The sequence below is a fragment of the Oncorhynchus mykiss genome, chromosome 10, assembly GCF_057628025.1.
Source record: "Oncorhynchus mykiss isolate SJ-2025 chromosome 10, ASM5762802v1, whole genome shotgun sequence".
Lineage (NCBI taxonomy): Eukaryota > Metazoa > Chordata > Actinopteri > Salmoniformes > Salmonidae > Oncorhynchus > Oncorhynchus mykiss.
In genome coordinates this window covers 76366711-76507547 of record NC_143031.1, presented here as the reverse complement: position 1 = coordinate 76507547, position 140837 = coordinate 76366711, and the positions used below count along the sequence as shown (strand labels likewise).

Genomic DNA, 140837 nt, shown 5'->3' with positions numbered 1-140837 from the left:
TGTCGTCACCAAGGTAACCTCAGATATGTAGATATATCTACACTGAGTGTAAAAAACATTAAGAACACCTACTATTTCCATGATATCGACTGAGCAGATGAATCAAGGTGAAAGCTATGATCCCTTATTTTATCACTTGTAAAATCGACTTCAATCAGTGTAGATGAAGGGGAGGAGACAGGTTAGAAGGACTCATAAGCCTTGAGACAATTGAGACATGGATTGAGTATGTGTGTCGTTCAGAGGGTGGAGACAAAATATTTAAGTGCCTATGAGTGGGTTATGGTAGTAGGTGCCAGGCGCATTGGTTTGTGTCAAAAACTGCAATGCTGCTGGGTTTTTTACGCTCAACAGTTTCCCATGTGTATCAAGAATGGTCCACCACCCAAAGGACATCCAGCCAACTTGACACAACTGTGGGAAGCATTGGAGTCAACATGGGCCAGCATCCCTGTGGAACGGGGGGGGGGTCGTAATATTACGAAGGTGTTCTTAATGTTTTGTACACTCAGTGTATATACAAATAGATTTATTAGATATGCTAGAATGTGGATATATAAAGATACACTAGAGAGCTGACAGGCCTATAAGGTCCGTCTCCACTATATGGGCCCGTCTCCACTATATGGGCCCGTCTCCACTATATGGGACATCTCCACTCTATGGGCCATCTCCACTCTATGGGCCATCTCCACTATATGGGCCCGTCTCCACTGTATGGGCCCGTCTCCACCCTATGGGCCCGTCTCCACCCTATGGGCCCGTCTCCACCGTATGGGCCCGTCTCCACTGTATGGGCCCGTCTCCACTGTATGGGCCCGTCTCTACCGTATGGGCCCGTCTCCACTATATGGGCCCGTCTCCACTATATGGGCTCGTCTCCACTATATGGGCCCGTCTCCACCGTATGGGCCCGTCTCCACTATATGGGCCCGTCTCCACTATATGGGCTCGTCTCCACTATATGGGCCCGTCTCCACTGTATGGGCCCGTCTCCACTATATGGGCCCGTCTCCACTGTATGGGCCCGTCTCCACTGTATGGACCCGTCTCCACCCTATGGGCCCGTCTCCACCGTATGGGCCCGTCCACTTCTAAATAGCCTCCTTTCCTCATCTCTTCTCCCTCTTCACCATGATTACTCACTCTCTCTCTCTCTCTCTTTTCTGCAGGTGACAGATTTCACCCCTCCCCAGTGTGAGGTAGTCAGCGTCTCATCGGTCGACTGCCCAGCTGACCCAGCAGCCTGCAGCTCCGCCTTCTGGCAGCTCTCTGCCAACATGACCGACGGTGTCAATGGCACAGGGATCGCCAGCCTCACACACCGCCAGGGAGTGGGCAGCCTCACCCACACGGACCTAAAGCAGATGGTTGTTGCAGCAGCGTTCAACGCTTCGTGCTGCTCTCTGACAGTGGAGCTGGTGGCGTTGGACAAAGCCATGAATGTCGGCACCTGTCTATACACCACCAAGGTAACCTGGCATCACAGGAGGCTGGTGAGGGGAGGAGTTGTGCCTGGTCGTCACAAGTTACCACAGCCACAAAGTCATAAATCCCGCCTATTTCTACAATTTATCTTCTTAAAAAAATATATCTTCACCTTTAAGCACACTGCTAACCGTGCTAGTGTGCTAAAGTCCAACCTCGAAACACAAATGGAGGAACCAAAACCTGTAAAAGGCAGGTGCTTGACAGTAAGCCGTTGTATCTTAACCTTAAGCTAAATTATCCTATTTACACTTTGTAGTCAATAGGCAAGTTCTATTGATCCAGGTTAATTCGACCAAAAACATAAATGATGAATAATAATTGTGAAGGTATGCAGGGCATGTGATTATAAATGCCAACAGCTTGCTAAATCTATATTTCAACTATAACAAATAATGTTTCTTTGCAGGATCCTTGTCCTGACTTTCCAGAATGCCTGAATTGCTTCGCCTTGCTTTTCTGATTGGCTGGATACAAGTTTCAACATCCAATTATTTCAGATTTACTAGAGTGCAAGTTTCATCATGGCGCTGACTGTGGCGACACGTTGGCACATTAGAATTATTAGAATATGCCAGATATGAGTACATTCTTGCATTCTGTCCATGCAGGCGTTTGCAGGCTACCTGAGACATGAACCAGATAGGTGGGAGGGCAAACAGGCTGTCTGCAGTTCATTCATCAATTTCCCTAAATGGATAAACTCAACTACTTTATTATTTTAACCAACACTAGGTTTTTAGCTAAAAAGTTGTAGGTGTGACGTCATTCCGTCCAGCTTTTTTTATTTAATTATTTCGCTTTTTAAATCTCTGGGCCAGAATTAGACTTATAGAACCCAAGTCTCTCTTTCTCCTCATCACTTAATCTCTCCCCCCCATTGCAGGTGACAGATGTCACCCCTCCCCAGTGTGAGGTGGTCAGTGTCTCATCGGTCGACTGCCCAGCTGACCCAGCAGCCTGCAACTCTGCCTTCTGGCAGCTCTCTGTCAACCTGACAGACGGTGTCAATGGCACAGGCATCGCCAGCCTCACACACCTCCAGGGCGTAGGCAGCCTCACCCACACGGACCTAAAGCAGATGGTTGTTGCAGCAGCGTTCAACGCTTCGTGCTGCTCTCTGACAGTGGAGCTGGAGGCGGTGGACAAAGCCATGAATGTCGGCACCTGTCTATACACCACCAAGGTAACCTGGCATCACAGGAGGCTGGTGAGGGGAGGACGGCTCATAACAGTGGCTTAAATTGAGTGAATGGAATGTTATCAAACACATGGAAACCATAGAAACCATGTGTTTGATACCGTTCCAGCCATTACTATGAGCCGTCCTCCCCAATTAAGGAGCCACCTGTGGGTGTGGTTCAATGTGGGTGTGTTATGTTCGCTATATCGTATCCTGACAGCAATTGTTGTTTGTCCCTCGAGTCACAGTCCCAATCAGGCCACAGTACATTGGGTGACAAATTGCTTAGCGACCGCGTGACGTGTTTGGTCAAGAATCCCATGCGCTGAGCGTAATCAAAGAGAAAGAGGTGAAGAGAGGGATAACTGGTCCCAAAATCTGTTTACTCTGGCAGGTGGCGGTTTTTGTTTTGTTCACTCACCAAATGAGGAGTTTTTGTATGGAGGTCAATAAGTGTTGAATTTGATTAACAGAAAATGTAATGGCTTATTTGCTACATGTGGCTTATTTGATCTAATCTAAGTTTTACAGTGATTAGTTTATGAGTGTACTGTTACAAGTAGGACATGTGACATCCCTGCAACTTTGAGAAAAAAACACTTTGTATCGGAGTTGTGCCTGGTCGTCACAAGATACCACAGCCACAAAGTCATAAACCCCGCCTATTTCTACAATTTATCTTCTTAAAAAATATATATCTTAACCTGAAGCACACTGCTAACCGTGCTAGTGTGCTAAAGTCCAACCTCGAAACATAAATGGAGGAACCAAAACCTGTAAATGGCAGGTGCTTGACAGCCCGCCGTTCCGTTTCGTGGACAAAGAATCTCATTGTTAGGGCGGAGACATAAGCATCATCATATATCCATATCTCTGATGAAAGTTGTTTGATGCTAACCATAGCTCACGAATGTGAAGATGTTTGAGTTGCAGAAAATTACAAGCCTTTTATTTAAAAAAAATTAAAAATTAAAACAAATTCTTTCAACATTAAAATTTGTGACAATAGATTGTTTTAGAACAATTCCAAAGCTCTGCATGCTAATGGTTCGATCGGCTGTGAAATAATTGTGCGGCAGCACAACTGGCACCTGTACTCTGTATAATTAGTGTCAACTGTGATTAGACTGTGCCTGGCAGTGGTCCCGTGTAGGCTAGAGATTTGAAATCAAAACCCAACCCTCAGGTAAAAAGCCACGACCTCAATTACTCATCTCTGTTTTGATCAAAACTGACTCTATGACCAAAATTATCCTATTTACACTTTGTAGTCAATAGGCAAGATCTATTGATCCAGGTTAATTCGACAAAAACATAAATGATGAATAATAATTGTGAAGGTATGCAGGGCATGTGATTATAAATGCCAACAGCTTGCTAAATCTATATTTCAACTATAACAAATAATGTTTCTTTGCAGGATCCTTGTCCTGACTTTCCAGAATGCCTGAATTGCTTCGCCTTGCTTTTCTGATTGGCTGGATACAAGTTTCAACATCCAATTATTTCAGATCTACTAGAGTGCAAGTTTCATCATGGCTCTGACTGTGGCGACACGTTGGCACATTAGAATTATTAGAATATGCCAGATATGAGTACATTCTTGCATTCTGTCCATGCAGGCGTTTGCAGGCTACCTGAGACATGAACCAGATAGGTGGGAGGGCAAACAGGCTGTCTGCAGTTCATTCATCAATTTCCCTAAATGGATAAACTCAACTACTTTATTATTTTAACCAACACTAGGTTTTTAGCAAAAAAGTTGTTGTAGGTGTGACATCATTCCGTCCAGCTTTTTGTATTGACAAGACCTTCAGTGGAAACTCACTGTAGCAGGCATCTATTTTCTATGCAAATTGTCAACAAAAGATATCTGGACAAGGCGTCATTGTAAATAAGAATTTGTTCTTAACTGACTTACCTAGTTAAATAATATGTAATAATATATATTGTTTAATAAAACATGTATTTGACTAATAGCGATGCCTTGTAGGCCATTTTCAACCAAGTAAGTCGTTTTTTGAGTTCAGCTCCTCTTTAAGAGTGTTGAAGCTCAGCCGCACAAGTACTCTGGTGGTCAGAGAAAGTACTACCAAATCTCTGGGCCAGAATTAGACTTATAGAACCCAAGTCTCTCTTTCTCCTCATCACTTAATCTCCCCCCCCCCCCCCCCCCCCCATTGCAGGTGACAGATTTCACCCCTCCCCAGTGTGAGGTGGTCAGCGTCTCGGCGGTCGACTGCCCAGCTGAACCAGCAGCCTGCAGCTCTGCCTTCTGGCAGCTCTCTGCCAACCTGACAGACGGCGTCAATGGCACAGGCATCGCCAGCCTCACACACCTCCAGGGCGTAGGCAGCCTCACCCACACGGACCTAAAGCAGATGGTTGTTGCAGCAGAGTTCAACGCTTCGTGCTGCTCTCTGACAGTGGAGCTGGAGGCGGTGGACAAAGCCATGAATGTCGGCACCTGCCGGTTTTCCATCGTCCGCAACGCGGGACCGCCCTCCATCGCTCTGTCCCTCCCACTGTTGGTGTGTCTGCTGGTCTCTGCCTTCTTCACTACGTCCCTCAGAGACCTACTTATCTGATCTAATGCTGCGTTCATAACAAAGTGGGAATCTGTCATGTAAACGTTGTGAGGTTCATTCACATGCTTAGAACTTGTTGGGAAACACTGATTTGGCTAATGGCCAACCAGCGGCCACAACCATAAACACAAAGTACAGCCATCATGCTTGCCAACTAATTATAGTTTTCAAAAGCCATATTAGATTGTATAGATAGATAAATAGATTGCTTTTAATAAGGTTTCGTTGCATTTATCTGCTGAAAATGCTGTTATCGAGTTAATTTCCTTAGCAGGTGACATCAGAGGTCTGCATTTGGGAGAAGTTGTAGCTCATGGGTGATAGACTAGTAATTACTAGTTGGAGGGGCGTTCAAGTGGATTTTCCTCTGTCTTATGTGGTAAATGCCACCTTCCCACTTGGTTATGGTAATAGGGTAAGGCTCATGTATTGACTGCCTTCCCAGCACTGCCTCTTAATGCTAACGGTTACGTTCCAGGCCAACCATATTGCAGACATTGCATTGCATCAACAAATGCTTTGCGTGATACATCATTGTCGGTGAAATGATGCATCAGATATGATGTGTGAAGCTGATATGTTGAACACCTATCCACGTGTGAACTCTGGCAGGCGTCTGCAAGGTAGTCAGCCTGAAATATGACCAAAGCCACAATGAAAATGAATGTCCCTTTTGTAAAAAACTGCCAACAGTGCTCTCTCTCTCTAGGCACTTTCTCAACGTGTTATTTGCACTGTAAGATGTTTTCATTTTTGTAATATAATGTAAGTCTTTAGTTTACATCTGTCATGAATAAAACATCTCTGCTTTCCTACTGACTCTGTATTATAACAAAACAAATAACCTGAGGTAGTTTAGTAGCAATGTGAAACCGGTCTGATTTCACATATCAGTGAAACTAAATAGTGGTCAGTCTGCTTGACTAGGCTAGTAGTTTAGTGCTCAGGACACAGTTTAGGACACAGTTTAGGGTAAATGATGCTTTGACTGCACACATCCCACCCCTAGGGAGCCGCAACATAATTGGCAAAATAAAGAAATCCCCATCAAAATCCATCTGTTTAAACTAAAGATATGTGTTTTTTGCATGGTCTGCTTCTCAATCTGCCTACAGGGGTGTTTTTCAGACCAGCAGACATCCAAAAAATATTCTCACGAAAACATTTGTAGCGTCCAAACAGTTTGGGCTACAAACCAGTGGCGGTCAATGCCGTTTAAGACGAGGATGGCCTTATTTCTATTACAACATATTTGATAACTGTCATTCATATTTCATTCACCCAGTTCATGTAACAGCGATAGGTTTAGGCTACTACGGTCGTGGCCAAAAGTTTTGAGAATGACACAAATATTAATTTTCACAAAGTCTGCTGCCTCAGTTTGTATGACGGCAATTTGCAAAAACTCCAGAATGCTATGAAGAGTGATCAGATGAATGGCAATTAATTGCAAAGTCCTTCTTTGCCATGCAAATGAACTGAATCCCCAAATAACATTTCCACTGCATTTCAGCCCTGGCACAAAAGGACCAGCTGACATCATGTCAGTGATTCTCTCGTTAACACAGGTGTGAGTGTTGACGAGGACAAGGCTGGAGATCACTCTGTCATGCTGATTGAGTTTGAATAACAGACTGGAAGCTTCAAAAGGGGGGTGGTGCTTGGAATCATTGTTCTTCCTCTGTCAACCATGGTTACCTGCAAGGAAACAGGTGCCGTCATTATTGCTTTGCACAAAAAGCGCTTCACAGGCAAGGATATTGCTGCCAGTAAGATTGCACCTGAATCAACCATTTATCGGATCACCAATAACTTCAAGAATAGCGGTTCAATTATTGTGAAGAAGGCTTCAGGGCACCCAAGAAAGTGGGACCATCTCCTAAAGTTGATTCAGCTGCGGGATCGGGGCACCAACAGTACAGAACTTGATCAGGAATTGCAGCAGGCAGGTGAGAGTGCATCTCCACGCACAGTGAGCCAAATGACTTTTGGAGGATGGCCTGGTGTCAAGAAGGGCAGAAAAGAAGCCACTTCTCTCCAGGAAAAACATCAGGGACAGACTGATATTCTGCAAAAGGTACAGGGATTGGACTGCTGAGGACTGGGGTAAAGTCATTTTCTCTGATGAATCCCGTTTCCGATTGTTTGGGCCATCCGGAATAAAGCTTGTCCGGAGAAGACAAGGTGAGCCCTACCATCAGTCCTGTGTCATGCCAACAGTAAAGCATCCTGAGACCATTCATGTGTGGGGTTGCTTCTCAGCCAAGGGAGTGGGCTCACTCACAATTTTGCCTAAGAACACAGCTATGAATAAAGAATGGTACCAACACATCGTCCGAGAGCAACTTCTCCCAACCATCCAGGAACAGTTTGGTGACGAACAATGCCTTTTCCAAGATAATGGAGCACCTTGCCATAAGGCAAAAGTGATAACTAAGTGGCTCGGGGAACAAAACATCGATATTTTGAGTCCATGGCCAGGAAACTCCCCAGACCTTAATCCCATTGAGAATTTGTGGTCAATCCTCAAGAGGCAGTGGACAAACAAAAACCCACATATTCTGACAAACTCCAAGCATTGATTATGCAAGAATGGGCTACCATCAGTCAGGATGTGGCCCAGAAGTTAATTGACAGCATGCCAGCGTGGATTGCAGAGGTCTTGAAAAAGAAGGGTCAACACTGCAAATATTGACTCTTTGCATCAACTTCATGTAATTCTCAATAAAAGCCGTTGACACTTATGAAATGCTTGCAATTCTACTTCATTATTCCATAGCAACAACTGACAAAAATATCTAAAGACACTGAAGCAGCAAACTTCGTGAAAATTAATTTTTGTGTCATTCTCAAAACTTTTGGCCACGACTGTACATGATACTAACATTTTCCCTATCATTAGTCCAACATTTGCAAACAATATTTTCTATTGGACAAATTGAGGTATGTTTATCCCCGTTTTGTTCCATTTGCTTCCATTTAAGAAACGTTTTTCAACAGAATCGGCTGAATGAATACACCCCTGAACACATAGTTCACTTTCATAGCAGCCATGTTGTATTCCTTCTCACATCTATGCGCTCTCCTCCTCTCACCTCTTCCCTTCGTTTGTGGACTTCAATGGATAACACATCAGCTGTATGTAACCAAGCGAATAAAAACCTTTTTAAGCCAAAACGCTACACACAGCCTACACCGTTGTCCCCATATTAACTAAAGTCATGTCATAGCATAGCTAATATAACTAACACTTTAGTAAAATCGCTACAATCATGCAGTAATGTTACAATGTACAGTCAGTAAGCAATTATACCGGCGGGCCTCGGTGGAAATACATTAGTAACACCAAAATCTTACCTTGACTTGGAAGAGTTCCAGTGTTGTGTTAAAGTCATAGCCAGCTAGCTAACATAGCATCTGCCATTCAGTAGGCTAATCTAGCTTGCTGCATTTGCAAGCTAAGTGAAACTGAAAAAAAATGTACTCTCTATTTATCTCTTGCTTCTCCTTCATTTTGGAATAAATGAATTTGTTCAAAACTGTTCAACTACTGTCTTTCTCTCTCTTTGAGTCAACTATACACAACATTTTATGCACTGCAGTGCTAGCTAGCTGCAGTGCTAGCTAGAAACCGGTCTGATTTCACATATCAGTGAAACTAAATAGTGGTCAGTCTGCTTGACTAGGCTAGTAGTTTAGTGCTCAGGACACAGTTTAGGACACAGTTTAGGGTAAATGATGCTTTGACTGCACACATCCCACCCCTAGGGAGCCGCAACATAATTGGCAAAATAAAGAAATCCCCATCAAAATCCATCTGTTTAAACTAAAGATATGTGTTTTTTGCATGGTCTGCTTCTCAATCTGCCTACAGGGGTGTTTTTCAGACCAGCAGACATCCAAAAAATATTCTCACGAAAACATTTGTAGCGTCCAAACAGTTTGGGCTACAAACCAGTGGCGGTCAATGCCGTTTAAGACGAGGATGGCCTTATTTCTATTACAACATATTTGATAACTGTCATTCATATTTCATTCACCCAGTTCATGTAACAGCGATAGGTTTAGGCTACTACGGTCGTGGCCAAAAGTTTTGAGAATGACACAAATATTAATTTTCACAAAGTCTGCTGCCTCAGTTTGTATGACGGCAATTTGCAAAAACTCCAGAATGCTATGAAGAGTGATCAGATGAATGGCAATTAATTGCAAAGTCCTTCTTTGCCATGCAAATGAACTGAATCCCCAAATAACATTTCCACTGCATTTCAGCCCTGGCACAAAAGGACCAGCTGACATCATGTCAGTGATTCTCTCGTTAACACAGGTGTGAGTGTTGACGAGGACAAGGCTGGAGATCACTCTGTCATGCTGATTGAGTTTGAATAACAGACTGGAAGCTTCAAAAGGGGGGTGGTGCTTGGAATCATTGTTCTTCCTCTGTCAACCATGGTTACCTGCAAGGAAACAGGTGCCGTCATTATTGCTTTGCACAAAAAGGGCTTCACAGGCAAGGATATTGCTGCCAGTAAGATTGCACCTGAATCAACCATTTATCGGATCACCAATAACTTCAAGAATAGCGGTTCAATTATTGTGAAGAAGGCTTCAGGGCACCCAAGAAAGTGGGACCATCTCCTAAAGTTGATTCAGCTGCGGGATCGGGGCACCAACAGTACAGAACTTGATCAGGAATTGCAGCAGGCAGGTGAGAGTGCATCTCCACGCACAGTGAGCCAAATGACTTTTGGAGGATGGCCTGGTGTCAAGAAGGGCAGAAAAGAAGCCACTTCTCTCCAGGAAAAACATCAGGGACAGACTGATATTCTGCAAAAGGTACAGGGATTGGACTGCTGAGGACTGGGGTAAAGTCATTTTCTCTGATGAATCCCGTTTCCGATTGTTTGGGCCATCCGGAATAAAGCTTGTCCGGAGAAGACAAGGTGAGCCCTACCATCAGTCCTGTGTCATGCCAACAGTAAAGCATCCTGAGACCATTCATGTGTGGGGTTGCTTCTCAGCCAAGGGAGTGGGCTCACTCACAATTTTGCCTAAGAACACAGCTATGAATAAAGAATGGTACCAACACATCGTCCGAGAGCAACTTCTCCCAACCATCCAGGAACAGTTTGGTGACGAACAATGCCTTTTCCAAGATAATGGAGCACCTTGCCATAAGGCAAAAGTGATAACTAAGTGGCTCGGGGAACAAAACATCGATATTTTGAGTCCATGGCCAGGAAACTCCCCAGACCTTAATCCCATTGAGAATTTGTGGTCAATCCTCAAGAGGCAGTGGACAAACAAAAACCCACATATTCTGACAAACTCCAAGCATTGATTATTCAAGAATGGGCTACCATCAGTCAGGATGTGGCCCAGAAGTTAATTGACAGCATGCCAGCGTGGATTGCAGAGGTCTTGAAAAAGAAGGGTCAACACTGCAAATATTGACTCTTTGCATCAACTTCATGTAATTCTCAATAAAAGCCGTTGACACTTATGAAATGCTTGCAATTCTACTTCATTATTCCATAGCAACAACTGACAAAAATATCTAAAGACACTGAAGCAGCAAACTTTGTGAAAATTAATTTTTGTGTCATTCTCAAAACTTTTGGCCACGACTGTACATGATACTAACATTTTCCCTATCATTAGTCCAACATTTGCAAACAATATTTTCTATTGGACAAATTGAGGTATGTTTATCCCCGTTTTGTTCCATTTGCTTCCATTTAAGAAACGTTTTTCAACAGAATCGGCTGAATGAATACACCCCTGAACACATAGTTCACTTTCATAGCAGCCATGTTGTATTCCTTCTCACATCTATGCGCTCTCCTCCTCTCACCTCTTCCCTTCGCTTGTGGACTTCAATGGATAACACATCAGCTGTATGTAACCAAGCGAATAAAAACCTTTTTAAGCCAAAACGCTACACACAGCCTACACCGTTGTCCCCATATTAACTAAAGTCATGTCATAGCATAGCTAATATAACTAACACTTTAGTAAAATCGCTACAATCATGCAGTAATGTTACAATGTACAGTCAGTAAGCAATTATACCGGCGGGCCTCTGTGGAAATACATTAGTAACACCAAAATCTTACCTTGACTTGGAAGAGTTCCAGTGTTGTGTTAAAGTCATAGCCAGCTAGCTAACATAGCATCCGCCATTCAGTAGGCTAATCTAGCTTGCTGCATTTGCAAGCTAAGTGAAACTGAAAAAAAATGTACTCTCTATTTATCTCTTGCTTCTCCTTCATTTTGGAATAAATGAATTTGTTCAAAACTGTTCAACTACTGTCTTTCTCTCTCTTTGAGTCAACTATACACAACATTTTATGCACTGCAGTGCTAGCTAGCTGTAGCTTATGCTTTCAGTACTAGATTTGTTCTCTGATCCTTTAATTGGGTGGACAACATGCTGCAAGAGCAGTGATAGGTCCTCCGGAAGTTGTCATAATTACTGTGTAAGTCTATGGTAGGGGGTGAGAACCATGAGCCTCCTAGGTTTTGTATTGAAGTCAATGTACCCAGAGGACGGAAACAAGCTGTCCTCTGGCTACATCATGTGCGACCCTACAGACTGCTCGAGGCTACTGTAGACCTTATTTGCAAAATAGTGTGTGTTAATCAATTATTTGGTGACGTGATTATATTTAGTATAGTTATATCTAAAAAATACATATTTTTAAATGTTTTACAATTTAAAATGTATTTAATTCACTGAGGAGCCTCCACTGCTACAAACTAACATGATCCACCATCAAACGGTGAGACTCAGACATTTCTGTTGTTTTGCTCTACAAACAAATGCCCATAAGCCTTATCAGAAGGTAACCTGGTACCAGTTTCAAAACTGAATGTGAAATATATATGGAAGTACACTAGTGCCAAAAAAAGGGGTTATGCCACATTCACATGCCAGTCGGAACTAGGAAACTCCGACATTTGAGACTTGCTAAATCGTTGATCACAGCCTGTGATTAACTGCAACCAGTTAGAACATTTCAGAATTTCCTAGTTCCGACTAGCACGTGAACACGACATCAAATTTGGGTTAAAACACAATTTCTTGAGCTTTCTTATAATACAATCCGGGTTTTTCAATGTTTGAATACTTTGTTTGGCATAAAAAAATGTGTATCTTATTTGTCACCATATATGAACAAGAATAACATGCGTGGGCTAGACCCTGGTGACCCTGATAAGATACAGGCATCCTTCCTAACTCAGTTGCTGGAGAGGAAGGAAACAGCTCAGGCCAATGGTGACTTTAAAACAGTTACATAGTTTAATGGCTGTGAAAGGAGAAAACTGATGATGGATCAACATTGTAGTTACTCCACAATACTAACCTAAATGACAGAGTGAAAAGAAAACCTGTAAAGAAAACAATATTACAAAACTGTATTTGTCCTGAATACAAAGCCCTATGTATGGGGCAAATCCCGAAACAACTCATCACTGAGTACCACTCTTCATATTTTCAAGCATGGTGGTAGCTTCATCACGTTATGGGTATGCTCGTCATCGGCAAGGACTTGGGAGTTTTTTAGGATAAAAATAAACGGAATAGAGCTAAACACAGGCAAAATCCTAGAGAAAAACCTAGTTTTCTGCTTTCCAATAGACACTGGGAGACAAATTCTGCTTTCAGCAGGACAATAACCTAAAACACACTGGAGTTGCTTACCAAGACGACAATGAATGTTCTTAAATCTACATGAAAATCTATGGCAAGACTTGAAAACGTCTGTCTAGCAATGATCAACAATCAGCTTGACAGAGCTTGAAGAATTTTGAAAATAATAAATGTGCAAATATTGTACAATCCAGCTGTGCAAAGCTCTTAGAAACTTACCCAGAAAGACTCACAGTTGTAATCACTGCCAAAGGTGATTATAATAATGTATTGACTCAGGAGTGTGAATACTTATGTAAATGAGATATTTAGGCTTTAACACAACAAAATGTGGAATAAGTATGAATACTTTCTGAAAACACTGTAGATGTCCAACTGCCATTAGTTGATATGAGAAATAATACATTTCCAACATAGAAGCACAATAGCCAAACCAAAATATGAACTTGAATTGGTTCTTGCTAACTGACCCAGAGAGATGAGACAGATTTATTTTCAGTGTAAGTAGCAAATCTGATATTGCAATGTCATAGGGTGCCTATCCTAGACGGTTTAAACTTTCAAATGACTGATAGTGTTGGGCCCAACATGTGCCTGGACGCTGAGACAGTGCACCCTCCCAAGCATATCTAATAGCTCTGAAAAATTATTAAAACAAGTCATGTCCTACCTCATCTCCATACTGGTATGTATTTATTTATTTTTCTCCTTTGCACCCCAGTATCTCTACTTGCACATTCATCTTCTGCCGATCTACCATTCCAGTGTTTAATTGCTATATTGTAATTACTTCGCCACCATAGCCTATTTATTTCCTTAACTTACCTCATTTGCACTCACTGTATATAGACTTTTTGTTTTCTTTTGTTCTACTGTATTATTGACTATGTTTTGTTTATTCCATGTGTAACTGTGTTGTTGTATGTGTCGAATTGCTATGCTTTAACTTGGCCAGGTCGTAGTTGTAAATGAGAACTTGTTCTCAACTAGCCTACCTGGTTAAATAAAGGTGAAATAAAAAAAATTAAAAAAATGTCTGGTTTAAACGTTCAACAGCACTGAATAGGTTAAACCCTAGCATAAACTTAAAGCTATCTTTTAGGGCTAGGCCTAAATCTATCAGCCCACACCATTCTATAAATGATCCATTAAACCAACCATGAGGAACATCATTGATCAAAAGTGCGACGAAAGCACAGAACATGAAACAAATTTAAATGAAACTAGTTGAAACCTGTCGATCATAAAACCATAATGTGCATGACCGTGATAAAACTAAATATAACCTTGCTTTTCGGCATAACAACTTCTTAATAAACAAAATGTACAAATAATCAGATTTAGTTTTAAATACAATAAATGTAAATTCAACATTTTTCTCATTTTTTTACACTATGTCATCACCTAGCTACGTCATTCTTTTTTACACTATGTCATCACCTAGCTACGTCATTCTTTTTTTACACTACGTCATCACTTAGCTACGCCATTCTTTTTTTACACTACGTCATCACTTAGGTACGTCATTCTTGTTTTATGCTACGTCATCACTTAGCTACGTCATTCTTTTTTTACACTACGTCATCACTTAGGTACGTCATTCTTGTTTTATGCTACGTCATCACTTAGCTACGTCATTCTTTTTTTACACTACGTCATCACTTAGCTACGTCATTCTTTTTTTACACTACGTCATCACTTAGGTACGTCATTCTTGTTTTATGCTACGTCATCACTTAGCTACGTCATTCTTTTTTTACACTACGTCATCACTTAGGTACGTCATTCTTGTTTTATGCTACGTCATCACTTAGCTACGTCATTCTTTTTTTACACTATGTCATCACTTAGGTACGTCATTCTCTCGCAGCATGAACCTTTCAAACAACAAAAGTAGCCCCAAATGTTTACGCAACCAAAGCGTTGACTCTTGTAATCAATCTGTACAGAAAAACATAAAATAACAAGTCCTTCCCGGTCACTGTGAGAATAGATTGAGATCCCTGCGTCATTAATCACTGTGAGAATAGATTGAGATCCCTGCGTCATTAATCACTGTGAGAATTCAAGATTGAATTAAAAAAGGATTAAATGTATTTTTTTCCTCACCAAACTACACACAATATCCCATTAAAACCTATATGGCTGGGTTTTGAACTGACAAATGGAGAATGTCTAGTATTCCCTTCTATACACCCTATTCGTATATAGTGCACTACTTTTGACCAGAGCCTGCATAGTGCACTATATAGGGAATAGGGTGCCATTAAAGGCTCGTCCCCTGTCCTCTCTATCTGTCTTTGTGTATTGTCTTCAGGTGTTTCTTCAGATGGCCAGTCTGTTTGAAGTGCTTGCAACACTCGGAGCAGGTGTAAGGTTTCTCCCCAGTGTGGACCAGTTTGTGCCTCTTCAGATTATTGTGATCCAGAAAGCCCTTCTCGCAGTACGAGCACCAGTGTCTCTTCTCCCCGTTGTGCCACCTCAGGTGAACATTCAGCTCCACACGCCTCTTGAACCGCTTCATACAGAGGGAGCAGGCAAATGGTTTCTCTCCAGTGTGAACACGGAGATGAGTCTCCATGTCGCGCCGAATGGCGAAGCGTTTGCCACAGATCAGGCAGGCGAACGGCGCACGCCACTGTGGACCATCTGCTCGTGCTTAGTCAGGCCGAAGCGGTAGACGAAGGTATTGCTGCACTGCGGACACTGGTGGCCCCGCTGGTCGCCATGGACGCGGTCATGGCGGTTGAGGCCCTTGAGGTTGGGGAAGTCCTTGCCGCAGGCTGAGCAGACGAACGGGCGCTTCCCTGTGTAGAGGGAGGCGTGACTCTCTAAAGAAGTGGCGTTGCTCAGGACACGACTGCAGTCTGCACACTGGTTTTTGGCGAGACGTTTCGGTGGAGCCTGTTGGAGCTGGTATGGAACCGGTGGCGACCACATCGGTTGTGATTGCAGGTAACGCCGCGCCTGCTGGAACATCAGTGGGCTCTGGGGGGACTTTTTGAAGCCAGAGCGAAGGCTGCCGGTGAACGGAATAGGTTGAGGGGTGGAGGGAGACCGTTTCAAATGTAAAGCCACCGCAGCCACCAAGCGAGGTGTTAAGCGGCGAGGGGTGGTGGAAGTGACCTTGAACGGGTGAGTCTGTGGGTGAGGAGGGGTGGTAGGAGAAGGGTTCACGTTTGCTCCCGTAGCTTGGCGAGGGCTGGTGCGGCGTGGGCTGGACGTGGAGGCAGCGCGGGGGCTGGGGCTGTGTGACAGGCGACGCTGTGGGTTAGAAGGCAGAAACTGTGTCTGTGTGACCAGACCTCTTAGCTCTGACCTCTCTGTGAGGCATTGGTGACCTTTGACCTACTCCTCTTAGCCTGGGCTAGAGCCAAACCTCTCTGAGCCTGCACCCAGGTCATGCTTCTCTTCTTGGATTTGGACACGCCAACACCTCCACCAATAGGTGATTGTCTGGTCAGAGAGGTCACATCAGTGTTAGCTCCTCCCTCTTCCTCACTGATGATGTGGTTACTACTTCCTTGTCCACTAGACTTGTCGTCAGCCGTCTCACCGTTAGCTGTGTCCTCTACTACATCCTGGTCAACGTGTGATTCCCTGGACTTTTCTTCTCCGTCCTCCATCACCTTTGAGTAGTCGTGGTCTAGAGGGGCGGTTCTCTCTCCTCTGGGTTTCTTAGCAACCACTGGAGATGGAGTACTGATCTGGGGGCAGGGCCTTAAGCGGAGGCGGAGACCAGAGAGGAGCGCTTCACGTTGACTTGACTTTCTGCCACCACCTACCTGGACAACAATCTCCTCCTTATTCTCGCTGGCGGGGGTCGTCTCCGTAGTGACAGACCTGGTTGTCACAGCTTCCGTAGACGTGGCAGGGAGGGAAGAAAGCCCTCCCTCATCTTCCTGCCCTTCATCTTCCCCCCCCCCTTTTTCCTCCTCCTCTTCCTCCAACCACGGCAGGGCGCGTACTTGGGGTACTACTGACAACTGAGCTAAAACCTGTGTCTTAGACATTTGAAAGGGTCAAGAGGGTGAGGGTGTAGTTACAGCAGGGTCTGACAGCTGAGGAGGAGCTTCATCAGACATCCTCTCTGGGACAGCAGGTGACTTTGGTCGTGGCACAGTGGGGGAGCGTTGCACATGATCAGTGACCAACGACCCCTGCTTCTCAGGGGGGCCGGCAGGTTCTGTCAACTCAGTTGGAGAAGGAGCGGACTGGACCGGTGGTGTTAGCGATGTTGCCGTGGCAACACCCAACTGCTCCAAAACTGTAGGTGGTTGCGTTGGTGGTGCGGCCGGTGGTCCTGTAGGCCTAGCTGGTTGTGTTGAGGGCACTGCTATTGGACGAGCTACAGGTAGAACGTCTGTGAAGGACTGTGATGGTGATGATTGGGGTGGACGAGGGGGTACGGGGCTGGGCTGTGTATCCTGAAGAGGGGTTCTGGGTAACCCGGAGAGGACAGGTGGCAGGCGCTCTGACGCTGCTGCTGTCGACTTCACCGTTACCGTCGACTGGACAGTTTCTTTTGACAGAGTAGTTAAAGTGGACTGGACCAATACAGCAGACAGGACAGGTGATGTAGACTGGATAGTGGCTGCTGATTGAGAAGATGCTGTCTGGTGTAATGTTGATGGAGACTCTGCTGCTGGTATTACCAGTGACTGCTGTTCTTCTCCAGGGGCCTGGCCTGCACTACCACTGGTAACCTCTCTGGTCCAGGGCTGGGATGGGCTGAGAGCCTGGTGGGCCTCCTGGGAGTCTGGATCTCCCTGGAGGACGGCCGCTGCGGCTCCTGAGGTAGACTGGGTGGTGGGAGGCCTTTCCTGGGTGTAACGGTTGATCAGGACCCTGACGGCTCCAGGAGGGACCAGGGCTACAGAGGGACAGGACGGAGAAAGGTGGCGGGGATAGTGGAAAGCGAGAGACACAGAGAGAGACAGAGAAAGAACAAAAGACAGAGAGAATAACAGTGGAGAGATAATTATGGATATTATTAGAGCCTGGTTCTCATTCCAATACTGTTTAATACATTGTAATAAGATGTGTGATTCAGAAGCAGGTCTCCCTAGTTCCTACCTCTGCCTGGTAACTCTCTGAGAGGTTGTCTGCGGACCAGAGTCGGGGGCCCCCCTCCTTCTTCAGCAGTATGTACCCAGGGGAGTAGTCATCAGAATAGTCTGCCTCCTGATGGTGGTGGGGGGGGGGCAATGGCACAATCAACCACAAAAGCTTAGGGTCATTGAAAACTCTGACAAAGACTGTGACGTCGATGTACATAAGCTTAAATTAACAAGTGATACTAGCAAGCGCAGTGTGAAGGTTTCTCTTTTTTTCTGGGTTCACCAACAACAGGTTGAGTATAGAGAGGTGGATGAATTGACAAGACAGCACAAACAGATCTGGGACTTAGACTAGCTGGGGACTCAGGCTAGAAGCCTGTCTTACCCAGTCCACCTCCTGTTTGATCAGAACAAAGGCCATCTGTGGGTTACCCTCCTCGTCATACGCTCCACAGTGCAGCTCAGTCCCCTGGTCCTCCTCCCGCAGGTGCTAATCCCCAGCCCGAGGTAAAGCCTGCTTTGTCAGAACTGAAAATACCAGACCAGGAGAGAGTTGTACTTAGGATAAAAGGCACAAAAAACACTCTGAGTTAAAGTTTAGAAACCAACTGATGTGACAGAACATTTCAACATCCTGTGTTGCAACCATACAAATAGAATCCCGTCAAATTGCCAGTGTTTGAGGTTCCAAGTACGTTCTATTTCATCTATTTCTATAGTTGCAACATACCTATCATTTTGGGTGACATATAAATCCCTAGGTTATGAAGGATCTCTTATCAGTCATTTATGAATGCATAATAGTATAGACTACAACTCTCAAAACGATATGTTCTGCCTAATATTGTAGTCTATACAAATTAAACGTAGCTACATGAAGTAGTTTTGGAAAAATTAGCTGTGATTCTACATGCTCAGCTAGCTAGTTATCAGGATGTGTGATCATGGGTGGTGAGTAATTAGAACGTAGATAGATAGTTAGCTACAGTGGATAACGTTTTCACCTCACCGCATTGAACGCCGATGTCACATTTTCCGATACGTGTTGCACTTTGACTCGGTCTGGGCTCGGTGGTTTTGGCGTTCACTTTCACCGGTCCATCTCTTCGTTATTTCATGGGATCGACGCCTCGATTTGAGGTCCTTGTTCTCCTTTTTTATTCTGGATATTTCGGCTCTCAGTTCCTCAATAGTTGTTTCGAAAAGTTTAATTGTCTCGGTGACTGCAGTATTCAATACACTCTCCATAACAGAGGCGAACTGAATTTGAAACCCTTCGTTCGACATGTGGGTGGCAGACATCTTCAACCAACACTCATATACATGTACAATCGATTATTATTTCGAATATAACTTACAAGATTGATCAGAACATGGCTTCTTCTTCTATGGACACGGCACACAGTGCTTTGTGTGACGCACTGAGTGGTGTGTAGATTTCCTGTAAATATTTTACACCATTTTATAAAAATAGCCGGATTATATTTTCAACCTTTTTTACAGTCAACGTGAGAACATGCAAAGGTTTTGTTCAAATAAAGACATCTCTCCAGAGAGGAGCGTAGTGTAGATTGTCCCACTGCCAGATCCGTAGGTTTGTTTCCGGAAGTGCTGTTATTTTTTGGGAATGACTTTAGCAAAGATTTGTTATAACTAGACCAAGATAGACACAGCCTGTTGTTTCCAATGGGAACAAATTAGTCATAGTGGGCAGAACAAGGAAAGAGGTGGTTAGAGCCTATCACGAACTAGCAAGATCCTATTGGCGCGTTCTAGCATTTATCTGCATATTTCCGTTACTTCCCCCTCCTCGCCTTGACGTTCCTTGTAAACAACGTGATTTAAAAAAAACTTTCGCACATGGTACACTCTGTTCATAACATGAAATAGTTTGGGGAACAGAAAATTGTTTTGAGATCAAATCTCAAATTTCAGCGACGAGCAAAATGTCGTTCCATATTCTCCCACTAACGGCCAGTAGATTTCCTGTCACTACCATATTTGGTAGTGAACGGAAAGGCTAAGCGGATGCTTTACATTTTATACATCCGGTGAAATGTCTGTCTCATTGTTCTATCTGTGATTTTAGTGTTGGCTCTGTAACTATCAAACGCTAGTTACCTAACTGCCATAAGCTTGCGGTCTTTCAATGCCTATGGTATTTCTTTGTTCGAATATCCTCATACAGTAAATGCTACATCTTATATATATAAAGTATTAAATTGTTATTAGGACCGTCATTGAAAGAGACAACATCCAACAGTAGCTAGCCTGCTAACGGTAGCTAGCTAGCTTCCTAGCCTTTTGCTGAGTTGGATCGTAACACTGACCCACTTGAACAAAAGTACCTAAATGTTACGAACTCTTAACTGTAGCTAGCTACACATAGACAGTTTGCTATGATGTCTGAAGCCATCATAACCTTCCAGTCTCAGCTCTCCGGAGTCATGGAGACTGTATTCAAGGCTGCTATGTACGAGATCACCAGGCTGGTGGACGATAGCTTCCTGAAGGAGATGTCCCGCAGCCGGGAGCAGGTCGAGTCACTGAAGAAGCGGCTGCAGTGGTCAGAGAACAGACGCAGGGATAGGGACAAAGAGCGAGACCGGAGGGGGAAGTGTGCGGACTGTGGGAGAGCTGACGAGGAAGCCGAGGAGAGAAGCTCTGGAACCTCACAGACAGGTGAAAAGAGAGACATCAAAACACATATCTACAATGTACAAAACATTAGGAACACCTGCTCTTTCCATGACCGACTAAAAAAACCGGAAAGCTATTTCCCCTAATTAATGTCACTTATTAAATCCACTTTAAGTGTCGATGAAAGGGGTGAGACAGGTTAAATATTAATTTTTAATCCTTGAGACATGGATTGTGTATGTGTGCCATTCAGAGGGTGAATGGGCAAGACAAAATATTGAAGTGCCTTTGATGGGTATGGTAGTAGGTGCCAGGCGCACTGGTTTGAGTGTGTCCAGAACTGCAATGCTGCTTGGTTTTTCATGCTCAACAGTTTTCCATGTGTATCAAGAATGGTCCACCACCCAAAGGATATCCAGCTAACTTCACACAACTGTGGGATGCATTGGAGTCGACGTGGGCCAGCATCCCTTTGGAACGCTTTCAACACCTTCTAGAGTCCATGCCCCAGACAAATGAATGCTGTTCTGAGGGAAAATTGGGTTGCAAATCTATATATATATATATATATATATATATATATATATATATATATACATATATATATATATATATATGTATATATATATATATGTATATATATATATATATATATGTGTATATATATGTATGTATATGTATATATGTGTATATATATATATATATATATATGTGTATATATATATATATGTATGTATATGTATATATGTGTATATACATATATATATATATATGTGTATATATATATATATGTATGTATATGTATATATGTGTATATACATATATATATATATATGTGTATATATATATATATGTATATATGTGTATATACATATATATATATATATATGTGTGTATATATATATATGTATATATGTGTATATACATATATATATATATATATGTGTATATATATATATGTATATATGTGTATATATATATATATGTATATATATATATATATATATGTGTATGTATATATGTATGTATATATACTATATACAGTACCAGTCAAAAGTTTGGACACTCCTACTCATTTAAGGGTTTTTCTTTATTTCTTTTACTGTTTTCAACATTTTTGAATGATAGTGAAGACACCAAAACTATGAAATAACACATGGAATCATGTAGTAACCAAAAAAGTGTTAAACAAATCACAAAATATTTTATATTTGAGATTCTTCAAAGTAGCCACCCTTTGCCTTGATGACAGCTTTGCACACTCTTGGCATTCTCTCAACCAGCTTCACCTGGAATGCTTTTCCAACAGTCTTGAAGGAGTTCCCACGTGTGGTGAGCACTTGTTGGCTAATTTACCTTCACTCTACGGTTCAACTCATCCCAAACCATTTCTATTGGGTTGAGGTCGGGTGATTGTGTAGGCCAGGTTATCTGATGCAACACTCCATCACTCTCCTTCTTGGTCAAATAGCCCTTTCTAAATTAATCACAGACAGTGTCACCAGCAAAGCACCATCATACCACCTCCTCCATGCTTCATTTACCCGACCTCAAACCAATTGAGATGGTTTTGGATGAGTTGCAGCCAACAAGTCCTCAGCATATGTGTTTCTTCATAGTTTTGATATCTTCACTATTATTCTACAATGTAGAAAATTGTACAAATAAAGAAAAACCCTTGAAGGAGTAGGTGTGTCCAAACTTTTGACTGGTACTGTACATACATACAATCAGTGGAGGCTGCTGAGGGATGGAAGGCTCATAATAATGGCTGGAACGGAGTAAATGGAATGACATCAAACTCATGGAAACCATGTTTGAAGTATTTGATACCATTCCATTGATTCTGCTCCAGCCATTACTATGAGCCCCAATTAGGGTGCCCCCAACCTCCTGTGATAAATATTGAATCACTCTGAAGTGGGGCTGCTGTAATGTGTACATTCCATACTTTAGTGATCAGACAGAATTGGTTTAAGAAAGGAGTCAGTCATGGGTGGTGGCATCTTAATAAGATGTTTCCTTTCCTTCATCTGATGTGAGGTGACTCCATTATCCACAATGTTACTTTCCTTTTACTCCAAATGAAACGTTCTCTTTGTTTACCTGTGGCCAGGTGTGGAGAGGGGGCGTGGCCTGAAGCAGGAGAAGGTACCAGGGGAGGAGTGGAGCAGCTGTGGGGGCGTGGCCAGGGAAACAGCCTTAAATGATCTGGAGGAGGCTGAGGCCACCAGCCCTAGGAGAATCTCTGAGGTAGGCAGGGGACTGACTAAACATCTGTGGGGGGTGTGGTGTTACAGAATGTTCAGGTGGAAATATATTGTACATAACAGATTGTCTGTCACAAAGAATAGGGCAGCCATTTTCAAACCTCTCCTCATATTTGAACTGTTCCAGAACTTAAACACTTCATTCAACTTGTCAACAAATCATCAAGTCCTTCACTACTTGAATCAAGTATGCTAGTTCAGGACTACGACAAAGTTGTGAGATGTCTGGGGGTACCAGAGGAGAGTTCTGAATATAGAACCATCATGTCAGCTCTATTCAATCACTGTCAGTTTATCCATCATTTAGTCAGAATCATTTGCTCTTCCAGTCCACAGAGGTCGGAGGTCAGAAGCTGGACAGTCTGCTGAAAGAGGAGCCTCTCCACAACACTGAGCTACAGGAGAGATGGGGCGTCTGCCTGGATGGTGAGTTGAGGAGTTTACCACAAATATAACACAGACAATAACCTACTTTTTATGATGATGAGAAGGATAACAAGAGTAACTTTTATAGTATGCTGTTTCATTTCAAATGTATTCATTATTATACATGGAAAGTCAACTTGAAACTGTAAGTAGTCATTTAACATTACAGTTACTCTACTACCGTTTCTAGTAATTCTAATGTCTTAAATATTAATGCTTCTAATGCCTCATGTCCCTTGTGTTTTCAGGGGCCGATGGTTCAGACATCTCGGGGCCCAGTAAGAGTTTTATTCAGCAGGATCTACAGCGGTGCCAGGATGACTGGGCTTCTGGTCTAGACCAGGGGCCTGAACCACCGGGCCCCGAGGGAGACCCAGGAGACGCCAGCCAACCTCTCTACCGCCCCCGCTACAGCATGGAGGAACTGGGGGTCGGCTTTGAGAAGTCTGGTTACGGCAGTAGTGGTAGTGGCGACCATCTTCTAGACATGGAAGGGCTGGATAGGCTTCCTGATTCCCAGTCTCGTCTGGGGGGGCTGAGCTACAGAGCTGCAGGTCACTACCAGGTGGACCTGGGGGGGTCTGAGGGGGGAGACCATCACCATCGCTCCCACATGCCTCGCTCCCATCGGAGCCGGAAGGAGCAGGTGGGGTCGCCAATGCCATCCCCCCACCCGGAGGTGGGAGACCTGAACTGCCTGTTGATCAATGAGGAGGGTTACCTGCAGGACTCCAGTGTCTTGTATCCTGAACACGGTGTCCCAGAGTCAGGTAGTAGAGCCGGCCACAGGGGGCTAACCTCCATCCACTCTGGAAGCTCAGCCCACAACAACAACACAGAGAGCCTGTATGGTGCTGCTGACGACTTTGGACTCTCTTTAAACCTCAGAGATCGTTCACAAGAGCAGGTAACAGGAGGAGGGGGGAGGCGTCATGCCTGCAATCAATGTACTATGACCTTCCCAGACTCTGGTTCTCTCAAGGTCCACAAGCAGAAACACAAAACTGGGAGAGGGTCGAGTACAGGGTCAGGGTCTGTGCCTCTGTACTCCTGCACCCAGTGCGGTAAGACCTTCACCCAGGCCTGCAACCTCAAGGTCCACCAGCGAGTCCACCAGGCCAAGGGACTCCACCTCTGCAGCCACTGCGGCAAGGGCTTCACCTCCTTCTCCGACCTGAAGAGGCACAAGTGCAGCCAGACCACAGACAAGCCCTACTGCTGCTCCATCTGTGGGAACAAGTTCAGTCGGCTCTGGAACCTGAAGGTGCATCAGCGCATTCACACGCAGGAGAAACCCCACTGCTGCAATATGTGTGACAAGAGCTTCACGCGGGCAGACATTTTGAAAGTGCACCTGCGCACCCACACTGGGGAGAGACCGTACTGCTGTTCTGTCTGTGGACTCAGCTTCAAACGACTGGCACATCTGAAGTCACACCAGCGCAAACACAGGCCAAATCTCCTGGACTGATTTTGTTATTGATACATTTTTTTGTTATATAGCAGACACTTACAATTGCTTCATTAATCTTCGGACTAGTTTTATTATTTTATTTGACATTGAGAACATTTCTTGTGGTCAGTTCTTTATTAATAAGGACATTGAAAATATGACCATGTTTGCTGTGATCTAGTGTACAATAAATTAGGCGGCTCTGCTATTCTTACAACTTTGCCCAGTCAAAAAGACGGAACTACTTTTCTATGAGTTCTGATCCTTCTAGCCTTGATTTTCATTTTTATAACATATACAGTATTTCACTTTTTAACATGTATAGTTTTTACTAGGTGTTGTCCAATGAATTCTGTAACCCTCTTCAAATCAGGTTTGATTGGAAAATGCTGTTCAAATGAGGGCATGCATTATCAAATCTTTGTACTCCCTGACTAAGGCCATGCAGCCGAAACGCGTCTGAGTTTGTAATCTTTGTTTTCATTTAACATGCCGTACAAATGAAGGCATTTTAATGAATTATTTTCAGAGTGCCTTGGTCCTGCTTTATTTTTGATGAAAATATGAACGGTTGTAAATCTGTGTGTTGGTTAAGAATTCACACCATACATGGACTGTCTATGAATTGTCTGTCAAAATGATCATGCCAACCTAACAAACATCTGAATATGGGGCATTCATGTGCTCGTGGGAAGTCGTAAGTCTGCCATGATTGTGTTCAAGTGCATTTAAAGTCTGACCAATTCTTCAACCAATAAGATTTTAGATATCTGGATTGCTAGCTAACATTGCTAAAAAAATAAAGTTAGCTTGTGACGTGTTGATAGGACGGTTCAGCATGAACAACAAAATAATCAATCAACAATAAGATAGTATAGTCCTGTCAGAGTCAACAGTCTCAGTTCGAAACCTTAGTCCTACCAGAACCTTTGGTTGAGAGTGTGAGTCCTTAAATGGAAGTCCAAGACCAAATAAATGTTTGTAACCCAAAGGAAGCCCCCCCTCAAAAAGGTAATCCAACGAGATCTAAATTTAAAAGCAATAATCCAACAGAAAAGACACAATGGGCCACATTCCCCTGCGCTATGTCTAGATATTTTCACTAGCGCCAGGACAACACCTGTATCGAGATATTTTTTTAGATGACAAAAATGAAAACATGGAGCAGACTTAACCTTTTAGTCCTTTAAAAACCTGCTGTATGTAAAATACTGTGTGCTATAGCTTGGAAAATAAATACATGGGACTCTGGATGACAACATAGTGATGTTTGTTTAGGACTGTTTTGCTAAAGAACTCCACTTTACTGTTTTGTTTCCTTATCACGACACTGGTGTCATCCAGGCCTCTAATTTTCATCAAAACAGTGGACCGTGATAGGAAAGAGGCCTACAAATTCCTCTTAGCACACAGCAAACAATGCTACCTCTCTCTGCAGTCAATTCAAGATGGCACCTGTGGGGTGGACACGCCTCCCCACCACACCCATATCTGCAACCTTAAAGGCCAACTGCATAATAACTGCCAATTATATTCCCAACACAGTACGTTAACATGGACAAGACTAAGTACATACAGCAAAACATTATTTAGATTTATTTTAGGGGCAATGTTTCATTTCACTTTCACATTATGCTTTCTTGGTAAAGCATGTTATAAGCTAGCTTGCTTAACATTGACAATATGGTCAAACTATCTACAGTACACTGAACAAAAAATATGAATGGAACATGTACAGTGTTGGTCTCGTGTTTCATGAGCTGAAATAAAAGATCCCAGAAATGTTCCATATGCACAAAAAGCTTACTTTAACATTTGTTTACATCCTTGTTAGTGAGCGCTTCTCCTTTTGCCAAGATAATCCATCCACCTGACAGGTGTGGCACATGAAGAATCTGATTCAACAGCATGATCATTATGCAGGTGCACCACGTGCTGGGGACAATAAAAGGCCACTCTAAAATGTGCTGTTTTGTCTCACAACACAATGCCACAGATGTTTCAAGTTTTGAGGGAGCGTACAATTGGCATGCTGACTGCAGGAATGTCCACCAGAGCTGTTGCCTGAGAATTTAATGTTCATTCTTCTACCATAAGCCACATCTAACATTGTTTTAGAGAATTTAGCTGTATATCCAACCGACCTCACAACCGAAGACCATGTGTATGGCGTTGTGTGGGCTAGCAGTTTGCTGATGTCAACGTTGTGAACAGAGTGCCCAATAGAGGCGGTGTGGTTATTGTATGGGGAGGCATAAGCTATGGACAACGAACACGGTTATTGCATTTTATCAATGGCAATTTGAATGCAAAAAAATACCGTGACGAGATCCTGAGGCCCATTGTGAGGCACCTTTTTTTTAAAGGTATATGACCAACAGATGCATAGCTGTATTCCAAATAATGTGAAATCCATAGATTAAGGCCAAATTAATGTATTTTAATTGACTGATTTCCTCATGTGAAATGTAACTCTGCAACATATTTGAAATTGTTTATAATTTTGTTCAGTATACATTATACAAATTGATACATTTTGTAGATGTCAAACATTTGTTTGTTCTCATCTTTTGGTTGAAAAGATGAAGGGTCAGTGGTGAAACATGCAACTGGAGTAACAACATCCCCCCCCCCCCCCCCCCCCCCCCCTCTTAATTATGACTTAGAGGGTCATTCAAGTGAAACTTCCCAGTCTTTCAAGTAAGTAGCTTAAACCTGCAGAACATAAAAACCATGACCATGACATAAAAACCATAAACTTGATTTCAGGCATCTAACTTACCTAATGAATAACAAATGACAAGTAACCAGAATTTCTGTTGTTTTTTTAAAACAATTAATCAACTGCTAATTCAAAATCAACTTTTTATTTTCTACACTTTTACTACATCTTTCTGTCATGGCATGATTCTTCCAAACAACAAAAGCGACTGTAAATGTTAATCAGCAAAGGCTTTAATACGTGTAATCAATCAATACATAAAAACATAAAAGTACAAGTCCTTCCCAATCCCTGTGAAACTAAATCAAATCAAATGTATTTATATAGCCCTTCGTACATCAGCTGATATCTCAAAGTGCTGTATAGAAACCCAGCCTAAAACCCCAAACAGCAAGCAATATGCACATTATTGGGATCCCTGTTTAATACGAACTAACACAGCTGGGTTTTGAATTCACAGCTAAGAGAGATGGAGCACTATAGTGGGCACTAATATTTGATATGTTAACACACAGTATATTATATATACATCACATGAGACTAAGCAGTTAGCCTATTAAAATGTTTATCTGACTCCATAAAGATAATGAATATGTACACACGACTATGGTTGAGTTACAGTAATAGACAATGAAGAAAATACTGAGAATGGAATTATAAATATACGTGCATTTAATTCATGGATTCAGCTTAAAGCTTAAATTACAAGTAAATTCTGACATAAAAAAAACGGTTATTTTGAACGCAGTATTTGCTGCATACTGCAGTTATACTGCACTGTGACTGCAATCTTTTTTCGTAAGGGCACTGCTGCAACATGACCATAAACGTTGCATCTGAAACAGCGGAGTGGATTCTGCACAAAATTTCTAACAGGATAACTGATATAACCTAACAGTCCAATTGGATAGAAACCTAGTTTTGGACACCCTATTCCTAGTCCACTCCACTTTGGACCAGGGCCCGCATAGGGCTGAGTGGAGGGCGGGATAAATCGCTTCGGTGTAGATTTCCTGTAAATCATTTACACAATAAATAGCCTACAACGGCACTGATCAGTATTCGAATCGTATAATAATAGCCGAATTAAATTTCGAATCTTATTTACAGTAAACGTACAGATGTTTTGTTCAAAGAAAGGTCGTATTTTCTCTCATCGTTCCAATGTAGATTGTCCTACTACTCGATCCGTAGGTTTGTTTCCGGAAAGTCTATTGTTTTTGTGTATGCTTTTTGCGTTGGCTCTAACTAGCTAACAAGCTAACTGCCATCTCTCATTATCTCTGTTATTTATATTTATTACAATAGCCTCATGTACATTAACTGCTGCATCTTATCTCTCGAAATGATAAAAACGTATTACTAGGACAGTCACTGAGTCAGACAACAACTTCCAATAGTAGCTAGATTTGCTAGCCTGTTAACACAGACAGAAGGGTTTAGTTTCCAGTATATTTGCTGCAAACATTAGCTTCCTATCATTTTTTTTGACTCGATCGCAGGACTGATTCGCCTGTACAAAAGTAACTAAACGTTACGAATTCGTAACTGTATCTAGTTACACATAGACAGTTTGCTATGATGTCCGAAGCCACCTTAACCTTCCAGTCTCAGCTCTCCGGAGTCATGGAGACGGTATTCAAGGCTGCTATGTACGAGATCACAAGGCTGGTGGACGATAGCTTCATGAAGGAAGTGTCCCGGAGCCGGGAGCAGGTCGAGTCCCTGAAGAAGCGGCTGCAGTGGTCGGAGAACAGACGCAGGGATAGGGACAGAGAGGGAGGCCGTATCGGGAAGTGTGCGGACTGTGGAAGAGCTAACGACGAAGCCAAGGAGAGAAGCTCTGGAGCCTCACAGACAGGTATAGAGAGAGACATCTAAAGACAGTATCTCTCTCTCTCTCTCTCTGTCTCTCTCTCTCTCTGTCTCTGTCTCTCTCTGTGTAACTACAAGTCAATCACACTTCTGTGAAATCAAACTGTCCACTTAGGAAGCAACACTGATTGACAATACATTTCACATGCTGTTGTGCAAATGGAATAGAAAACAGGTGGAAATTATAGACATTTAGCAAGACACCCCCAATAAAGGAGTGGTTCTGCAGGTGGGGACCACAGACCACTTCTCAGTTCCTATGCTTCCTGGCTGATGTTTTGGTCACTTTTGAATGCTGGCAGGGCTTTCACTCTAGTGGTAGCATGAGACGGACTCTACAACCCACACAAGTGGCTCAGGTAGTGCAGCTCATCCAGGATGGCACATCAATGGGAGGTGTGGCAAGAAGGTTTGCTGTGTCTGTCAGCGTAGTGTCCAGAGCATGGAGGCGCTACCAAGAGACAGGCCAGTACATCAGGAGACTTGGAGGAGGCCGTAGGAGGGCAACAACCCAGCAGCAGGACCGCTACCTCCGCCTTTGTGCAAGGAGGAGCAGGAGGAGCACTGCCAGAGCCCTGCAAAATGACCTCCAGCAGGCCACAAATGTGCATGTGTCTGCTCAAACGGTCAGAAACAGACTCCATGAGGGTGGTATGAGGGCCCGACGTCCACAGGTGGGGGTTGGGCTTACAGCCCAACACCGTGCAGGACGTTTGGCATTTGCCAGAGAACACCAAGATTGGCAAATTCGCCACTGTCGCCCTGTGCTCTTCACAGATGAAAGCAGGTTCACACTGAGCACGTGACAGATGTGACAGTCTGGAGACGCCGTGGAGAACGTTCTGCTGCCTGCAACATCCTCCAGCATGACCGGTTTGGCGGTGAGTCAGTCATGGTATGGGGTGGCATTTCTTTGGGGGGGGGCCGCACAGCCCTCCATGTGCTCGCCAGAGGTAGCCTGACTGCCATTAGGTACCGAGATGAGATCCTCAGACCCCTTGTGAGACCATATGCTGGTGTGGTTGGCCCTGGGTTCCTCCTAATGCAAGACAATGACAAGACCTCATGTGGCTGGAGTGTCAGCAATTCCTGCAAGAGCAAGGCTCCAATTGAGCACATCATGTCTCGCTCCATCCACCAATGCCACGTTGCACCACAGACTGTCCAGGAGTTGGCGGATGCTTTAGTCCAGGTCTGGGAGATCCCTCAGGAGACCATCCGCCACCTCATCAGGAGCATGCCTAGGCGTTGTAGGGAGGTCATACAGGCACGTGGAGGCCACACACACTACTGAGCCTCATTTTGACTTGTTTTAAGGACATTACATCAAAGTTGGATCAGCCTGTAATGTGGTTTTCCACTTTCATTTTGAGTGTGACTCCAAATCCAGACCTCCATGGGTTGATAAATTTGATTTCCATTGATAATTTGTGTGTGATTTTGTTGTCAGCACATTTAACTATGTAAAGAAAAAAGTATTTAATAAGAATATTTCATTCATTCAGATCTAGGATGTGATATTTTAGCGTTCCCTTTATTTTTTTGAGCAGTGTATATATATTTATATATATATATAATATAAATATATAATATCTATATATATATATATATATATATATATATATATATATATATATATGACACACACAGTACCAGTCAAAATTTTGGACCCACCTACTCATTCAAGGGTTTTTTGTTATTTTTACTATTGTCTATAACACATATGGAATCATGTAGTAAGCAAAAAAGTGTTAAATAAATCTAAATATTTTAGATTCTTCAAAGTAGCCAGCCTTTGCCTTGATGACAGCTTTGCACACTCTTGGCATTATCTCAACCAGCTTCACCTGGAATGCTTTTCAACCAGTCTTGAAGGAGTTCCCACATGCTGAGCACTTGTTGGCTGCTTTTCCTTTACTCTGTGGTCCAACTCATCCAAAACCATTTCAATTCGGTTTAGGTCGGGTGATCAGCCTGACTAACCGGTGTCTGTATGTAGCCTCGCTACTGTATATAGCCTCGCTACTGTATATAGCCTGTCTTTTTACTGTTGTTTTATTTCTTTACTTACCTGTTGTTCACCCAACACCATTTTTGCACTATTGGTTAGAGCCTGTAAGTAAGCATTTCACTGTAAGATCTACTACATCTGTTGTATTCGGCGCACGTGACAAATCAACTTTGATTTGATTGTGGAGGCCAGGTCATCTGATGCAGCACTCAATCACTCTCATTCTAGGTCAAATAGCCCTTATGTAACCGGTGTGAAATGGCTAGCTAGTTAGCGGGGTGTGTGTTAATAGTGTTTCAATCAGTGACATCACTCGCTCGGAGACCTTGAAGTAGTTGTTCCCCCTGCTCTGCAAGGGCCGCAGCTTTTGTGGAGCGATGGGTAACGGTGCTTTGTGGGTGACTTATTGATGTGTGCCTGGTTCGAGAGGGTGTCTGGTTCGAGCCCAGGTAGGGGTGAGGAGAGGGACGGAAGCAAAATTGTTACACTTACACAGCCTGGAGGTGTGTTGGGTGTTTGTCCTGTTGGAAAAACAAATGAGTCCCACTAAGCACAAACCAGATGGGATGGCGTATCGCTGCAGAGTACTGTGGTAGCCATGCTGGTTAAGTGTGCCTTGAATTCTAAATAAATCACAAACAGTGTACCAGTAAAGCACCATCACACCACCTCCTCCATGCTTCATGGTGGGAACCACAAATGCAGAGATCCTCCGTTCACCTACTCTGCGTCTCACAAAGACACGGCAGTTGGAACCAAAACTCTCAAACTTGGACTCATCAGACCAAAGGACATATTTCCACCGGTCTAATGTCCATTGCTCGTGTTTCTTGGCCCAAGCAAGTCTTCTTATTGGTGTCCTTTAGTAGTCGTTTCTTTGCAGCAATTTGACCATGAAGGCCTAATTCACGCAGTCTCCTCTGAACAGTTGATGTTGAGATGTGTCTGTTACTTGAACTCTGTGAAGTATTTATTTAAGCAGCAATTTCTGAGGCTGGTAACACTAATGATCTCATCCTCTGCAGAAGAGGTAACTCTGGGTCTTCCTTTCCTGTGGCGGTCCTCATGAGAGCCAGTTTCATCATAGCACTTGATGGTTTTTGCAAAGGCACTTGAAGAAACTTTCAAAGTTCTTGAAATTCTCCGGATTGACTGATCTTCATGTCTTAAAGTAAATAGGGATATCTTCTGTATACCTTGTCACAACGTAACTGATTGCCTCAAACGCATTAAGAAGGAAAGAAATTCCACAAATTAATTTTTAACAAGGCACACATGTTAATTGAAATGCACTCCAGTTGACTACCTCAGAGGCTGAGAGAATGCCAAGAGTGTGCAAATCTGTCAAAGGGTGGCCACTTTTTTGGTTACTACATGATTCCATATGTGTTATTTCATAGTTTTGATGTATTCACTATTATTCTACAATGTAGAAAATAGTACAAATAAAGAAACTCTTGAATGAGTATGTGTCCAAACTTTTGACTGGTACTCTTACCTAATCTATCCATCTATCCATCCATCCATACATACATACATACATACATACAGTCGTGGCCAAAAGTTTTGAGAATGACACAAATATTAATTTTCACAAAGTCTGCTTCCTCAGTTTGTATGATGGCAATTTGCATATACTCCAGAATGTTATGAAGAGTGATCAGATGAATTGTAAAGTCCCTATTTGCCATGAAAATGAACTGAATCCCCCAATAACATTTCCACTGCATTTCTGCCCTGCCACAAAAGGACCAGCTGACATCATGTCAGTGATTCTCTCGTTAACACAGGTGTGAGTGTTGACGAGGACAAGGCTGGGGATCACTCAGTCATGCTGATTGAGTTCGAATAACAGCCTGGAAGCTTCAAAGGGAGGGTGGTGCTTGGAATCATTGTTCATCCTCTGTCAACCATGGTTACCTGCAAGGAATAAAGCTTGTCCGGAGAAGACAAGGTGAGCGCTACCATCAGACCTGTGTCATGCCAACAGTAAAGCATCCTGAGACCATTCATGTGTGGGGTTGCTTCTCAGCCAAGGGAGTGGGCTCACTCACAATTGTGTCTAAGAACACAGCCATGAATAAAGAATGGTACCAACACGTCCTCCGAGAGCAACTTCTCCCAACCATCCAGGAACAGTTTGGTGACGAACAATGCCTTTCCCAGCATGATGGAGCACCTTGCCATAAGGCCACTAAGTGGCAGTGTTTTTACAACTAATGCCGGTTTGCCTGAGGCTGATGCCGTGCAGGTGTTTTTACACATGCATATACAAACACTCTCATTCAAATAAACACATACAAGATCACACACATTCATGTAATAGTGCCAGACATGCACACAAACATATAAAGTAGTTATTGCTGTTATGATTTTAGGTGTCCTTGATGTCATTTTTAAATGTATTATTTTGTTTTATTTGTTTGCTGTTTTCTTCTGTCTTTTCCTTTTTTTCTCTGTAGTTCATTCTCTTGGTTGTTGGTGTTTTGGGGGGTTCTTGGGGGTGGGGAATGGAATGAATTGTATTTTATTATTTTTGGAAGGAGGAAAAAAATGTGATAACTAAACATAAATATTTTGGTTCCATGGCCAGGAAACTCCCCAGACCTTAATCCCATTGAGAACTTGTGGTCAATCCTCAAGAGGCGGGTGGACAAACAAAAACCCACAAATTCTGACAAACGCCAAGCATTGATTATGCAAGAATGGGCTACCATCAGTCAGGATGTGGCCCAGAAGTGAATTGACAGCATGCCAGGGCGGTTTGCAGAGGTCTTGAAAAAGAAGGGTCAACACTGAAAATATTGACTCTTTGCATCAACTTCATGTAATTGTCAATAAAAGCCTTTGACACTTATGAAATGCTTGTAGTTATACTTCACTATTCCATAGTAACATCTGACAAAAATATCTAAAGACACTGAAGCAGCAAACTTTTTGGAAATTAATATTTGTGTCATTCTCAAAACTTTTGGCCACGACTGTACAGTGCATTCGGAAAGTATTCAGACCCCTTGACTTTTTCCACATTTTGCTATGTTACAGCCTCATTCAAACATTTATTAAATAAATGTTTTTCTCAACAATCTACACACAATATCCCATAATGACAAAAACACATTTCTTGAAATGTTTGCAAATGTATTAAACATAGACAGGAATACCTTATTTACATAAGTATTCTGACCTTTGCTCTGAGGTTCGAAATTGAGCTCAGGTGCATCCTGTTTCCATTGATCATCCTTAAGATTTTTCTACAACTTGATTGGAGTCCACCTGTGGTAAATTCAATTGATTGGACATGATTTGGAAAGACACACACCTGTCTATATAAGGTTTCACAGTTGACAGTGCATGTCATAGCAAAAACTAGCCCTGAGGTTGAAAGAATTGTTCATAGAGCTCAGAGACAGGATTGTGTCGAGGCACAGATCTGGGGGAAGGGTACCAAAACATTTCTGCAGCATTGAAGGTCCCCAAGAACACAATGGCCTCCATCTTAAATGGAAGAAGTTTGGAAGCACCAAGACTCTTCCTAGAGCTGGCCGCCTGGCCAAACTGAGCAATCGTGGGTGAAGTGTCTTGGTCTGGGAAGTGACCAAGAACCTGATGGTCACTCTGACAGTTCCTCTGTGGAGATGGTTGTCCTTCTGGAAGGTTCTCCCGTCTCTTCAGCACTCCACCAATCAGGCCTTTATCGTAGAGTGGCCAGACGGAAGCCACTCCTCAGTAAAAGGCACATGACAGCCCACTTGGCGTTTGCCAAAAAGTACCTAAAAAACAAGATTCTTTGGTCTGATGAAACGAAGAGTGAACTCTTTGGCCCGAATGCCAAGTGTCACATTTGGAGGAAACTTGGCACCATCCCTACGGTGAAGCATGGTAGTGGCAGGATCATGCTGTGGAGATGTTTTTCAGCAGCTGTGTCTGGGAGACGAGCCAGGTTCGAGGGGAAAGATGAATGGAGCAAAGTACAGAGAGATCCTTGATGAAAACCTGCTCCAGAGCGCTCAGGACCTCAGACTGGGGGCGAAGGTTCACCTTCCAACAGGACAACAACCCTAAGCACACATCCAAGACAATGCAGTTGCTTCGGGACAAGTCTCTGAGTGGCCCAGCCAGAGCTCGGACTTGAACCCGATCGAACATCTCTGGAGAGACCTGAAAATAGCTGTGCTGCGACTCTCCCCTTCACACCTGACAGAGCTTGAGAGGATCTGCAGAGAAGAATGGGGGAAACTCCCCAAATCCAGGTGTACCAAGCTTGTAGCATCATACCCAAGAATACTCGAGGCTGTATTCGCTGCTTCAACAAAGTACAGAGTAAAGGGTCTGAATACTTATGTAAATGTGATATCAGTTTATTTTTAATACATTTGCAAACTTTTCAGAAAACCTTGTTTTGTTTTGTCATTGTGAGGTATTGTGTGTAGATTGATGAGGGGTAAAAAACAATTCGATCCATTTTGAAATAAGGCTGTGGTATAACAAATTGTGTGAAAAGTCAAGGGGTCTGAATACTTTCCGAATGCACCGTATATATGGAGGAATCACTCTGAAGTTTGGCTGCTGTAATGTGTACCTTCCATACTTTGGTGATCACTGACCAGACAGTTGAGTTGGTGGTAAGATGCTTTATTTCCTCCTCTGCACTGATGCGAGGAGACTCCATTATTCACAATTCAGCTTTCCTTTTAGTTGAGATAAATGTTACTCTTTGTTTACCTGTGGCCAGGTGTGGAGAGGGGGCGTGGCCTGAAGCAGGAGAAGGTACTAGGGGAGGAGTGGAGCAGCTGTGGGGGCGTGGCCGGGGAAACAGCCTCGCATGACCTGGAGGAGGCCGATGCCATCAGCCCTAGGAGAACCTCTGAGGTAAGTAGGGGACTGAATAAACATCAGTGTTATAGAACCTTCAGATAAAAATGTACTGTGCAGAACAGATTAGAACTTGTCTTTCAGGGGGAATAGGGGACCATCATGCCAGGTTTATTCATTCACTGCCAGTTTATCCATCGTTTAGTTAGAATCAACTTCTTAATTTCCTTTTGCAGCCCGCAGACGTCGGAGGTCAAAAGCTGGACAGCCTGCTGAAAGAGGAAGCTCTCCACAACACTGAACTACAGGAGAGATGGGGCGTCTGCCTGGACGGTGAGTTGTTTACAACAAACACAACAGGCCATCTTTATGATGAGAATGAAAAGGAGTAGCTTCTAATATGTTGTTATTGGTATTATAATAAATCAACTTGAAACTAAGTTCAAATTTAGCATTAGTTATTCTACCACAGTTTCTAATATTGACAATGCCTCTAATGCTAATGCTTCTAATACCTCATGTCTCCTGTGTTCTTCAGGGGCCGACGGTTCAGACGTCTCGGGGCCCAGTAAGAGTTTCAGTGAGCAGGAGCTGCAGCAGTGCCAGGATGACTGGGGGTCTGGTCTAGACCAGGATCCTGAACCATCGGGTCCCGAGGGAGACTCAGTGGACCCCACCGACCCTCTCTACCGCCCCCGCTACAGCATGGAGGACCTGGGGGTCAGCTTTGAAAAGTCTGGTTACGGCAGTAGTGGTAGTGGCGACCATCTTCTAGACATGGAAGGGCTGGATAGGCTTCCTGGTTCTCCGTCTCGTCTGGGGGGGCTGAGCTACGGAGCTGCAGGTCACTACCAGGTGAACCTGGGAGGGTCTGAGGGGGGAGACCATCACCATCGCTCCCACACGCCTGGCCCCCATCGGAGCCAGAGGGAGCAGGTGGGGTCGCCAATGCCATCCCCCCACCCGGAGGTGGGAGACCTGAACTGCCTGTTGATCAACGAGGAGGGGTACCATGAACACGGTGTTCCGGACTTGGGTAGTAGATCCGGCCACAGGGGGCTAACCTCCATCCACTCTGGGAGCTCAGCCCACAACAACAACACAGAGAGCCTGTATGGTGCTGCTGACGACTTTGGACACTCTTTAAACCTCAGAGATCGTTCACAAGAGCAGGTAACAGGAGGAGAGGGGAGGCATCATGCCTGCAATCAATGTTCAATGATCTTCCCAGATTCTGGTTCCCTCAAGGCCCACAAGCAGAAACACAAAACTGGGAGATGGTCGAATTCAGGGCCAGGGACTCCATACTCCCGCACTCAGTGCGGTAAGACCTTCACCCAGGCCTGCAACATCAAGGTCCAAGCCGAGGGCCGCCACCTCTGCAGCCAGTGTGGCAAGGGCTTCACCTCCTTCTCTGACCTGAAGAGGCACACATGCAGCCAGACGGCAGACAAGCCCTACTGCTGCTCTCTCTGCGGGAACAAGTTCAGTCGGCTCTGGAACCTCAAGCTGCACCGACGCATTCACACACAGGAGAAACCCCACCGCTGCACCATGTGTGACAAGAGCTTCACACGGGCGGACATTTTGAAAGTCCACAAGCGCACCCACACCGGGGAGAGACCGTACTGCTGCGCTGTATGTGGACTCCGCTTCAAACAACTGAACCATCTGAAGTCACACCAGCACAAACACAGGCCGGATCTCCTGAGCAGAGTGGTGGTCTAGAAAACTGTTTAATTTGACATTGAGAACAATTTTTGGGGTGATCAATTGCTTTTTAATAAGGACATTGAAAATATGAACTGTTGGAAATCCGTGTTAAATAAGAATGTATGCCTTAAATTATAGACTATGAATTGTCTGTCATAATGACCATGTCAACCTAACAAACATTTGAATATAGGGCATTCATGTGCTTATGGGATGGTGTAAGTCTGCCATGATTGTGTTCAAGTGCTTTTGATGTCAGACCAATAAAAAGCTTTGCTTACCATTGACAATATGGTCAAACTTATCGTAATTTTTTTATGTTTTGGGTGAAAGGTCAGTAGTAAAATGTCAACTCCTGGAACAATATTATGTCAGTTTCCCACTTGCAATTATGACCTGGAGGGTTAAGTCCAGCCCAGATTTTTATATAAAAACACTAAAGTAGTAGTTTTATTGGGCCCTAATCTATGGATTTCACGACTGGGAAGACATATGCATGTCTTGTGTTCGTCACAGAAAAAAAAAAATGGGACTCAGGATCTCGTCATGGTCTTTCTGTGCATTGAAATAACCATTGATAGAATGCAATTAGCTTATGCCTGCCCATAACATAACCCCACCATGGGATACTGTTTGACAAAACTGCACATTTTAAGTGGACATATTATCCCCAGCACAAGGTGCATTTATGTAATAATTATGCCACACCTGTCAGGTGGATGGATTATCTTGGCAAAGGAGAAATGCTCACTAACATGGATGGAAACAAATGTGTGTTTAATATTTGAGAGAAATACGCTTTTTGTGAGTTCTTTTATTTCAGCTCATGAAACGTTTATTTTTGTTCATTGTAGTTCAAAACCACAGAACATAAACACCATGACGTGAACACAGTACACCTACATTTAAACTTGTTAAGGCTTCAAACTTTTCTAATGAATAACGAATTATAGCAAAATAACCAGAATTCATGTTTTAAATACAAATAACCAACTCAGTCAACTAAAATAAAACAAATTTGTAAAAACATTTTTTTACACTTAACTACATCGTTCTCTCGTAGCATGATTCTTCTAAACAACAAAAGCGGCACCAAATGTTTATAAAACAAAAGCTTTGATACTTTTAATGAATCAATACATAATAAGTCCTTCCCAGTCACTGTCAGAATAGATTGGGATCCCTGCCTCATTAACACTAACACGGCTGGGTTTTGAATTCACAGCAAACGGAGATAACTATTCCCCCTCAATAGCTCCTATGACACCCTATCTAAGTGCACTACCTTACAAGGGCCTGCCACTGTTTCTGGTCCAAAGAGGTGCACTATATAGGGAATAGGGTGTCATTGAATATTTTTCCCCCGCCGTCTATCGGTCTTTGTGTACCGTCTTCAGGTGTTTCTTCAGATGGCCAGTCTGTTTGAAGCGCTTGCCACACTCGGAGCAGGTGTAGGGTTTCTCTCCGGTGTGGACCAGTTTGTGGTTCTTCAGATTATTGTAATCCAGAAATCCCTTCCCACAGTACGAGCACCAGTGTCTCTTCTCCCCGTTATGCCACATCAGGTGAACATTCAGCTCCACACGCCTCTTGAACCGCTTCACACAGAGGGAGCAGGCAAATGGTTTCTCTCCAGTGTGAACGCGGATATGAGCCTCCAGGTCACGCTGTGTAATTAAGCGTTTGTCACAGATTGGGCAGACGAACGGACGCACGCCGCTGTGGACCACCTGCTCATGCTTAGTCAGGCCGAAGCGGTAGACAAAGGTCTTGCTGCACTGCGGACACTGGTGGCCCCGCTGATCACCATGGACGCGGGCGTGGCGGTTGAGGCCCTTGAGGTCGGGGAAGTCCTTACCGCAGGCAGAGCAGGCGAACGGGCGCTTCCCTGAGTGGAGGGAGGCGTGGCTCTCTAAAGCAGCGGCGCTGCTCAGGACACGACCGCAGTCTGCACACTGGTTCTTGGCGAGACGTTTCCGTGGAGCCTGGGGAGACTGTTGGAGCTGTAACGGTCCCGGTGGTGACCACATCGGTTGTGATTGGCGGTATCGGCGCGCCTGCTGGAAAGTCCGTGGGGACTTTTTGAAGTTAGAGCGAGGGCTGACGGTGACAATGAAGGGGATAGGTTGAGGGGTGGAGGGAGACCGTTTCAAATTTAAAGTCGCCACGGCCGCAGAACGAGGTCTTCCGCGACGAGGGGTGGTGGAAGTGACCTTGAAGGAGTGAGGCTGTGGGTTAGGAGGGGTGGCAGGAGGAGGGTTTGTGTTGTCCCCTGTAACCTGGCGAGGGCTGGTGCGGCGTGGGCTGGAGGCAGCTTGTGGGCTGGGTCTGTATGACCGGCGGCGCTGTGGGTTGGAAGGCAGAAACTGTGTCTGTGTGACCAAGCCTCTTAGCTCTGACCTCAGACCTCTCTGTGAGGCCTTGGTGACCTTTGACCTACTCCTCTTAGCCTGGGCTAGCGCCAATAGTCTCTGAGCCTGCACCCAGGTCATGCTTCTCTTCTTGGATTTGGACACACCTCCAACAATAGGTGACTGTCTGGTCGGAGAGGTCACATCAGTGTTAGCTCCTCCCTCTTCCTCACTGATGATGTGGTTACTACTTCCTTGTCCACTAGACTTGTCGTCAGCCGTCTCACCATTAGCTGTGTCCTCTACTACATCCTGGTCAACGTGTGATTCCCTGGACTTTTCTTCTCCGTCCTCCATCACCTTTGAGTAGTCGTGGTCTAGAGGGGTGGTTCTCTCTCCTCTGGGTTTCTTAGCAACCACTGGAGAAGGCATGCTGTCCTGGGGGCGGGGCCTTAAGCGGAGGCGGAGACCGGAGAGGAGCGCTTCACGTTGACTTGACTTTTGCTTGCCGCCTACCTGGACAACAATCTCCTCCTTATTCTCGCTGGCGGGGGTCGTCTCCGTAGCAACAGACCTGGTCATCACAGCTTCCGTAGATGTGGCAGGGAGGGGGGAAAGCCTCTCCCCCTCATCTTCCTGCCCCTCTTTTTCCTCCTCCTTGTCTTTCTCCACCCTCGGTGGAGCACATACTCGGGGTACTACTGACAACTGAGCTAAAAACTGTGTCTTAGACATCTGACAGCAGCCAGAGGGTGTAGTTCCAGCAGGGGCTGACAGCTGTAGAGGGGTTTCATAAGATGTCTCTGGGACAGAAGGTGACTTTGGTCCGGGCACGGTGGAGGAGTGTTGCACATGCTCAGTGACCAACAACACCTGCTTCTCAGGAGGGCCGGCAGGTTCTGTCAACTCAGTAGGAGATGGAGCGGACTGGACAGGCGTTGGCGGACTTGCCGTGGCAAGACCCGACTTCTCCAAAACTGTAGGCGGTTGTGTCTGTGTTGGTGGTGTGGCCGTTGGTCCATCAGGTACAGCTGTAGGCCTAGCTGGTTGTGTTGAGGGCACTGCTATTGGATGAGCTACAGGTAGAACGTCTGTGTGGGACTGTGCTGGTGATGGTCGAGGAGATGGGGATGGACGAGGGGGTACGGGGCTGGGCTGTGTATTCTGAAGAGGGGTTCTGGGTAACCCGGAGATGACAGGTGGCGGGCGCTCTGACGATGCTGCTGTCGACTTCACCGCTACAGTCGACTGGACCGCTGTGGTCGTTTGGACAGTTTCTTTTGACAGAGTAGTTACCGTGGACTGGGCCATTACAGTAGACAGGACAGTTGTTGTAGACTGGATAGTGGCTGCTGATTGAGGAGATGCTGTCTGGTGTAATGTTGGAGACTCTGCTGTTGGTATTACAAGTGACTGCTGTTCTGCTCCAGGGGCCTGGCCTGCACTGGTAACTTCTCTGGTCCTGGGCTGGGATGGGCTGAGAGCCTGGGGGGTCTCCTGGGTGTCTGGATCTCTCTGGAGGGGGGCCTCTGCTGAGGTAGGCTGGGTGGTAGGAGGCCTTTCCTGGGTGTAACGGTTGACCAGGGCCCTGACGGCTCCAGGTGGGACCAGGGCTACAGAGGGAGAGAGATTGACAGGATAGAGAAAGGTAGAAGGGAAAGTTGAAAGGGAGAAACAGAAAGAAAAAAAGACAGAATAACAGTGGAGAGATTATTATAGATATTATTAGAGCCTGGTTCTCATCCCAATACTGTTTAATACATTGTAATAAGATGTGTGATTCAGAAGCAGGTCTCCCTAGTTCCTACCTCTGCCTGGTAACTCTCTGAGAGGTTGTCTGCGGACCAGAGTCGGGAGATCTCCCCCCTCCTTCTTCAGCAGTATGTACCCGGGGGAGTAGTCATCAGAATAGTCTGCCTCCTGGGGTGGGGGGACAATGCCAACAACAACAGGTTATATTAGTGTCAACATAAACTCTGACAAAGGCTGTTAGGCTCATGTACGTAAGTTTAAATAAAAATAAGAAGATTCCAGTAAGTGCAGTGTACAGGTGTTTCCTTTTCTCTGGGGTCAACAACAATAGGTTGAGCAGAGGGGTGGATGAAAACCGATCGGTCCGTGCTATCCGGGATCTTTAGGACTTCCCTACCCCATTGAAGTTAAAATGTAAAATGGTTAGGTAGGGGTTTAGGACAGGGACGTCGCAACGATCCTTGATAGCACTGACCCAAACAGATCGGGGACTCGGGCTAGGTGGGGACTGTCTTACCCAGTCCACCTCCTGTTTGATCAGCACTAAGGCAGTCTGTGGGTTGCCCTCCTCGTCGTAGGCCCCCCGGTGCACCTCCGTCCCCTGGTTCTCCTCCCGCCGGTGCTGCACCCCAGCCCGAGGCAAAGCATGCGCTGTCAGGACTGGAAATACCAGATCAGGGGAGAGAGAGTGGTTAGGACATACGCCTGACATAACATCATGTGTTGCAACACACCGTACCGATAGACCACACCTCTCAAACCCCAATTTTCTTCTGTGATATATTGTAGTCTGTAGACCTTTGAAAAAAATCCTACAACTGTTAGCTAAAGATCTAAGCCCATAATCATAAGCCTAATGTGTCTACTGCTACTACAATCAATACTACCGCTGCTACGGCTGCCGCTGCTACGGCTGCCGCTGCTACGGCTGCCCCTGCTACGGCTGCCCCTGCTACGGCTGCCCCTGCTACGGCTGCCGCTGCTACGGCTGCCGCTGCTACGGCTACCGCTGCTACGGCTGCTACTGCTACGGCTGCTACGGCTGCCACTGCTGCTACGGCTGCCACTGCTACGGCTGCTACGGCTGCTGCTGCTACGGCTGCCACTGCTACGGCTATCGCTGCTACGGCTGCTGCTGCTACGGCTGCCGCTGCTACGGCTGCCACTGCTACGGCTATCGCTGCTACGGCTACCGCTGCTACGGCTGCCACTGCTACGGCTGCCACTGCTACGGCTACCGCTGCTACGGCTACCGCTGCTACGGCTGCTGCTGCTACGGCTGCTGCTGCTACGGCTACCGCTGCTACGGCTGCTGCTGCGGCTACCGCTGCTACGGCTGCTGCTGCTACGGCTGCCACTGCTACGGCTGCCGCTGCTACGGCTGCCGCTGCTACGGCTGCTACGGCTATCGCTGCTACGGCTACCGCTGCTACGGCTGCCGCTGCTACGGCTGCCGCTGCTACGTGAAAGTGGCATGCACATCTGTCCAGTAGTTTATGAATATATATTGATGAGAATGAGAAACTTAAAGGATGCTTTGACTTGAGACAAATTCATATTCATCTGTGGGTGTTCAAGGAGCCATTGAAACTAGAAGTCCAAAAAAAGTGACAACGAAATGAAGGTAAAATATATATATTTATTTTTTGTTTGCCCCTACCCTCTGAACAATCCAAAGTTGGTTTGAGGTGACTAGGTCACATGGTCAAGGACTAATTTAATTTAAAGTGATTTTGTATATGAATATCTTTACACACACTGAACAAAAATATAAAACGCCACATGCAACAATTTCAACGATTTAGGTGAGTTACAGTTTATAAGGAAATCAGTCAGTTGAAATAAATTAATCTATGGATTTCACATGACTTGACAGGGTTGCAGCCATGGTGGGCCTGGTAGGGTGGTGGGCCTGGTAGGGTGTAGGCCCACCCACTTGGGAGCCAGGCCCAGCAAATCAGAATGAGTTTTCCCCCACAAAAGGGCTTTATTACAGACATGAAACAGAGGAGTATTTCTCAGCTGTCCGGGTAGCTGGTCTCAGACAATCCCACAGGTGAAGAAGCTGGATGTGGAGGTCCTGGGCTGGCATGGTTACACGTGGTCTTCAGTTAGACATACTGCCACATTTTCTAAAACAATGTTGGAGGTGGCTTATGGTAGAGAAATTAACATTCAATTCTCTGGCAACAGCTCTGGTGGACATTCCTGCAGTCAGCATGCCAATTGCACACTCCTTCAAAACCTGAGACACCTGTGGCATTGTGACAAAACTGCACATTTTAGAGTGGCCTTTGTCCCCAGCACAAGGTGCACCTGTGTAATTATCATGCTGTATAATCATTTTCTTGATATGCCACACCTCTCAGGTGGATGGATTGTCTTGGCAAATGAGAAATGCTCACTAACAGGGATGTAAAACCCAGTTTATGCACAACATTTGAGAATAATACTATTTTTGTGTGTATTGGAACATTTCTGGGATCTTTTATTTCAGCTCAGGTGAATCACATTTCAGAAGTTATAAGCAGATAAATAAATACACAAGATTAATTTTGATTTACCAAAAAGTTGTTCCAATGTCTACCTGGGTTACTGACAGGGGAAGTAGCAACTCGTAAGCAAGGCCCAGGATGTGATATGCGTCGGTCAATAGGTTGTACCGACTAAGAATACGGTAGCAACACACTGGACAGTCCTTGCCAGATGAACAGCTCTTGTTCACCATCTCCACCTTGTCTTCATTTCCTTCAGGCCCATGATAGTCCTGGTTGTGTATTCTTCAAATCCCCATTGTTTTAACCTAGTCCACTGTTCTGCCAGACTCATGAGCTCACTCTGTAAATTGACCACTGTTGCTCTGCTGTCAGATTTGATCAAAAATGTGCTTAGTTCTTGAAGGGCTGTCTGTGGAAGGCCACTGGATGTTAGCTGACTAAAGTTTAGGGTCCAGAAGAGCCATGTCGGGATACAAAGTGCCATTACTCAGAAATAGCTGATGGATGCCATCTATAACTGTATCCAGTATTTGATTATGTACACCAATCCTGTATGCGCTCTTTGCCCCAGTAAATGTCTCATTGTGCCATCTCTCCGAGCATGGTTTTCTTCTTTCGAGCCCTTTTCATTGGCAGAGTGGTCTCTAACTCCAGCTCTGTTTTCCCAACCCATTCCTGCAACTTCCTGTTGGCCCACTGAACAACTGTGTCTGCAGCTGCCTTGACTTTTTCTAAATGTCTAGCCATTCCTTTCAGCTACTCCTCTGTAGACACAACCATACGGTGCGCAGACAGAATGTCCATTCCACTTGTTTGAAGATATTCTGACACTGGTGAGGTGACCTGAAATATTCTGAGGAATATCTGAGCTGTAAGTATTGTTTCATACTTCAGCAACCCCTCAAAGTATCCCCGTGCCTTGACCCTGGAAGTAGTGTTGATGTTTTTCTGATCTTGCATGGTGAGAAGGACATCAGCATACAGACCCTCATCTGGATTTCCAAAAGCTCCAGAGACCTTCTTTCAGGCACTGAAAGCGTGTCTCTCCAATTGGAGCAAGACGTCTGTCTTGGGTCCTTGCTCTGCTTCTCCCAAATGTTCATCCTCTGGTAGGATTCACGGAAGAACACAGCTATATTGTTATTGAGAGAAACCTGACCCACTTGCCAAGACACTTTCTGTTGTGTCTGTCAAAACCAGGTTCAAAATGTGTGCACAGCACCACACATGCACTTGATTGTTGGACTTTGCAGAGAGCCGGGCAGAGAAGCCTTTATACTGACCTTACTGGAGGCTCCATCAGTGGAATTGCCAAGGCACTTGCTGATGTCAAGCGTCATGTTTTCCAGTACTTCACTCAGTACCTGGACAACTGGACAGTATTGTCCAATGGATGCCTCACATTTCACCACAGCCACAAGCCTCTCATGGATGATGTGTGTTACATATCTGACTATGACAGAGCATTGATCTTGTGTTGTAATGTCCTGCGTAGTGTCAACCTGGGCTGAAAACACACCAGCTTCCTGGGTTTCACTTGCTACGGTGGCCTGCGTTGTGTGTTGGATGGTGGTAATGACGTTATCGACGGTAGTCTTTGACAGAGTGATTAGAGAGCCCCTGTCCCCTCTGTCCCCAGACTCATGCTTTTCTTATCCCTGTTGTCTTCGGTCTTACGCTTCAGCTGCAAAACCCTGACTAACAGTTGAACTGGTATCACTGGGCTGCTCTCTCTCTCTCCTCTGTGCTGCCAGTGCCTTCAGGCTAACTAGGCTGAGATGATTGACTGGTAACGGCGCCAAATGAATAATGTGTTATTTTTAAATATTTGGCTTCATCAGCCTAAAGGGACTTCAACCACTTCTCTCTCCGCTTTTCAGCACCTTTACGTTTTTTCTCTGTTTGTCCATCTTGCTCCACTGCACTATGTATTCAAATGTCACCACTTAACAGAGATGGGAAAGGGGCGGGGCCCAGGTAAAGTTAGAATGGACTGGACCAAAAGTAATTGGCTGGGAGAGAGAAGCTGACAGATGTAATACCCAACCACAGTGCCAGTGGGCTGGCAGCTCACTCCCCTGGGCCAATCAGACACACAGCACTTTGTTACTTTTAATTAAGTAGGGGCTGGGGCTATTTATATTCTACGTTGCATCGACCCCAACTGTCAAGCGGACCCACTGGGAAAACTCCTGGTGCTCCAGATGGCCAGTCCATCATTGACACCTCCACTGTGGGACTCTCTAGGATCTCACTAGCTGGTGCAAGGCTCGGCACTCCTCCTTGCTTGTTCTGCCCACTCTGAATAATTTGCTCCCATTTGGAAATGACAGGCTCTGGTCTATTTTTTATTATAATGTTAGCCAAGACCAACAAGACCAAAACGGACTATACAGCTGCAAGCAGTGAGTAGAGTTCCAAACGGACAGAACTAAACAAGTTAAACGTCTGACCTGTGATACAATGTTTTCCACACACACAGCTATGTGTAGCCTACTTGGACACCGCGTCCCCCCACAACGACCAGCCTGAAGCCACAGGGCTCTCTCACAAACTCCATGTCCCTATGTGAGAGCATTGGGAAAATTAAAGGGAAGCAAAAGGGAGTCTGTTGCGCAACTGAAATGTGTCTTCCGCATTTAACCCAACCCCTCTGAATCAGCGATGCAGCCTTAAATCGACATCAACCGCGCCTTGGTAAAGGGGTAGACATTTCGGTTCCTGGTCCAACGCTCTTAGTCGCCCCATGTGAACTGTACAGCGACATTTCGGTTCCTGGCCCAACGCTCAACGCTAGGCTACATGCCGCTCCTTGTGAACTGTAGGTCGGGATTTTTGACCTGGCTACATGTACATCGAACAACGCAGCAGTGATCAGTAGGGACGAATGTCGGGTTCCACCCATTTGTGGTCGAGGGGAATTCCTTATTATTACGTGATTATCGACTTGGTGTCGCCTCCCCCTGTACCGCCGGTTGCTTCTCGCCACTGTCCAGGCCAAGCAGCCCACATCATCTGAAGTGTCTGGCTAGTTTCGCCTCCAACTTCTCCATACACTGACTTGGCTTCATTTCCGCTTGTAACATACACCTGACATGTTGAGTTCTCCAGGGAAGCTATCAGCCTGATGTAGAGTTTACTGGTTACGTTCCAAAAAAGGTGTATACAAATTAAGCGTATACATTAAGCAGTTTGAGGAAATATTCTCAGCGTTGAGCCTTCATGCTCAGTTAAATATCTAGGCTATTAGGATGTTTGTTAATTTGAAGTTAGCTTTGCTTAACTAGTCCAGGAGCGTACTCATTCCGCCGATTCTGTTGCAAAATGTTTCGGAAACAAACGGGGCGGGAACTACCTGAATTTGTCAAATAGAAACTCGTTTGTTGTAAAACCATGATAGATTGTGTGGCGGAATGAATACACCCGTTTTCTACTCACCGCATTGAACGCCAATGTCACGTTTGCCGATACGTGATGTTCTTTGACTCGGTCCAGGCTCTGCGGTTTGGCGTTCACTTTCACCCGTCGATTTCTTCACATTTTCGAGGGATCGAAGCCTCGTTTTGAGGTCCTCGTTCTCTTCTTTTATTCTAGATATTTCGGCTCGCAGTTCCTCAATAGTTTTTTCAAAAAGTTTCGTTGTCTCGGTGACTGCAGTATTCAATACACTCTCCATAACAAAGGCGAACTGGGTTTGAAAACATTCTTTCGACATGTTGGCGGCAACCAGCTTCACCCCACACTTTCGATTATTATTTCCAATGTAATGTACAGGATTGATCAGAATTGGCGGCCTATGTCCGTGACATCATGGTTTCTCTTTCCACTGTGGACCACTGAGGTATGATATTAAATGGAGACTGAGTGCAAGATGGCCGACCGCTGTTTTAGGTAATCTACCCACGTTCGCGTACGCCGACTCATGGAAGGTCCATATCCGGGTTGTCCGTTTGCATCCGGTTTATACAGACCAACATCACATGCGCACTAGCACTCAGGTGGAGCAGCTCAGATAGCCGTGTTCGAGAGCCACAAAGTAACTGCAAGCTGACTGATCCACAAATCACCTTGCATCGTAAATAACGACTAATTATGATTTGTAGATTAGTCAGAAATGTATCCATGATACTCGCAGTTTTGATCCTCTCGAACACGGCCAATATGTTCGTCTGTGAATGATGGGGAACAAATCTGCCTCGACGACAAACATTTTAATAATTCAATGGATGTTATGTACAAGAAGGCAATGGAACTCTGCGCACAATGCATAGTGTGACGTTCTGAGTGGTGGGCGGGATAAACCGCTTCAGTGTAGATTTTTCTGTCAATTTACTGAAGGATCGATCAAGCTTTTCATTGGTGATCATGTAGAAGTTAATGGCGTCGATATATTAGATAAATGTAACAACAATTTAGTCAGAGAAATTATAAACAGGATGTTTACCCCTGCAACAATTTTTAAACGTAATCTTCATTTGGCAGCGTGCGTGGACTATTGTCTCGTTAAAATAGAACTGGGGACTTCAGTGCTTGAGAGACCAGAGTAGTGGGGGCGTTTTTTTGGGAGCGCGCTTGTTTGAAATTGAAAAGTGTCGCGGTAGCTTTTGATAAAGAATAACGTCACGACGAAGCAGCTGCATTTTCAGTGGGATGTACTGTTGAGCGCTACATCCCGAGGGGTTTGTGCTGATTGTACGGATATTGTGACAGCCGGTTAAATGGCGTCCCTTGAGAAATCAAGAACAATATATATGTATGTATACATGTATATGTGTCAGGAAAAGTGTAGTATTGTCATACGGAGTCTTATACTTGGAATACGTAGAGGAGGTCTGAGAGAGAGGGAGGAAGATGGTGAGCTTGGGTCGGTTAAAAATGGGGTGAATGTTTGTTAATAAAGAAGAATGGTAGAAAGTGTAAGCAGAGTGAACTGAAGACAGGAGGAGAAATGGAAGTGAATGAGGGCGAAGTATCGGAGGTGTGGTAAAGTTCTCGGACCCCGAGGCTTTCACAGAGGGTCAGGATAGAGATGAGTCTGTGACAGTAATAGTGACGTTTTGGGGGAAAGTGGACCCTTGCCCCTTTGTCTGATCCATTTCTGGTTTCAGGGTTGGTGAAAACAGAGTTGGGTACTGTGGAATCGGTGAAGGTAACCAGAAATGGTCTTGTGATAATTGTTTGTGTTTATGTTGGTCAGAGGGAGAAGGCGGTCGGCGTTAAACGAATGGTGGCAAGACATTTGAATTGTTTCGCTCTCAAGAGAAAACGGGGCTATTGAAAGGAGAGATTACTGGGGTAGCAGTAAATATAAAAGTTGACCAACTGAAGGGGAAGATGCTCGTTGTTTGGTGCGACACAGACAGGGTGGTGAAATAGAAGCATCATTGTCTGTTCTTTTGAGTTTTGATAAGTCTTTGCCCGACAGAGTGATGTTAGGATATACAAGTTATCCTGTATGAGCTTTTGTACCGAATACATTACATTGTTACAGGTTTCAAGCTTATGGGCATGTGGCAGCAGTATGTAGGAGGGAGGTTCCTAGGTGTGAGAAGTGTGCAGAAGGGCATGTGGCAGCAGTGTGTAGGAGGGAGGTTCCTAGGTGTGAGAAGTGTGCAGAAGGGCATGTGGCAGCAGTGTGTAGGAGGGAGGTTCCTAGGTGTGAGAAGTGTGCAGAAGGGCATGTGGCAGCAGTGTGTAGGAGGGAGGGTCCTAGGTGTGAGAAGTGTGCAGAAGGGCATGTGATAAAGGAATGTGTAGCATTGGGGAAAGTAGTGGTATGTGTTAATTGTAAACGTGTTAACCCTCGCAAGGCTGCAGGCCCAGATGGCATCCCCAGCCGCGCCCTCAGAGCATGCGCAGACCAGCTGGCCGGTGTGTTTACGGACATATTCAATCAATCCCTATACCAGTCTGCTGTTCCCACATGCTTCAAGAGGGCCACCATTGTTCCTGTTCCCAAGAAAGCTAAGGTAACTGAGCTAAATGACTACCGCCCCGTAGCACTCACATCCGTCATCATGAAGTGCTTTGAGAGACTAGTCAAGGACCATATCACCTCCACCCTACCTGACACCCTAGACCCACTCCAATTTGCTTACCGCCCAAATAGGTCCACAGACGATGCAATCTCAACCACACTGCACACTGCCCTAACCCATCTGGACAAGAGGAATACCTATGTGAGAATGCTGTTCATCGACTACAGCTCGGCATTCAACACCATAGTACCCTCCAAGCTCGTCATCAAGCTCGAGACCCTGGGTCTCGACCCCGCCCTGTGCAACTGGGTACTGGACTTCCTGACGGGCCGCCCCCAGGTGGTGAGGGTAGGCAACAACATCTCCTCCCCGCTGATCCTCAACACTGGGGCCCCACAAGGTTGCGTTCTGAGCCCTCTCCTGTACTCCCTGTTCACCCACGACTGCGTGGCCACGCACGCCTCCAACTCAATCATCAAGTTTGCGGACGACACAACAGTGGTAGGCTTGATTACCAACAACGATGAGACGGCCTACAGGGAGGAGGTGAGGGCCCTCGGAGTGTGGTGTCAGGAAAACAACCTCACACTCAACGTCAACAAAACTAAGGAGATGATTGTGGACTTCAGGAAACAGCAGAGGGAACACCCCCCTATCCACATCGATGGAACAGTAGTGGAGAGGGTAGCAAGTTTTAAGTTCCTCGGCATACACATCACAGACAAACTGAATTGGTCCACTCACACAGACAGCATCGTGAAGAAGGCGCAGCAGCGCCTCTTCAACCTCAGGAGGCTGAAGAAATTCGGCTTGTCACCAAAAGCACTCACAAACTTCTACAGATGCACAATCGAGAGCATCCTGGCGGGCTGTATCACCGCCTGGTATGGCAACTGCACCGCCCTCAACCGTAAGGCTCTCCAGAGGGTAGTGAGGTCTGCACAACGCATCACCGGGGGCAAACTACCTGCCCTCCAGGACACCTACACCACCCGATGTCACAGGAAGGCCATAAAGATCATCAAGGACATCAACCACCCGAGCCACTGCCTGTTCACCCCGCTATCATCCAGAAGGCGAGGTCAGTACAGGTGCATCAAAGCTGGGACCGAGAGACTGAAAAACAGCTTCTATCTCAAGGCCATCAGACTGTTAAACAGCCACCACTAACACTGAGTGGCTGCTGCCAACACACTGACACTGACTCAACTCCAGCCACTTTAATAATGGGAATTGATGGGAAATGATGTAAATATATCACTAGCCACTTTAAACAATGCTACCTTATATAAATGTTACTTACCCTACATTATTCATCTCATACGCATACGTATATACTGTACTCTATATCATCGACGGTATCCTTATGTAATACATGTATCACTAGCCACTTTATACTATACTATGCCACTTTGTTTACATACTCATCTCATTGTACATACTGTACCCGATACCATCTACTGTATCTTGCCTATGCTGCTCTGTACCATCACTCATTCATATATCCTTATGTACATATTCTTTATCCCCTTACACTGTGTACAAGACAGTAGTTTTGGAATTGTTAGTTAGATTACTTGTTATTACTGCATTGTCGGAACTAGAAGCACAAGCATTTCGCTACACTCGCATTAACATCTGCTAACCATGTGTATGTGACAAATAAAATTTGATTTGATTTGATTTGATTTGGTGCCCATGGGGCTGGGGATCAGAAATGTCCCGTTCATGAGAGGCAGGTTGAGGTAGTGCAGAAGTTGTCTTATGCTGAGGCAGTGAAGAAAGTAGAGGAAGATGGATCAAGGGGGAGGGAAGTGGTAATGTCTCTTTCAGGTTGTTGGCATGAGGTAGGACTAAATATATTTAAATAGTGGAGTAGGGTTGTTTTTTATTGTTATTTTCAAGCAAAGTATAAAGGAGTTGTACTCCAGTCTAGTAAGTGGTGGTAATGCAGCATATTGGATGCCAACCGGCTGTTAAACCTCATCGAAGAATAAATAAAAAACTAGCTCCGACTTTGAAAAATCGATTTGAACGGTCATTCAACTCGGAATTCCAACTCGGGCCTCTTTATAGAGCTCTGACCTGAAGATCACTGACGGCATGAATTGACGTCGTATTTTTCCGCGTTCCCATTTCACATAATCCACATATTTGATAACTAATAAAGTAAGAGACGTTTCTTACAAGATTCTTTACAGATTTTATCATTGTAATAGTCTTATTTCTAAATATGCAATTAATGTAGAAAATAAGTGTAGCTTTTGTGAATTGGAAAATTAGACTATAGGGCATTTATTTTCTGATTGTTTTCATAGCGAAATATTTTTGCCAGGTATGAAAATATACATTAGCGATAAAATGGGTAAACCTGTACGCATTACCAAATGTTATCTTTTTTATTTTACATACATGCGAAGTGACTGTCAATACATTAATTTTATTGTTTTCATTTTATTGGGAAAATGTTACATCCATTAAAATAAGTTTAATAAAACGTTTCAATATTTTTCTAATCTATTTAGAATATTATTTATCATCCCTGAAAGGTATAAATAGCAATTTGTCAAAGAACTGTCCACAGTATTTGTCAAAATGATTTGTGATATTTGTATATTGTTTGGTTTTGTACAATGTTCGTGTGATGTAATAACTAATATATATATATATATTACAATGTATACAATAAAAACTGTAAGAGTCTGTATCCTAATATATAATCATATCTGATGTTGAACGTCAACAGTAAACGTGTAACATACAAAGCTATTGCTTAAATAAAGGTTGTCTTTTTACTCCAGTAAAGAGAGTTCCGATGTAGATTGTCCCACTATCCAACCCGTTGGTTTGTTTCCGGAAGTTCGACTGTTTTTAATGGATGCTTTTTGTGTTGCCTGTCTAGCTAAGTAGCATGCCAACTACCATAGCCTTACTTTCTCTCATTACATCTGGTATTTATATTTATTAGAATAGCCTCATATACAGTAAGTACTACAGCTTATATCTCAAAATGGTAAAACAATTGCAATAGGACAGTTATTGGGGGAGGCAAAAGCGGTTTAGTTACCAGTATCTTTTCTGCTAAGGTTAGCTAATGAGCTAGCTTCATATCATTTTGATAGACTGGATCGTAACACTGACCAACCTGAACAAAAGTAGGTCAACTTTACGGTCTCATAACTGTATCTAGTTACACATAGACAGTTTGCCATGATGTCTGAAGCCATCGTAACCTTCCAGTCTCAGCTCTCCGGGGTCATGGAGACGGTCCTTAAGTCAGCCATATACGAGATCACCAGGCTGGTGGAGGATAGTTTCCTGGAGGAGGTGTTCCGGAACCGGGAGCAGGTCGAGTCACTGAAGAAGCGGCTGCAGTGGTCGGAGAACAGTCGCAAGGAGAGGGATAGAGAGGGAGGCCAGAGGGGGAAGTGTGCGGACTGTGGGAGAGCTGACGTGGAGACAAGCTCTGGAACCTCACAGACAGGTGAGGAGTGAGAGACTTTTAAAGACAATATATCTACTCAACAAAAATATAAACGCAACCTGCAACAATTTCAAAGTTATTGCTGAGTTACAGTAAACAGAAGGAAATCCGTTAATTGAAATCAATTCATTAGGCACTAATCTATGGATTTCACACGACTGGGAATACAGATATGCATCTGTTGGTAACAGATATCATTATAAAAAGGTAGGGGCATGGATCAGAAAACCAGTCAGTATCTGGTGTGACCACCATTTGCCTCATGCAGTGCGATGCTCCTCCTTCACATAGAGTTAATCAGGCTGTTGATTGTGGCCTGTGGAATGTTGTCCCACTCCTCAGAAAATGGCTGCGCAAATTTTCAGAATATTGGTGGGAAATGGAACACAATGTCGTACACACGCCGATCCAGAGCATCCCAAACATGCTCAATGGGTGGTATATCTGAGTGTGCGGGTCATGAAAGAACTGGGATATTTTCAGCTTCCAGTAATTGTGTACAGATCCTTGCGACATGGGGCCAAGCATTAACATGCTGAAACATGAGGTGACTGCGGCGGATGAATGGCGCAACAGTGGACCTCAGAATCTCATCACGGTATCTCTGCATTCAAATTGCCATCGATAAAATGCAATTGTGTTCGTTGTCCGTAGCTTATGCCTGCCAATACCATAACCCCACCACCACCATGGGGCACTCTGTTCACAACGTTGACATCAGCAAAACGCTCGCCCACACAACGACATGCACGCTGTCTGTCATCTGCCCAGTACAGTTGAAAGAGTATGATTCTCCAGTGTGCCAGTGGCCATCGAATGGGAGCATTTGCCCACTGAAGTTTGTTACGATGCCGAACTGCAGTCAGGTCAAGACCCTGGTGAGGACGACGAGCACGCAGATGAGATTCCCTGAGATGGTTTCTGACAATTTGTTCAGAAATTCTTCGATTGTGCATACCCACAGTTTCATCAGCTGTCAGAGTGCCTGGTCTGTGGTTGTGAGGCTGGTTGGACGTACTGCCAAATTTAAAAAAAATGGCATATGGTAGAGAAATTAACATTACATTTATTTGGCGACAGCTCTGGTGGACATTCGTGGCATGCCAATTTGTGGCATTGTGTGACAAAACTCCAGATTTTAGTGGCCTTTTATTGTCCCCAACACAATGTGCACTTATGTAATGATCATGCTGTTTAATCAGCTTCTTGATATGCCACACCTGTCAGGTGGAAATGCTCACTATCAGCGACCGTTTTGTAAGTATGGAATATCACCTGGTTATAGAAGGATCAGGTGTTCCTAATGTTGTTGTGCTTTCAGTGTATATATGAAGGAGTCACTAGTGGGGCTGCTGTAGTGTTTAGCATCCATCATTTGGTGATCACTGACCAGACAGTTGAATTGGTGGTGGCATCTTAATAAACATGTTTCCTTTCCTTTATCTGATGTGAGGAGACTCCATTAGTCACACTGTTTCTTTCCTTTCCTTTTACTACTTCTTCTTCGTGTGTTTTTCCGGCAGACTAGATTGCTGCCGGTCAGATTGCAGATTTTGATCACAAAAAAAAAGGGAAACGAGGAAGGGGAATATCTTAAATTGCACCACCATCTAACCCTGCACCTATACACTATCTTCAGAAACCCACCACCCCATCCCACTACTTTGGCTCTAAAAGATCCTACACCTGGCGGTCGGCCTGGGAGGATGGGGTGGTATCCTTGGGCTATCCTCTACTCTTTTCACTGCCTCAGCATAGGAAACATTTTGTCCCTTTTGAACTCTGGCAATCTCAACCCGTCTCTCTCACAGGGCAATTGGGATCCCCAGCTGCATGGGTGTCCCCAGAGTTGACACAGTGTTTCTCTATCCCTTTGTTACACTGTCTGACTACACCCTCCAGCACACTTCTGAGATTGTGGACGGTCCCTTCTACACACTGCTGCAATATCCAAATCCTTGACACCTAAAGCACCATAGCATGTTCGGAACATGGGCCCTTACAGAATATCAAATATAACCTAACCTGACCTTTATCAGGTAGAAACTCTGTTTCACCATTGCCATCGGGTCTACAACTCACCAAACGGCGGGCGTCACAAATACTAGGAGTATTCCTTTTCATCTGATCCACCTCTACTGGTCACTCCTTTGAGTGGTGTCCTGCTCCAGAGAGCAAAGCACGACACAAGTTGAAACGTGTGATGTGCAGCGCCCCCTGCCTTTGGGCGGAGGAAGCACAAAAACTCAAAACATTTCAACTTCTCGGATCTGTCACATATGTAACCGCTCCCAGTTTGTCCTTTACCCAACCTGACACAACACACGGGTCGGCCGCTCCTACCGGTCCAAAATCATCTCTGAATGTCTACCACACCTGTAGTCACAGGTACTTCACCCTGGTCTGGCTCAACTTCAGAGCGCCTACTTCACCCTGGTCTGGCTCAACTTCAGAGCGCCTACTTCACCCTGGTCTGGCTCAACTTCAGAGCGCCTACCTCACCCTGGTCTGGCTCAACTTCAGAGCGCCTACGTCACCCTGGTCTGGCTCAACTTCAGAGCACTAATTCACCCTGGTCTGGCTCAACTTCAGAGCACTACTTCACCCTGGTCTGGCTCAACTTCAGAGCACTACTTCACCCTGGTCTGGCTCAACTTCAGAGCACTACTTCACCCTGGTCTGGCTCAACTTCAGAGCACTCACTACTGCTGACTGACTCATGGTTCTCAAAAGAACAAGTACATTTATAGGTACTTTTACTTGGTTTCTATTCTGGAGACATTTTTACACTTACCCGTCATCGCACTCTGATCTGCTCAGTCTGTTGTTTCAATCTAGGCCCGTTCCTTTTACTTGAAATGAAATGTTCTCTTTGTTTACCTGTGGCCAGGTGTGGAGAGGGGGTGTGGCCTGAAGCAGGAGAAGGTATCAGGGGAGGAGTGGAGCAGCTGTGGGGGCGTGGCCGGGGAAACAACCTTCCATGACCTGGAGGAGGCTGAGGCCACCAGCCCTAGGAAAATCTCTGAGGTAAGTAGGGGACTGAATAAACACCAGTGTTATAGAACCTTCAGATAAAAATGTACTGTGCAGAACAGATTAGAACTGATTGTCAGGAAGAATAGGGGACCATCATGTCAGCTCTGTTCAGTCACTGTCAGTTTATCCATCATTTAGTCAGAATCGACTCATTCATTTCCTCTTCCAGTCCACAGAGGTCGGAAGTCAGAAGCTGGACAGTCTGCTGAAAGAGGAGCCTCTCCACAACACTGAGCTACGGGAGAGATGGGAGTTCTGCTTGGATGGTCAGTTGAGGAGTTTACAACAAACATAACAGAAAATAGCCAACCTTTATGATGATGAGAATGATAAGGAGAGTAGCTTCTAATACGTTGTCATTGGTATTATATCAAGGCAACTTGAAACTTTAAGTTCAAATTGAGTGTTAGTTACTCTACTACAGTTTCTACTATTGCCAATGCCTCATGTCTCCTGTGTTCTTCAGGGGCCGACGGTTCGGACGTTTCGGGGCCCAGTAAGAGTTTCAGTGAGCAAGCACTGCAGCAGTGCCAGGCTGACTGGGGATCTGTTCTAGACCAGGGGCCTAAACCTCCGGGCCCCGAGGGAGACGCAGGGGATCCCACCGACCCTCTCTACCGTCCTCGTTACAGCATGAAAGAACTGGTGGGCGGCTTTGAAAAGTCTGGTTGCGACGGAAGTGGTGGTGGCGGCCATCTTGCAGACATAGAAGGACTGGATAGGTTTCCTGGTTCTCCGTCTCGTCTGGGGGCGATGAGCTACGGAGCTCTGGGTCACTACCAGGTGGACCTGGGAGGGTCTGAGGGGGGAGACCATCACCATCGCTCCCACATGCCTGACCCCCATCAGAGCCAGAGGGAGCAGGTGGGGTCGCCAACGCCATCCCCCCACCCAGAGGTGGGAGAACGGAACTGCCTGTTGATAAACGAGGAGGGGTACCTGCAGGACTCCAGCGTCTTGTACCCTGAACACGGTGTCCCAGAGTCAGGTAGTAGAGCCGGCCACAGGGGGCTAACCTCCATCCACTCTGGAAGCTCAGCCCACAACAACAACACAGAGAGCCTGTATGATGCCGCTGACGACTTTGGACACTCTTTAAACCTCAGAGATCGTTCACAAGAGCAGGTAACAGGAAGAGTGAGAGGAGGGGGGAGGTGTCACGCCTGCAATCAATGCACCAAGACCTTCCCAGACTCCGTTTCTCTCAAGGCCCACAAGCAGAAACACGAAATGGGTAGAGGGTTGAGCACAGAGTCAGGGTCTGGACCTCAATACTCGCGCACCCAGTGCGTTAAGACCTTCACCCAGGCCTGCAACCTCAAGGTCCACCAGCGGGTCCACCAGGCAGAGGGACTCCACCTCTGCAGCCAATGTGGCAAGGGCTTCACCTCCTTCTCCGACCTGAAGAGGCACAAGTGCAGCCAGACCACAGACAAGCCCTACTGCTGCTCCATCTGTGGGAACAAGTTCAATCGGCTCTGGAACCTCAAGCTGCATCAGCGCATTCACACGCAGGAGAAACCTCACCGCTGCACTATGTGTGACAAGCGCTTCACACGGGCAGACAATTTGAAGGTGCACCAGCGTATCCACACTGGGGAGAGACCGTACTGCTGCGCTGTATGTGGACTCCGCTTCAAACAACTGGACCATCTGAAGTCACACCAGCGCAAACACAGGCCGGATCTCCTGAAATGAATTTGTTTAAAAAAATATATACAGTACCAATCAAAAGTTTGGACACGCCTACTCATTCAAGGGTTTTATTTATTTGTACTATTTTCTACATTGTAGAATTATAGTGAAGACATCAAAACTATGAAATAACACATATGGAAGCTTCAACTGAAATGCTTTTCCAGCAGTCTTGAATGAGATCCCACATATGCTGAGCACTTGTTGGCTGTTTTTCCTTCACTCTGCGGTCCAACTCATCCCAAACCGTCTCAATTGCGTTGACGTCAGGTGATTGTGGAGGTAAGGTTATCTGATGCAGCATTCCAACACTTTCCTTCTTGGTCAAATAGCCCTTACGCAGCCTGGAGGTGTGTTGGATCATTATCCTTTTGAAAAACAAATGATAGTCCCACTAAGCGCAAACCAGATGTGATGGCTTATCGCTGCAGAATGCTGTGGTAGCCATGCTGGTTAAGTGTGTCTTGAATTCAAAATAAATCACATACAGTGTCACCAGCAAAGCACCATCACACCACTTTCTTCATGCTTTACGTGGGAACCACTCATGCGGAGATCATCCGTTCACCTACTCTGCGTCTCACGAAGACGGACAGATTTACACCGTTCTAATGTCAATTTTTTTGTGTTTCTTGGCCCAAAAGTCTTCTTATTGGTGTCCTTTAGTAGTGGTTTCTTTGCAGCAATTCGACCATGAAGGCCTGATTCACACAGTCTCCTCTGAACAGTTGATGTTGAGATGAGTCTGTTACTTGAACTCTGTGAAGCATTTATTTGGGCTGCGATTTCTGAGGCTGGCAACTCTAATGAACCTATCCTTTGAAGCAGATGTAACTCTACGTCTTTCTTTCCTGTGGCAGTCCTCATGAGAGCCAGTTTCCTCATAGGGCTTGATGTTTTTTGCGACTGCACTTGAAGAAACTTTCAAAGTTCTTGAAATGTGCCGAATTGACTGACCTTCATGTCTTAAAGTAATGATGAACGGTCGTTCCTCTTTGCTTATTTGAGCTGTTCTTGCCATAATTTGGACTTTGGTCTTTTACCAAATAGGGCTATCTTCTCTATACCTTGTCACAACACAGCTGATTGGTTCAAATGCATTAAGAAGGAAAGAAATTCCACAAATTCACTTTTAACAAGGCACACCTGTTAATTGAAATGCATTCCAGGTGACTATCCCATGAAGGTGGTTGAGAGAATGCCAATAGTGTGCAAAGCTGTCATCATTGTAAAGGGTGGCTACGTTGAATCTCAAAGGTAACATACCTTTTTATTTGTTTAACACTTTTTTGGTTGCTACATGATTACATGTGTTTTTTCATAGTTTTGATGTCTTCATCATTATTCTAAAATGTAGACAATAGTAAAAATAAAGAAAAACCCTTGAATGAGTATGTCGTGTCGTTGACTATCATTAAATGTGAAGACTGTATATTATCAAATCAATTCTGTGTCATTTAATTTTGCGATTAAACTAAACATGTAACTTTAATTAACTAGGAAGTCGGGGTACCACGAGAACATGTTTAGAGTTTCAATTTCCGGAATATAACTCTTCAGATATTTTCAGATCTTATCAAAACAGTTGCTTATTAATTAATTTTGACCTCATCAGTCTCATTACTGAACGTCGCAAACCTTTGGATATCTGCACGAACCCTAGCATAGAATCATGAATAAGCGATATATACATTTGGCTTAATTATTTATTTACTAACTTAATCAATCACAGAATTACATAAACACACACAGAGTTCATACATTGGTTACTAGATGATATAAAGAAAAAGTCCCTAGCGGACAAAACTAATATGGCGGCTTGGTAGACTAAGGAAAGGGGTGGGGACTGCTCAAGAGCGGGGAACTCATAGGATAACTGCACTCATAGAAATTGCTAATACTTTGAACATGAACAACCGCTCATTCTAAAATAAATAGCAATTTACATATTTCTGAGTGTATGTTTTCTTTAGTTTGTAGATTTCATTGCCATTTCAATGTGGGAATGATCTCCACGTTCTCTGGTCTTGTCCTTTGGGAGAGCTGTAGTTCTTAACCTCACTAGGGTATGTGGGACGGTAGCATCCCACCTCGTCAACAGCCAGTGAAACTGCAGGGCGCCAAATTCAAAACAACAGAAATCCCATAATTAAAATTCCTCAAACATACAAGTATTTTAAACCATTTTAAAGATACACTTGTTGTAAATCCAGCCACAGTGTCCGATTTCAAAAAGGCTTTACGATGAAAGTACACCAAACGATTGTTAGGTCAGAGCCAAGTCACAGAAAAACACAGCCATTTTTCCAGCCAAAGAGAGGAGACACAAAAAGCTAAAATAGAGAGAAATTCATCACTAGCCTTTGATGATCTTCATCAGATGACACTCAAATAACTTTATGTTACACGATACATGTATGTTTTGTTTTGGTGAAGTTCATATTTATATCCGAAAATCTGAGTTTACATTGGCGCGTTATATTCAGTAGTTCCAAAACATCCGGTGATTTTTGTGGAGAGCCAGATCAATTTACAGAAATACTTATAATAAACATTGCTAAAAGATACAACTGTTATGCATGGAATTTTAGATCGACTTCTCCTTAATGCAACCGCTGTGTCAGATTTTTTTTTAACTTTACGGAAAAAGCACACCATGCAATAATCTGAGTACAGCGCTCAGAGCCCAAACAACCCAAACAGATATCCGCCATGTTGTGTAGTCAACAGAAGTCAGAAATAGCATTATAAATATTCACTTACCTTTGATGATGTTCATCAGAATGCACTCCCAGGAATCCCAGTTCCACAATAAATGTTTGTTTTGTTCGATAATGTCCATCATTTATGTCCAAATACCTCCTTTTTGTTCGCGTGTTTAGCCCAGTAATCAAAATTCATGAGGCATGATCACTAGGTGCAGACAAAGTCAAAAAGTTTGGTTATAGTCCGTAGAAACATGTCAAACGATGTATAGAATCAATCTTTAGGATGTTTTTAAGATAAATCTTCAACAATGTTCTAACTGGAGAATTCCTTTGTCTTCAGAAATGCAATGGAACGCAAGCTAACTATCACGTGAACGCGCGTGGTCAGCTCATGGCTCTCTGGCAGACCTCTGACTCAATCCCCTCTCATTTGCCCCGTTTCACAGTAGAAGCATTAAGCAAGGTTCTAAAGACTGCTGACATCTAGTGGAAGCTTTAGGAAGTGCAACATGACCCCATAAACACTGTATTCGGTTTTTGCCTGCCATATGAGTTCTGTTGTACTCAAAGACATCATTCAATCAGAGTGTTTTCTATCCAAATCTACTAATTATATGCATATTCTAGCTTTTATGGCTGAGTAGCAGGCAGTTTAATTTGGGCATGCTTTTCATCCAAAATTCCCAATGCTGCACCCTACCCTAGAGAAGTTAACCAGTTCAACATGTAGCTACCGCCTCATGTTTTCTGATCTAATGTACATTTTGTCGGAAGTGGTTTTATACTCTGTAGAAAAGGGGAGGTTCCATGACGCTGTTTCATGGCTGTGCTCACCGGGGCTTGGCCACTGACTAGTTCAACTTTATATGAAAACCCATACTCTCATTTAGAAGGCTAACATCACATTTCATCTTTTCACAAATAGATGAATATGTAATCATATACGTTTCACAACATTTAGATGTAAACCCCATAATTGAGAAGTATACGCAACCAAAGACACAGTAATGTGTGTTTCCTGTCCTTCATGAGATCACCAAATGAAACACACTCGACATGACTGTCCCTTAAGTGTCCATGGACCATTCCCACATTCTCAAAAATATAAATATTGTTTAATTCTCCCATTTTGGGGATTAGGATGTTTGGCAAGGATATTGTATTTGTTCTCTGTAGGCTCTCCCTTTATAATCCGAGTTTCTGTCAGGAATTTATGACCGTTGTAAAACCTGATGTGGGAGTGAGAGGGGGAGCCACGATATACACCCAAAAGGGCCATGTCATGACAGTCCTCCTCTGGTGGGTTCAATCTTGTGATTATCCTGCAAGTTGCAAACCAACATAAAAATAATGACCACGTGATGTCCTGGTTGCAGTCCCCTTCTGGTGGTTGAACTTGGTAGGCTCTCTGAGAGCGGAGCAGTCCACCACAAGGATGGGCGGTGGATGTCCAGTTGGTGATCACCGTTGCAGTCCCCCTCTTGTGGTTGACCCGGGTAGGATTTCTGCAAATGGAGCAGGCCACCACAAGGATGGGCGGTGGATGTCCAGTTGGTGATCACCGTTGCAGTCCCCCTCTTGTGGTTGACCCGGGTAGGATTTCTGCAAATGGAGCAGGCCACCACAAGGATGGGCGGTGGATGTCTGGTTGGTGATCGCCGTTGCAGTCCCCCTCTTGTGGTTGACCCGGGTAGGATTTCTGCAAATGGAGCAGGCCACCACAAGGATGGGCAGCGGCTGTCCGGATTGGGATCGTCGTTCCGGACTCGTCGTCCAGGCTGGTGGATCTAGGCAGTAACTTAGGCAGATGTTAACAACGCACACACACTCATGAAATACATCATTACATTTCTTCCCAAATGAACGGTGTTGTGGCACTAAGCGATGGTTGTATGGGGAACTTGTTTATGACTCTATCACTTCCTAAGTGTCAATGGAAATAAAACTAAAAGAGTTTAATTTTACTACACGTCAATCTGTCTTACACCATTGTAGTGGTGATGGATATGAAGGAGTCCCTTTCATAGCTATGTTATCTATGGAGGAGCTAACATCACGACGGAAGTACTCTCTAAGCACTCAATCAGTCATACGCAGTGTGATCATGGTTCATGACTTCTAATAACTTTCCTCCTGAAGGAATGGATGGTTCTATTTGTTAGTGGCATGTGTGTTAACCATCAGAAGACTGTTCTTGTGATTCCTAATATCTTGTCCAATATCCTGTCTACTACTCTCTGTTCTCATTGGAAAGTTTACAACCAAATTTGTTTTCTGCCCTGGCGGCCTCGTACAGTGTTGCACATAGTCTTAAACACCCTGCCCCCCCCCATCGGCCTCGATGAGGCTCGTCATGGGTCTGGGCTAGCATTCCCCCCCTTCATGTCTCGGGACCCCCCCACCAGAGGTTGGTATTGGTGTCCGAGGCACAAAGGACAAGTTTGGATCCTATGTACGAGTTGTCAGCTTCCCCGTTGTTATGAGAATGGCTGTAACCTTTCAACCAAATCTCCTGGTGTTTGTGCTTCAAAACTCCTAGTGGCTGTCAAAGCTTGTCAGTCACCACAGTGTACGCGTGTGGCAACTTCTTCAGTACCTGCGAACTGAGACGAGGATATCTGATATGTATCATCGGAAGCAGAGCACACTCTGCGAGTCAATGTTTTACTTGCTGAGACAGCAGCGGTGCTTCGCAGAAGTGTCGAAGGGCCAGAGAAGTTCAACTCAACTACAGTATTACATCAAGGAGGAGGGAAGTTGCTCATTCACCGAGACTTCTGGCTCAAAATCATGAAAAGAATGGTCAATCAGGTTTGCTGATTGAATGTGTCGAGATATCGTAATATCTCCTTGGGTCGGATTCTACACCAAGAGATTTCTAAACGTCTTTTTACCAAGGGGTGCTTTTGACAGATACCCCCTCGTGGATTACTGCATTGCAACCTGCGTTAAGGGAAGAAAGTGTGGTCATTAGAGAAGGCACTGTGACCTGTGACCATACATGGTTGGTTTTCCAATCCATCAGTGGGAGTAACCGATCCATCAAGTCTGCTCCGAGTAGCAGGGGTTCAGATTCAAGGCTGGTAACATACACAGCGTGAACAAGCGATACGTCCTGGAAGTCTAGTTTCAGCATGATTCTCAATGTGAGAGGTGAGGTAGTCTGAGTGAAACCTCGAAGTGTAGTATCACATCGTTCCACTTTTAACCAATGTTTAGTTGGCTTCAAAGCCATTTTGAGATCATTGAACAATGTTTGATTGGTGAGTGATATTGTCGTGGTCGAATCAATTAGCACATGACAAGTTAAGCAGTCCTCCAGGACTGTTTCCAGGTATGGTCGTTTAGAGTCACGTTTAGTGGACACATTCCCCACAAAGGGGAGTGGTCATTCGCAACGACGTGATGTGCCATTTCTGTTCAAGGTGAAAACAGATTGACTTCTGATTTTGAGTGGGCTTGGCTTTAATGAAGCTTTTTACCTTTTTCTTCGCAAACTTTGTATCAAGCCTGGGGGCTTGTTTCTTGATCGAGCAGGCCCTGGATAGGGTCTCGAGTGAGAGCGGGAGAAATTAGATGTTTAACTTGCTACGGGTGTTAATTCCTGCGGACCTGGTGCCCGGTAATTCCCCGTCTAGTCCTTGTGACTTATCTTTTACCCTTTTCTCAAAATAATTATTGCTTTAGTTCTTCAGAAAGTGGCGCTTCTAAGAACATTGGTCTACTTTTTGATCGTCCTTTAACCCTTTGTTACCCTTGTGCTCTGACACTTTGTTTTGGTTGGGTGCAGGAACGTAGCGAACAGGTCGATTGTAGCGGTAGTCGTTTCGATGGCGACGCACTTTACAGTTATTTTGACCGCGGTGGTTATTGGATTCGTCGTAGAAACCGTTGTTGTGCGTCATCACTCAATGCTCCAATACCTGATAATGCACCCTCTAACTGGAGTGAGTGCTCCTGGTCAAACTTCAAAACCGAGTTGTCAGGGCTCTTGACGTGGCGAGCTTTTGATTCCTCAAAAGCTGTGCTTCAAGCTCTCTGAGTTATAAGATAGGCAAGCCAACGTGGGCTGTAGGGCTCAAGTAGGTAATGAAGGTGGGATACATGTTAAACAGAAACATTTGTTTGAATGGTAACAGCTCTTCCATTCCTGTTTCGGTGAGTAGGCCAAAGTAAGCTGAACGAAGCCTATGACAGTAAGCTTGTGAGTGTTCTTTCTGAGCTTGATTTATAGTGTTAGCCAGTGAGCTATCGTGTTTGCGAGTCGCAGAACCACTGAATTTTAATTTCAAAGCTGTGGCAAGTTTAGCATAGTCGTTTAGCACGTGTCGCTGTTGTAGACAAATGAACCTCGTCACGTGTCTATTCGACGTTCACTTCAACAGGTAAACCCTGTCAGAACCCGTAGCGTTCGGGTAGCCATTCAATGCGTCCGCTATGTCAGCTACGAACGTCTCAGTATCGTTTGGCTGACCTGGAACAGGGTCAAAGGTGGGGAAATTCTTGATCAAGGTGTTCCGCGCCAAGAGGGCTGAGAGGGTTGTCTTCACCCTGTGGGGAAATTGGAGGCGAAAGGCCAAGAGGAGAAGCTTGGCTTTGTTGGCGAAGAGGCGCCATATTATTCAGTGCTAAATGGCCAAGAGAAAAACACTGAGGGACACAGGAGGGAGGCAAAGTCTGAAACCTACGATCGTCTTCACTCCTCTGAGTGCCGGGCTACGGTTGCTTGGTTGGGTAGTGACGTTGTAGCGCGTGACTGTTCTGGAATTCAACCAGATTGTACCTAAGGATGGTATTCTGCTGCATTGCAGAGTCCACTTGAGCGCTTAGAGTACTGATATTGGACACATGAGTGTTGCACTTGCTCCTTTTGGTCTCATACTTATCTGTCAGGGTTTGCAGATAGAGTTCTTGAGTACAGAGCGAGAGATTCAGTGATGAGATTTCCTCCACTAGTCTAGAAATCACTATTTCCAACTTCATCACCTGAGTTCTCTCATCATTCATTAGGTCAGCAACTTCAATGAGTTCTGCTGATTTATCATCCAACTTAGTCATTGTGTTCACTAATTGGTTGTCTTTGGTCTGCAGAATTTGTTCTACTCCAATGTTACCCTGAATAACATTCAACAAAACTGCCTGCATGTTATCTCCTGTTAGTAGATTACCCGTCAGATTTATCTAGTTTGGCGTGGACATCGTCGTATTTAGTTTGGGCTAAATCGAGTTTTTCCTGTAGAAAACGATTTTGTTCCTATAGAAGACGATTTTGTTGAAGAGTTTGTGCTCGTTCGTCGTCATAAGTTTTAGCAATTACATTTAATGGTTCAGTTTTCAAACGCAGTTCCTTAGCTATCAGAATGTTTGCTTTTCTGCTTTTGTCATTAGTTCCCCAGTCCTCTCCACCTGGCCCTTTGTTTATCGTTTCCTGCTCGTGCTTCGGCTGAGAACTGTGGTATTGGACCGATGTCAATCTTGGATGGCAGGACATCATGTTAACCAAGGACGGGTCTGTGGAGCTATTTGGCGTCGCAGCTAGCCTAGCTGATAGCTAGCAGCATATCAAGCTAGCGAGGTTCACTTGAATGCAGCCCGCGATGCGGTTAACCATTGTGACTGGGACCGCGGATTGTCCCGGGTTTGTGGCTGTCTAGATCCCTGCTGTTTGTTGTTTTCAATTTTCCCCTGCCCCGCCTGGAACTGCAAGGAGTAACAGGGTAACAGACATTGCTAGCTACCATGACAAAGACCAAAGCCAGCGGGAGTACTGTTGAAGAGAGTGGTGTCTCTCTATCACACGTAAAGGATCTTTTAAACAAACAAAAAGAGAGTTGAAACAGGAGAAAGGCAAGATGACAGCAATCTGTAAGTCATTGAGAGAGGACATCAGTTCTGTGTATGAATCCATGATAGCAATGACAGATAAATCAAGGCAGAACAAAATGGTTGTGAACGGAATTGCAGAATCTCCACATGAGACTTGGACAGAGTCTGAGGACAAAGTGAGGGAATTGATCTCTGAGAAATTTAAGATGGACCACAGGAAGATTCAGGTGGAGTGCGCCCACAGGACTGGAAAACCCACCACCGGCCCAGGTGATAGGCCCAGGCCGATAGTGGTCAAGTTCCTGAGGTTCAAGGACAAGGTAGCTGTTCTGGAAAGAGCCAAGAAACAGAGAGGAATGTACATCTTCCTTAATGAGGACTATCCTGAAGCAGTGCGCCAGAAGAGGAAAGAACTGATCCCAGCAATGAAAGCTGCAAGAGCGCGTGGGGACATTGCGTACATCCACTATGACAGGCTCACTGTCCACCCTCCCTCCCAGAAGCCTGGAAGGGATGAGAGAGCCAAGCCTATGGTTCAAAGCCTCAACCCCGCAGTGTGTGCGTGCGTTCGCGCACACACACACACACACACACACACACACACCAATTGATTAATGGACTGCTGATTGTATGTTTTTTTTTATCTTGCTTTGTCTGCTCTTTTCATTATTATGTCTATCTCTTATAAGCTACCCAGGAAAGGGCTGAAAATAGCCCATAATAATATAATATAATACAATAATATATGTAGCCTTAGAATTAAGGTTCATGAAATCAATAACTTGCTAACATCAGATAACATTCATATATTAGCCATTTCTGAGACTCACTTAGATAATTCATTTGATGATACATCAGTAGCAATACAGGGATATAACATCTATAGAAGAGACAGAAATGCTTATGGGGGAGGTGTTGCTGTTATATTCAGAGACATATCCCTGTAATGCTTAGAGAATATCTTATGTGTTGTGGTTGCAGGTTCACTTGGCACATCTAAAGCCTTTTCTTTTGGAAAAATTATTGTTATCGATCAATGATGACAAACCTCGTGGCACTGACAATTTAGATGGAAAGCTACTGAGGATGGTAGCTGACTCTATAGCCACGCATTTCTGTCATATTTTTAATCTTAGCCTAGAGGAAAGTCTTTGTCCTCAGGCCTGGAGGGAAGCCAAAGTAATCCTGCTACCCAAGAGTGGTAAAGCGGCCTTCAGTGGTTCTAACAGCAGACCTATAAGGTTTCTTCCAGCTCTTAGCAAACTGTTGGAAAAAATTATTTGACAAAATACAATGCAATTTCTCTGTAAACAAATTAACAGCAGACTTTCGGCATGCTTATAGAGGAGGGCACTTAACATGTACTGCTCTGACACAAATGACTGATGATTGGTTGAAAGAAATTGTTAATAAGAAGATTGTGGGAGCTGTACTGTTAGATTTCAGTGCAGCCTTTGATATTATTGACCATAACCTGTTGCTGAAAAAACATATGTGCTATGGCTTTTCAACTTCTGCCTCATCGTGGATTTTGAGCTATCTATCTAATAGAACTCCAAGGGTTTTCTTTAATGGAAGCTTCTCTAATGTCAACCATGTGAAGTGTGGTGTACCGCAGGGCAGCTCTCTAGGCCCTCTACTATTTTACATTTTTTATCAATGACCTGCCACTGGCATTAAACAAATTGTGTGTGTCCATGTATGCTGATGATTAAACCATATATGCATCAGCAACCACAGCTAATGAAGTCACTGAAACCCTTAAAAAGAGTGCAGTCTGTTTTAGAATGTGTGGCCAGTAATAAACTGGCCCTGATCATCTCTAAAACTAAAAGCATTGTATTTGGTACAAATCATTCCTTAAGTGCTAGACCTTAGCTGAATCTGGTAATGAATGGTGTGGCTGTTGAACAAGTTGAGGAGACTAAATTACTTGGCGTTACCTTAGATTTTAAACTGTCATGGTCAAAACATATAGATTCAATGTTTGTAAAGCCGTAATAAAGAGATGCTCTGCTTTTTTGACTCCACACTACAAAAATCAAGTTCTGCAAGCTCTAGTTTAGTCTAATCTTGATTATTAGACGACTCGTCTTGAATTCAGTTCTGCTGCTCTATCGATCGCTCCAGTAGAAACCTTAGTGGGCGTGTCTTTTGGCCGGAGTGATGTGTATGGGTAGTCAGACTAAAGCCACCCGACCAAACTAGAAAAAGTATATTTTCTATTCATCAAGCATCATGCTTGCTTTCTCCCCCAATCACTCACCATATTACAACCATCCATTGTCTTACTGTACACAATACTTTATGTTAACTGGATGGAAAATCTTACCTGAATTGTGTTTCATGGAGTTTTATGGTTGGTCTTTTATTACAATAAGCATAATACTCCCCATGTATTCAGTTAATATATAATAAATTAATTACATTTGGTAAATAGGTTTTTAGCCATTTCTATAGCTTACCTCTCTCTATATGTTTTACCTGAGATGAAGTGAAGTAATAATTCTCTTTCCCACACTTATGTAGAATTTGGCGCAAACAAAGGGTTTAACGCCAAGGTCAACCGGAATAAATGACTATCGCCCCGTAGCACACACATCTGTAGCCATGAAATGCTTTGAAAGCCTGGTCATGGATCACATCAACACCATCATCCCAGACACCCTGGACCTACTCCAATTTGCATACAGTCCCAACAGATCCACAGATGACACAATCTCTATTGCACTTCACACTACCCTCTCCCACCTGGACAAGAGGAACACCTATGTTAGAATGCTGTTCATTGACTACAGCTCAGTGTTCAACACCATAGTGCCCTCCAAGGTCATCACTAAACTAAGGACCCTGGGACTGAACACCTCCCTCTGCAACTGGATCCTGGATCTCCTGACGGGACACCGCCAGGTGCCCAGGTAGGCAACAACATCTACCACACTGACCCTCAACACGGGGACCCCTCAGGGGGGCCCCCGTCAGGCACCTTCCTCTGACACGGCCTGGTATAGAGGTCCTGAATGGCAAAAAGCTTGGCCCCAGTGATGTACTGGGCCGTATGCACTACCCTCTGTAATGCCTTGCGGTCGGAGGCCGAGCAGTTGCCATATCAGGTGGTGATGCAACCAGTCAGGATGGTCTCGATGCTGCAGCTGTAGAACTTTTTGAGGATCTGAGGACCCATGCCAAATCTTTTCAGTCGCCTGAGGGGGAATAGGCGTTGTCGTGCCCCGTCGATGAGAATGGGGGTGTGCTCGTCCTCCTTTTTCTGTAGTCCACAATCATCTCCTTTGTCTTGATCATGTTGAGGGAGAGCTTGTTGTCCTGGCACCACATTGCCAGGTCTCTTACCTCCTCCCTATAGGCTGTCTCATTGTTGTCAGTGATCAGGCCTACCTCTGGTGTGTCGTCGGCAAACTTAGTGATGGTGTTGGAGTCATGTCTTAACCCAAAATAGGTTTACTCCAAAATCGGCATTGTTTTAAAAATGGAATGTAGGCAAAGAAATGAGAACCCACAAGTAATCCACAAGTAAAACGTACACAGTTTCACAGAAATGCTCAGATGAAGGTAAATGTTTGAAATTGGCAGAATTATGGCTGATTTAAGATGAACACTTAAACCATGTTACTTTATTTGTGACATAGGCACTTACTATAGTCATTTATTCAGTAACGTTACACAGCCTTGTAGTCTACCTTTTTTGGTATTTTGTACCAGTTTACATCTTTTGAGAAAGGCGTGGTCTTCAGGCTACAGAAGATGGCAAAACATGTATTAATAATGATAATTGATTGGGCTTACATAGCACTTATCTAGACACCCAAAGCTCTTCACAGCTTAAGGGGGAACACACCATCCTAACCTTATTGTATTGTCCCATCCACCTCCCTCTTTGGAGGACAAGTATTTGTTTATTTATTTTTTACAGATATTTTGTTTAATAGACATTATTCATACACTTAACATACACGTTACTGATAGGAATACAGTTTGATAAGCACAGTACACCTACAACACAGTACACCTACAATGGTACTCATCATGACGTGCTCTGGAAATAAGTGCCGTTGGATCTTTAGTGACCACATAGTTAGGCCACCCGTTTAAAGTCCCACTTTCTTCAATTTCATTGAGAAACGTGCCATCACTGTGCCTTCCTCAGGGTGAGGCATCACAGTGATGCCGAAACGTTGGTAAATACCCATTAAATTGCTGGGAGATTACACATGGAGTGTGCGACATTCATTATTTTGACAGTTAGTACAGTATTAAAAGGACGTTTTTTGTAAAAGTGTATGGTATAAATTACAATGATCTGTCTTTGAACTTACTGCCATTTCAGCAGCAGTTTTCTCTTTGGCTTTTGTTCGTCCGTCTTTCCCCTGGTGCCATTCAGACGTCTTTGTGCCCACATCTTGAAACGGAACACCTTTGAATGGGAGACTTTTACACACCCAACTCAGGGTTTTTTTTTCCTGCCAAAGGCTGTGCATCTGTCTGGTCGGGATTGAGTAGTTTGGCCTTCTGACTTTGTGTTTGTGGTAACTATATTATTGTTTCGAATATAATGGACAGGATTGATCAGAACATGGCTTCAGTTTTCACTAGTTATCACAGCCACAAATTCTAAATTATTATGATTTTTTTTGTGGTCGACTGGTGTTCTATAAATACATTTTTAAATTGTATTCACAGGAATGTCCCTGTATTGATGTGTAATATTGTTATTATTGTTGCAATAAAAAAAAAAAAGTAAGATGGCGGAAGTGGACGCTGAGTTCGAATCAAGCAGCGCGTCGATCAAAGTTGGTGAAGATGAACGTTCTGAATGGATAACAGTAGTGTCGAACTGGAACAGAAAGGAAATGGTCTAAAATTGGAGTGGAGGACACGTGTGTGGATGATATTGAATCGTTTCTTGTTGGGATGCGTTTGTTAAGTAAGGATGTATATGTGGGAGACCCGTTTGAGGTGTAACAAATTGTGAAGTAGGCCTATGAGTGACCAAGAGTGGTCTTATTATGATTATCTGTATTTATGAAGAACAGAGGAAGATTGCAGTGGGCCTCAAATGAATCCGGGCAACATACATTTTGTGCTTTAAACTTCGGGTGAAGACAGATGTTCAGGTTGAATACCTGAAGAGAATTCCTGCTGTGGTTGGTGCCCAGCGTCTGACCCGCTGGGTGAATGGAGAAAACGAAAAAGGTCTATCGGTACTGTTGTTTTGTGATAAAGAACACCTACCTATGCATGTGAAGCTTGGTTATGTAAGATGTGCTGTAAGAGCTTTCATCCCCAAACCACTGCAGTCTAAGAATTGTAAAGGATTTGGCCATGTTTCAACGGTGTGTAGAAGGATGGTGTTGCAATTGTGGTGGGGATCATGATCCCGAGTGCCCTGCATACAGGGTGAAGGAGATCGAGGTTGCAAAAGTTATCAATCTCCTATGAGGAGGTAATTAAAATACTTGAGAACAGTTGATGCTCCTGGAGATATGATAGTGGAAGCACCACAGCCTGTAGTAAATGTGTGCTGCCAGTCAAAAGATGCTGTGTGTGGAAAAAAGGTGGATTTTGTGGCGTTCATTGCCACAGTTATAAACTATGCTGCTCAAATCTCAAAGAAGTCTAAGAAACTGGACATTATTGTGGCTGCTGCAGAAACGTTTGTTGGACTTAACGATTTTACCTCTATTATATTTTTTATGTTTGGTAGTTTGTTACACTTTTGGGGAATTATGTTTCCATCCCGCACAGTAGGTGGCGGGATACAGATTAAATTGTACATTCGCCAATATACCATAGAAGAAGATTATTTATATGCGTGTGTGTGTGGGTTGAAGATGGCCGCCGCTAACATGGCGAAAGAAGGTTTTGAAACCCAGTTCGCCTCTGTTATGGAGAAGGTGCTGAAGACGGCAGTCATGGAGACAACGCAACTTTTCGAAACAACTATTGAGGAGCTGCGATTCGAAATATGCAGAATAAAAGAAGAGAACGAGGACCTCAAATCGAGGCTTCGATCCCCTGAAAATGTGAAGAAATCGACGGGTGAAAGTGAAAGACAAACCGCAGAGCCTGGACCGAGTCAAAGAACATCACGTATCGGCAAACGTGACATTGGTGTCCAATGTGGTGAGTAGAAACCGGGTTATTTGTTCCCTCCAAACAGTTTGTTTTGAGTTTAAAATTAGTAGATATTGTACAAATTCAGGTAGGTCCCTCCCGTTTCGTTTGCTCCCTTTCAAGAAACGTTTTGCAACAGAATCGGTGGAATGAATACACCTTTGGACAAGCTAGCTAAGCTACGTTCAAGTGATCACACATCCTGATAACTAGCTATTCAGCTGAGCATATGAAGGCTCAAAGTTGAGAATATTTAACAAAACTGCTTCATGTGCCTATGTTTAATTTGTATAGAGTACAATATTAAACAGAACATGTTTGAGAGGTGTAGCCTATATTATGCATTCATAAATTACTGATAACCTTAATAATGCTAGTCACTTTACAACACAGGATGTTGTCATGTCATCACCTGGTTTGTCATCTTCACCTCTACATTTCCTCATCTCCTAACCACTGTCTCTCCTAATCTGGTATTTCCAGTTCTGACAGTGCAAGCTTTGCCTCTGTCTGTGGAACAGCACCTGCGCGAGGAGGACCTGCACCGCGGGGCCTACGACAAGGAGGACAACCCACAGATGGCCTTTGTACTGATAAAACAGGAGGTGGACTGGGTAAGACGAGGCTTCAAGCCTGAGTCCCAGATCTGTGGGTGCTGTCTTGCCAATTAATCTACCTCTATACTCAACCTGTTGTCAACCCCAGTGAAAAGAAAAACCTTAACACTGCTCTCCCTAGAATCACTTGTGTATTTAAGCGTACATATTGACCTCACAGCCTTCATCAGAGTTTTTGTTGACCCTATTGTGGTTGTCTTTCCCCATTCACCCCCCCCCCCCCCCCCCCCCCCCCCAGGAGGCAGACTATTCTGATGACTACTCCCCCGGGTACATACTGCTAAAGCAGGAGGGGGGAGAGCCCCCGACTCTGGTCCGCAGACAACCTCTCAGAGAGTTACCAGGCAGAGGTAGGAACTAGGGAGACATGCATCTTATTACAATGTATTAAACAGTATTGGGTTGAGAACCAGGCTCTAATAATATCTATAATAATCTCTCCACTGTTATTCTGTCTTTTTTTCTTTCTGTTTCTCCCTTACAACTTTCTCCATCCTGTCAATCTCCCTCCCTCTGTAGCCCTGGTCCCACCTGGAGCCGTCAGGGCCCTGGTCAACCGTTACACCCAGGAAAGGCCTCCCACCACCCAGCCTACCTCAGCAGAGGCCCCCCTCCAGGGAGAACCAGACACCCAGGAGACCCCCGAGGCTCTCAGCCCATCCCAGCCCAGGACCAGAGAGTTTACCAGTGGCAGTGCAGGCCAGGCCCCTGGAGCAGAACAGCAGTCACTTGTAATACCAGCAGCAGAGTCTCCAACATTACACCTGACAGCATCTTCTCAATCAGCAGCCACTATCCAGTCTACAACAACTGTCCTGTCTACTGTAATGGCCCAGTCCACGGTAACTACTCTGTCAAAAGAAACTGTCCAAACGACCACGGCGGTCCAGTCGACTGTTGCGGTGAAGTCGACAGCAGCATCGTCAGAGCGCCCGCCACCTGTCATCTCCGGGTTACCCAGAACCCCTCTTCAGAATACACAGCCCAGCCCCGTACCCCCTCGTCCATCCCCATCTCCTCGACCATCACCAGCACAGTCCCACACAGACGTTCTACCTGTAGCTCGTCCAATAGCAGTGCCCTCAACACAACCAGCTAGGCCTACAGCTGTACCTGATGGACCACCGGCCGCACCACCAACACAAGCGCTACCGCCTACAGTTTTGGAGAAGTCGGATGTTGCCACGGCAACTCCGCCAACACCGGTCCAGTCCGCTCAGTTGCTAACTTTGTCTGAAGAACTTGCAGGCCCCTCTGAGAAGCAGGTGTCCTTGGTCACTGAGCATGTGCAACCGTCCCCCACTCTGCCATCACCGAAGTCCCCTGTTGTCCTAGAGAGGACGTCTGATGAAGCCCCTGTACAGCTGTCAGCCCCTGCTGTAACCACACCCTCTGGCCCCTGTCAGATGTTTATGACACAGTTTTCAGCTCAGTTGTCAGTAGCACCCTTAGTACGCTCCCCACCTAGGGTGGAGGAAAAAGAGGAGGAGGAAGATGAGGGGGAGAGGCTTTCCCCCCTCTCTGCCACGTCTATGGAAGCTGTGATGACCAGGTCTGTTGCTACGGAGACGACCCCCGTCGGTGAGAAAAAGGAGGAGATTGTTGTCCATTTAGGCGGCAAGCGAAAGTCAAGTCGACGTGAAGCGCTCCTCTCCGGTCTCCGCCTCCGCTTAAGGCCCCGCCCCCAGGACAGCACGCCATCTCCAGTGGTTGCTAAGAAACCCAGAGGAGAGAGAACCGCCCCTCTAGACCACGACTACTCAAAGGTGATGGAGGACGGAGAAGAAAAGTCCAGGGAATCACACGTTGACCAGGATGTAGTAGAGGACACAGCTAACGGTGAGATGGCTGACGACAAGTCTAGTGGACAAGGAAGTAGTAACCACATCATCAGTGAGGAAGAGGGAGGAGCTAACACTGATGTGACCTCTCTGACCAGACAATCACCTATTGGTGGAGGTGTTGGTGTGTCCAAATCCAAGAAGAGAAGCATGACCTGGGTGCAGGCTCAGAGAGGTTTGGCCCTAGCCCAGGCTAAGAGGAGTAGGTCGAAAGTCACTAAGACCTCACAGCAAGGTCAGAGGTCAGAGCTTAGAGGTCTGGTCACACAGACATCGTTTCTGCCTTCCACTCCACAGCGCCGCCGGTCGTACAGCCCCAGCCCTCATGCTGCGTCTACCTCAAGCCTCAGCCCACGCCGCACCAGCCCGCGTTGCACCAGCCCTCACGGTACCCCCAGTCCACACCAGGCTACGGGGGCGAATGTGAACCCTTCTCCTACCACCCCTCCTCACCCACAGCCTCACCAGTTCAAGGTAATTTCTGCCACCCCTCGTCGTGGCAGACCTCGCTCGGCGGCCGCGGCGTTATTGAATTTGAAACGTTCTCCCTCCACCCCTCAACCTATCCCCTTCATTGTCACCGTCAGCCCTCACTCCGGATTCAAAAAGTCCCCCCCATGCACGCTGACATTCCAGCAGGCGCAGCGGTATCGCAAGTCACAACCGATGTGGTCGCCGCCAGGACCGTTCCAGCTCCAACAGTCTCCCAAGTCTCCACAGAAACGTTTTACCAAGAACCAGTGTGCAGACTGTGGTCGCGTACTGAGCAGCGCCGCTGCTTTAGAGAGCCACGCCTCCCTCCACACGGGGAAGCGCCCGTTCGCCTGCTCTGCCTGCGGCAAGGACTTCCCTAACCTCAAGGGCCTCAACCGCCACGCCCGCGTCCACGGTGAACAGCGTGGCCACCAGTGTCCGAAGTGCGACAAGACCTTTGTCTACCGCTTCGGCCTGACCAAGCACGAGCAAATGGTCCACAGCGGCGTGCGCCCGTTCATCTGCCCGATCTGTGACAAACGCTTCGTCATTCGGCGCGACATGGAGACGCATCTCCGCGTTCACACTGGAGAGAAACCATTTGCCTGCTCCCTCTGTGTGAAGCGGTTCAAGAGGCGTGTGGAGCTGAATGTTCACCTGAGGTGGCACAACGGGGAGAAGAGACACTGGTGCTCGTACTGCGGGAAGGGCTTTCTGGATTACAATAATCTGAAGAGGCACAAATTTGTCCACACTGGGGAGAAACCTTACACCTGCTCTGAGTGTGGCAAGCACTTCAAACAGACTGGCCATCTGAAGAAACACCTGAAGACAATACACAAAGACAGATAGAGAGGACAGGGGACGAGCCTTTAATGGCACCCTATTCCCTATATAGTGCACTACTTTGGACTAGAAATATAGCACTATATAGGGAATAGGGTGCCAGATGGTGATGAGGGAATAGTTCTGTTTGCTGTGAATTTGCTTTTGTTTGGAAGAATCATGCTGCGAGAGAATGTAGCAAACTGTTAAAGAAAAATGTTGAATTTGAATTGAGTTGATTAATTTAATTAAAACTAATTCTGGTTGTCATTTGTTTTTCATTCTATTTATTAGGAAAGTTAGAATCCTAAAACCAAATTTACATTTAGGTGTACTGTGTTCATGTCACACATCATGCTTTAAAAAAAAAAAATGTTCTGCGGGTTTGAAGTTGTTGCTTTAAAATGTGTTTATTCCGTTTTATTTGTACTTAAATCTGGTCTGGCAAAGGAAGTTTCACTTGAACAACCGTCGAAGTCGTAATGTTTCTTGTGGAGGGGGTTGTTACATTTCACTACTGACCTTATACATTTCCTCCAAAACATGACAACAAATCCATTTGACAATTACAAACTTATTAATGCGGATAATGTCGCTAGTTTTATCATATAGCCAATGTTAAGCAAACAAGCTAATTGTATTATTAGTAAAGTTAGCTAGCAATCAAGCTAGCTAAAATCTTATTGGTTGAAGAATTGGTCAGACTTGAATATGGGGCATTCATGTGCTTGTGGGAAGTTGTAAGTCTGCCATGATCGTGTTTAAGTGCTTTTGAAATGTTTGGTAGGTTGGTATGATCATTATGACAGACGATTCCTAGACCGTCTAATCTAAGGCAAACTTTTCCCTCTCAGCCTTAAGTGTCCCGCTTGCATCGCCTCATTCGGTAACTGTTGAGGTGGCGCAATCGGATAAGACGCTTGAGGAGGGTGGTCACATGTGTTTGAGAATTCCCGAGTTCAAAACCGGTATGGGCCGAATCAGGAGGATGTGGTACTCGCTTAGCAAGCAGCGTGACGTCCTTTACACTATGGCAAAAAACAAAACGTGACGACAGTTTGGGAAATCCTGATATAAAAGGCATACATTCTTATTCAAAACATGGTTAGGTTTCCAACAGATTATATTTTCAATGTCCTTATTAATAAACAATTGATCATATTTTTTTTTTCTCAATGTCAAATAAAAATCGAGACCAAGGGATCCAAAATATTTTCACTCAGGGGGCCCCCCCTTCCAGCATTGGGGAACTCGTACCACATGTTAGGTTCTAATTCTTTGAGTTAATGACTCCATGGACACTAGGAAAGCTTATCCAAATTTAATTCTTCCCAAAGGGTCGATAGAGCTGCATTCAGACAAACAACATTTCACACAAGTACTGACAACCCTTTCTCCTAGGCGGAGTCTCTTCAACTCAAGGCTGTCATGGTGATTGATAGACAGTCTCTTCTCCCAGAGGATCCCTGATGGCTAACAATAACATATCCTGACATAATGTAAACGTTATACATTACCCTCTCTCCCTCAGTGACATTGTTAGGTTCTAAGATCTCTACCCGTCTCCCCTACACATTCCAAAGCCATCTGGCTCATACAGACCATTAACTTCTGAAGTAAAAACCAGTCCCTCACCGTTAGATACTATTCTTCTGAGTATAACCATGTTCAAAGTTTAACCCAGAATCTAACACGTCTATTTCTATTGGCACTGGCACTGTTCATGACACAAACTGTTCACGCCGCTCTTGGTGGAGAGAATGCTGCTGGGTTTAAAGCTTATTTCCTGCAATTCTACACATTTTGTCATGGGATGCAAAGGAAATGTTGCTGTTTTAAAGCTCCTTTTCTTGCAATTCTATACATTTGGCCATGTCTAATGTGTATTTATGTGTTATTTGACTTACAAACTTGTCAAGATCTACGGGCTAAATAACCTATACTGAACAAGAATGTAAATACATGTAGAGTTGATCTCATGTTTCTTGAGCTGAAATAAAAGATCCCAGAAATGTTCCATTCACACAAAAAGCTTACTTCTCTCAAATGTTGTATACAAATTTGTTTACATCCCTGTTAGTGAGCATTTCTCTTTTGCCAAGATAATCCATCCACCTGACAGGTGTCCCATATCAAGAAGCTGATTAAACAGCATGATCATTACACAGGTGAACCTTGAGCTGGGGACAATAAAAGGCCTCTAAAATGTGCAGTTTTGTCACACAATGCCACAGATGTCTCAGATTTTGAGAGAGCGTGTAATTGGCATGCTGACTGCAGGAATGTCCACCAGAGCTGTTGCCAGATAATTGAATGTTAATTTCTCTACCATAAGCTGCCTCCAACATACTTGTCAATAGTTTGGCAGTACATCCAACTAGCTTCACAAGCGCAAGTGTAACCATGCCAGCCCAAGACCTCAACATCCGGCTTCTTCACCTGCGGGGATTGTCTGAGACCAGCCACCCAGACAGCTGTTGAAACTGAGGAGTATTTATGTCTGTAATAAAGCTCTTTTGTGGGGAGAAACTCATTCTGTTTGGCTGGGCCTGGCTCCCAGTGGATGGGCCTATGCCCTCCCAGGCCAACCCATGGCTGCTCCCCTGCCCAGTCATGTGAAATCCATAGAATAGGGCCTAATGAATTTATTTCAATTGACTGATTTCCTTATATGAACTATAACTCAGTAAAATTGTTGCATGTTGTTTATATTTTTGTAAGATATAAATTTAAAAAACGTTAGTTGACATGGGCTCGTTGATCTGGACATTTCTGACAAGTTATAAATAGCTCTCTAAGGTGTGCAATGACTAACATGACGAGAGGAACTGATGATGTACTACCCAATTTCGAAATTACACCTTGTGCATTCCACTATTACAACTTTCAGAGCTGGACTGAGTATATACAGGGCCTTCGGAAAGGATTCATACCCCTTGACTTTTTCAAATTTGTTACGTTACAGCCTTGATTAAATAAATTAAAATCCACAGCAATCTACACAGAATACCCCATAATGACAAACCGAAAACAGGTTTTTAGAAATTTGTGCGAATGTATAAAAAAAATGTATTCAGACCATTTGCTATGAGACTCGAAATTGAGCTCAGGTGCATCCTGTTTCCATTGATCATCCTTGAGATGTTTCTACAACTTGATTGGATTCCACCCGTGGTAAATTCAATTGATTGGACATGATTTGGAAAAGGCACACACCTGTCAACATAAGGTCCCACAGTTGACAGTGCATGTCAGAGCAAAAACCAACCCATGGAGGTCAAAGGAATTGTCCGTAGAGCGCCGAGACAGGATTGTGTCAAGGCACAGATCTTGGGAAGGGTAGCAAAACATTTCTGCAGCATTGAAGGTCCACAAGTACACAGTGGCCCCCATCATTCTTCCTAGTGCTGGCCGCCCGGCCAAACTGAGCAATCGGGTGAGAAGGGCCTTGGTCAGGGAGATGACCAAGAACCTGATGGTCACTCTGACAGAGCTCCGGAGTTCCTCTGTAGAGATGGGAGAACATTCCAGAAGGGCAGCCATCTCTGCAGCACTCCACCAATAGGCCTTTATGGTAGTGGCCATACAGAAGCCTTTCCTCAGTAAAAGGCACGACAGCCCGCTTGGAGTTTGCCAAAAGGCACCTAAAGACTCTCAGACCATGAGAAACAATATTATCTGATCTAATGAAACCAAGATTGAACTCTGGTCTGAATGCCAGATCACTGTAGCTGTACACAGCCAATCTGTAAATAGCACACCCAACTACCTCATCCCCATATTATTTATCCTCTTGCTCTTTTGCAACCCAGTATCTCTACTTGCACATCATCATCGGCACATCTATCACTCCAGTGTTAATGCTAAATTGTAATAATTTCACCTCTATGGCCTATTTATTGCCTTTACCTCCCTACTCTTCTAAATGTGCACACGCTGTATACAGATTTTTCTATTGTGTTATTGACTGTACGTCTGTTTATGTGTAACTTTGTGTTGTTGTTTTTGTTGCACTGCTTTGCTTTATCTTGGCCAGGTCGCAGTTGTAAGTGAGAACTTATTCTCAACTGGCCTGCCTGGTTAAATAAAGGTGAAATAAAGAAATAAAAAGCCTAGCTTCACATCTCACCTGCCACCACCCATACGGTGAAGAATTGTGGTGGAAGCATCATGCTGTGGGGATGTTGTTCAGGATCGAGGAAAGATGAACGGAGCAAAGTACATAGCAATCCTTAATGTAAACCTGCTCCCGAGCGCTCAGGACCTCAGACTGGTGGCAAAGTTTCACCTTCCAACAGGACAACGACCCGAAGCACACAGCCAAGACAAGACTTGAACCTGATCAAACATCTCTGGAGAGATCTGAAAATAGCTGTGCAGCAACACTCCCCATCATTATGGGGTATTGTGTGTAGATTGATGAGGGGAAAAAAACAATCAATTTTGCAAGGCTGTAAGTAACAAAATGTGGAAAAAGTCATGAGGTCTGAATACTTTCCGAAGGCACTGTATGTATGTATATACACACACTACCGGTCAAGAGTTTTAGAACACCTACACATCAAGGGGTTTTATTTCTACTCTTTTTCTACATTGTGGAATAATAGTGAATACATTATAATTAGGAAATAACACATGGAATCATGTAATAACCCCCAAAAATTGTTAAACCAAATCAAAATATATTTTATACTTGAGATTGTTTAAATAGCCACCCTTTGCCTTGATTACAGCTTTGCACACTCTTGGCATTCTCTGAACCAGCTTCACCTGGAATGCTTTTCCAACAGTCTTGAAGGAGTTCCCACATATGCTGAGCACTTGTTGGCTGCTTTTCCTTCACTCTGCGGTCCATCTCATCCCAAACCATCTCAATTGGGTTGAGCTCAGGTGTTTGTGGAGGCCAGGCCATCTGATGCAGCACTCCATTACTCTCCTTCTTGGTCAAATAACTCTTACACAGCCTGGAGGTGTGTTAGGTCATTGTCCTGTTGAAAAACAAATGATAGTCCCAGTAAGCGCAAACCAGATGGGATGGCATATCACTGCAGAATGTGGTGGTAGCCATGCTGGTTAAGTGTGCCTTGAATTCAAAATAAATCACATACAGTGTCACCAGCAAAGCACCACCACACCATCACACTACTTCCTTCATGCTTCACCGTGGGACCCACATCTCAAATTTGGAATCGTCAGACTAAAGGACAGATTTACACCGGTCTAATGTCCAATCCATCGAATGTCATCGACCAGGTAACTCTGGGTCTTCCTTTTCTGTGGCGGACTTCATGAGATTCAGTTTCATCATAGCGATTGATGGTTTTGCCACTAAACTTGAAGAAACTTGAAAAATGTATATGAAAAAATAAATCATTATATTTTGATTTGTTTAACACTTTTTTGGTTACAACATGATTCCATATGTGTTATTTCATAGTTTCGATTGTCTTCACTATTATTCTACAATGTAGAACATTTTAAAAATATAGAAGAATCCTTGAATGAGTAGGTGTGTCCAAACTTTTGAATGGACTGTAAGTATATATATATATATTTTAAAGAAATTGGAGGAACCCATGCCTCACAGTGTTGAAATCACTGTTCTAGGCCACCGCTCAGGCCAGGAAATCCGGCCTGTGTTTGTGCTGGTGTAACTTTAGATGGGCCAGTCGTTTGAAGCAGAGTCCACACACAGCACAGCAGTACGGTCTCTCCCCAGTGTGTGTGCGCTGGTGTACCTTCAAAATGTCCACCCGCGTGAAGCTCTTGTCACACATAGTGCAGCGGTGGGGTTTCTCCTGCGTGTGAATGCGCTGATGCAGCTTGAGGTTCCAGAGCCGACTGAACTTGTTCCCACAGATGGAGCAGCAGTAGGGCTTGTCTGTGGTCTGGCTGCACTTGTGCCTCTTCAAGTCGGAGAAGGAGGTGAAGCCCTTGGAGCAGTGGCTGCAGAGGTGAAGTCCCTCTGCCTGGTGGACCCGCTGGTGGACCTTGAGGTTGCAGGCCTGGGTGAAGGTCTTACCGCACTGGGTGCAGGAGTATGGAGGCCCAGACCCTGAACTCAACCCTCTCCCCGTTTTGTGTGTCTGCTTGTGGTCCTTGAGGGAACCAGCGTCTGGGAAGCTCATGGTACATTGATTGCAGGCATGACGCCTCCCCCCTCCTCCTGTTACCTGCTCTTGTGAACGATCTCTGAGGTTTAGAGAGTGTCCAAAATCGTCAGCGGCATCATACGGGCTCTCTCTGTTGTTGTTGTGGGCTGAGCTTCCAGAGTGGATGGCTCGGTGGCTGGCTCTGTTACCCAACTCTGGGACACCGTGTTCAGGGTACAAGACACTGGAGTCCTGCAGGTACCCCTCCTCGTTTATCAACAGGCAGTTCAGGTCTCCCACCTCCGGGTGGGGAGATGGCGTTGGCGACTCCACCTGCTCCCTCAGGATCCGATGGGGGCCAGGCATGTGGGAGCGATGGTCGCCCCCCTTAAACCCCCCCAGGTTCACTTGGTAGTGACCCACAGCTCCGTAGCTCAGCTCCCCCAGACGAGACGGAGAACCAGGAAGCCTATCCAGCCCTTCCATGTCTAGAAGATGGTCGCCACTACCGCCACTGCAGTAACCAGACTTATCAAAGTCACCCCCTAGTTCCTCCATGCTGTAGTGGGGGCGGTAGAGAGGGTCGGTGGGGTCCCCTGAGTCTCCCTCGGGGCCTGGTGGTTCAGGCCTCTGGTCTAGACTGGATCTCCACTCATCTTGGCACTGATGTAGATCCTGCTGAATAAAACTCTTACTGGGCCCAGAGACGTCTGAACCATCAGCCTCTGAAGAACATAGAGTACATGTGGCATTAGAAGCATTAATATTTAAGACATTAGAATTACTAGAAACATTTAAGACAGGGGTGTTAAACTCATTCCATAGAGGGCCTAGTGTCTGCTGTTTTTTTTTAATGTCCCTTTCCATTAAGACCTAGACAACCAGGTGAGGGGAGTTCCTTAATAAATAGTGGCCTTAATTCATCAATCAAGTACAAGGAAGGAGCGAAACCCACAGACACTCTGTGGAAAGAGTTTGACACGTGATTTAAGGCATTGGCAAGAGTAGAAACAGTAGTAGAGTAACTGTAATGTTAAATGTGTACTTACAGTTTCATGTTGACATGTGTATTAATGAATACATTTGAAATGACACAGCATATTATAAGTTACTCTTATTATCATAAAGGTTGGCTATTGTCTTATGTTTGTTGTAAACTCCTGACTCACCATCCAGGCAGAACTCCCATCTCTCCTGTAGCTCAGTGTTGTGGAGAGCCTCCTCTTTCAGCAGACTGTCCAGCTTCTGACCTCCGACCTCTGTGGACTGGAAGAGGAAATGAATGAGTTGATTCTGACTAAATGATGGATAAACGGACAGTGATTGAATAGCCATGATGGTTCTCTACTCAGAATTCTCCTCTGGGACCCCCAGACATCTCACAACTTTGCTGCAGCCCAGAACTGGAACAGTTCAAATATGAGGAGAGGTTTTAAAAAGGCTGCCCAATTCTTCATCACAGACTATCTGTTCTAATATGTCCTTTAAAATAACATTTCTAACTGAACTTTCTGTAGCACTGCACCCGTCACAGGTGTTTAATTCCCCTAGATACAAGAGGTTCTCCTAGGGCTGGTGGCCTCAGCCTCCATGTGTTTAGTCAGTCCCCTACCTACCTCAGAGATTCTCCTAGGGCTGGTGGCTTCAGCCTCCTCCAGATCATTTAAGGCTGTTTCCCTGGCCACACCCCCACAGCTGCTCCACTCCTCCCCTGATACCTTCTCCTGCTTCAGGCCACGCCCCCTCTCCACACCTGGCCACAGGTAAACAAAGAGAACGTTTCATTTGGAGTAAAAGGTAAGTAACATTGTGGATAATGGAGTCACCTCACATCAGATGAAGGAAAGGAAACATCTTATTAAGATGCCACCACCACCCATGACTGACTCCTTTCTTAAACCAATACTGTCTGGTCAGTGATCACCAAAGTATAAAAGGTACACATTACAGCAGCCCCACTTCAGTGATTCCTCCGTATATATATATATATATATATATAAAACCAGTCAAAAGTTTGGACAAACATACTCATTCCAGTTGAGGTCGGTTTTCAATTAACAGGTGTGCCTTATTAAAAGTTAATTTGTGGAATTTATTTTCTTCTTAATGCATTTGAGCCTGTCAGTTGTGTTGTGAAAAGGTAGGGGAGGTATGCAAAAGACAGCCCTATTTGGTGAAAGACCAAGTCCATATTATGGCAAGAACAGCTCAAATAAGCAAAGAGAAATGACAGTCAATTATTACTTTAAGACATGAAGGTCAGTCAATCCAGGAAATGTCAAGGACTTGTCATGTTTCTTCAAGTGCAGTCGCAAAGCGCAGAGTTGCCTCTACTGCATGGGATACGTTCATTAGAGTTACCAGCCTCAGAAATTGCAGCCCAAATAAATGCTTCACATAGTTCATGTAACAGACTCATCTCAAAATCAACAGTTTAGAGGAGACTGCGTGAATCAGGTCTTCATGGTCAAATTACTGCAAAGAAACCATTTCTCAAGGACACCAATAATAAGAAGAGACTTGCTTGGGCCAAGACACATGTGCAATGGACATTAGACTGGTGGAAATCGTTCCTTTGGTCTTATGAGTCCAAATTTGAGACTTTTGGTTACAACTACTGTGTCTTTGTGAGACGCAGAGTAGGTGATCGGATGATCTCCGCATTTGTGGTTCCGACTGAGAAGCATGAAGGAGGTGTAACGGTGCTTTGCTGGTGACACCGTATGTGATTTATGTAGAATTCAAGGCACACTTAATCAGCATGGCTAACACAGCATTCTGCAGCCATATGCCATCCCATCTGGTTTGCGCTTAGTGGGACTATCATTTGTTTTTCAACAGGACAATGACCTAACACACCTCCAGGCTGTGGAAGAGTTATTTGACCAAGAAGGAGAGTAATGGAGTGCTGCACCTGGCCTCCACAAACACCTGAGCTCAACCCAATAGAGATGGTTTGGGATGAGTTGAACCACAGAGTGAAGGAAAAGCAGCCGACAAGTGCTCAGCATTTGTGGAAACTCCTTCAAGAATGTTGGAAAGCTTTCCTGGTGAAGCTGGTTGAGAGAATGCCAAGCGAAGGCAAAGCTGTTAATTAAAAGCGGCTAGTTTGAAGAATCTAAAATGTACAATAAGTTAAGATTTGTTTAACACATTTTGGGTTACTACATGATTCCATGTGTTATTTCATTGTTTTGATGTCACTATTATTCTACAATGTAGAAAATAATAAAAAATAAAGAAAAACCCTAGAATGAGTAGGTGTGTCCAAACTTTTGACTGGTACTGTGTCGTTAGATGTCTCTCTTCTCACCTGTCTGTGAAGTTCCTAATCTTATCTCATGACCTTCCTTGCCAGCTCTCCCACAGTCCCCACACTTCCCCCTCTGGTCTCCCTCTCTGTTCTCCGACCACTGCAGCCGCTTCTTCAGTGACTCGACCTGCTCCCGGTTCCGGAACACCTCCTCCAGGAAACTATCCTCCACCAGCCTGGTGATCTCGTATATGGCTGACTTAAGGACCGTCTCCATGACCCCGGAGAGCTGCGACTGGAAGGTTATGATGGCTGCGGACATCATGGCAAAGTGTCTATGAGCAGCTAGCTACAGTTAAGAGATAGTAACTTTTAGCTACTTTTGTTCAGGTTGGTCAGTTTTACGATTCCGTATATCAAAAGGAAAAATCGCTAAAATTAGCTGCAAAGATACAGGTAACTAAACCACTTTTGTCTGTGTTAGCATGCTAGCAAACGTTACTGTTGGATGTTGTGGTCTCTACCTAATGCTTTTTAAAAAAAAATATAATTTCGAGATATAAGATATCTAGCTGTATATCTGTATATGTATTTACAGTATATGAGGCTATTCGCATAAATACAAATACCAGAGGTATTGAGAGAAAGCAAGGCTATGGTAGTTGGCTCGGCACTTACTTTGCTAGCCAGTCAACACAATAAGCATCCACCCCCCAAAAATGTACTTCCGGAAACAAACTAACGGGTCGGGTAGTGGGACATTCTACGTTGGAACGTTACCTTATTCGAGTTAAAAAGACGACCTTCATTTATTGTGTCAATTGACAGGAAATGTACACGGGAAGCAATTTATCTCCGCCATCACTCAATGCGTCACACAAAGCACTGTGCGCCGAGTCCATAAAAGAAGAAGAAGTCATATCACCAACATAGGCCAATTCTGATCAACCCTGTAATTGCTCGGAGGAAATATGAATATATTGTAGATTCATATGAAAGTGTGGGTTGAAGAGAACCGCTGCCAACGAAAAAAGTAATATCAACAACTAAATGCATGAATTTGGTGCACTTTAAGATGAACATTGAGAGATAAAATATTTTTCAGGTAACTAACTTGCATCTTCCCACCTGCAAAGCAGACATTGCAAGTATTCAAGTACAATTACTACTGTGGGTCTCTCTACTCTGGAACAGTCTCCTCTGGAACACATACAGTACCAGTCAAAAGTTTAGACACACCGACTCATTCAAGTGTTTTTTCTTTATTTTTACTATTTTCTACATTGTAGAATGATAGTGAAGACATCATAACTATGAAATAACACACGTGGAATCATTTAGTAACCCAAAAAGTGTTTTAAAAAATCTAAATGTATTTTATATTTGAGATTATTCAATGTAGCCACCCTTTGCCTTGATGACAGCTTTGCACACTGTTGGCATTCTCACAACCAACTACACGAGGTAGTCATCTGGAATGCATTTTAATTAACAGGTGTGCCTTCTTAAAAGTTAATATGTGGAATTCCTTTCCTTAATGCTATTCCTTTCCTTAATCCTATTTGGTAAAAGACCAACTCCATATTATGTCAAGAACAGCTCAAATAAGCAAAGAGAAATGACAGTCCAGCAATACTTTAAGACAAGAAGGTCAGTCAATCTGGAAAATGTCAAGAACTTTGAAAGTTTCTTCAAGTGCAGTCGCAAAACCATAAAGCGCTATGATGAAACTGGCTCTCATTGGTAACGCCACAGGAAAGGAAGACCCAGAGTTACCTCTGCTGCAGAGGACAAGTTCATTAGAGTTACCAGCCTCAGATATTGCAGCCCAAATAAATGCTTCACAGAGTTCAAGTAACAGACACATCTCAACATCAACTGTTTAGAGGAGACGGTGTGAATCAGGCCTTCATGGTCGAGTTGCTGCAAAGAAACCACTAGTAAAGGACACCAATAAGAAGAGACTTGCTTGGGCCAAGAAACACGAGCAATGGACATTAGACTGGTGGAAATCTGTCCTTTGGTCTGATGAGTTCAAATGTGAGATTTTTTGGTTCCAACTGCCATCTGTCATTGTGAGACGCAGAGTAGGTGAACAGATGATCTCTGCATGTGTGATTCCCACCGTGACACATTGAGGAGGAGGTGTGATGGTGTGGAGGTGCTTTGCTGGTGACACTGTCAATTATTTATTTAGAATTCAAGGCACACTTAACAAGCATGGCTACCACCACATTCTGCAGCGATATGCCATCCCATCTGGTTTGTACTTAGTGCGACTATCATTTGTTTTTCAACAAGACAGTGACCCAACACACCTCCAGGCTGTGTAAGAGCTATTTGTCCAAGATGGTGAGTGATGGAGTGCTGCATCAGAAGACCTGGCCTCCACAGTCATCAGAAAATAGTAAAAACAAAGAAAAAACCCTGAATGAGTAGGTGTGTTCAAACTTTTGACCGGTACTGTATATCTAGTGTATTGACAAAAACCACTCAACAACTTCAACCATAGACTCTGACATGTGCAATAAGCCAAACTGATTAAAGAATCCCACAGTACCATCACTTTCTCTGTGTCATCTGTTGGTATCTCTTGTCTGCCCTCTTCTGTTGCTGTCTCTTAGTATTCTATGTTTCTATCTCTTAGTATTCTATGTTACTGTCTCTTAGTATTCTCAAATCAAATCAATTTTTTTTGTCACGTGCACCGAATACAACAACCTTACAGTGAAATGCTTACTTACAGGCTCTAACCAACAGTGCAAAAAAGATATTAGGGGAACAATAGGTAAGTAAATAAATAAAAACAACAGGAAAAAGACAGTGAAAAATAACTGGTGAGGCTAAATACAGTAGTGAGGCTATATACAGTAGCGAGGCTATATACAGTAGCGAGGCTATATACAGTAGCGAGGCTATATACAGTAGCGAGGCTATAACAGTAGCGAGGCTATATACAGGCACTGGTTAGTCGGGCTGATTGAGGTAATATGTACATGTGGATATGGTTAACGTGACTATGCATAAATTATAAACAGGGAGTAGCAGTAGCATAAAAGAGGGTGGTGGGACACAATGCAGATAGCCCAGTTAGCCAATGTGCGGGGGCACTGGTTGGTTGGGCCAATTGAGGTAGTATGTACATGAATGTATAGTTAAAGTGACTATACATATATGATAAACAGAGAGTAGCAGCAGCGTAAAAGGGGGGTTGGGGGGGGGGGGCACACTGCAAATAGTCCGGGTAACCATTTGGTTACCTGTTCAGGAGTCTTATGGCTTGGGAGTAAAAACTTTTGAGAAGCCTTTTTGTCCTAGACTTGGCACTCCGGTACGGCTCGCCATGCGGTAGTAGAGAGAACAGTCTATGACTGGGGTGGCTGGGGCCTTTGACAGTTTTTACGGCCTTCCTCTGAAAAAAAGTAGTAGAGTGTAATTCGCATAGCAAGTTAAAGTTAGTTAATTTGTCATATACATCTCATATACATGGAATACTCAGTGCAATGAAATGCTTACTTGCAGGTTAACCTCTCAACAATGCAACAACAATAGAACAAGTATGTAGCTAATTGAATAAAAAGACTAATAGAAATTAAAGCTTAATGAAATATATATGTATATATATATTTTTTTTTTACAAATAGTTACATATGGAATGTATGGAAATAACAGACATGAGCCAGACATGTTTGCTTGTAGAATGGAAAAGGTAATAAGACTACGATTCATTTAATTTAGTCAGTTCTACCACCTCAACATTGCTAATTTTGAACAGGGTGAATTAGAATGTTTCAGTAAAGTTCAGCTTCTGTCCACAGGGGAGCACTGTGTCACATTTCACAACCTGTGATCGAACCCGGGTCTGTAGAGACGCCTTAGACCACTGTGCCACTCGGGAGGCCCCAATGTCTATTATTTAACATTACTATTAAAATAGTACTCACTCAAATGGGTAATCGTTAACAGGTTGCTAGCTGTCTCATAAAGCCATCATCGAAAACCACGTATTTTCATCTTCTCTGTTTTGGTAACATCCTGTTGTTTGACTGACGTTTCGCAACGGAACCTTGAACCACAAGGGGGCGTTGTGTTTTCACTCCGTTGTAAACGAGGCGTAACTGCTGCGGCTCTTTGACTTTCTGGCTGTTCTGCCCTCTCCACCTCAATCACTAATGCCTCAACCTGTTCCCTTTTTTTTGCCCCTCTTTCAGAAGAAGTTCTGAATATCCATATTTTCTCGGTGCCATGCTGCAGATTCTGCCTGAGTGATGACATTGACATCTAACTGGTGCTTTAGGGGTGGGGTCAAGGGATGTGAGCTGCACTGTGAAATCTCTACCAATCACAGCAGGCACTGTGTCACTCCAGGGACTTTCTTGCAGTGCTTGCACCATTTCTGCCTTCCACCCCACTGCGCCCCTGGTCGTACAGCCCCAGCCTTCACGTTGCTTCCACTTCAAGCCACAGCTCATGCCACTGCTGCCGATGCCGCATCAGCCCTCGCCAGGCTATGGGGGTAAACATGAACCCTTCTCCTGCCACCCATCCTCACCCACAGCCTCACCTGTTCAAGGTCACTTTCACCAACCCTTGTCCAGGTAGACCATCGCCCTGTAGCAGTCACATCCGTCATCATGAAGTGCTTGGAGACTAGTCAAGTACCATATCACCTCCACCCTACCTGACACCCTAGACCCACTCCTATTTGTTTACCGCCCCAATAGGTCCACAGACGATGCAATCACACTGCACACTACCCTAACCCATCTGGACAAGAGGAATACCTATGTAAGAATGCTGTTCATCGACTACAGCTCAGCATTTAACACCATAGTACCCTCCAAACTCGTCATTAAGCTCGAGACCCTGGGACTCGACCCCGCCCTGTGCAACTGGGTCCTGGAATTCCTGACAGGCCGCCCCCAGGTGGTGAGGGTAGGTAACAACATCCACACCCCGCTGATCCTCAACACAGGGGCCCCACAAGGGTGCGTTCTCAGCCCTCTCCTGTACTCCCTGTTCACCCATGATTGTAGTTTGCAGACGACACTACAGTGGTAGGCTTGATTACCAACAACGACGAGACGGCCTACAGGGAGGAGGTGAGGGTCCTCGGAGTGTGGTGTCAGGAAAATGATTGTGGACTTCAGGAAACAGCAGAGGGAGCATCCCCCTATCCACATCGACGGGACAGTAGTGGAGAAGGTGGAAAGTTTTAAGTTGACATCCCGGACAAACTGAAATGGTCCACCCAGACAGACAGCGTTGTGAAGAAGGTGCTGCAGCGCCTCTTCAACCTCAGGAGGCTTTTGAAATTTGGCTTGTCACCAAAAACACTCACAAACTTTTACAGATGCACAATTGAGAGCATCCTGTCGGGCTGCATCACCGCCTGGTATGGCCCACAACCGTAAGGCTCTCCGGAGGGTAGTGAGGTCTGCACAACGCATCACTGGGGGCAAACTACCTGCCCTCCAGGACACCTACACCACCCGATGTCACAGGAAGGCCAAAAAGATAATCAAGGACAACAACCACCCGAGCCACTGCCTGTTCACCCCGCTATCATCCAGAAGGCGAGGTCAGTACAGGTGCATCAAAGCTGGGACCTAGAGACTGAAAAACAGCTTCTATATCTAGGCCATCAGAATGTTTAACAGCCATCACTAACATTGAGTGGCTGCTGCCAACATACTGACTCATCTCTAGCCACTTTAATAATGAAAAATGTATGTAATAAATGCATCACCAGCCACTTTAAACAATGCCACTTTATATAATGTTTGCATACCCTACATTACTCATCTCATATGTATATACTGTACTCTACCATATACTGCATCTTGCCTATGCCGTTCGGCCATCGCTCATTCATATATTTGGGGGTGAATACATATGCACGCACCACTTTTCCGTTCTATTTTTTGTCCATTTTTTTAACAAATCATTTTTTTCATTTCACTTCACCAGTTTGGTCTATTTTGTGTATGTCCATTACATGAATTCCCAATAAAAATACATCCCGGAGCTAGGTGAAAAGTCTGTCGATGTGACCTTATTGGGATTATTATTATTATTACCTTATTGGGATTATTATTATTGGGACAAACCTACCAAGAGAGAGTCGCCCACCAAAACTCACAGATTAGGCAAGTAGAAAATTAATCAGAGAGCAACAAAGAGACCAAAGATAACCCTGAAGGAGATGCAAAGCTCTACAGCGGAGATTGGAGTATCTGTCCATTGGACCACTTTAAGCCGTACCCTCCACGGAGCTGGGATTTACGGAAGAGTGGCCATAAAAAAGTCATTGCTTAAAGCGCTAAATACATGGGATTTTTTGAGGGGAAACCTGTTTCAGTCTTCAAGAGATTTTAGACTGGGATGGAGGTTCACCTTCCAGCAGGACAATGACCCTAAGCATACTGCTAAAGCAACACTCAAGTGGTTTAAGGGGAAACATTTAAATGTCTTGGAATAGCCTGGTCAAAGACCAGACCTCAATCCAATTGAGAATCTGTGGTATGACAAAGATTGCTGTACACCAGCGGAACCCATCCACTGGCTAGATGTGCCAAGCTTATGGAGACATACCCCAAGAGACTTGCAGCTGTAATTGCTGCAAAAGGTGGCTCTACAAAGTATTGACTTTGGGGGGGTGAATACTTATGCATGCTCAAGTTTTCCGTTTTTTTTGTATTTTTTTTTGTTTGTTTCACAAGAAAACATATTTTGCATCTTCAAAGTGGTAAGCATGTTGTGTAAATCAAATGATACAACCCCCCCCAAAAAAATCAATTTTAATTCCAGGTTGTAAGGCAACAATATAGGAAAAATGCCAATAGGGGTGAATACTTTCGCAAGCCACTGTAAGTCACTTTGGATAAGAGCATCTGCTAAATTACTAAAATGTAAAGCTTTTGTTGTGTAAACATTTGGGGTGATTTTGTTGTTTGGAATAATTATGAGAATGACGTAGTGCTCAAAAGAAAAGAACAATTTTGAATTCATACATTTTATTTGTCACATGCTTCGTAAACAACAGGTGTAGACTAACAGTGAAATGCTTACTTACGGGCCCTTCCTAACAATGCCATTAGCCAATGAAATGTACTGTTGCTGTTCCTTTTGTCCAAGTGGAAAATGCAGTGGAGAGCACTAGAGATTGTGTCATCTGTGGATCTGTTGGGACTGTATGCAAATTGGAGTGGGTACAGGTCGTCTGGGATGATGGCGTTGATGTGATCCATGACCAGGCTTTCAAAGCATTTTAGGCTACAGATGTGAGTATTACAGGATTATAGTCATTTAGACAGGTTACCTTGGCATTATTGAGCACAGGGAATTTGAATTGAGACTTGAATAATTGTTTTTGAAACATATTCTGGTTATTTGTCCTAATTTGTTTTTAACTCTACTTATAAGGAAAGTTAGAAGCCTAAAAACAAGTTTAAATATAGGTGTACTGTGTTCATGTCTCACGCCTTGGTTTTTATGTTCTGCGGGATGAAACTAGTTGCTTTAAAATGTGTTTTATTTGTATGTAAAAACCTGGGCTGGACTGGGAAGTTTCACTTGAGCAACCCTCTAAGTCGTAATTACAAGTGGGAAACCTCTTATACCTTTTCAACCAAAACATGACAACAAATCCAATTTTGACAATTACAAACTTATCAATTTGGATAATGTAGCTAGTTTTACTGTACTGTCAATGTTAAGCAAAACTAGATAACTTTTATGAGCAACGTTAGCTATCAAACAAGCTAGCAAAAATCTTAATGGTTAAAGAATTGGTCTGACTTCAAATGCACTTGAACACAATCATGTCAGACTTACGACTTCCCACGTGCATATGAATGTCCCATCATTCAAATGTTTCATAGGTTACGCATGATCATTATAACAGACAATTTATAGACAGTCCATAATGTAAGACTTTAATTCATATTCAACACATGGTTGGATTTCCAACAGTTCATATTTTTAATGTCCTTATTTATAAACACTTTCTCAAAAATATTGTTTTCTAGACCACTGCTCAGGCCAGGAGATCCATCCTGTGTTTGCGCTGGTGCCACTTCAGATGGTTTAGTTGTTTGAAGCTGAGTCCACACACAGCGCAGCAGTACGGTCTCTCCCCAGTGTGGGTGCGCTGGTGCACCTTCAAATTGTCTGCCCGAGCAAAGCTCTTGTCACACATAGTGCAGCGGTGGGGTTTCTCCTGCGTGTGAACGCGCCGGTGCAGCTTGAGGTTCCAGAGCCGACTGAACTTGTTCCCACAGATGGAGCAGCAGTAGGGCTTGTCTGTCGTCTGAATGCACTTGTGCCTCTTCAGGTCGGAGAAGGAGGTGAAGCCCTTGGAGCAGTGGCTGCAGAGGTGGAGTCCCTCTGCCTGGTGGACCCGCTGGTGGACCTTGAGGTTGCAGGCCTGGGTGAAGGTCTTACCACACTTGGTGCAGGAGTATGGAGGCCCAGATCCTGACCCTGAGACTCTACCAGTTTTGTGTGTCTGCTTGTGGGCCTCAAGGGAGCCAGAGTCTGAGAATGTCATGGTGCATTGATTGCAGGTGTGACGCTTCCCCCCTCCTCCCATTACTCCTCCTTCTGTTACCTGCTCTTGTGAACGATCTCTGAGGTTTAGAGAGTGTCCAAAGTTGTCAGGGGAACCATACAGGCTTTCTGTGTTGTTGTTGTGGGCTGAGCTTCCAGAGTGGATTGAGGTTAGCCCCCTGTGGCCGGCTCTGCTACCTGACTCTGGGACACCGTGTTCAGGGTACAAGACACTGGAGTCCTGCAGGTAACCCTCCTCGTTGATCAACAGGCAGTTCCGGACACACACCTCTGGGTGGGGGGGTGGCGTTGGCGACGCCACCTGCTCCCTCCGGCTCCGATGGGGGCCAGGCATGTGGGAGCGATGGTGATGGTCTCCCCCCTCAGACCCCCCCAGGTCCACCTGGTAGTGACCCACAGCTCCGTAGCTCAGCGCACCCAGATGAGACGGAGAACCAGGAAGCCTATCCAGCCCTTCCACGTCTAGACGATGGCCTCCTCCACCACCAGCACCGCCGTAACCAGATTTCTCAAAGCCACCCCCCAGATCCTCCATGCTGTAACGAGGTTGGAAGAGAGGTTGGCTGGGGTCCCCTGGGTTTCCCTCTGGGCCTGGTGGTTCAGGCCCCTGGTCTAGACCGGATCCCCAGTCAGCCTGGCACTGCTGCATCTCCTGCTCACTGAAACTCTTACTGGGCCCCGAGGCGTCTGAACCATCGGCACCTGAAAACACAGGGGACATGAGGCATTAGAAGCATTCATATTTAAGACATTAGAACTAGTAGAAACAGTAGTAGAGTAACTGTAATGTCAAATGTGTACTTACAGCTTCAAGTTGACTTTACATGTGTAATAATGAATACATTTGGAATGACACAGCATATTATCAGTTACTCTTCTTACCATTCTCTTAAACCTAAAGGTAGGCAATGTTATGTTTGTCTATGTTATGTTTGTTGTAAACAACTCACCGTCCAGGCAGACACCCCATCTCTCCTGTAGCTCAGTGTTGTGGAGAGGCTCCTCTTTCAGCAGGCTGTCCAGCTTCTGACCTCTGACCTCTGTGGACTAGAAGAGCAAATGATTCTGACTAAATGATGGATAAACTGACAGTGATTGAATAGAGCTGACATGATGGTTCTCTATTCAGAACTCTCCTCAGGGACCCCCAGACATCTCACAACTTTGTCATAGCCCTGAACTAGCATACCTGATTAGAGTAGTGAAAGGCTTGATGATTCGTTGACAAGTTGAATCAAGTGAGCTAGTTTTGGAACAGTTCAAATATGAGGAGAGGTTTGACAAAGGTCGCCCAATTATTCCTGACAGACTATCTGTTCTAATATGTTTTCTGAAATATATTTCTACCTGAATGTCCTGTAACACTGCACCCTCCACCCTTCACAGGTGTTTAGTCACCTAGATACCTCAGAGGTTATCCTAAGGCTGGTGGCCCCAGCCTCCAGATCATGGAAGGCTGTTTCCCTGGCCACGCCCCCACAGCTGCTCCACTCCTCCCCTGGTACCTTCTCCTGCTTCAGGCCACACCCCCTCTCCGCACCTTGCCACAGGTAAACAAAGAGAACATTTTATTTACGTAAAAGGAAAGGCGAGAGCAACATTGTGGATGCTGTGGAGTCTTTTTTGCATTAATGCAGATGAAGGAAAGGAGGCCTCTTATTGAGATACCACTAACTCCTTTCTTAAACCAATACTGCCTGATCACCAAAGTATGAAAAGTACAGATTACATCAGTCACACTTTAGAGTGAATCCTCCATATTGTTTTTAGATGTGGCTCTCCTCACCTGTCTGTGAGTTTCCAGAGCTTCCACTTTCCTCATCAGCTCTCCCACAGTCTGCACACTTCCCCCTCTGGCCTCCCTCTCTGTCCCTCTCCCTTCCTCTGTTCTCCGACCGCTGTAGCCTCTTCTTCAGCGACTCGACCTGCTCACGGCTTCGGGACACCTCCTCCAGGAAGCCGTCCTCCACCAGCCTGGTGATCTCATATATGGCTGACTTTAGGACCGTCTCCATGACTCCCGAGAGCTGGGTCTGGAAGGTGAGGACGAGGTTCTCCGACATACTGCTTGCGTGTGTGTCTTTTTCACAGATCAATTCACAGTGGGATCTGCACCAAACATCTGTGCTTGTGGGAGCAAGTCAGGACTGTGTGTGTGATCCTAAAGTGAATCTCTTCAGAAAGCCCTGTTATTCAGAATAAGTGGGTAGAAATATGCCATGTCTATTACTGACACATCGCGTATCTGTTTCTCTGTCCAACAAGAGTGACAGCTCCTCCAGCTAGCTAGCAACCAAGTGGCGAAGACAGTCCAGCGTAAAAGAGTGCAACAAAGGTTCAATAAGACGATCAAATTGCAAGGTTCACAACGTAACAGTTGTCTGGGGTCGTATCCAGCTTGCTAAAGAAAAATAGCTAGCTAGCTAACATGCTACTACCAGCCGTGTTGTTAGTCAATAAAGGGATATTTTGCACCATTAGGTATTATTGATTCAAATCGTTATTACCAAAAGGTTGAAATCACTTGCTGAGCATGGGGGTTGAACGTTTTTTCCAGATAATATACGGTGGGCGGGATGAATCGCTTCCGTGTTGATTTCCTGTAGATTTCCTGTAAATAATTTAAACGATAAATAGCCTACTAATCAGTATTCAGATTTTATAATAATAGCAATATTATATTTTGAACATTATTTACAGTAAACGTAAGAACAAACAAAGTTTTTCTTCAAATAAATGTCGTCTATTCTCTCCAGTAAGGAGCGTTCCAATGTAGAGTGTCCCACTACCCGATTCGTAGGTTTGTTTCCGGAAGTCGTGTTGTTTTGTGGATGCTTTTTGTGTTGACTCTGTAGCTAGTTAGCTAACTACCATAACCTTGTTTTCTCTAAATACCTCTGGTATTTATATTTATTCGAATAGCTTCATATACAGTAAATGCTACAACTTAAATCTCGAAATTATAAAAAATGTTATCAGGACCGTCATGGAGAGAGACAACTTCCAACAGTAGCTAGCTTGCTAACGTAAGCTAGATAGCTTCCTAGCCTTTTGCTAGACTGGATCGTAACACTGACTCACCTGAACAAAAGTAGCTAAACGTTACCAACTCTTAACTGTAGCTAGCTACACATAGACAGTTTGCTATGATGTCTGAAGCCATCGTAACCTTCCAGTCTCAGCTCTCCGGAGTCATGGAGACGGTATTCAAGGCTGCTATGTACGAGATCACCAGGCTGGTGGAGGATAGCTTCCTCAAGGAGGTGTCCCGGAGCCGGCAGCAGGTCGAGTCACTCAAGAAGCGGCTGCAGTTGTCGGAGAACAGGCGTACGGATGGGGACAGAGAGCTCGGCCGTACGGGGAAGTGTGCGGACTGTGGGAGAGCTGACGAGGAAGCCGAGGAGAGAAGCTCTGGAACCTCACAGACAGGTGACGAGAGAGAGAAATCTGAAGACAGTATACAGTGCTTTCAGAAAATATTCTTACCCCTTGATAAGTTTTCCACATTTTGCTGTGTTAAGTTCATATTTTTCTCACCCATCTACACACAATACTCCATCATGACAAAGTGAAAACATGTTTTTTTTAAATGGTTGCAAATACAGGTTATTAGGTTATTGTCCTGATAAAAAGAGAATTAATCTTCCAGTGTCTGGTGGAAAGCAGACTGAACCACGTTTTCCTCAAGGATTATGCATGTGCTTAGCTCCGTTTAGTTTTTATCCTGAAAAACTCCCCAGTCCTGAACAATTACAAGTATACCCATAGCATGATGCCACTACCCTTGAAAATATGGAGAGTGGTACTCAGTAATATGTTTTGGGCAAATCCAATACAACACTTTATATTCAGGACAAAAAGTGAATTGCTTTGCCAAATTTTTTCAAGTGTTACTTTAGTTCCTTGTTGCAAACAGGATGCATGGTTTGGATTATTTTTGTTCTGTACAGTGCCTTGTTGCAAACAGGATGCATGTTGTGGAATATTTTTATTCTGTACAGGCTTGCTTCCTTTTCACTCTTGTCAATGAGGTTCGTATTGTGGAGTAACTCCAATGTTCTTGGTCCATCCTCAGTTTTCTCCTATCACAGCCATTAAACTCTGTAACTGTTTTAAATTCACTATCGGCCTCATGGTGAATTCCCTGAGTGGTTTCCTTCCTCTCAGGCAACTGAGTTAGGAAGAACGCCTGTATCTTTGGGTGTGTTGTGGAAATTACCACTAAGGACCCCAACGTCAAGCTTAAATAAATGTGTTTATTCAGGCCAGCGGAGAGATTACAGACAAACAGCACTTTCTGATGAGGTATTTCCCCCTCAGTATGTTTATACTATCACTTCTTGTTACACAAAGATAGCCAAATACATTGTTTCTCAGCAAAGGGTTTTCTCCCAGAGACCGCCTGCTCAGGAAGAAAACACCTGGCAACCACAGTCTGGGTATTCAGCCAATAATTCCACTCCCGCTGACCTGACCTTGTGAGAGTGTTAGCAGTTGATGTTATTCTTCAATAACACTAACTCCAAAGCAAATCTGGGGGAGAAAAGTAGATTTATTTGAGAAGGACAAATCATAGATGTTATGCTGGGTGATAGATGTTCAGTCTCCCCTGTCCTTAGCTTTTCTCCACAGAACAAAGAAACATGATGCCACTTATAACCCCCCCACCCTAGCCTGGGGTTGACCAATCAGAAGTCCTTGCAGTACAACTGGGCCAATGGCCAAATAACAAGTATCCTGCTCCAGACTCAATGTACAGACCAATGAAAACATGGCACACGTAGCTCTGAGTTCAGGTCTGACATTCAACACATTCTAAACAGCTGTTGAACTGACAACCAACTATTTGACAATTCCCCATTGACAATTAAGTCTAGTCCTCTCGTCCTCTCCCCTGCGTTGTGTATTTATCTTAAAAATATTCTTATAAGAGCGAACCTCAAATACCCTGTCTGTCTATGCAGCAGGTAAAACATGTATGATAAGTGTGAGAGACTGTAAGCAGAAAGAGACAGTCAAATTCCACTACAGGTGTATTGTTACACCATCCAAAGTTTAATTAATTACTTCACCATGCTGAAAGGGATATTCAATGTCTGCTTTCTTTATTTTCCCATCTATCAATAGGTGCTTTTCTTTGTGAGGCATTGGAAAACCTCCCTGGTCTTTGTGGTTGAATCTGTGTTTGAAATTCACTGCTCGACCGAGGGACCTTACAGATTATTTTAAGTGTTGGGTACAGAGAGGAGGTAGTCATTAAAAAAAGATTGTTAACACTATTATTGCACACAGAGCGAGTCCATGCAACTTATTATGTGACTTGTTAAGCACATGTTTACTCCAGAACTTATTTAGGCTTGCCATAACAAAGGGGTTGAATACTTATTGACTCAAGACATTTCAGCTTTTCATTTTGTAATAATTTGTAAACATTTAGAAAAACAATTTCATTTTGACATGATGGGTTATTGACAAAAACAAAATCTATATTTAGTCCATTTTAAATGTAGGCTGCAACACCACAAAACGTGGAAAAAGTCAACGGGTGTGAATGCTTTCTGAAGGCACTGTATACAGTAATATATTGGTTATTGAACTACAGTAAGTTAAGTGGATTTACACCCGATAACAGATTTACGGTAATGGAAATACATCATCGGTCGCTGATGTGTACTACACAGAAATGCATAATTATGGATATGATTGTCATTCTCTTCATGGTGATGTATCCTGAATAGGTACGCAAAGGTAGAAATATGCAATATCATCCATTGCATATAGACTACCGTTCAAAAGTTTGGGGTCACTTAGAAATGTCCTTGTTTTTGAAAGAAAAGCAAGTTTTAGTCCATTAAAATAACATCAAGTTGATCAAAAATACAGTGTAGACATCGTTAATGTTGTAAATGACTATTGTAGCTGGAAACGGCAGATTTTTAATGGAATATCTACATAGATGTACAGAGGCCCATTATCAGCAACCATCACTCCTGTGTTCCAATGGCACGTTGTGTTAGCTACTCAACTAGTACAAAGAAGGCCAGTTTTATTGCTTCTTTAATTAGAACAACAGTTTTCAGCTCTGCTAACATAATTGCAAAAGGGTTTTCTAATGATCAATTAGTCTTTTAAAATGATAAACTTGGATTAGGTAACACAACGTGCCATTGGAACACAGGAGTGATGGTTGCTGATAATTGGCCTCTGTACGCCTATGTATTCCATAAAAAAACTGCCGTTTCCAGCTACAGTAGTCATTTACAACATTACCAATGATCATACTGTATTTCTGATCAATTTGATATTATTTTAATGGACCAAAAATGATATTTTCTTTAAAAAACAAGGACTTTTCTAAGTGACCTCTAACTTTTGAACGGTAGTGTATTATTCTAATGAGCTCCGCCCCCAAACAAAACCAAATTTGATTGGTCCGGAATGGCCCAAATCTGAACCAATCATAGACGTCTATGTTTCACAGGTTTTGACATCATTACACCACGGTAGAGTACAGTACAGAGAGAGAGAGCTCAGTACAGTAAAGTATCATGTTTTTTATTTAACTAGGTAAGACGGTTAAGAAAAAAAATCGTATTTACAATGATGGCCTACCAGAAGGCAAAAGGTCTTCTGTGGGGACAGTGGCTGGGATAAAAAATAAAAAAAATATATAGGTCAAAACACACGACAAGAGAGAAACCATAACACTACATAAAGAGAGACCTAAGACAACAACATAGCATGGCAGCAACACATGACAACACAGCATAGTCGCAACACAACATGACAACAACATGGCAGCAGCACAACATGGTAGCAGCACAAAACATGGTACACACATTATTGGGCACAGACAACAGCACAAAGGGCAAGAAGGTAGAGACAATAATACATCACGTGAAGCAGCCACAACTGTCAGTAAGAGTGTCCATGATTGAGTTTTTGAATTAAGATTTTGAGATAAAACGGTCCAGTTTGAGTGTTTGTTGCAGCTCGTTTCAGTTGCTAGCTGCAGTGAACTGAAAAGAGATGTGTGTGCTTTGGGGACCTTTAACAGAATGTGACTGGCAGAACAGGTGTTGTATGTGGAGGATGAGGGCTGCAGTAGGTATCTCAGACAGGGGGGAGTGAGGCCTAAGAGGGTTTTATAAATAAGCATCAACCAGTGGGTCTTGCGACGGGTATACAGAGATGACCAGTTTACAGAGGAGTATAGAGTGCAGTGATGTGTCCTGTAAGGAGTATTGGTGGCAAATCTGATGGCCAAATTGTAAAGAACATCTAGCCACTCGAAAGCACCCTTACCTGCCGATCTATAAATTACGTCTCCGTAATCTACCATGGGTAGGGTGGTTATCTGAATCAGGGTTAGTTTAAACTGCAAAACCCTTACGCACCACTGCACTTTGTATACCAGGGTTGGCTGGCCTTCTCTAGTCACTCATAGGCTCAGTCACTGGTATACTTTTATTTACAAAGCCATTTTGGGTTTACTACCTTTTTATTGTTCAGAAATGTGGTGGGTACTCTCTTCGTTCGTTGGACCTTATCCTGCTAACTGTTCCAAATGTCCAAACTGAATTTGGTAAAAGGGCTTTTATGTACTCTGCGCAATCGTCTTGGTACGCCTTACAAAATACTTTTAAACTGGAAGAACTTGTCCCGATTGGTGTTTTTAAATCACAGATGAAGGATTTTGAGGCTGATTTTGTTATACTCTTGTGAATTCAATGGTTTTTACTAGATTACTTGTAGTTTTTCATGTTCTCTGTCTGTAATTTTTGTAATGACTTGGTGCTGCCTATCTTGTCCAGGACGCTCTTGAAAAAGAGATTTTAAATCTCAAATCAAATAAATAAAAGTTTGGCAGCTGTGATGAAAGAGGAGCGGTTATGATAGAGGAATCCAAGTCTAGATTTAACCTTTGCTTGCAGGTTTGATATGTGCTGAGAGAAGGACAGTGTACTGTCTAGCCATACTCCCAATTACTTGTATGAGGTGACTACCTCAAGCTCTAAACCCTCAGAGGTCGTAGTAACACCTGTGGGAAGAGGGGCATTCTTCTTGCCAAACCACATGACCTTTCTTTTGGAAGTGTTCAGAACAAGGTTATGGGTACAGAAAGCTTGTTGGATACTAAGAAAGCTTTGTTGTAGAGCATGTAACACAAAATCCAGGGAGGGGCCGACTGAGTTAAAGACTATCATCTGCATATAAATGGATGAGAGAGCTTCCTACTGCTTGAGATATGTTGTTGATGTAAATTGAGAAGAGTGTGGGGCATAGAATTGAGCCTTTGGGTACTCCCTTGGTGACAGGCAGTGGATGAGACTGCAGATTTTCTGACTTTATACACTGCACTTTTTGAGAGAGGTAGTTAGCGCACCAGGACAAAGACCCCTCCGAGACACCAATACTCAATAGCCAGCCCAAAGGAATGGTCTACCGTATTAAAAGCTTTGGCCAAGTCAATAAAAATATCTTGGACGGGCAAGAAGGCATGGCAGAGTCAAATAGGAATCCTGACTTAATGAAGTGGGGATTAAAGAGCTCAGCCATGTGCTCCTTGTCAGTAACAACCAAATCATCAACATTAAGGGACATGGGCAGCTGTGAGGAGGGGGGTTTATTCCCCAGGTCTTTAATTTGCCAGAATTTATTGGGATTAGACCCACAGAGAGTGAACTGCTCCTTAAAGTAACTAACTTTGGCCTTACTGATAGCCCGAGTGCACTTATTTCTAACTTGCCTGAACGAGAGCCAGTCAGCCTGAGTATGCGTGTGCTGAGCGATTTGCCAAATGGAATTCTTGAGGTGGAATAACTCTGCCAGATCACAGTCGGACCAGGGACTGAACCTGTTTTTAATTCTCATATTCTTTATGGGCACGTATTTGTTAACGGTACCACTGGAAAAGATAAAAAAAAGAAGGTCCAAGCGTCTTCGACAGAGGGGATCAAGCTGATTCTACACCAAATTACAGAGGCCAGATCATGAAGGAAGGCTTGCTCATTCAAGTTTTTTAGCAAGCGTCTATGACAAGTCAGGACAGGTCGTTTCACCGAGCAGTCATTACGAACACAGGCTGTAAAACGGTGATCACTAGGGTCATTACAGAAAAAAAAACAGACGGATACCTATCAGGATTATTTGTAAGGATAACATCAAGGAGAGTAGCATTTCTGGGTGTTTCGAGTCATACCTTGTGGGATTGGTAATAATCTGATAAATATTTAGGGAGTCCCATTGCTTTAGGACTTGGTCAGGTGGTTTAAGCATGTCCTAGTTTAGGTCACCTAGCAGGACAAATACAGACTTAGTGTAAGGGGCAAGGAGAGAGCTTAGGGCATTTAGGGTACAGGCCGGTGCTGATGGTGGTCGATAACACCGAGCAACAGTCAACAAAGAGCTATTTGAAAGTTTTTAATGCGTAAAACCAGCAAATCAAATTGTTTGGGGACAGACTTGGTGGAGACAAATGAGCACGTTCCTTGGTAAAGATTGCCACTCCACCACCCTTGGAAAATATGTCTTGCTGAAAAAGGTTATTACCAGAAAGGTTAACATCAGTGTTCAAAACATTATTTCTTAACCACGTCTCAGTAATGACCAACACATCTGGATTGGAGCTGTGAACCCACACTTTCAATTGATAAATTGTAGGTAATAAGCTTCTAGTGTTAACATGCAGAAAACCCAGACTTTTACGAGAGCAGAAATCAATGAAGCAGATATCAGAATTGGGGCTAGCAACAGTAGATGGGTGAGGGTGTACTGTACATGCACATTTCCAGATATAATCAGCAGTAATACAATCAGGGCACGGCAGAGGACAGGGAGAGCTCTTCAGTGTTGATTTCATAACATTTGAATTTGCATTAGATGGCAACAAGATCAAATTGTACAGCAATTTCATCAGGTAACATGAATACAAAGCTGGTGAGAGGTGGTTAGAATAGTACAGTAAATTTAGTACAGTAAGTTAGAATAGGATGGGAGGCCAAGAGTCCGTGTAACCAATAGAGAGTCAGAGTCCCGAGTGTGGGAACAAACAGACTGTCTCACGGTTGGGTAAACAAGCAAGTTCATAGTCAACAAAGCACGCAGGAGTCATGAGGCAAATAGCACAAAGCACAGGTGATAAATATAACAACTTGGGACCAGCCCCCAAAACGACCCCTGTGGACGTTAAAATCAAGGCCAGGGCGGAGGACAGTAACAGGAGATCCTATGAGCTGAACATAACAGTATGCCAGTAGAAGGGAGGACAGTAGCAGGAGATCCTATGAGCTGAACATAACAGTATGCCAGTAGAAGGGAGGACAGTAGCAGGAGATCCTATGAGATGAACATAACAGTATGCCAGTAGAAGGGAGGACAGTAGCAGGAGATCCTATGAGCTGAACATAACAGTATGCCAGTAGAAGGGAGGACAGACAATGATTTCCCAATGTAGCCAATTCAATTGGAGTATCAGTAATTCTGATACTGATTTGGTAACAGAATAACACGTTTTAATCACTTAATAATTCAGAAACAAATTGATATCAGTAAAAATACAAACTAATTGGTAGGTATACCATTACTTGTAACTTCTGTGAACTTTCATTATCCTCCCACATGAGGGAGAGAAATTAGAAAATATATTAAACATGTGTATGTTTTTGGTTAAGGAATTACAAGGCAAAGTCTCTTAAACTTACAGAAGGCAAATCATTTCTCCAAAACTAAACATGTGTTTATTACTTGACAGGGGTCTTTATTTCAACATGATTGTGTTCTGATGTATTTCTGATACCGTAAGACTTTTTCCTGCTAGATGTTTTTTAAGACCCCTTTTCTGTCTTTTTGACTCGAAATCAAAGCCTTTATACTCAGGCCTCGTTTTTTAAATAGAAAATGGTTGAGAAGTATCTAGGCTTTCATTTCCCCCAAATGGAGACTTTTAACTTTGAGTTGACATGCTCCTATGAACTTTACATGTTGGTGCTCATGGGTACTTTTACATGGACATGGCCATATGGAGGAATCACTCTGAAGATGGGCTGCTGTAATGTGTACCTTTTATACTTTGGTGATCACTGACCAGACAGTATTGGTTTAAGAAAGGAGTCAGTCATGGGTGGTGGTGGCATCTTAATAAGATGTTTCCTTTCCTTCATCTGATGTGAGGTGACTCCATTATCCACAATGTTACTTTCCTTTTACTCCAAATGAAACGTTCTCTTTGTTTACCTGTGGCCAGGTGTGGAGAGGGGGCGTGGCCTGAAGCAGGAGAAGGTACCAGGGGAGGAGTGGAGCAGCTGTGGGGGCGTGGCCAGGGAAACAACCTTCAATGATCTGGAGGAGGCAGAGGCCACCAGCCCTAGGAGAATCTCTGAGGTAGGTAGGGGACGGACTAAACACATGGAGGCTGAGGCCACCAGCCCTAGGAGAATCTCTGAGGTAGGTAGGGGACTGACTAAACACATGGAGGCTGAGGCCACCAGCCCTAGGAGAATCTCTGAGGTAGGTAGGGGACTTACTAAACACATAGAGGCTGAGGCCACCAGCCCTAGGAGAATCTCTGAGGTAGGTAGGGGACTGACTAAACACATGGAGGCTGAGGCCACCAGCCCTAGGAGAATCTCTGAGGTAGGTAGGGGACGGACTAAACACATGGAGGCTGAGGCCACCAGCCCTAGGAGAATCTCTGAGGTAGGTAGGGGACTGACTAAACACATGGAGGCCACCAGCTCTAGGAGAATCTCTGAGGTAGGTAGGGGACTGACTAAACACATGGAGGCTGAGCCACCAGCTCTAGGAGAACCTCTTGTATCTAGGGGACTAAACACCTTGGAAGAGTGGAGGGTGCAGTGTTACAAAATACTCAGTTAGAAATATATTTTAAAGAACATATTAGAATTGTGAGGAAGAATTGGGCAGCCTTTTTCAAACCTCTCCTCATATTTGAACTGTTACAGAACTAAAACCCCTGATTCAACTTGTCAACGAATCATCAAGCCCTTCACTACTTGAATCAGGTATGATAGTTCAGGGCTACGACAAAGTTGTGAGATGTCTGGGGGTCCCAGAGGAGAATTCTGAATATAGAACCATCATGGCAGCTCTATTCAATCACTGTCAGTTTATCCATCATTTAGTCAGAATCATTTGCTCTTCCAGTCCACAGAGGTCGGAGGTCAGAAGCTGGACAGTCTGCTGAAAGAGGAGGCTCTCCACAACACTGAGCTACAGGAGAGATGGGAGTTCTGCCTGGATGGTGAGTCAGGAGTTTACAACAAACATAACAGACAATAGCCAACCTTTATGATGATGAGAATGATAAGGAGAGTAACTTATAGTAAGTATGCTGTGTCATTTCAAATTAATTAATTATTATACTGTACATGTAAAGTCAACTTGAAACTGTGAGTAGACATTTAACATTACAGTTACTCTACTACGGTTTCTAGTAATTCTAATGTCTTAAATATTAATGCTTCTAATGCCTCATGTCCCCTGTGTTTTCAGGGGCCGATGGTTCAGACGTCTCGGGGCCCAGTAAGAGTTTTATTCAGCAGGATCTACAGCGGTGCCAGGATGACTGGGGGTCCGCTCTAGACCAGGGGCCTGAACCACCGGGCCCCGAGGGAGAGCCAGAGGACCCCACCGACCCTCTCTACCGCCCTCGTTACAGCATGGAGGACCTTGGGGGCGCCTTTGAGAAGTCTGGTTACAGCGGTGATGGTGGTAGCGACCATCTTCTAGACATGGAAGGGCTGGATAGGCTTCCTGGTTCTCCGTCTCGTCTGGGGGCGCTGACCTACGGAGCTGTGGGTCACTACCAGGTGAACCTGGGGGGGTCTGAGGGGGGAGACCATCACCATCGCTCCCACATGCCTCGCTCCCATCAGAGCCGGAGGGAGCAGGTGGGGTCGCCAACGCCATCCCCCCACCCGGAGGTGGGAGGCCGGAACTGCCTGTTGATAAACGAGGAGGGGTACCTGCAGGACTCCAGTGTCTTGTACCCAGAACACGGGGTCCCAGAGTCAGGTAACAGAGCCGGCCACAGGGGGCTAACCTCCATCCACTCTGGAAGCTCAGCCCACAACAACAACACAGAGAGCCTGTATGGTGCTGCTGACGACTTTGGACTCTCTTTAAACCTCAGAGATCGTTCACAAGAGCAGGTAACAGGAGGAGGGGGGAGGCGTCATGCCTGCAATCAATGTACTATGACCTTCCCAGACTTTGGTTCCCTCAAGGCCCACAAGCAGACACATAAAACTGGTAGAGAGTCAGGGTCTGGGCCTCCATACTCCTGCACCCAGTGTGGTAAGACCTTCACCCAGGCCTGCAACCTCAAGGTCCACCAGCGGGTCCACCAGGCAGAGGGACTCCACCTCTGCAGCCACTGCGGCAAGGGCTTCACCTCCTTCTCCGACCTGAAGAGGCACAAGTGCAGCCAGACCACAGACAAGCCCTACTGCTGCTCCATCTGTGGGAACAAGTTCAGTCGGCTCTGGAACCTCAAGCTGCATCAGCGCATTCACACCCAGGAGAAACCCCACCGCTGCACTATGTGTGACAAGAGCTTCACACGTGCAGACATTTTGAAAGTGCACCTGCGCATCCACACCGGGGAGAGACCTTACTGCTGCGCTGTGTGTGGACTCCGCTTCAAACGACTGGACCATCTGAAGTTGCACCAGCGCAAACACAGGCCGGATCTCCTGAACTGAATAAAAAAAAGTTACATTTTTGTTCTTTAGCATATGCTTTTATCCAAAGCGACTTACTTTTAGTGCATTCAACTTAGTTGGTTCGTTATTATTTTATTTGACATTGAGGAAATTTTTTTTTTTGATCAATTGTTTATTAATAAGGACATTGAAAATATGAGCTGTTGGAAATCTAACCATGTGTTGAATAAGAATGTATGCCTTAAATGATACATTGTCTGTCATAATGACCATGCCAACCTACCAAACATTAGAATAATACTGCTTTCATGACGTCTGCAGGGGTGTAAAGTACTTAAGGAAAAATACTTTAAAGTACTACTTAAGTCGTTTTTAGGTGTATCTGTACTTTATTTATGTTTTTTACAACTTCTCCTTTTACTTCACTACATTCTTAAAGAAAATAATGTACTTTTTACTTTTTTTTAACATTTTCCCTGACACCCAAAAGTACTTGTTACATTTTGACAGGAAAATGGTCCAATTCACGCACTTATCAAGAGAACATCCTTGGTCATCCCTACTGCCTCTGATCTGACGGACTCACTAAACACAAATGCTTTGTTTGTAAATTCATGGCAGAGTGTTGTAGTGTGCCCCTAACCCTAACCCTAACCCTAGCCCCTGGCTATCCATAAAAAATAAAATAAAAATTAATTGTGCTGTCTGGTTTGCAAAATATAAGGAATTTTAAATTATTCATACTTTCACTTTTGATACTTAATTACATTTGAGCAATTCCATTTACTTTTAATACTTAAGTATATTTAAAACCAAATACTCTCAGACTTTTACTCAAATAGTATTTTACTGGGTGACTTTCAGTTTTACTTGAGTCATTTTATATTAAGGTATCTTTACTTTACCTCAAGTATGACTTTGGAGTACTTTTTCCACCACTGCAAGTCGGAAACTGGGAACCTCAGAGTTCAAATTAAGTTATTTGCATAGAGCTTCCAATTGGTTGATTTGGATACTTTCCAAGTGGGAAACTTGGGTATCATCTTTCTACAACGATTTCCAAGTTGTACATTTTTTGAGTTTGTTAGTTCCGACATGTCATGAATGCAGCATATGCCTCATGTATTCTGTTCATCAAGCTTGCTTTCTACCACAGCCCCTACCCATACTGTAACCATGCATTTTCTTCCTGTACATAATACTTTAACTGAATGAATTGAACCTGAATTGCCGTAATTGTCTTTTATGTACAATAAATATTTTGCTCCCCATGTAGTCTGTGTATATAGCATTCCTTAAAGACAGTGCTACTGACGTTTGAGGACTACTAAGTATTTTTTAAGCCTCCCACTTTGGGCTGGATGTGTCAATCTGTAGTTCATACATGCAAAATCTATGATCGGAATTACTGTCTAACCTCAATTAGCCACGAAATCCCTAGTTTGAAAGTGACTGTTTTTCTGGAAGCTGTGCTGGGCCATTTTCCCTAACATTCAACATTCAACACATGCATAAGCCATATAGCAATTCGAGTTTAGCCAATGAGCTTCAGTCCCCCTGCCATTCGAGTGACAGCTAGCAAGATGCACACACAGCAAAGCGAGAGATCAATGACATGGTGACAAATCTGCACATATGTGATGTAGTACGCAATTATCGTATCCACTTTTGGCTCGTGAGGGCTACTTTCAGAACTTCTTGGAAAAGTGTACAAAGTACCGGATATTTTTATTTTATTTTTAAAAATATTTTATTTCACCTTTATTTAACCAGGTAGGCTAGTTGAGAACAAGTTCTCATTTGCAACTGGGACCTGGCCAAGATAAAGCATAGCAGTGTGAACAGACAACACAGAGTTACACATGGAGTAAACAATTAACAAGTCAATAACACAGTAGAAAAAAGAGTCTATATACATTGTGTGCAAAAGGCATGAGGAGGTAGGCGAATAATTACAATTTTGCAAATTAACACTGGAGTGATAAATGATCAGATGGTCATGTACAGGTAGAGATATTGGTGTGCAAAAGAGCAGAAAAGTAAATAAATATAAACAGTATGGGGATGAGGTAGGTAAAATTGTGTGGGTTATTTCCCGATAGACTATGTACAGTTGCAGCGATCGGTTAGCTGCTCAGATAGCAGATGTTTGAAGTTGGTGAGGGAGATAAAAGTGTCCAACTTCAGCGATTTTTGCAATCCCTTTAATTCCATTGGTAAATATGTTTTTAACTAATTGTATAGCTTACAACTATATTTTCATCATAGATAGACGAAGTGGAGTAATTATCGAAGTAATTCTCTACCCCGCAAATATGTATAATTTGTCGCAAAAAGGTTTCACTTGTTCTATTAACGCGTTTCATAAAACGTTCCCTTACCATGTGGACGTTGATCACGCAGGGCCACCGTACAGCAGAAGGGTGACGTGCGATTGAAAACAATCGAATTTCCGGAATCCATCGTTGATTAGCATGTTTTTTTCGTTTTCTTCAATTTAAACAAAAATCTGGAGACAACTACCCCATGTTCATGAAGTGCTGTCAGCCTTTTGGTAATAACGTTTTTAATCAATAGTACTGTATGTTACAAAATATTCCATTATTGACTTGTAACAAGGCTTGTACCAGTATCATGTTAGCTAGCTAGCTATTTGTTTTAGCAAGCCTGATGCGACCCCATTTTTGTCTGATACCTTGTTTGTTACCTAGTCGAATTTTGCGATGTGACCGTTTTATTGAACCTATGTTGCACTCTTCTGCGCTGGACGGTCTTCGCCACTTGGTTGTTAGCGAGCTGGAGGAGCTGTCACTCTTATTGGTCAGAGAAACAGATACGCGATGTGATAGACATGGCATATTTCTACCCACTTATTCTGAATAACAGGGCTTTCTGAAGAGATTCACTTTAGGATCACACACACACACAGTCCTGACTTGCTCCTGGTGCAGATCCCACTGTGAATTGATCTGTGAAAAAGACACACAAGCAGTATGTCGAAGAACCTCGTCCTCACCTTCCAGACCCAGCTCTCGGGAGTCATGGAGACGGTCCTAAAGTCAGCCATGTATGAGATCACCAGACTGGTGGAGGATGGCTTCCTGGAGGAGGTAAGACGTGGTCAACAGGAAGTGACACGGAGCCACCAGGAAGTGGAGTCTCTGCGGATCTTGCTGCAGCGGGCAGAGAGTCAGCTGAAGGATGTCAGTCAGAGGGCCAGGTGTGTAGACTGTGGCAGGACAGATGTCTACAACGAGGAAACAGACGACAGACCTCCAGGAATACAGGACAGTAAGTGGGGGCTTCCTTTGAGTAACAAAATACTTTTAGGTATAACCAAGGGGTAAATGGTGAATGTGTAGGTATTGCAACTGTTTCCAAAATGGGTTGTTTCTCCCTATGACCGTTTCTAAATAGCTATGCTCATCTACCACTGTTCTTTCCCAGCCTAAGGTTGGTTCCCACAACCACAATATAACCAATTAGCCTATACTTTTCGAGACATACTTTGAGTTCAGGGGGTGTATGTTATGTTGTTGTCTCATTAGTAGTGCTTTCATGAGTTGCACACCGTAGCAAAACGTTTTGCACCTGTCTCCCTAGGTCTGCTTCTGCTTAGCGGGTGTGACCTGAAGCTGGAGGAGGAGCCAGAGGTCAGGTGGAGAAGCTGTGGACAGGAAACAGTGGAGTCATCACAGGTAGCAGCTAAACCAACTCCTCCCACTCCTCCAGCTCCCAGTCCTTCGCTGGTAGGCAGTGTTAAGGAGGAGGACATGGAGCCGTGGAGAATCAAGGTGGCCATACAGCCGTCTGCAGCTCACACCTACACAGAGGAGCAGCGGGACTCAGACACACTCGTTCAGAGTACAGGGGACTCTATTGGGTTTCCCTCTGCGGACCCAGAGGTCCAACAGGTCACCCAGACACCCAGACTAGCAGTGCCATCTCAGAACCAGAGCAGAGGACCCAGTAATGACGGTGACAGAACGAGGAGTAGAGCCTCACCGGTGTGGATAGGCCATAGAATATTAGACACGGATACTGACGTTCACAGACAAGCTCAGTCGAACCTACGACTGGTAAGAGAGCCTCTGTCGTCCTCTGAATCGGCAGAGGCGAAGCAGCTAGCTAGAGATTTCGCTCCCCCAACCAATCCCAGCACAGCGGGGGCCTCTGTCTCCTCCTCCTCATCGGGCTGTCATGTCTTCAGCTCTCTAAACTACAGGATTCCTTCCAAATATAAGCCCAGCGCTCAAACCCTGCCGCGCATGAGAGTATACAGGGATGCTGCCAAGCGGGGCGGCTACCCAATGTACAACAGGGGGACCGCCCAGGGAGGGCTCACCTCCTCCCAAACACCAACCCAACAAGGGAACCACCAGCATCACCACCCTGGGAGGCTGGCCCTCCGCTGCCCAGTGTGTAGTAAGGTCTTCCCCCATCCCAGTAGCCTTAAGGCCCACCAGCAGACCCACACGGGGGAGAGGCCATTCATCTGCGCCCTGTGTGGCCGGAGCTTCACTAAGTTAAGCAACCTGAAGGCCCACCGGCGTGTTCACACTGGGGAGAGACCCTACAGCTGCTCGGACTGCGGCAAACGCTTCACACAGAAGTGCAACCTTAAGAGGCACCAGAGGATTCACATGGAGAATGATATATGATGTGGGCGGGGAGGAGTGTGTGGGTGTGGGGAGGAGTGTGTGGGTGTGGGGAGGAGTGGGTCGGTGTGGGGAGGAGTGGGTCGGTGTGGGGCGGAGTGAGTGGGGAGGAGTGTGGAGCGGAGTGGGTGTGGGGAGGAGTGTGGGGAGGAGTGTGGAGCGGAGTGGGTGTGGGGAGGAGTGTGGGGCGGAGTGGGTGGGGAGGAGTGTGCTCCAGGGGTGTTGGTTGTTCATTTGACCCATGTTATTGCATAAATAGTATATAGTTTGTTATACCCTTATATCAATGCTGTTGATATGAAGTTAGACATGATGTAGGATAGATAAGCTGTCTTTTCCCCATGGTATTGTCTACAGTTTTTATAATAATGTATAGTCATTTACATTTCTATAAGTGAATTGAAGTTTCTCTAGACCTTGTTCTCAGATGAATGTTCTACCATAGATGGCTAGTGTGGTAGCTAATCAACGCTTGTCTTTTAAAATCTGAGCACATGACAATGCTCTGTCCATGTTCTTCTGAGTGTCCCACATCAAATGTAGGCCTATACAACATGTCATGGAATATGTATACCCTAGAAAATGTAACATAAAACAATACCTCGGTCAATGAACAATGGCTGCTGAGTGAATAAGGTCAATATTGTTTGTGAATGGAGATTGTTTTTGTATGAACTAAGTGGATAAAAAAATATATATATCTTTATGAACAAAGATTTTTATGAGAACATACAGCATGGTTGCATTGTGAAATCAAAATCAAAGCTGTGCACTGTTCCCATTGGAAGTATAACATACAAGGGATGGATACAATAGTTTTATTTTAGAAGTAAATGGGGTGACTGAAGAAATAGTTTTGGTCTAAACTAGATACAGGCCTAGGATTTGTTTGTGGTTTTTAAATCCAAATTAAAGCAGTCAAGCGTGTTATTTTGTGTCTGATTTCTGTCATTTATTTGATTCAGTACTGTGTCGGGTATATTATCTTCCCTGGTGTAGTTATGCTGGTACTACTTTTTCTACTTTTCTGGTCAAAAGTAGGGGATAGGGTGATATTTCACTGACCAGGACCCATAGGGCTCTGGTCAAAAGTAGTGCACTATATAGGTGATAGGGCACAATTTTGGACTCACAAAAACACACAAACAGGCATTTAAAGAGACTACTACATCTGGTCCTGCTAACAGACCACTCTGGGACAATGCTGATTGTGTGGTTTGTGTCCACAGTATTACGTTAAAGGTAGGCTCTTTTATTACTACTGGTAAATATAACAGTGTTAATACGTTTTCAGTTGTGATGAGAAATGTGCAGTGTAATGTATATCTCTTGGGAAAATAATGTATGCGTTCCAAAGCTTAGATGCTGCTAACGCTTGACAGATCTTAAAACGCCTGGAAAGGTATTTGTAGTATCAGCTCACCACATCATACGGTATGTTACAGCAATTTGTCAGTCGACGACACATTCGATGACGTGGCATGCAACTATTGGTTGTTGCGTCGCCTCGCTTTAGATGTGGAACAGGACCTAACATTTCTACTTCACTGTATATATAGATATCCTATGAAATTACTAGATGGGCTCTGTCATGATACTGCAAAGTTCCATACGGGGGGCCAAATGGCAGCCATCTTGGTCAGGGAGAAATCAAAAACTAGTTGAATTGAAATGAATGGCAGTAGAGGCATACAGTAGGTGATGCATTTCCTGCTTTTACTTCAGCAAGAAAATAAAAGTAAGGCATATCAGAAGTTGTGTAATGCAATTATAGTCAATTATTATTGCAATATAATTATACATGCATTTAATACAGGTTTAATACCAATTTTATGAATAAATAGCCTCCCAAATATATGTAAACAGACCATACATGTATCAGATTTAGTTTTCTTGGAAAGCTGTGAGTGCTATTATATGATACAATATCAGTACTTGTTGCATTTACAACTTGTCTAAGTACTATCATCAACTGATTTCAGCCAGCATATTGCTGTGGATTGACTGCGTTGTTTGAACGGAATGTTGGCATGTTGGCAGTTAATTTGAAAAATGTATTGAATCATTCCTGTAAAACTGGCTAGCTAGCTGTCCTGTAGGTTTTCATTGTACTTTACTAAAGTAGTACACCTGATTCTATTACTTAGCTGGTTGATAAACTGAACCAGTTTAGTTACAACTGGGGTTGAAACAAAAACCTACATGAAGGAATAGCTCTCCTGGAACAGGGTTGGCCAGCCCTGGCATAGATAAATAAAGGAGAATAACCATTACTCATATTGACCACTAGAAGCTGCTATAAAACCGAAAATCAACTTTATTGTGACAATATCACAAGCATAATATGGCATGACAAGTTTAAGGTGTGTGTGTGTTGTTGTTTGAGAGTAGACAATGTTGTAATGGTATTGTTAAGAAAAAAACACCTCACAAATCCATTCCAATTTCAAGTCACACCTAAAGTAATTCCATGCGTGTAGAGGAATATTTTGTACACCTCCATACATCATAGCACAGTCCTTCTCTCCAGTGGCAGAATCAGGTTCTGACCACCACCAGAACCTACAGGGTAAACACCAGTCATACAGTTAGACTCTATGGTAAAAAACATCATCCTGAAAAATATCAATGTTTTCAACTTTAATCGTTCAGAGCCTTTGTATAAGAGTAGTTGTATATATTACGCTTTGGTCAGTGGTGTGCCATCCACCCATTTCCAGGTTCCCTGTGACCCTCTGTCCGTCAGACCAATCCAGATCCATCGATCAAATGTAGTGAGAAATACCTTTGTTGAGAAAGATATACAGTACCAGTCAAACGTTTGGACACACTTACTCATTCAAGGGTTTTTCTTTATGTTTACTATTTTCTACATTATATAATAATAGTGAAGACATCAAAACTATGAAATAACACATATGGAATCATGTAGTAACCAAAAAAGTGTTAAAAAGTAACCACCCTTTGCCTTTTTTTGTCCATTAAAATAACATCATATTGATCAGAAATACAGGGTGGACATTGTTAATGTAAATTACTATTGGAATCGGCAGATTTTTAATGGAATATCTGCATAGGCGTACAGAGGCCCAGAGCAACCATCACTCCTATGTTCCAATGGCACATTGTGCTAGCTAATCCAAGTTTATCATTTTAAAAGGCTAACTGATCATTAGAAAACCCTTTTGCAATTATGTTAGCACAGCTGAAAAATATTGTTCTGATTAAAGCAATAAAACTGGCCTTCTTTAGACTAGTTGAGTATCTGGAGCATCAGCATTTGTGGGTTCGATTACAGGCTCAAAATGGCCAGAAACAAAACGCTTTCTTCTGAAACTCGCCAGTCTATTCTTGTTCTGAGAAATTAAGGCTGATCCATGCGAGAAATTGCCAAGAAACTGTAGATCTCGTACAACGTTGTGTACTACTCCCTTCACAGAAGAGCGCAAACTGTCTCTAACCAGAATAAAAAGAGGAGTGGGAGGCCCAGGTCCACAACTGAGCAAGAGGACAAGTACAGTGGCTTGCGAAAGTATTCACCCCCTGGCATTTTTCCTATTTTGTTGCCTTACAACCTGGAATTAAAATAGATTTTTGGGGGGTTTGTATCATTTAATTTACATGACATTCCTACCTCTTTGAAGATGCAAAATATTTTTTATTGTGAAACAAATGAGAAATAAGACATAAAAACAGAAAACTTGAGCATGCACAACCATTTCAACCCCCCCATCCCCTCCAAGGTCAATACTTTGTAGAGCCACCTCTATCTATCTCTTAACATTTTTAATTGCTTTATTGGCATGACATAACAATGTACATATTGCCAAAGCTTACGTTGGAAATGGAATGATTCATTGACTATATTAACATCAATGACAATCAGTAGCAAAAATAACCAATGGTGGGGGGATGAGGTTGTATTTAAAAATAGAAATCAGTAAGAAAAGAAACATACATACAATGGACAATAGCGTTAACAGTAACAACACAATGGCATAGAAGACAAGCGCAGGTTGGTTGATCTCATGGCAGGCAGCAATGTTGTGCCCTGCCAACCCACAGTTCTCTGTATTCCCCCCAACAGGATGGGAAGCTTCTTGTCATCTGAGGTCTTGAAAGACTTCAATTTTGATTTCAAAGTGATTTAATAACTGTCACGACTTCCACCAAAGTCGTTTCCTCTCCTTGTTCGGACGACGATCGGCGTCACCGGTCTTCTAGCCATCGCTGATCCACTTTTCATTTGTTTTGTCTTGTTTTCCTACACACCTGGTTTCCATTTCCCTCATTAAGTGTTGTGCCACCCCCCTGTCCTTGTGTGGAATTTGGAATTGTTTGTTTGTAAGTGCTCGTGCACTATGTTACTGGTGCATGTCGGGTTTTGTACACATGTAGGTTCTTTTTTTATTGCCGTTGGTTTTGAAATGAAACTGCTCCAGCTGTTACCTATTTCTGCTCTCCTGCGTCTGACTTCACTGCCACCAGTTCCCTAACCCTTACAACAACATATGTTGTCCCTCGAATACACTCTCTCTCACCTGTTCATCTTCGCTGTTTACGATCACCAGGTCTGCTCCTCTGTTCAGACAGTCCTGTCTGGCATAATCCCAGGTGTTCACCTCAGTAGAGATGTAGTAACAGCTGCAGCCAAACCTCTGCCATCCTTCGGTACAGGTTTTCGCTGTTAACTGAACTTTAACAACACATTGCATTGCAATACAATCAATCAATTTCAGAACCTATACATCTAGTTATCTTTATTATGTTAGAAATATTATTATTTAAGCCGAGGCTACGAATACAGGGTTTTCGCCCTTGCCCCTGTCCTACCCTTTAAAGATTATTTCTCAAACGTTAATGATCCGAATCACGCTCTGCGCATATGTTGTACACACACGTGTGTTTCACTTTCCTCACCCTCTTCTGAACCATCAACCAATTTGATCATATGATGATGTAGCCTATAATTTGCCTCTAATTTCTGATCAGTTGAGATTTGAACGAACTTTCCCAAAATGTATGACGTTCTAAATATATATTTGAAGGCTACATCATTCTGTCTGTTGTTGTGGATATTGCCACAGCTAGCACAAACAGGACGCAGTCTTCAGATTGCACTGGGGCAAAACAAGTAGCGTTTTGTGTGAGATGTAAGCATTATAGTTATGCTGACATATAGCCAGCAGTCTGCCTTCTGTTCAGCCAATGCTTACAATGATGATGATGATGAAAGAAAAACATTACAATCGCTATTGAATGCCTGTCTGTTTCTTGTATGTTTGATATACTGTGTAAACCACACAAAAATTGCCTAAATAGCTGCATATTATTCCCGTCCTGAAAAAAATGAAATTGCTAGACAAACTGTTTGTGTCATACTTATGTTTGCAATGGCCTACTGTTCCAACAGACAAAGACCTACGTTTGTTCAAGCTGTTATGTGTACAAGAGGCAGTGGAGTCACGGAGCAGCAATTGAACGCAGGTAGGCTAGTGGATCCCGCATGCGCAGAATTCTCCGTATTTTTTAGCAACAGCAAATTGGGTTCTAGAAAATCCAGAACTGCAGTCACTCCATATTATTTATCGATGTTTATTACACAGGAAAATATGATTATTTTTACATGTTTTAAACTAACAGATCTGTTGTTGAACATATTAGCAGCATATCCAGAGACCAAAAAGGTGAACAGAAAAACACAGTTATTTACAAAGGTGAAATCACAATGAATTTAATCAATATTCTACAAAGAAAATAAATATCAACTCATTGACCAGAAAGCAAATTCTTAAGATTGTCTTTGACAGTCTATAGGTTGGCAATGTGAACGTGATCTAAAAACAAATGAAGCAATGGTTGCTTTCTAAACCATTTCATACTTGTTACCTAGAAATAAATGATAAGCACACAATTGTACTTGTCAAACTTACAGGAGACTGACAAGCCAATGATCCCAGCCAGTAGGAGAACACACAGCAGCCCCAGACACACTGCAGCAACTAGGAAGGGTCTCTTCCCTGAGCTATCAGAACCTGACCAGAGAAGGACTTTATATTAACTACAGTAATATGAACTGTCTGAATATAATATAAGGGATACAATGATGGAACGTACGTGTGTGCGTGTGTGCGTGTGTGTGCGTGTGCATGCGCACCCCCCTTACCTGAGTTGCCAGGTTGTGGTGTGCTTCTTGGGGTCACTTCATCCCCAGTCTGGTAGTAAGTAGACATATCTGGAGTTTCACACATGGACTCTTCAAAGACATAGTTATGGTTGTCAACTCCAAACGGTTCCCTCGAAAACATCTTCATTGGTATAAACAATGTCCCTGGACATCTCCACGGTTACCACTGTCTCTGTAAGCTGTTTGTGACGATGGACAGGGAACTATCATACCAGGAAGATCCATAGAGGGAAAATGGAAAACAAAGGTTAGCTGTTGACATAATAATATCGTACGTAACAAGCAAACTCAGGGCGTTTCCAGAACTCCTTTAACAAACAGATTCTTGTTGGATGGGACAGAGTCAATGAAGACGTCAAGTGGACACATGGTCGTGGGAACAGACCAGACACGGAATTAAACATATTACACGTTTATTACAAGACTATAAAATAGTTATTACAAGTTGCAGCGACTCATGTGGATAAGCATGAAAGGCTGTATACAAACTCCTAAATTCAGGAGCTTACTTAAAGGGATTCTTCACCCAAATGACTAAAGTACACACTGGTTTCCTTCCCCTGTAAGCAGTCTATGACAATCTATGCTTTGGTTTCCAGTCGCTAACCAGTTGCTAACGCTTTTGCATTTGTGGCACAAATCTCATTCAAGTCATGGTCAAACATTAGCATTTGGAAACAGTGCCAGGGGTAATGAACCAAAACATGGATGGCTGTCATACCTTGTCCATGGACTGCTTACAGGGGAAGGAAACCAGTATGTTATTTTGCAATTTGAGTGAACTATCCCTTTAATGCACCTAGTTGCAGGTTTTTATTTAGGTTAGGTACACAATGGATAGATTCCGTGGAGAGATATCACACATCACTCAGTTAGTTTAGTTGAACACAGCAAACAGTGAACCAGGCCCACAGGCAAATACAATATAACTGCAGAAAGTAAAGCTCAATGGTCAAATATTAGCCTTCCCCTTCAAATGCACAGACAGATTATAATACATCATAACAATCCAATCACCGCTTGTGCATTCTACTTTGTTGGCCTCCAAGCTGTCACACCAAGGAAGCAAACAACAATAGTCTTTACTTTACTCTTAGTTTATCAAAATGCTCATCTAACAATTCACTAAAAACTCAACTGTTCCAGTTGGCAGCTTGGAGTCCAGCAGCAGCTTCTCCCTGATCCAGCTTGTGTCCAGAGCACACAATGTGCTCTACTTTTATAGGAAGGGGAACAGGTCTGCTTAATCACTTTGTTAACCTGAAAGTAACCAGACAAAGGGAATCTACCCAGGGGTATATTCAATGCAATAGCAACACAGGGCTATCTTCACCTTGTTACACTCCCCCTGTCCTTTCAGCTTCCTGCAGATTTGTTTACTCTGTACATCAACATGTTCAGGAGCTCCAGGACTACAAACATGGGTCATTATAATGTCCATACAATAGATTTTACACTTCACGCTTGCTCCAACTGGATATTGAGGGTTGGGTAGGCTTAACCAGTGAGGACGCAATGGCAAAAGACACCACCGGGGCTCTCGTCTCTCTTAATGAATCCGATTGGTCGAGGAGTTTTTGAGTGACAGCTGGTTGAACCACTGAAAAGGTCCTTGATTATCTTTTGGGACCCATGTAGGAGATCAACAGACAAATATGAGCATTTGATATTGTGTTCATACTGTATGTAACTCGACAACAAAGACTGACTGTCAAAGATAATAAAGTAACTTGATTGGTGATACAGTAAACTCCTGATCCAGTGTGCTGAATGTAATGATGGTTCGGGACTGTTGAGAATCTTTGCACTAAATCGAAGCATGAAAATATCTGTAGCAGTTAAGAAGAATATACTTGAGTGACATCACTGCCAGTCTTGTAAACTTGAACTGTTAGAGCCTTATTTCCTGCACAAACCTTCAAAATAGTCAACAGGTCTATCATCTCTTCAGTCTGGTACTACAGTGGGGGCCTAAAATTATTGACACCCTTGATGAGCAATAACGACAGTGTAAAATAAATAATTAAAATACTGAGCTATATTGTATGCTCAAAAAAATTGCACAATTATATTATTTCATACTAATACAGTTAGTAATCAGAGAAATATATTTTGTTTAACAAGTAATGTTTATTTTTCTCAAAAAGGTAAGGTTCAAGGTGATTGACTCCCCTAAAGATTCTACCCAATAAAGTAGTCCAAAGTATTTTTTGACTACTTTATAGTATTTGGTCCCATATTCTTAGCATGCAATGACAACATCGAGCTTGTGACTCTACACACTTGTTGGATGCATATGCAGTTCATTTAGGTTGTGTTTTAGATGATTTTGTGCCCAATAGAAATGAATGGTAAATAATGTATTGTGTCATTTTGGAGTCACTTTTATTGCAAATAAGAATAAAACATGTTTCTAAACACTTCTACATTCATGTGGGTGCTACCATGGTTACGGATAATCCTTGTTGTTTACAAAGCGTGTGACGAATAAAATTAGATTTTGTGTATTTTTCTCTCTGTTCTAGAAACCACTATCACTTAGAATTTCACTAGTCCACTTCCTGGCTGATGTGTGTGTGTGTCTTGAGTGTAGTAATACATGTGTGAACTGTGTATCTGTCTCTATTGATCCAGTATCCCTACACATATGGTACTGGAACTGACCCTGTATATAGTATGCTTACTTACTTTGTGTTCTTTCTTCTTTCTTCTTTTTATATCGTGTGTGTTTTTGTTCTACCTTGTTATTTTTAGTATTACATTGTTATTGATTACTGCATTGCTGGGGTTAGAGCTTGAAGGAAAGGCATTTTAATGTGCATGTGCATGTGACATATTAAAAACTTGGAACTACCGGTCATTTCCGTCCTCTAACCGGGACGCTGGGACAGTTGCACCTATAATCTAAACCAGCACCTTCATCAGAGACCACCACATGGTGACACTCATTTTCACAGTTTGTTTCTCACACACACTGACTACATTTTACAAGTTCGTATAGGCTAATAACCAGTTATTCTCATGTTTCGGTAGCCTAAAGGAAAACAGTGACATTTTGAGGAAAGACATGCTTAAGGAAAAGAAGAGTAAGCATTTAGGAGTGATGATGAACCCAGACACTGCCACCGGGTTTTCGGAGAGGCCTGCATCAAACAAAACACAGAACGATTTGATTGAAGCATTTTCTAATGTAAGGACAGACGGATGGACTTCATTTACAAGTACAGGTAGACCTAAACGCATTTCCCAGGGATAGGCTACTGTTGACATTGTGACCTGTTGTCTTTGCTGCTCATTTCAGATCGATCCGTGTTGGATAAAGCTACAGGACCCAACGCTTTTTTAGGGTGATCTGGTGTTGGATGTGCGATGCTCCTCTTTCGTGTTTGATGATGCCCCGTAATAAGACGACGCAATCTGACTCCATAAAGATGAATAGTAAAGTGCAACCGAGACTCTTAAGGAGCTACAGGAACAGACTATCAAGAAAGGTTCGAGAATTGTCTATCAAAGGCAAATGGGTTTAATATCATTGTAAAAATGAACGATTGCATTACAAGGCAATACTGCAGCAGAGTGACATTGAGTGATCCTGGGACGGCCTCTTCGTCTCAATAGTATGTCTCTTGGTACACCCAACCTGAAAGAAGAGACAATTCCCGAGAGAAGAAACAAATTAGTTCGAGTTCATCTTGCCACACTGCAAATCTCCACGAGACAAATGATGAAATACCGCACTCCCAATCTTACATGTCATTGTCACGTTCTTGTACAATAATTGACAGTGACGGCCAATTGTCGGCGTTAACTTAAAAACTTGTTGTCGTCTGTAGACCCTGAGCACGTACCTCCTGGGTTCCGTCGCATGATGTATTTTCTAACCTCATCATAGATGAAGATGAGCAGGGTGTAGGGAAAGGCACATACCCACCAGAAAGGCCTGAGGAAAAAGACAAGGAAATAAAAAATAAACATTTTTGAGGTTAAAGTGAGTGAAAGACAAGTGGAAAGAGGGAAGGAAAATAAAAAAGAGAATAAATTGAGCGTAAATCTGGGAGCTGCGTTTTTTCTCTTGGTTGGGCAGTAAACCCCATTACACTGGAGCTGTATTTTCTCTCTAGGTTGGGTAGTAAACCCCATTACACTGGAGCTGTATTTTCTCTCTAGGTTGGGTAGTAAACCCCATTACACTGGAGCTGTATTTACTCTCTAGGTTGGGTAGTAAACCCCATTACACTGGAGCTGTATTTACTCTCTAGGTTGGGTAGTAAACCCCATTACACTGGAGCTGTATTTACTCTCTAGGTTGGGTAGTAAACCCCATTACACTGGAGCTGTATTTTCTCTCTAGGTTGGCTAGTAAACCCATTACACTGGAGCTGTATTTACTCTCTTGGTTGGGCAGTAAACCCCATTACACTGGAGCTGTATTTACTCTCTTGGTTGGGCAGTAAACCCCATTACACTGGAGCTGCATTTTCTCTCTAGGTTGGGTAGTAAACCCCATTACACTGGAGCTGTATTTTCTCTCTAGGTTGGCTAGTAAACCCATTACACTGGAGCTGTATTTTCTCTCTAGGTTGGGTAGTAAACCCCATTACACTGGAGCTGTATTTACTCTCTAGGTTGGGTAGTAAACCCCATTACACTGGAGCTGTATTTACTCTCTTGGTTGGGCAGTAAACCCCATTACACTGGAGCTGTATTTACTCTCTTGGTTGGGTAGTAAACCCCATTACACTGGAGCTGTATTTACTCTCTTGGTTGGGCAGTAAACCCCATTACACTGGAGCTGTATTTACTCTCTTGGTTGGGCAGTAAACCCCATTACACTGGAGCTGTATTTACTCTCTAGGTTGGGAAGTAAACCCCATTACACTGGAGCTAGCTAGTGAGCCCTAACTGATCCTGTGAGACCGCAGTAGTTTCCGCCCTTTATAATATCCACCCATTTTCCACCTCATCTTTTAAAACAGAGGGTGATCTTTGTTCCAAGTTGGTATACAGAAGAGCATAATATAATCTGAAGGGTCTATTGCTCACTTGAGTGGGTACATTCTGATGGCAATGTCCATTCCAGGGCAGTAGGACAGGAAGAGAGCCAGGGCGGATTCTGAACAAAGTCCGAAGATGAGAACACGGTTCCTGAGGTGGGAGGAAAAACAAATACATTTTGATGGATTTAAAACCAAAAGGGTGGATATTGATTTTTGAAGTGAGTCGCAGGGCTGTATGAACGTGTGTGTGTGTGTGTGTGTCTTAGGACCCAGACCACAGAAATCGATGTGTGTACTTACTTCATTAGTCCCTGCTGAAAGAAGGAGTTCTTCCTGGTCTTACAGACGATCAATACGGCCCACTGTGCAATCACAACAGCGGCGAAGTACGCTGTGTGGCAGCTGAACTCAATTATCTTTCTGCTCTCATATGTCTGAAGGATAAGGGGAGAGAGAGAGAGGGGGAGTGAGAGAGAGAGAGGGGGAGAGAGAGAGAGCAAGAGGGGGAGAGAGAGAGAGCAAGAGGGGGAGAGAGAGAGAGAGAGAGAGAGAGAGAGGGGGAGAGAGAGTGGGGGAGAGAGAGAGAGAGAGAGAGTGGGGGAGAGAGAGAGAGAGAGAGAGAGTGGGGGAGAGAGAGAGAGAGAGAGAGAGAGAGAGAGAGAGAGAGAGAGGGGGGGAGAGAGAGGGAGAGAGAGAGAGAGAGAGAGAGAGGGAGAGAGAGAGAGAGAGAGAGAGAGAGAGAGAGAGAGAGAGAGAGAGAGAGAGAGAGAGAGAGGGAGAGAGAGTGGGGGAGAGAGAGAGAGAGAGTGAGAGAGAGAGAGAGAGAGAGAGAGAGAGAGAGAGAGAGAGAGAGAGAGAGAGAGAGAGAGAGAGAGAGCAAGAGGGGAGAGAGAGAGAGAGAGAGAGAGAGGGGGAGAGATGTGGGTAGATAGGGAAACAGAGGGGAGAAGGAGGAACGGAACGTGTTTATTACAATGTTACTAAATGTGTGGTGAGAATATGAGCAAGCGACAGCAGTGGAATCCACAAGTGCACAAATGGAAGAATAGTAGCAAGCTGTCTACGAAGCCCAAAGCACGGAGAGGACGTTGGGGGTTGTGTGGTGCAGGGCCGAGGCTACAGACCTGTCTCTCTGGCAGTGACTGTTCGTCCACTGACTATCTGAAATGCAAGCTGTGCAACAACCCTGATCCATAATCCCAGCCATGGCTTCCAAACTTTTTTTAATACTATATCACATTTATTGATTTATTTAGTTTTCTTGAATGTCCTGATGGAATAAACTTACTGGAATGAACAAAATCTAAAAAATGGGAGAGACTGAAAAAGTTCAAATGGAGAACTCATCACACAAGAAGGTACTCAAAACAAGGCTAATGCTAATCCCTTCATATAAATGTAATAGAACAGGCTAGGAGCTATAAACCTGGCAATTTGACTGGTAAACTGATGCCAGCCCATCTATTATGCCATCATTGACTTGAATGGAGATGCCCTTTCTATTCATTCTATTTCTATGAATCCGTTAGTAAGATAGCAGTACTCAGTAGCAGTACTCACCCACTGCTGGCCGTAGCTGTCCTCCAAGTCGTTGATATACTGGTTTTCCCAGTCCAAACGGATTCCTAGCAAGTCCATGGGATAGAACCCGTTCTCAGCCATGATTACAAAGTATGTGAAGAAGCCGGCTGCGGCCAGCATCACTCCTGTGAAGAGGAAAAAGGAGGAGAGCATTTGGTAACACTTTATTTAGATAGTCCATCTGTGGATGCTCTACAGACTATCTACAGACTAACATCAGTAACATTTCAACTAACTATCTACTAACCCTAGCCCTAACCATAACTTTACCTTACCCTAACCATGGCAAGCAGTTGCTAATCAACCGATAGTCTGTTGATAGTATGATGTTTTGTTGATAATACAGGTGGACTATCCTAATAAAGTGTGACCAAGTATTTTGTCAGTGAAGACACATTGATCAGATTGTAAATGTCCTATGAAACAGACTGGTCAACATACAACTCATAAAGGCAAAACAGAAGCCCTACCAAATTGACCATAGGCCACACTAATGAGTCTCTCGTTCACCAGTCGGTCTGTTTTGGGGTTCCGTGGCTGTCTCTTCATGATGTCGTTCTCAGCTTGTTCATAGGCCAGGGAGATAGCGGGGATCTTGAAGATAACAATGGGAAAAGATCACCCGAATTAGAAACATATCGTTGGTCACTTCGATGTTTGTGAGAATATCTTCTGAACAACCTCTGAAATGACCACGGACATTGTTTGTGGTGATGCACCAGATCACATGATCAGATTGTTCACTAAGGAGGAATATCCACATCTGAAAGACCCACCATGTCAGTTCCCAGGTCGATGCAGAGGATGGTGACGGTCCCTAGGGCCAGTGGAATGTTGGCGAGGAGCAAGAAGAGGAAGGGGGTCATCTCTGGAATTTTACTGGACAGGGTGTAGGTGATGGACTTCTTCAAGTTGTCAAAGATCAGACGGCCTGGGGGGAAATAGAGGATGGACGGGATAGTCAGGGTGATGACAGAAGGATGGAAAGACACAGCAGATTGATAATCATCTGTGCAGAGCTCCTCATACCCTCTTCAACACCAGTCACGATGGAGGCAAAATTGTCATCCAGGAGGATCATGTCTGCAGCCTGCTTGGAGACGTCAGATCCAGCGATACCCATAGCAACACCGATGTCAGCCTTCCTCAGAGCAGGGGAATCGTTCACACCATCCCCTGTCACAGCCACAATGGCCCCCTGTGGATAAGTAAGAGAGGTGTTTAGTAGGATCGGACCCTTTTTTCAATTTTCTCCTAAAATGACATACCCAAATCTAACTGCCTGTAGCTCAGGACCGGAAGCAAGGATATGCATATTCTTGATACAATTTGAAAGGAAACACTTTGAAGTTTGTGGAAATTTGAAATGAATGCAGGAGAATATAACACATTAGATCTGGTGAAAGATAATACAAAGAAAAAAACATGCATTTTTTGTATTTTTTCTGTACCATCATCTTTGAAAGAGAAAGGCCATAATGTATTATTCTAGCCCAGTCGCAATTTAGATTTTGACCACTAGATGGCAGCATTGTATGTGCAAAGTTTTAGACTGATCAAATGAACCATTGTATTTTGGTTTAAAATGTTGTATAAGACTGCCCAAATGTGCGTAATAATAGTTGAATAATAACTTTCAAGTTCATAACTGTGCGCTCTCCTCAAACAATAGCATGGTATTATTTCATTGTAATAGCTACTGTAAATTGGACAGTGTAGTTAGATTAACAAAAATGTAAGCTTTCTTCCAAAATCAGATATGTCTATGTCCTTGGAAATGTTATTGTTACTTACAACCTCATGCTAATTGCGTTAGCCTATGTTAGCTCAACCATCCCATGGGGAACCCACCAATCCTGTAGAGGTTAAAGATCTTAGCAATGAAAGATACAATGATCCTGACTGACTCATAAGCATGGATTCATTAACTCAATAGTACCTGACGCTGGCAACCCTCCACAATAATCAGCTTCTGCTGAGGAGAAGTTCTGGCAAACACAATCTCAGTGTGATGCTTCAGGATGTCATCCAACTCTTCGGGGGTCATGTCCTTCAGCTCTCCACCGTGGACAACACAGGCCTTGGCATCTCTGCATGGCACAAAGACAGAAAGCTAAAATATAAGCTAAATATAACTGGCTTGTATTTTTCACAAAACGGCTAAATATAGGTTTCTGTCACTCCTCTTTAAGTGTAGACAGTGTGATGACATACACTGAAATGTTCCCGAACAAACTGCAACATACCTTGGGTTGACCTCAGAAACTGGGATTTTCAGACGAGCAGCAATTTCCTCAACAGTCTCGTTGCCCTCAGAGATGATGCCCACACCCTTGGCAATGGCCTTCGCAGTGATGGGATGATCCCCAGTGACCATGATAACCTAAGGGTAGGACGGGAAGTTGAGTGGCCTGTTCACAGTGGCTGCTATGTGTGATGGCCGAAGAGTCTTGAGTTTACTATGATATTGCCATACCTTGATTCCAGCACACCTGCACTTGCCCACAGCGTCAGGCACAGCAGCACGGGGAGGGTCAATCATGGACATGAGGCCAACGAAGCACAGATTCTCAGTGGGAAAGTTCACATCTTCACAGTCAAAGTCAAAGCCTTCTGGAAACTGGTCATCAGGGAGCTGGAAATGGCAGAAACCTGGAAAGGACGCAGAGGCAGAAACAACCTAGAACAAATTCTGCATGTTCAAGACTGTAAATTAGCTCCCAAACCTTTGAATGAATATGTCTCCATATTGGTGTGCCCTCTTACCCAGCACTCTCTCTCCCAGTCCTCCTAGCGCTTCGTAGGCTTTCTGAAATGATTCCTTTATCTCGTCATCCAGAGGATGTTCTTTGCCTTGGAGCAAGATGGTGGAGCAGCTGTCCAGGATCCTCTCAGGGGCTCCCTTCATCACCAGCAGATGATTGGACTCGCCGGCCATGTTGTTCTCATGAATGGAGAGCTAGTGGAAGATGAGATGACACCATGAAGAGGGCTGACTTTATTTTAAATAACTCAGAAGGGTACCAGTGAGCCTGGTAAAGTAAAGTTACGGCTACTTATTGGATATAGATACCCAGTAGCAGTTACAAGCTGACTGGATGTAGATACCCAGTAGCAGTTACAAGCTGACTGGATGTAGATACCCAGTAGCAGTTACAAGCTGACTGGATGTAGATACCCAGTAGCAGTTATAGGCTGACTGGATGTAGATACCCAGTAGCAGTTACAAGCTGACTGGATGTAGATACCCAGTAGCAGTAACAAGCTGACTGGAAATAGATACCCAGTAGCAGTTACAAGCTGACTGGATATGGATACCCAGTAGTAGTAACAAGCTGACTGGATATAGATACCCAGTAGTAGTAACAAGCTGACTGGATATAGATACCCAGTAGCAGTTACAAACTGACTGGTTGTAGATACCCAGTAGCAGTTACAAGCTGACTGGATATAGATACCCAGTAGCAGTTACAAGCTGACTGGATATAGATACCCAGTAGCAGTTACAAGCTGACTGGATGTAGATACCCAGTAGTAGTTACAAACTGACTGGATGTAGATACCCTGTAGCAGTTACAAGCTGACTGGATATAGATACCCAGTAGCAGTTACAAGCTGACTGGCTGTAGATACCCAGTAGCAGTTACAAGCTGACTGGATATAGATACCCAGTAGCAGTTACAAGCTGACTGGATATAGATACCCAGTAGCAGTAACAAGCTGACTGGATGTAGATACCCAGTAGCAGTTACAAGCTGACTGGATGTAGATACCCAGTAGCAGTAACAAGCTGACTGGATGTAGATACCCAGTAGCAGTTACAAACTGACTGGATGTAGATACCCAGTAGCAGTTATAAGCTGACTGGATGTAGATACCCAGTAGCAGTTACAAGCTGACTGGATATAGATACCCAGTAGCAGTTACAAGCTGACTGGATGTAGATATCCAGTAGCATTTACAAGCTGACTGGATATAGATACCCAGTAGCAGTTACAAGCTGACTGGATATAGATACCCAGTAGCAGTAACAAGCTGACTGGATATAGATACCCAGTAGCAGTTACAAGCTGACTGGATGTAGATATCCAGTAGCATTTACAAGCTGACTGGATATAGATACCCAGTAGCAGTTACAAGCTGACTGGATATAGATACCCAGTAGCAGTAACAAGCTGACTGGATGTAGATACCCAGTAGCAGTTACAAGCTGACTGGATGTAGATACCCAGTAGCAGTTACAAGCTGACTGGATGTAGATACCCAGTAGCAGTTACAAGCTGACTGGATATAGATACCCAGTAGCAGTTACAAGCTGACTGGATATAGATACCCAGTAGCAGTTACAAGCTGACTGGATGTAGATACCCAGTAGCAGTTACAAGCTGACTGGATGTAGATACCCAGTAGCAGTAACAAGCTGACTGGATATAGATACCCAGTAGCAGTAACAAGCTGACTGGATGTAGATATCCAGTAGCAGTTACAAGCTGACTGGATGTAGATACCCAGTAGCAGTAACAAGCTGACTGGATATAGATACCCAGTAGCAGTTACAAGCTGACTGGATGTAGATACCCAGTAGCAGTTACAAGCTGACTGGAGGGTAGATACCCAGTAGCAGTTACAAGCTGACTGGAGGGTAGATACCCAGTAGCAGTTACAAGCTGACTGGGGGGTAGATACCCAGTAGCAGTTATAGGCTGACTGGATGTAGATACCCAGTAGCAGTTACAAGCTGACTGGATGTAGATACCCAGTAGCAGTTACAAGCTGACTGGATATAGATACCCAGTAGCAGTTACAAGCTGACTGGATATAGATACCCAGTAGCAGTTACAAGCTGACTGGATATAGATACCCAGTAGCAGTTACAAGCTGACTGGATATAGATACCCAGTAGCAGTTACAAGCTGACTGGCTGTAGATACCCAGTAGCAGTTACAAGCTGACTGGATATAGATACCCAGTAGCAGTTACAAGCTGACTGGATATAGATACCCAGTAGCAGTAACAAGCTGACTGGATGTAGATACCCAGTAGCAGTAACAAGCTGACTGGATATAGATACCCAGTAGCAGTAACAAGCTGACTGGATATAGATACCCAGTAGCAGTTACAAGCTGACTGGCTGTAGATACCCAGTAGCAGTTACAAGCTGACTGGATATAGATACCCAGTAGCAGTTACAAGCTGACTGGATATAGATACCCAGTAGCAGTTACAAGCTGACTGGATATAGATACCCAGTAGCAGTTACAAGCTGACTGGCTGTAGATACCCAGTAGCAGTTACAAGCTGACTGGATATAGATACCCAGTAGCAGTTACAAGCTGACTGGATATAGATACCCAGTAGCATTTACAAGCTGACTGGATATAGATACCCAGTAGCAGTTACAAGCTGACTGGATATAGATACCCAGTAGCAGTTACAAGCTGACTGGATATAGATACCCAGTAGCAGTTACAAGCTGACTGGATATAGATACCCAGTAGCAGTTACAAGCTGACTGGATATAGATACCCAGTAGCAGTAACAAGCTGACTGGATGTAGATACCCAGCAGCAGTTCCAAGCTGATTGAGAAAAGCCATCCATGATTTTAAGTCCATCACACCATATGTTCGATCTCAGTAGTAAGAATGTAGTACATATTTCCGTTTTTACTTCCATAGTTTTTTCCCCCATAGTTTTATTCCTGTGAAGCACATTGTGTTGCATTCCATGTCTGACATGTGCTGTGTAAATAAAGCTTGATTAGATTTGATTGACCACGTGGTTACCTGGTATTTGTTGGTGGAGTTGAAGGGGATCTCAACGACTTTGCTGTACTTTTCTCTCATGTCTTTGACAGACCCACAGCACAGCTCGATACACTTCAGCAGGGCAGTCTCTGAGGCATCACCGCTCACATCTCTCTTGAGGATAGGTACGTTGTTCTGTTCTGCCAGGAAGACGGCTCGGTTGCACAGGCCGGCGACTCTAGCCAGGGCAGCCCAGGTGGCAGAGCTTTTGTCGAAAGAGGTACCACTTTGGTTCTCTGTGGTGTCAGCATCATGGATCTGGTTGTCGAACCACATGTGAGCCACAGTCATTCTGTTCTGGGTCAGGGTGCCAGTCTTGTCGGAGCAGATTGTGGAGGTGGACCCCAAGGTCTCCACAGCTTCCAGATTCTTCACCAGGCAGTTCTTCTTGGCCATACGCTTGGCAGTCAGAGTTAGACACACCTAAGATGGAAATCCATAGCAGAGGGTTAAATAATAGAAAATTAGACAAAATATGTTTTGTTGTTGTAACAAAAAACATATTTTGTCAAATGTTGTATACATTTTTTTCATTAAGTTTTTGTTAAACATGAGTTTTCATCAGCACTCACAGTTACAGTAGCCAGGAGACCCTCTGGTACATTAGCAACGATGATTCCAATGAGGAAGATGATGGATGGCAGCCATCCATAGCCCAGAATGACGGAGAGGATTAAGAAAGTCACACCGAAGAAGACGGACACACCGGTGATGATTTCAATGAAGTGATCAATTTCAATTCCGAGAGGCGTCTGCCCACTTTCCAGACTCATGGCCAACGCGGCGATACGACCCATGATAGTGTGGTCACCAGTGTTGATGACGATACCTCTGGCAGTTCCTGGAAGGGTCAAAAATTGAGTATATGGTTTAGAACAGGGTTCTCCAACTGGAACGAATTTGGAACGTGGGTGGTTTTATTTTGCCTTCCCATGATTTCTGAGCAATTTTTCAAATATATATACATATAACAAAATTGTTAAAATAATATATAAAAAACATTATAATATATAAATAAATTAAGTAAATATATATATATATAATATACAATTTTTTTTTTTTAAATCAGGAATCAGGAAATCAGCTCCAGGTGATTTTAATTTGGGAAATATGTTCACAAGTATTCCCACACATAATAGAGAGACACTGTGATCATATACCACTGTAAGCAAGGTTTGAAATGATGACGTTTTAGTCAAATATGATATCTGTTTGGGCTTCTTGCAGCCAATTATGTTCTAGCTCCCTGACCATCTGCTCAAGAAAAAAAATGATTCCTAGTTTAGAATCACAAAGAGGCAATTCAGACAATTTAACACTTTTCCTATGCCTCCCTTTCCTACCCACTTCTCAGTAGTTGGTATTCAGACTTACTTTATGGAGGCGCTTAACAAGGTTTCCTTGCAAGCACTGAATACATTTAATTAAACCTCAGAAAACACACCCACTTGGTGGCCTACCAATTCAATCAGGGAGTTTTTGTTTAATTCGTTTTTCTGTTAATTTATCTAAAGTAATCTCTTTAAATACATGTGTACCTTATATTTGAATTTGATTGCCACAAGACTTGATTGTAGAGAATGTGTTGAGAATATAGAACGATAGAGACGAATATGTGTTTTCAAGGCTGTTTCAGAACCCATGTGTACATTTTAAAACACTGATTTTACACATTATTTGTGTTTAGGGAATAATCATGAATCCTACTTCATGGAAAAATAAAGCCTTTATGTACAAATAAAGGTGTTTTGATTCATTTTGAAAGTTGCCACATTCAGTTAATCAATGGTAACGTTGAAAATAGGCTAACCTATAATAGTTGTATAATTATAATATGGAGAATAGTATAAATAGTATGATATAATAAACATACCCTAATTTCCCGCACGGATCATGGAACTGTGCAAAGTGTTGCGCTGTGCATCAAGATCCATGTATCGGTTACAGCTCCAGAATGATTTAACAGGCCTATAAGCCCCCGATTTATTTTTACTACAATTTGTATTGGGCCTTCATGAAATAGTATACACTATTACTTGACCCTCAGCCACAGACACAAAGACGTGACAGCGTTTTCAGATGAATGCGAGAAAGGTAGGCTAAATCAAAAGATGTGATGGAATGATACGAATGTAGAGAAGGGAACGAACACTAAATATACCTGGTTATTATGTACAGTCACCAACCGATAGTGGCTAATAAAAAAACAAGAAACGTTGGAGCATATGTTTAAAACATCCTAAAGGACACAAAGGTTACATTTGGCGCCACTCTTTACCTTGTCATCCCATTTGGCGCGTGTCTCCAAATTTAACCCCTGCAAGTTATAAGGCCATACAATAAAAAAATCTGCATAAACGGCACATATTTCATACTTCACTGCGGGGATTACTCATTTACCTAGCTCTTATCAATTAGCTCTTGTCAATTTATAAATTACAGTGCATGGAGAATGCTGTTACTTCTATCGGGAAAAAATAAAGTAGATGCTTTTCCACTTATAACCGGCATGTTTGCTCGACCTTATTAATGGTGATGGAATTATTTGGGTATTAAATCAAGGTCAGACACACCTCCGACACACCTCCATTTCTGGCGTTTCCCACGTGCTTAAATTCAATGGCAGAATACAAACAGAATAGAAACAAATAAACTGCATACAAAATGAATGAAGTTCAATACACGCGCTTTTAACTCCGGTCTGAATCCCCTCTTAAAATAATGAATATATACAAGAAATTTGAACTATTCAATAATTGCAGATAGTTACAGAAGGTACTTTTTACCTTCAACACAGTTGGTAGAGAAGAAGGCAATGTTCCTGGTTTCCAGGGGGTTGTCATTGCTAAAATCGGGACTACGAGTTTGGGGCTCAGATTCACCAGTGAGGGAGGAGTTGTCCACCTGAGTGGGGAAAGATAATCGTGTCAATACAACAACGAATGAATTACATTTACGCGTCTGACACGTGACTTAATGTTTTTTTAAGTATCCACCTTGCAGCCGCTGGCAGAGACGATACGCAAATCAGCTGGTATCCTATCTCCGCCTTTCACCTCCACTATATCGCCAACCACCACTTCTTCAGTGTTGATGTTCTTCTTCTCACCGTCACGGACTACCAGGGCTTGCTACAAGGAAGATGACACGATTAACATCCGTACACGTAACTATATGATAGAGTTCTTCTCAGAGGAGTTTGAAAAGGCAGAAGTCTAACCTGCGGGACCAGGTTTTTGAAGGAGTCCATGATCTTTGAGCTCTTGGCTTCTTGGTAGTAGGAGAAACAACCGGTGATGATGACAACAACAGCGAGCACAAGGCCCAGGTACAACTGTTAAAGAAGAGGCAGAATGATTATGAGACTATTGCTTTATCATTAAGTAGGAAAAGCCTTTCGGGCACTGGAGGCTTCATCTCAAATGATCTCTGAATTCTACGATTGTATGATTCTCACATTAGCATTGGTCGGCTCTTCCTCTGAGGTGACCTGGATAATGTGGGCTATGAAGCAGAGCACAGCTCCGATCCACAGCAGCATGCAGAACCCGCCAAAGAGCTGCTTGCAGAACTTCACCCACTCAGGGGTAGTGCGGGGAGGAGTCAGGGTGTTTGGGCCATCGCGAAGAAGGATCTCCTTAGCCCGAACCGAGGATAGACCCTAGGTGGGGGAAGAAGGAGAGAGGGAAAATGTAAAGTGAAGGGGAAATGAGGAGGGAGGGAAGGAGGAAAGAGAAGGGAAAAGAGGAGGGAGGGAAGGAGGAAAGAGAAGGGAAAGGAGGAGGGAGGGAAGGAGGAAAGAGAAGGGAAAGGAGGAGGGAGGGAAGGAGGAAAGAGAAGGGAAAGGAGGAGGGAGGGAAGGAGGAAAGAGAAGGGAAAGGAGGAGGGAGGGAAGGAGGAAAGAGAAGGGAAAGGAGGAAGGAGGGAAGGAGGAAAGAGCAAGGCACAAAGTAAGCAAAGGGATGTCACACAATCTGAAAATACGTTTTACTCCAAACTCTGTGTAAACTTTAGGAAGATATAGATATGTTTCATATGTTATGATTCGGTGTTAGATAGTGATGCCATCTTGACATAGAAGGCAGAAGTTCTACCAACGCAAATTACAGTCAGCTTTCATCCGTAGGAGCTACTGATCCAACTGGTTGTCAATGTTACAAACGGAGGCACACATGAACACACATGAACACACATGAACAAACATAAACACACATGAACAAACATGAACACACATAGATATTCACTCACCCTGGCTAAGTCTGTGCCGTATTTCCTGTTAAGCTCATCCAAGGTCAACTTGTGGTCATCCTAAATGAGAGAGAGAGAGAGAGAGAGAGAGAGAGCTTGTTGTTCTTTAATCTTTCCACATTGGTAGAGGTGAACAGAACATTTAGTGATGAAACACATTTCTCCAATAGTTTGAACTGATTCTATGAATGACAAGGTCATGCAGCATAGAATTGACTCTAAACCATAGTAGAGTCATTGGTTTCTGTATGATGGATGGAATCGCGCTGATTCGTGACTGAATCCATTACTGAATGTTACCTTCTGCCCTGAATAAGTACTGCACAGTGCACGTATCCATTTTCCTATTTCACTACATGTAAGAAAGCAGTTTCCAACGATAGGCTACTGTTTCTCTCAAGTTTAAACACAGGCTATTGGGGTTTTAGAACTGCCCCCAAGACTCACTGCAGAGTGATAGTAAGTAAATGAAAATGCAAATGAGTGCCCAAATGCAAATCTAGAAACCAAAGAGCTTTATACAGGCTTGATAGGTTGTGTGCTGCACCTTTTCTGGCCCACGGAGATGAATAGGCTTACACTGTAAAGGGGTTGCCGTGAATTTTACAGTAACTTACAGGCAGCTAGTGGTAAGTTACTGTATTTAATATTGCCTACTGTAATATGAATAAAGTACCAAAGCAAGTACTGTGTAATGACAGTAAAATATCATAGAATTTACCCTATTATACGGTTAAAAATAAAACATATTTTATTGTCACACTGGACAGGTTCAGTGAAATGTGTTGTTTTACAGTTATATATACAGTTAAAGTTGGAAATGTGTGAAAAACAGTGAATACTACTGACTGTAATTGGAATGAATGAAATGAATTGAGGGGAGAAGGGGTTTGTATTTCACAGTGTTTTACACGACATGGGATTGGTACAAGCAGGTTAGCTGTTAGGTAGTGCTTACACATTACAGCATATGAATTCATATTTTGTGTTTCATATCATTAGCACTTCTAGAGGCCTTAACAAAGGCTTCCAAACGGTCAGCGACTACAGGGCAAAATGACATGGCAAAATGCTCAACCAGTAAAGGTTTAAGACTTACTGCCACTTCAGTATGTTCACTATACATTTGAAATGGTTGGGGCGCTACTACCACACACCAGTTAAATCGGTACAGCGTTCTCGATAACGGATGCAACTAATACAGCCTCTTACAAGGCAAGCCTCAAAATATGGTAATGAGCCAGAAACAACAATACCAGGCTCCCACTAGTGGTCAGAACGTTTTAGGAGCTCCAACATTCTTTTTATGGTACTGAATTCTGTGGGATGGAATTACAGTACCATTTGAAATACAGCAATTCTTTCCCTGCCCAAATTACCGTATAACATTACTGCATTACTATATTATTTACTATAGTTTTTTTGGTTTCATTATCTTTGACACACTTTCCTTCAGGAAACCTACTGAAAAAATACTGAAAGAAAGCATTTTCCATAACTTGTAGGTTTGAAGTTTGAACGGATAATTTCTCACTTATGGGTGGCTCACAATGCAATATTGGGGAATGGAATTGGCAGAGTATATGCATATTAAATACTGTTGTTGTTAATAAAGTCAAATAAGTGTAGTGTTTTTGTGGACTGTTGTGTTTTTGTGAACATTACTGTAGTATTTTCTACAGTGTTAAAAAAACAACAATAACACTGTCATATTTTCTATAGCATTCTACAGTATACTACAACATTCTACAGTAAGTACTACACATGATCGAGGGATACTACAGTGTACAGTATAGTATTCTACAGTTTAATGTAGAATTCTATAGTTAGAACTGTAGTATTCTACAGTCAACTGTTGTCTTTTTTCATGTGGGAAAAAAACATTTTTTCGTTACAGTGTACTATGCACCTTTGTCTTTTCTTATAGAAAACACAAACATTTTGAAGCTTTGTCATTGTATATATTTTAAACAAATTGCATATGGATTCATGTGCACTGTCCGTGTCATCTAAATTAGATGAATAAATGAATAAATAAATAATCAGTTTTCCTCACCAGGTCAACTTCCTTTTTCAGGTCATCCTTATCCATCTTCTCCTTGGCTTTCTTCACCTGCTTTTCACTCTTCTTCTTTCCATCGTCCTCGGAGGTCGCCGCCAGTTTATAATCATCTTTCCCCTTCTGTATGTCGAAACACACGTTAATGATGAGAAGCTGTAAACTATCAATGTGCCTCTTTGTTAATACGGTCTAGAAATTCCATTTAGAAATGTATAAAATCCCCTTAAGAAGCAGCAATTAACATGAAATATAGAGATTTTTTTTTTTGCAAGTATGAACTGTAAAATAACATATTTTTAGTTAAGATGAAAGTAAACACACAATAAGTCTATTAAAATCCTGATAATCCAAAGTGCAATGCAGACTTACTACAAGCCCCATTCTTGCACCGCTGTCTCAATCCCAGTGGTTTTGTGAAGATCATTTATTTCCTACTTATCCTGAGAAACTCCACCTGTTGCACGTCTACACCTGCCTCTCTCCCTCTTTCTCCACGTCTCGAGGCAACCAAGAGCTCCCTGGGTAGCTAACTGAGGATTGAATATTTATATGGTTTACCTGGCCAAGGGGAGGTGCACAGGAGGAATGAATCAGATGTGTGGAGAAGGGACCGAGGATGGGAGGGGTTGTGGAGAAGGAGTTGGATCTGTGCCAATCTTCACCTGTACAGCTAGGTCATTTTGACCATGAGCCCCCATAAAGAAAGCATCCCTGTCGGAAGTTGATGGTACTCACAATAAACAAATGGGTTCAAAATAACACAACCAGTGACCCAACCATTTGCCACTATAGTACCTACAATACCATGTGTATGTAGGTAGTTGGAAGTTGAAAGTACTCACAATAAACAAATGGGTTAAAAATAACCCAACCAGTAATTCAACTATGGGTCACTTTAGCACCTACCACAAGTAGATACTTGAGTAACAATCTGAAAAATCTTCATAATGTTCTTAAATGTGATGTTTTGTTGCCTCTGGGGCAATTCAGAAAGCTGATTGAGGACCTTATTACTGATGAATGTGATGTTTTGTTGCCTCTGGGGCAATTCAGAAAGCTGATTGAGGACCTTATTACTGATGAATGTGATGTTTTGGTGCCTCTGGGGAAATTCAGAAAGCTGATTGAGGACCTTATTACTGATGAATGTGATGTTTTGTTGCCTCTAGGGCAATTCAGAAAGCTGATTGAGGACCTTATTACTGATGAATGTGATGTTTTGGTGCCTCTGGGGCCATTCAGAAAGCTGATTGAGGACCTTATTACTGATGAATGTGATGTTTTGGTGCCTCTAGGTCAATTCAGAAAGCTGATTGAGGACCTTATTACTGATGAATGTGATGTTTTGTTGCCTCTAGGGCAATTCAGAAAGCTGATTGAGGACCTTATTACTGATGAATGTGATGTTTTGGTGCCTCTAGGTCAATTCAGAAAGCTGATTGAGGACCTTATTACTGATGAATGTGATGTTTTGTTGCCTCTAGGGCAATTCAGAAAGCTGATTGAGGACCTTATTACTGATGAATGTGATGTTTTGGTGCCTCTGGGGCCATTCAGAAAGCTGATTGAGGACCTTATTACTGATGAATGTGATGTTTTGGTGCCTCTAGGTCAATTCAGAAAGCTGATTGAGGACCTTATTACTGATGAATGTGATGTTTTGGTGCCTCTAGGTCAATTCAGAAAGCTGATTGAGGACCTTATTACTGATGAATGTGATGTTTTGTTGCCTCTGGGGCAATTCAGAAAGCTGATTGAGGACCTTATTACTGATGAATGTGATGTTTTGGTGCCTCTGGGGCCATTCAGAAAGCTGATTGAGGACCTTATTACTGATGAATGTGATGTTTTGGTGCCTCTAGGGCAATTCAGAAAGCTGATTGAGGACCTTATTACTGATGAATGTGATGTTTTGGTGCCTCTGGGGCCATTCAGAAAGCGGATTGAGGACCTTATTACTGATGAATGTGATGTTTTGTTGCCTCTAGGGCAATTCAGTAAGCTGATTGAGGACCTTATTACTGATGAATGTGATGTTTTGGTGCCTCTAGGTCAATTCAGAAAGCGGATTGAGGACCTTATTACTGATGAATGTGATGTTTTGTTGCCTCTAGGGCAATTCAGTAAGCTGATTGAGGACCTTATTACTGATGAATGTGATGTTTTGTTGCCTCTGGGTCAATTCAGAAAGCTGATTGAGGACCTTATTACTGATATATGTGATGTTTTGTTGCCTCTAGGTCAATTCAGAAAGCTGATTGAGGACCTTATTACTGATGAATGTGATGTTTTGTTGCCTCTAGGTCAATTCAGAAAGCTGATTGAGGACCTTATTACTGATGAATGTGATGTTTTGGTGCCTCTGGGGCCATTCAGAAAGCTGATTGAGGACCTTATTACTGATGAATGTGATGTTTTGGTGCCTCTAGGGCAATTCAGAAAGCTGATTGAGGACCTTATTACTGATGAATGTGATGTTTTGTTGCCTCTAGGTCAATTCAGAAAGCTGATTGAGGACCTTCTTACTGATGAATGTGATGTTTTGGTGCCTCTAGGGCAATTCAGAAAGCTGATTGAGGACC

The 140837-nt window shown here is 43.8% G+C and overlaps 12 protein-coding genes and 2 pseudogenes across 19 annotated transcripts in view; 7 read left to right on the top strand and 7 right to left on the bottom strand.

Moving 5' to 3' along the window:
- The window catches only part of LOC149980316 (uncharacterized), a 20712-nt gene extending 14641 nt beyond the window's left edge, over window positions 1-6071 (top strand). The window contains exons 17-20 of the mRNA XM_090187986.1: window positions 1-13; window positions 1173-1472; window positions 2375-2674; window positions 4858-6071. The exon at window positions 1-13 is cut by the window's left edge and continues 150 nt beyond it. Coding sequence (XP_090044112.1) covers window positions 1-13; window positions 1173-1472; window positions 2375-2674; window positions 4858-5259 — 1015 coding nt within the window. The 3' untranslated portion in view covers window positions 5260-6071. The remainder of the gene's footprint in view (window positions 14-1172; window positions 1473-2374; window positions 2675-4857) is intronic.
- An 8985-nt stretch (window positions 6072-15056) lies between these two features.
- LOC110498612 (uncharacterized) lies at window positions 15057-16926 on the bottom strand (annotated as a pseudogene).
- A 9-nt stretch (window positions 16927-16935) lies between these two features.
- LOC149980315 (uncharacterized) lies at window positions 16936-19585 on the bottom strand (annotated as a pseudogene). The gene is made up of 4 exons (XR_016483950.1): window positions 18983-19585; window positions 18359-18501; window positions 17990-18097; window positions 16936-17786 (listed from the first exon to the last, which is right to left on the bottom strand). The product of XR_016483950.1 is annotated as an uncharacterized LOC149980315 (transcript).
- Window positions 19586-19941: 356 nt separating this feature from the next.
- On the top strand, window positions 19942-26021 carry LOC118936487 (uncharacterized). The gene is made up of 4 exons (XM_036934068.2): window positions 19942-20655; window positions 22730-22866; window positions 23213-23309; window positions 23558-26021. The coding sequence occupies exons 1-4, from the start codon at window positions 20373-20375 to the stop codon at window positions 24778-24780; spliced, it is 1740 nt and encodes a 579-aa protein (XP_036789963.1). The 5' UTR covers window positions 19942-20372; the 3' UTR covers window positions 24781-26021.
- Window positions 26022-28427: 2406 nt separating this feature from the next.
- Window positions 28428-38188, top strand: LOC110497230 (uncharacterized). Its single transcript, XM_021573231.3, has 4 exons — window positions 28428-29345; window positions 36106-36242; window positions 36422-36518; window positions 36724-38188. Exons 1-4 carry the CDS (start codon window positions 29063-29065, stop codon window positions 37911-37913), a joined length of 1707 nt encoding a protein of 568 aa, XP_021428906.3. The 5' UTR covers window positions 28428-29062; the 3' UTR covers window positions 37914-38188.
- Window positions 38189-38697: 509 nt separating this feature from the next.
- Window positions 38698-48742, bottom strand: LOC110497224 (uncharacterized). The gene is made up of 4 exons (XM_036934067.2): window positions 47938-48742; window positions 42519-42661; window positions 42058-42169; window positions 38698-41862 (listed from the first exon to the last, which is right to left on the bottom strand). Exons 1-4 carry the CDS (start codon window positions 48212-48214, stop codon window positions 39269-39271), a joined length of 3126 nt encoding a protein of 1041 aa, XP_036789962.2. The 5' UTR covers window positions 48215-48742; the 3' UTR covers window positions 38698-39268.
- A 3553-nt stretch (window positions 48743-52295) lies between these two features.
- Window positions 52296-60084, top strand: LOC118936441 (uncharacterized). 3 transcript variants are annotated; one of them, XM_036954161.2, is made up of 5 exons: window positions 53295-53632; window positions 53718-53961; window positions 56852-56988; window positions 57167-57263; window positions 57464-60084. In XM_036954161.2, exons 2-5 carry the CDS (start codon window positions 53736-53738, stop codon window positions 58693-58695), a joined length of 1692 nt encoding a protein of 563 aa, XP_036810056.2. In that variant the 5' UTR covers window positions 53295-53632; window positions 53718-53735; the 3' UTR covers window positions 58696-60084. The 3 variants fall into 3 exon arrangements, with proteins under 3 accessions (XP_036810055.2, XP_036810056.2, XP_036810057.2); XM_036954162.2 differs by having other exon boundaries at window positions 53322-53461; XM_036954160.2 differs by having other exon boundaries at window positions 52296-53961.
- A 12838-nt stretch (window positions 60085-72922) lies between these two features.
- On the top strand, window positions 72923-77385 carry LOC110497227 (uncharacterized). Its single transcript, XM_021573227.3, has 4 exons — window positions 72923-73367; window positions 73842-73972; window positions 74214-74325; window positions 74495-77385. Exons 1-4 carry the CDS (start codon window positions 72938-72940, stop codon window positions 77140-77142), a joined length of 3321 nt encoding a protein of 1106 aa, XP_021428902.3. The 5' UTR covers window positions 72923-72937; the 3' UTR covers window positions 77143-77385.
- A 1036-nt stretch (window positions 77386-78421) lies between these two features.
- Window positions 78422-87175, bottom strand: LOC110497238 (uncharacterized). The gene is made up of 4 exons (XM_090187979.1): window positions 86521-87175; window positions 84824-84960; window positions 84377-84473; window positions 78422-83932 (listed from the first exon to the last, which is right to left on the bottom strand). Exons 1-4 carry the CDS (start codon window positions 86783-86785, stop codon window positions 82731-82733), a joined length of 1701 nt encoding a protein of 566 aa, XP_090044105.1. The 5' UTR covers window positions 86786-87175; the 3' UTR covers window positions 78422-82730.
- A 6284-nt stretch (window positions 87176-93459) lies between these two features.
- LOC110497231 (uncharacterized) lies at window positions 93460-98444 on the bottom strand. Its single transcript, XM_021573232.3, has 4 exons — window positions 96818-98444; window positions 96438-96571; window positions 95982-96078; window positions 93460-95733 (listed from the first exon to the last, which is right to left on the bottom strand). The coding sequence occupies exons 1-4, from the start codon at window positions 97092-97094 to the stop codon at window positions 94499-94501; spliced, it is 1743 nt and encodes a 580-aa protein (XP_021428907.3). The 5' UTR covers window positions 97095-98444; the 3' UTR covers window positions 93460-94498.
- LOC110497229 (uncharacterized) lies at window positions 97816-109987 on the top strand. Of its 4 annotated transcripts, none has more exons than XM_090187977.1 (4): window positions 97816-98460; window positions 106277-106413; window positions 107197-107293; window positions 107545-109987. In XM_090187977.1, the coding sequence occupies exons 1-4, from the start codon at window positions 98178-98180 to the stop codon at window positions 108753-108755; spliced, it is 1728 nt and encodes a 575-aa protein (XP_090044103.1). In that variant the 5' UTR covers window positions 97816-98177; the 3' UTR covers window positions 108756-109987. The 4 variants fall into 4 exon arrangements, with proteins under 4 accessions (XP_090044103.1, XP_090044102.1, XP_090044100.1 ...); XM_090187976.1 differs by having other exon boundaries at window positions 106277-106728; XM_090187974.1 differs by having other exon boundaries at window positions 106277-106785.
- Window positions 109985-114304, top strand: LOC110497242 (uncharacterized). Its single transcript, XM_036934076.2, has 2 exons — window positions 109985-112007; window positions 112320-114304. Exons 1-2 carry the CDS (start codon window positions 111710-111712, stop codon window positions 113375-113377), a joined length of 1356 nt encoding a protein of 451 aa, XP_036789971.1. The 5' UTR covers window positions 109985-111709; the 3' UTR covers window positions 113378-114304.
- A 1371-nt stretch (window positions 114305-115675) lies between these two features.
- LOC110497253 (C-type lectin domain family 4 member E-like) lies at window positions 115676-119776 on the bottom strand. Its single transcript, XM_021573262.3, has 5 exons — window positions 119541-119776; window positions 119308-119409; window positions 117916-118070; window positions 116059-116159; window positions 115676-115936 (listed from the first exon to the last, which is right to left on the bottom strand). The coding sequence occupies exons 1-5, from the start codon at window positions 119686-119688 to the stop codon at window positions 115786-115788; spliced, it is 657 nt and encodes a 218-aa protein (XP_021428937.3). The 5' UTR covers window positions 119689-119776; the 3' UTR covers window positions 115676-115785.
- A 3290-nt stretch (window positions 119777-123066) lies between these two features.
- On the bottom strand, window positions 123067-138776 carry LOC100136185 (Na/K ATPase alpha subunit). Of its 2 annotated transcripts, none has more exons than XM_090185835.1 (21): window positions 138625-138776; window positions 138250-138375; window positions 136194-136253; window positions 135403-135606; window positions 135166-135279; window positions 134942-135076; window positions 134224-134849; window positions 132518-132786; window positions 131925-132368; window positions 128906-129098; window positions 128616-128791; window positions 128386-128522; window positions 128079-128229; window positions 127169-127337; window positions 126916-127070; window positions 126610-126733; window positions 126119-126264; window positions 124859-124992; window positions 124605-124706; window positions 123410-123501; window positions 123067-123201 (listed from the first exon to the last, which is right to left on the bottom strand). In XM_090185835.1, exons 8-21 carry the CDS (start codon window positions 132740-132742, stop codon window positions 123173-123175), a joined length of 2277 nt encoding a protein of 758 aa, XP_090041961.1. In that variant the 5' UTR covers window positions 132743-132786; window positions 134224-134849; window positions 134942-135076; window positions 135166-135279; window positions 135403-135606; window positions 136194-136253; window positions 138250-138375; window positions 138625-138776; the 3' UTR covers window positions 123067-123172.
- Window positions 138777-140837: the final 2061 nt, after the last annotated feature.

Excerpts from the sequence above, each read along its gene's own strand:
- LOC118936487 (XM_036934068.2), top strand. The coding sequence starts at position 20,373 with ATGATGTCTGAAGCCATCATAACCTTCCAGTCTCAGCTCTCCGGAGTC. Across the intron at positions 20,656-22,729 it reads CTCTGGAACCTCACAGACAG|GTGTGGAGAGGGGGCGTGGC; the intron begins GTGAAAAGAGAG and ends ACCTGTGGCCAG. Across the intron at positions 23,310-23,557 it reads ATGGGGCGTCTGCCTGGATG|GGGCCGATGGTTCAGACATC; the intron begins GTGAGTTGAGGA and ends TTGTGTTTTCAG.
- LOC110497230 (XM_021573231.3), top strand. The coding sequence starts at position 29,063 with ATGATGTCCGAAGCCACCTTAACCTTCCAGTCTCAGCTCTCCGGAGTC. Across the intron at positions 36,243-36,421 it reads GCCCTAGGAGAACCTCTGAG|CCCGCAGACGTCGGAGGTCA; the intron begins GTAAGTAGGGGA and ends TTCCTTTTGCAG. Across the intron at positions 36,519-36,723 it reads ATGGGGCGTCTGCCTGGACG|GGGCCGACGGTTCAGACGTC; the intron begins GTGAGTTGTTTA and ends TGTGTTCTTCAG.
- LOC110497224 (XM_036934067.2), bottom strand. The coding sequence starts at position 48,214 with ATGTCGAAAGAATGTTTTCAAACCCAGTTCGCCTTTGTTATGGAGAGT. Across the intron at positions 42,662-47,937 it reads TGACATTGGCGTTCAATGCG|TCCTGACAGCGCATGCTTTG; the intron begins GTGAGTAGAAAA and ends TGGTATTTCCAG. Across the intron at positions 41,863-42,057 it reads CAGAGAGTTACCAGGCAGAG|CCCTGGTCCCACCTGGAGCC; the intron begins GTAGGAACTAGG and ends CTCCCTCTGTAG.
- LOC118936441 (XM_036954160.2), top strand. The coding sequence starts at position 53,688 with ATGATGTCTGAAGCCATCGTAACCTTCCAGTCTCAGCTCTCCGGGGTC. Across the intron at positions 56,989-57,166 it reads GCCCTAGGAAAATCTCTGAG|TCCACAGAGGTCGGAAGTCA; the intron begins GTAAGTAGGGGA and ends TTCCTCTTCCAG. Across the intron at positions 57,264-57,463 it reads ATGGGAGTTCTGCTTGGATG|GGGCCGACGGTTCGGACGTT; the intron begins GTCAGTTGAGGA and ends TGTGTTCTTCAG.
- LOC110497227 (XM_021573227.3), top strand. The coding sequence starts at position 72,938 with ATGTTTGGTAGTTTGTTACACTTTTGGGGAATTATGTTTCCATCCCGC. Across the intron at positions 73,368-73,841 it reads TGACATTGGTGTCCAATGTG|TTCTGACAGTGCAAGCTTTG; the intron begins GTGAGTAGAAAC and ends TGGTATTTCCAG. Across the intron at positions 74,326-74,494 it reads CAGAGAGTTACCAGGCAGAG|CCCTGGTCCCACCTGGAGCC; the intron begins GTAGGAACTAGG and ends CTCCCTCTGTAG.
- LOC110497238 (XM_090187979.1), bottom strand. The coding sequence starts at position 86,785 with ATGATGTCCGCAGCCATCATAACCTTCCAGTCGCAGCTCTCCGGGGTC. Across the intron at positions 84,961-86,520 it reads ATTAGGAACTTCACAGACAG|GTGTGGAGAGGGGGCGTGGC; the intron begins GTGAGAAGAGAG and ends ACCTGTGGCCAG. Across the intron at positions 83,933-84,376 it reads ATGGGAGTTCTGCCTGGATG|AGGCTGATGGTTCAGACGTC; the intron begins GTGAGTCAGGAG and ends TATGTTCTTCAG.
- LOC110497231 (XM_021573232.3), bottom strand. The coding sequence starts at position 97,094 with ATGTCGGAGAACCTCGTCCTCACCTTCCAGACCCAGCTCTCGGGAGTC. Across the intron at positions 96,572-96,817 it reads CTCTGGAAACTCACAGACAG|GTGCGGAGAGGGGGTGTGGC; the intron begins GTGAGGAGAGCC and ends ACCTGTGGCAAG. Across the intron at positions 95,734-95,981 it reads ATGGGGTGTCTGCCTGGACG|GTGCCGATGGTTCAGACGCC; the intron begins GTGAGTTGTTTA and ends CTGTGTTTTCAG.
- LOC110497229 (XM_090187974.1), top strand. The coding sequence starts at position 98,178 with ATGATGTCTGAAGCCATCGTAACCTTCCAGTCTCAGCTCTCCGGAGTC. Across the intron at positions 98,461-106,276 it reads CTCTGGAACCTCACAGACAG|GTGTGGAGAGGGGGCGTGGC; the intron begins GTGACGAGAGAG and ends ACCTGTGGCCAG. Across the intron at positions 107,294-107,544 it reads ATGGGAGTTCTGCCTGGATG|GGGCCGATGGTTCAGACGTC; the intron begins GTGAGTCAGGAG and ends CTGTGTTTTCAG.
- LOC110497242 (XM_036934076.2), top strand. The coding sequence starts at position 111,710 with ATGTCGAAGAACCTCGTCCTCACCTTCCAGACCCAGCTCTCGGGAGTC. Across the intron at positions 112,008-112,319 it reads ACCTCCAGGAATACAGGACA|GTCTGCTTCTGCTTAGCGGG; the intron begins GTAAGTGGGGGC and ends CTGTCTCCCTAG.
- LOC110497253 (XM_021573262.3), bottom strand. The coding sequence starts at position 119,688 with ATGAAGATGTTTTCGAGGGAACCGTTTGGAGTTGACAACCATAACTAT. Across the intron at positions 119,410-119,540 it reads ACCACAACCTGGCAACTCAG|GTTCTGATAGCTCAGGGAAG; the intron begins GTAAGGGGGGTG and ends TTCTCTGGTCAG. Across the intron at positions 116,160-117,915 it reads TAAACAGCGAAGATGAACAG|GTATTTCTCACTACATTTGA; the intron begins GTGAGAGAGAGT and ends TTCTCAACAAAG.
- LOC100136185 (XM_090185835.1), bottom strand. The coding sequence starts at position 132,742 with ATGGGTCGTATCGCCGCGTTGGCCATGAGTCTGGAAAGTGGGCAGACG. Across the intron at positions 128,523-128,615 it reads GCAGGTGTGCTGGAATCAAG|GTTATCATGGTCACTGGGGA; the intron begins GTATGGCAATAT and ends TCCTACCCTTAG. Across the intron at positions 126,734-126,915 it reads TCGACCTGGGAACTGACATG|ATCCCCGCTATCTCCCTGGC; the intron begins GTGGGTCTTTCA and ends GTTATCTTCAAG.